Raw genomic sequence first — 144,179 nt, forward strand, 5'->3', positions numbered from 1 at the left:
TTATTATAATGACTAAATTAGAGAGGAACTAAAAAATCTTTTAGTTTCTAAATTAGTTTCTATTATTGTTAAATGGTTTCTAAATTGGTATCTAATTAGTTACCCAGGTTTTTGCTACCAAATTTAGAATCTAAATAATTGGTAGTTAAAACCTTCGTAGCTAATTAGTGATCAATTTAGAAACTATTTAACAATAATATAAACTAATTTAGAAACCAACAATTTTTTTAGTCTCTAATTTAGTTACTATAACAACTAATTAATTTTGGTTTCTAAAATTTGCTTTTATTTCATGATTTTCTTGTAGTGTAAAATTATTTAAAGTATATTTTATTGATAGTTTATTGGGCTAAATTCGTCAAAACATTTTATGAATTGATTTTATAAGATTGAATTAGTTTTAAAATACATTTTTTAAATATAAAAAATTATGAACTAAGATTTAATTGATTTTATAAGATTGAATTAGTTTTAAAATACATTTTTTAATATAATATAAAAAATTATGAACTAAGATTTAAGATATTTGTTTCGCTATAATAGAAATTAAATGAAAAATTAAGCAGATAGTACTTGCTACGCTGCTGCTATGAATTTGTTGGAAGAAATAGCGTACAAAATTGGTGGAACAGCTGTTTTTCACTCAACTAAAGACACATTGATGACCCACCATGTAAAAAAAATTGCAATAGAACATCCTCCACCAAAAAAATTGCAATAGGACATCCTCCACCAGATTTTGCGTATGAGAAGATTGGTGTTGTATAAACTATAAATAAGAATATTTTATTATATATGTGAGTGTAAATTTCACTCTTTCATGAGTAGGTTTTATAAGATTGAGTTAGGTTTAAAGTTCATCTTTTAATATGGTATCAGAGTCATTTGAAGTCTATCAAGTGTTTGTTGTCACCCGCTATCGGGACTATCCATAATATGTTGTCCCACACACGAACTGTCAACGTGCTGGAGATCCTACATCAACTAGAAATAAGAATATTTTATTGTACATAAGTGGTATATACCTCATCGCATAAGCTGATTTTATGGGTTGAGTTAGGCTTAAAGTCCATTTCTTAATAATTGGTAAAATAAACAAAAATGTTTAAATTATTTATTTTACAAAATTAATTTAAAAAAATAAAGTTAATTAAAAAATATTACTTTTTATTTGTATTCCATATGAATCCAAATCTAAAGAAAACGACATTTCGTTTTTATGAATATTTTTTCATTTCTTTGAAATTGAAGGATCTTTTTGGAACATTTTTTAATTTTTATAGACGAAATTAATGTCTAGATGTCTTTGACTTTCAATCCTAAGATATATAAAATTATTATAACATTTTAATATAGTTAATAATATATTTATTTAGTATCAACAACTTACCAAATTACAAGTACTTATTCAAGGGTTTAAAATCCTCTATAAATACAAATTACTTACTTCATCTTCTCACGCTCAATAATCATGCACTTAATATTTTCAATAACTTTTATTGATTTGAACGTGAAAAAGCTAAATACCCGCATTTTTCAAAAAGATCCAATCTTTTCGAGAATCCTATCTACTCTTTTAACCTTGGAAGACCCTCATTGCAATAAAGCAATTAATAAATTTAATGTATAAAATAAACTAAAATAATAACAATTTTTTATTTTAAAATTAATAAAAAATTACACTGTAAACTTTTAAATTTTAGTTTTGTATAATTTAATTTTGTTTTTTAATACAGGAAAAAAAACCTTCGCGAGTTATGCGCCAACATCATTTATTCAGAAGCTAAATGTAACGAGTTCCGAATTCATTAGTGCAGCGACGAATTCACGTTTCCTTTGGGCCTTCGAACAGTGTTTTTTTTCCTTTAATTTTAAATTTTGTTATCCATTTAATTTTTCTAAACAAATTGGAAAGAATCATCACCATTTTAAAACAAAAACTATTTAATCAAGTATAAATATTATCTCTCACATTTTCCTCTTTTATAACTGTTATTTTAAAAATTAATTATTTTTTGCACAACAGAAATGTGGGCCTGTGAAAATAATTGTATTTTTTAAAAACAAAAGGTTTTAAATAAAATTTATCTTTTTAATATTTGTTTCCCTTGCATTATACAGTCGCTTTAAATTTATAAATAGTTACATTTACAACTAAATAATTTCATTATTTTTCAATATTAATTTAATTATAAATTTCTAATTAAATACTATTTGTGAAATTTTACCTTGAGTCAAGCTTACCAACTTTATATATATATATATAAAAGGGATTTTCTCTGCTCTTAATTTTTTTCCCTATTTTATCCTTATATTAATTTTATTTTATTATTGGTATTATGGTCATTGTGTCATTTCTTATTTCCTCTTAACTGCTCTTAATTTTTTTCTCATTTTATCCTTATATTAATATTTAATTTTATTATTGTATTATCGTCATTGTGTCCTTCTTATTTTTTCTACAATATTTGGTATACGTAGTAGGCGGTTTTGAATTGAAAGAGAGGTGAAAAAAGCGGTTTTGTATTGAAAGAGATGTGGAGGAACAGTTATGAATTGAAAGAGAGGTGGATGAACGGTTATGAATTGAAAGAGAGGTGAAGGAGTGATTATGAATTGAAAGAGATAATTTATTGAGCAACCGTTTGAATTGAAAGAAATAATTTATTTTGAAAATTAATTTTGCATAATGAGAGGGAGTGTTGTTTTATGAGAGAGAAATAAATATTAGGAAATGTGAGTACTGGCCAAACTTGAACAATTTGATTATTTATTAGTGAACGGTTACCACTTTTTTTAAGTAGTTTTCACCGTCACCATTTACATCCACTTTCTTACGAAAGAGTAGTTTTCACCGGTTACATTCACTCCCTTATAAGGAGTAGTTGAGCGGTTACCACTTTCTTCCACTACCTTATAAGGAGTAGTTTTCACCAGTTGCATCTAAAGAAAAAAAAAATGTTCATAAATTGACACATTTTGAACCATCTTCCTTCACGCTCCATGTTTTTCTCCTACTCTCACCCATCTTAGTCCCTCTTCAATCACTACTGTACAACAACCACCATTGCTTCCTCCTTCTCGCACTTCCCAAAGCGTTCGAAGCATAGACGTGTCTCATTGTTATAGGATTTGAACATTTTTGTTTCTATTGCTTTCTTAATTTTTTTTTATATTTTTGTATGAATCCTAAGTCCAGCTTTGCGATCAAAGTTTTTATGTCCAGTGGTATTGTGATCTATTAGATATTACATAAGTTAGAAGTTTGGTAATTTGTATTTAGTTTATTATTTTATTTTGGATTCAATTGATATGGTGATAGATTCTACAACTTCCAACATACAACCATTTGCATTATGTTTTTGACATTGTTTGCTGGTCCATTTTTTTTAAAACCTTAATTTTAATCTTGATAACCTTACAAAGTTCAAGATTACACCCAAGTTAAATCAAAATTTAATATTCAAAAGCAATAAAATGAAAATATAAAAAAATTAACATAAAATCTTAATAAAACTATTATCAATTGTGCATTTAGATAATTTACATATCTTCTCATATAATTTAATATTTATTAAAATTATATGAATATATAAATAATAAAAAATGAAATATAAATAGTAAAAAATGAAAAATGCGGATAGTGTCTGGTGTTCCTATAAAAGATATTAACTATTTGTATTTAAAGAGATGAAAATGAACTAATATATGAATATGTTACTATTATCTACCTCTATTCCAGTTTTATAATAAATTCATAAAATATTAACGTCAAATGAAATTAATAGTTAATATTATAATATACATTATTAAATTGAAATTAACTTTAAATATATATTGACTAAATTAAATAATATTTTAAACATCAAAATTATTATTGGTATATAAATTAATTTTTATTTTTATAAATAATTTTTAAATTACATTTAATTAGTTACTAAACTTTTGCTATCAACTATTTATAATTTATTTAATATAACAATTAATTATTTTTATTTATTTCAGTAATAACTAATTGATTGCGTTAAATATATTTTTATTAACGTTTTATGTTGTACTTTAATTAAATTTCAAAGACATATAATATTTATATATTTATGTTATTTACATTTTAAAATAATCATAGTCTAAAGTTTTTCTACTACTTTCATTTGATACACTTTATTACAAATTTTACATTAATTATAAAGCAACCAAGATAAAAAAAATGAAAAAAATAGGATAAAGTTGTAATAATTTACAAGTTTTCTACATGGCTTCTTGAGCATTAATGTATAATGTATCTTTTGAGGTGAGTTGTTCATCGTCTTCTTCGTGAACTCCCTATCTTTAGTTTTCATTGGAATTTAGCTTTTGTATTTAACACTAACTTTAAATATTTGTTTTGTTGGTTAGCTTGAAATATTAGTTCAAAATTGGTTGGGTTAACTTGAAACTACTATCTTAAAACAAAAATATTTACAAGGAATTAGTTAGTTCAAAACTGGTTTGGTTAGCTTCTCTTATTAACTTGAAATTATTGCTAGCTTGAAATACTACCAATGGGTGTTTTGTTAGCTTAGAATTGTTTTTTTTTAAATTGTTTGACATTTTTATTAAGATTTAATATAATAATTAATCATTATTTCTTCAATTTTGAACTTTTCTAATTGGACCGTTTGAAAATATTCAGCCTTGTTTTCTTTATTAGTAAATACACATTAAATTTCATTCAATTTTCATATAAATTTTGATATATGTGCATTTCATTTATTTTCTAAGTGCACACTTGATTGTGAGTAATTTAATGTTTTCATAGTATACTTGAAGATTAATTTTCAAATTTTCATTTTGTATATCTGAAAAGTAATAAAACAAAGTTGAACCGTTTTTGGAATTTTTCCAACAAAACCAATCTAATACCTGGAAGATTTTATTTCCCTTGCATTAACTATATGAATAGGCAAGTATAAAGCAGTATGTCTAATATAAGAACATCTTATTTATGATGAGTTCTTGAAGAATTACACAACATGGACATGATATGATGTAGTTATTTAAATTCTGGAAGTCTCTCTCAATAAGAATAAGAATGTCACTATAAAATATTAAATAGATGACATGTTATATTGTGTGAGTCCATAGAGTTTTCACCAAAACAATACTCCTATGTATGATAAATTAAATAGATGTAGACACACTTTTGTATCCTAGATGCACAAGTTTCACATGATTGTCATTTGTTTTCGATAAATGAATTGGTTTTCTACATTGTGATTTCAATAGAAAATGAAAACAACCAGTTTGTTTTAATGAAAATAACTGCACTATTTTCTTTTCTGAAAACATGTGACATTGTATGTTCTATATCATCCTCATTCAAATACGAGTTTTGTTGCTTAAGCATGAATTTCATCATTGCTCTAAATCTTCAATATTCTTTGTCATACCATTTATTTCAATAACATCTCCTTTTTGGATAGGGACAATTTCTTGATTCTTTTTTAATAATGTTGGTGTCATAGTCCTTCTATAGCAACAGACTCAACCAAGCTTTTCTTTTCCAAACATTGATTCAAAAAAAAAATCCACAATCTGAGTTGATGGGTTTTACATAGAACTTTCAAGTTTAAACTAAAATATATGTACACACACATACATATATATTATACATATATATATATATATACATATACGTGTGTGTATGTGTGTGTACATATATATCAAAGTTAACGATTAAAAAAGAAACTTACAATAACATCCAAAAAGAGTCATTAAAAGCTAACTTAACTACTATTCCATCTTTCTACATTAACATGTTGAATAGCTAACAAAAGTGCAATCAACATGTAGTACATCTTTAAACCTCAAATTTATCTCTTTCTCGCATATTTAAGCTCAAATTAATAATGAATATTTGTAATTTTAAAGTTGGAGAAATTTTAGTATAAAGATTTCATATTCATGTATGTTGGGTTTAATAGTGCCAAAGTTCAAGAGGGGGGTGTGATGTGATTCCAATAGCCATATAGAGAAAGGTTCTTGACCTTCTTAGGAATCACCTTGAGTTGGACATTATAGAGGCACTTTTCTTAGAGTTGGATCATTGTTCTAAGACAAGAACTCACCAAAAAACTAGTACCAAATCCTAAACTCATTTGGATGAACCAATTTTAGTCAAATTGAACCGAACAAAAGAGTAAGAAAAGCAAAGGACCAAGATGAATGGACTGAAATATAAAACTGCCAAACCAAAACTCATAAAAAAACAGCAAGAACACCAAACCAAAACTCAAGAACACAAGCTAACAAAAACAATAGAAAGAGAAGAAAGGAAGGAGAAGAGAGTGCTCATGAAGATGGAAGAATGTTGGATGATCTCGCCACTAGAAGTGTGGAATGCTCCTAGATGAGAGTGATGCCGCCACTTGAGGACTCCAATGATCCATCAAGATAAGACTAGAGAAGAAGGCTCAAAGCTCTCCAAAGTTCACTCAAAATTTGAGTAGAGTTTTCTTAGATTAATTCCAATCTGAATTTTACAAAGAGAGCACCTCTATTTATAGCCTAAGGTGCTGAAAAAATAGGTGGGAAATTTCAAATAAACTCATTTGAAATTCCCACCAAAAACAAGTCACATGGGAGGTGTGACCTTTTTCTACTATGACACCTCCCAAAAACTACACCTACACCTATCTACTAATACACCCCCCTCCTAAAGCTCCTAACTAAAGCCTAAAAGATGCTAAAACAAAAGAGGTTTCTAATGTTTCCCTCTAAGCACCTTCAACTAAAGAAATTACAAAAAGAGAAAATAAATGTCCTCTAGCTCCCAAAGCTTTGAATATGCTTCTTATAATCCTTTGAGGTGGACTTTGACCTCCATGGGCGTCCTCCATTTGTGCCTCCACCTCTTCTTGAGCTTGATGATTGGCCTCCATGTCCTCTTGCGCTTGATCTCCATCAGGGTGAATTGACCTTTTAAAACTTTCTCACAGAAACAGAGTTTAACACAGTTTTACAGAAAATAAATCGATTTATGTGAAAATGAACAGATTTATTTCAGCACTGTTTTTGTTTGAAAAGCTTTTAATTCAGCAAGGTTAATCACAAGATTATGCAGTGAGAATTTCTAGCAGCACACACACAAATATCAGATTTGAAAAAACAGTGAAACACAAAACAGCAAGCTTCAATTTCAAGCACGTGATTAAGGTTCAATTGATAGCATGCTAATTAATTGAGTGACCTTTTGCAAACAAGCTGTTCCAGTGGCTTTTAACAGACTATGAGTGTTCTTCTTGATGTCAAGCAATTTCCAGTAATTAAGAACAATGAATCACAGAACAACAAGCTTCAACTTTGAGCAATTGTTTAAGGTTCAATTAATAGCTTTGACAGTTTCTTGAACAACTTATCACAGTCAATCTGTTCCAATGATTTTAGCAGATTATATATGTTCTTATCAGATTCAAACACCTTTTTCAGAAATCAAGAACAGTTTGCTCAGTGCCCAGAAAGAACAGATTTATTTTCAATTGAACAGATTTATTTCTTTGCTGTTTTATCAATTATGCAGAAACGAAATTGCAGAGAGAGAGAGAGAATGAACACAAGCAATTATACTGGTTCACTCAACCTGAGCTACATCCAGTATTCACCAACAACAGGTGGAAATCACTAACACACTGTACAACCAAGTACAATTCCCACTGTTCTTGAAACCTACAAGAACTTAGGTACTCTTGCTGAAAAAACCTATTTCAGCATACACACACACCCACTCTTCAAGAACACCTATCAAGAAGAGTGTTCAACCAAACTATTACAAGAAAGAGATGTGAAACGACTACACCTGATTGAGGATAAACAGATCTGCCTTAAACCAGTAGGCAAGATTGTTAGAACAGTAGCTGCACCTCACACCAAGCTTTTGGAACCAAACCAAGAACAAGCACTTTGTGATTTTTGAAATCTTTGAAGAACAAATGCTGATCCTTTGAAAACACTTAACTCTCTGCTGTCAAAACTTGTTTTTTGCAAATGTATGAACTGTTTGAATCGTTATTAAACTCAGAAAACAAGTTTGCATTTTATAGAAAACCAGCTTATAACAGAATTTTGAAAAAACAGTTAAAGCTGTTATAAAATGAACAGATTGAAAATAAAATGAACTGATTTATTTTCAAAAAGCAGTTAGAGAATTTGTTAAGAGAGGAGACTTAGTCAACCATTCTGGTGCTGAGATAAAACTGAAAAACGTTTAAGCTTGACATGGCACCAGAGACAAAAAATAATCTATTCATTTACAGATGAACAGATTTATTTTTCAAAAACGAAAACAGAGAAAGTTTAACTATTTAAAACTCAGTCGTTTTGAAAAGAAGAAGACTTAGTCAAAATACCTGATGCACAAAATCAAATTTTTACAAGACTTTAGCCAAGGCATCAGTGAAAAAAATGAATCTGTTTATTTAGAAAAGAACATATTTATTTTTATGCAGTAAACGTGTTTTTGTGTAAAACATGTGAAAAACAGTTTAAGAAAACTTATGCTTGTTCTTATCACATGGCCAGTGGTTATGAGGTGAGTTACTCAGCAAAAAGCCACTCTTAGACAACCTCTAAGCACTAACTAAGACATACTTAAAGCAAAGCAAAAATACATGAAAAGTACATACAAGTCTTCATCAAACACAATCTTGAAGGGGGCAGCAACCATCTTCAACAATCTCCCCCTGTTTGATGGAGACAAATCCCCATAGCTAACCTCATAGCTTTGTCTCTTTAAGCACTTGCACTGCACCAGATTTTAAACCAGAATTGCACCTGCACTGCACCAGATTTTAACCAGAAAAAAAAACAGCAGTATTGCATAGCATAAGACATGGTTTTAAGGTGCAGAATTAACTCCCTGTTTCAGCTAGCATCACCTAGCATGGTGAGCTATTTTTCTCCCCCTTTGGATTCATCAAACAGCATATAAGCATAGGGAATAAAGGGATATAAAGCAGAAACCATAACCATAATAGTTCAGAGCCAGAAAACCAAATTGTTCAACATTACAGAAACTTGAAAACTGATAAAGAAAGCATTAAAAGCATAAAACTACTGATCCTTGTAGTAAAGCTCTGCAAGTTGTGCCTGAACCCCTTCAATCTGATTATCAAGGTGTTGGAACCTTGCATGAGTAGTCTCAAAGTGTGCCCTTTGTTCTGCAGACATGACATCAAGATGGTACAGCACTTGCCTCTCAAACATAGACATTGGTTCTCCACGGTATTCTGGACTTTGATAGGCAACTATGGCATTTGCAGCAACTTCCTCATGTTCAGATTGGGTGGCAGGTGAGTCATCATCCATAGGAGCAGCTTCATCCTCATCCTCATGTTCTGCTTGAGTGTCCTTCTCCTTGAGAACCACCCACTTGTTTTCAATTTTGTGAAAACCCATTTTGGTGAGAGTTGAAGTATCAATCTCACTTACAGCTTTGATAGGGTAATTTCTCTCATTTGTAACATCAACACCAAAGTAATCAATTAATTTGGAAACAAGAATAGCATAGGGAAATCTGTAATCAGCCAACCTTTTTGACTTGAGCATGTGTTCATTGACAATGAACACCCAGTTTACCTTAATCTGATTCATGATGCAATATAGGAGAATGAGATTCTTTTCATGTAAGACAGCATGGGTTGTCCCTCTAGGAATCAGTTGCCAAGCTATGATGTATGCAACTAGACGTGGAGTGAGGTTCAAATGCCCTGCATGGAACCTGTTTATACTCTCTGTAGGATTCCTCATGCAACTCTTATAATATTGCAGCTTGTTGAATTCTGAAATTCCACTGGTATTTCCTTTCCCTACTTTCAGCCCAACATATTTTATTCCAGCCACAGAATTCCACACCTCACTTGTGATCTTCATCTTGGTCCCTTTCACATAAGAGACAACATTCTTCCCATCCAATGTGAGATTAGTATAAAACACTTTAACCAAGTCAGGATAAACATTACCCGTTAATTCCAGCATCTTTTTCAGTTTCTGGTGCTTCAACACAACCCTTGTTTCTACCAATTTTTCAGATTTCAGCCAGTTGAAATCCAGCACCTTGGGTATGTTAATCTGCTTCCTGCTTGTTTCATGAATGTAGGCATTGATGCCTTCTTCATTTCCAGCGAACCATCCTTCTAACACACCTTGAGAAGTGGTTTGCTTTCCCTTGCTTTTCTGTTTTTGTCTTGAAGACGAAGCCATGTTTGAACCTGAATTCTTTTCTTGATTTCAAATGGTGAGAATTGATAAGTGCCAATGTGTAGTTTTTATGATTGAGAAAATTGAACACTTTGGAACTTAATTGTTGCTTAATGTAAGAAAATTACCCTAATCTAAGAATTATTGAATCTGATTATATATTTTTTGAACCAAGAAACAAATGAAGAAATTTAATCTCAATTTTTGTGTAAATTGCAGATGAATACGAAGCATTGAAAGAATGTAGTCAAGCTGGCATTGAAAGAAGAAAAAGTAAAAACTGAATTGGATCACAAGAAGATTTAGCTCAAGCTAGAGGATTTAGCTCAAGCTAAAACTGTCCAGAGTTGATTAAAGGTGCAGTACAATTTTAGCCCAGGCTAGAATTGCTAGCTCAAGCTAAAACTGTCCAGAATTGATTAAAGGTGCAGTACTGATCTAGCTCAGGCTAGAATCGCTAGCTCAAGCTAAAGTTGATTATATAAATTCTGAAACATAACTCAAAACCAGCAGTGAAAAACAGATTAGGTTTTTTAGAGAGAGACTAGTGAGAGAAAGGGAAGAAACCTCTGTTCTTAGGAGAAGATCTCGCTCTGATCAGCCCTTCTTATGCAATCCAGATCAAGAATGAAGATTGAAGGAGCTGTCATGAGTGGCTAAGTTCTTTCTAACTTGGGATTGAATGTAATTTATCTTGATCAAATGTATTCTTGGTGATATATATATAAAATTCTCTTTTCTACTTGTTCTTGGTATTTTCGTTTTATGCTTATTGCTTGATTCTGTCTGATCAATAGAGTCTTGATTTTGATCCTTAAATTTAACTGGAAAGTACCTTTAAGGATCTGAAATAGACGAAAATGCTTGATAACTTGTAATGCTAGGAATAGATTCCAGGTTATTGATTGCATGATAATTCTGTTCCTAAAGCTGGATGATTTGTTAAATATGTGAGGAATCAATGTTTAAGAAATTATCTTATGAATTTCATCTGTGAGGAATCAAGATGAATGACTTTAAATTAAGCATCAAGAATAAGTAGTTTTGAGTATTATATATTGTATTATTCAAAATACAGATGATTGAGATACACACAATTCAATCCCAAGTATCTTTCTCTAATCAAACCCTAAATCTTTGAGTTCTTGTGAAATCTTAATTTGGTTATGAACAAAGTCTCAAAATTATTTTCTATACTTAATGAGTTTTAAAACAGAACATCTTAATTAGAATTGTTCCCTGTGGGTTCGACATTCGTACTTTAAAGAGTACTATATTACAGTTGATTCGGTACACTTGCCGAGAAATAATCAACAAGTTTTTGGCGCCGTTGCCGGGGAACAATTTCTTTTAAGAATTTCTGAAGTATAACTCATTGAGTATTGTGAATATTATGTTTTCTTTGTGAATATACACTGGTTTATATTTTATTCTTTTATCATGTGCTAATCCTTGCTTGAGTTGTCTTAGATACATGTTATTGAGAGGACAGGTTCTTGAAGATCAATTAGAATTTGATCCAGAAATTGAGAAGACAGCTAGAAAAATTCAGAGCAAGAAGAGAGAAGAAAAGAAGAAGCAAGGACAAGCAAAAGGAGAATCTTCCAACACTCTCAACTCACACAATCAAACAGAGTTCCAAATGGCTGAAAATATACAAAATCCACCTAGAAGGACATTGGGAGACTATGCTATGCAACAAGGACCAAGGCATTTCTCCAGCATAGCCATACCTCCTGCCACCAAATCATTAGAAATGAAGCCAGCTTTTCTTAGCTTAATCAGCACTCATCAATTCACTGGAATGGATCATGAAGACCCTTATACTCATTTCTCCACATTCTACGAGTTGGTTGGGACCATGGGCTTCAAGGAAAATGATATTGAATCTGTTTATCTGCGTCTATTTCCTTTCTCACTTGCAGGAAAAGCAAAAGAATGGTTAAAGTCGCATCCAAACCAGAGTCTAAGTAGTTGGAATGATGTAGAAGAGAAATTTCTACACAGATTCTTCCCACTCTCTCGATATATCAAGGCTAAGTCTGATATCTCTACATTCAGGCAAGGGCCAGAAGAACCTTTTTGTGAAGCTTGGGAACGCTTTAAAGTGATGTTAAGAAGATGTCCTAATCATGGCTTTGAGGATATTGCTCAGTTGAACATATTCCACAATGGTTTGAGGCCTGATACTAAAATGATCCTGGATGCTGCAGCAGGAGGTACAATGATGAGTGTTGATGCAGAACAAGCTACAAGAATCATTGATGCCTTAGCCTCAACAGATTACCAAGCTCAACATGATAGATATACAGTGCAAAAGAAAGGGGTGCTGGATCTTAGCACTTCAGATGCAATTTTAGCACAAAACAAGATTTTGACTCATCAAATTGAGGCATTAACCAAGCAAATGTCAAAACTGCCTCAACAATTACATGCAGTAAATTCTCCTTCAATTCAGAATCAAGCTTTGAAGTGTGATTTTTGTGGGGGAGATCATCTCAATGGCCAATGCTCTTACCAAAATCCATCAGAGGAAGAGGTTCAGTATATGAATAATCAAGGAAGGCAAGGTGGCTTTGCATATAATTATCCAAATAACATGGCTCAAGGATGGAGGAATAATCAAAATCAAGGATTGGGGTGGAAGCAAGAGGCTGGATCATCTAACAGACAAGTCCCTTATCAGCAGCAACCACATTATCCTTCCGTTCATGAGAGAACATCCAAATTGGAGGATACTTTAGAGAAATTCATGCAAGCCTCTCTATCTAATCATAAAAATACTGAAGCATCAATAAGAAATTTAGAGACACAGGTGGGGCAGCTGGCTAAACAGTTAGCTGATAATCAAGGAAGTCAATTTTCAGCAAATACACAAACCAATCCCAAAGAGCATTGCAAGTCTATCACCACTAGAAGTGGGAAAGTTATAGGAAAAGGAATTGGAGATAATTTAGTTGTTGAGGAAGAGGTTTTGAGTGAGAGAGAAAATGAAAAAAAAAACAGAGTGAGTGTGAGGGAGGAGAAAGAAGGAATAAGGAAGATGTTGTAGATATTAGAGAAAAAATAGAAAAAAATGAAAAAAATGAGAAACAAGAGAGGAGTGTTCCTATCAAAGATGTACCTTACCCACATGCTCCTACAAAGAAAGACAATTTGCAAGATTCATGGATATTCTCAAAAGACTGCAAATTAACATTCCTTTTACTGAAGCTTTAGAGCAGATGCCTACATATGCTAAATTCATGAAGGAATTATTGAAAAAGAAAAGAAAGTTCAATGACCAGGAAATAGTTGAATTGGAAGCTGGATGCAGTGCTATAATTCAAAAATCATTACCACAGAAATCCAGAGATCCTGGGAGTTTCACTTTGCCAGTTACCATAGGAAATCTCACTGTTGGAAAGGCATTATTGGATCTTGGAGCTAGTATTAATTTGATGCCTTTATCAATGCTGAAGAAAATTGGAGATGTAGAAGTGAAACCAACAAGAATGACTTTGCAGTTGGCTGATAGATCAATCAAATATCCACATGGAATAGTTGAAGATCTATTGGTAAAGGTAGATAAATTTCTATTCCCAGTAGATTTTGTTGTAATGGATATTGAAGAAGATGTTGAAGTACCTTTGATATTAGGAAGACCATTCATGAAAACTGCCAAAGTTATAATTGATGTAGACAAAGGAAAATTGAAAGTTTGTGTTCTAGATGAAGAAGTAAGCTTTAATGTTTTTGAAGCAAAGAAGTATTCAAATGATCATAAAGAGTGTTTCAGAGTGGATGTGAATATTGTTGAACCTTCAATGATGTTAATCAGGCGTCAAGCTATATGACGTTAAACGAGCGCTTGCTGGGAGGCAACCTAGTGTTTTGTTTTGAAATGTGTCTTTAATTTTGTTTTGATTTAGTAGTATGTTTTAACATTTGATGTTTTTAAAACCAGTTTGATATGTGAAATGGTCATTTATGTTTGAAATGTTTGGTGAAATGAATAGATGGAAGAAAGCTTAGAAAGGTTTGAAACTTTTGGCAAAGACAAAATGAAAATTTTCAAGAAAATTTCATTGCAGGGTAATTTTAGCTTAAGCTAGAACTTTTAGCCTAAGCTAGTTATGCAGAAAAAGAAGAAAAAATTTTGTTCTGCAACTTTCGCTTGAGCTAAAAAGAGCTAGCTTGAGCTAAATCAAATATGTTGCTCTCTGCCAAATTTTAGCCTGAGCTAAAATGAGCTAGCTTGAGCTAGAAAACTCTGTTGCTCTCTGCCAAATTTTAGCTTAAGCTAAAAAGAGCTAGCTTGAGCTAGAACAAATCTGTTGCTCTCTGCCAAATTTTAGCCTGAGCTAAGAAGCTCTAGCCTAAGCTAGTGAGATTTCTATAAAAAAAAAAAAACAGAAAAAAAAAGAACTGCAGCATTTTATAAAAATCACATTTTGAAAACCCTGCACCCTAACTCAGTTTCAAAAACACCCTCTGTTCTAAAAAAATACCAAAGCTTCCATCTACATAACCATTCTCAAATAAACATTTCATCTACATTGCCATTATCAAGGTAAGTAATTACTCTTCTCCATAATCATTTTCATTGTCGTTTCCATTCAACCAAACCCAGTCATGCATGTTTCTGCTTCCAGTTAACAATTTCGTTTTTAAATTGAAAGATTCAATCTTTTTGAAATTTCAATGTCTTGATGTTGAATAGGATTGTGGAATAGGATAATCAAAGTTAAGCATTGTCTTCCATGGATTAAATACCAAAAATTACTCATTCAATGCCATTCTATATTATGCATAACAAGTGTTTGTTAAAATGTCAATCAAATAAAACACTTTGGTTTGAGAAATGCTTATTCTTACATGTGCAGAAAAATGAGTCACACCAAATCCACATCTGACACCCACTGAATTTCATGATTATCTATCTTGGCCTGGGGACAGGCACAATTTTTCAGGGGAGGCAGAAGCATATGGAGTTGGGACTAGAGTTGAAGATACACTAGAAATGGCAACTGAACCAACTGGAGCAGCAACAAATGATGAACATTCAAGTTCAGAATGATGATGTTGGCACAGAGCGGAACAAAATCACAAGAGGAGATTGATACTTATCATGCACAATGAACAAAAAACTGGTTTTATCTTTTTGTTTAACTTTACTTTCAGTTTAATTTAGTAAGTTGACTTTAACAGTTTAGTTTAATATTTCTTAATTTAGCTTTTGTTGATGGCAAGCTTAAGTTAGTATAGTGGTTGATGTTTGCATATTTTGTGAAATCTTGTATATAGATGATGGTATATTTTTTTTTGGAAAAAGAAATCAAACCATAATTCTAAATTAGAACAACCAAATGGATTGATCATGGTCTTAATTTAAAAAAGAATGTGTGGTTGGAACCATCACTCAAATTGAGAAAGGATAGTAATGTGTAAAAGTTGGAACAAGGTAAATAGTTGAAAGCAATGTCTGAGAACAAATGAGGAATTGAAATTAGCCAACCAAGTGAGAGTGTGAAACCTTTAAACAATTTGAGAGACTTTCACTAGTGAAGAGTTAATCGAGGTTGCCTAATTTTCTAGTCAATTTGCATCACAAACCAAACATGGAGATGATTGAGGCATGTTTAATAGAGTTGGAGGTGAGAAAACTCAGAGCCAAACAGCTAACCTTTGCAATATATGATGAAATGTGCAGAAAAATAACCCTTTTTGAGCTGAAATTTGTTTTATTGCACCCTAGCTTCTGATATACATATATTGTCCTACCTTGTGGTATGCTAACAAAAGGAGAGCATAAGTGCAATTCAAATTTCTATAATTAAAAGAATTGGGTTTGGTGTGGCTGCTGGGATTTTGAGAATGAAAAAAAAAAAAAAAAAGGAATGACAAAATTATCCAAATTCTCATTCTCTTTTCTAAAAAAAAAAAAAAAAGCAAAGGGGATTACAAGAATAGAAAAAGAAGCAATCTGAATGAATCTTATGGAAGGGATAATGGATAACACAATTAGAAAGTGAATTGCAAATATGCTAATCTTTTGTTAAGTGTGCATTTTGTTATCCTAGAAAAACCAAATTTTCTTTGTAACCCAGCCTCATTACAACCTGAAAAGACCTCAAGATCTATATTTGTGAAAGTGTTTGTAATCAACTGGAAATGAAGGGCAACCTTAAATTAACTTGGAATTCAGTGAAAAAAAGAGGGAAAACACTCACCAGTGAGGAATGAAGAGAGAAATTCCTTAGTTTGATTCTCAGTGAAGAGTAACAATTGTTTACCTTGGAAATTGAATACATTCTTATCCTGTCTTGGTTTGAATTGATAGGAAACACCATGATTTTTGTTGTTGTTGAATTATCTTGTGCTCTTTCCATGAAGTTGTTCTGATATTAAACTATAGATTTGATTTCTATGGATTTTGGGGAAGAATGAACTCATATTTTTTTGGGATTCAATTACTTTGCTTGAGGACAAGCAAGATTCTAGGTTGGGGGGAATTTGATAAGTGCCAATGTGTAGTTTTTATGATTGAGAAAATTGAACACTTTGGAACTTAATTGTTGCTTAGTAAGAAAATTACCCTAATCTAAGAATTATTGAATCTGATTATATATTTTTTGAACCAAGAAACAAATGAAGAAATTTAATCTCAATTTTTGTGTAAATTGCAGATGAATACGAAGCATTGAAAGAATGTAGTCAAGCTGGCATTGAAAGAAGAAAAAGTAAAAACTGAATTGGATCACAAGAAGATTTAGCTCAAGCTAGAGGATTTAGCTCAAGCTAAAACTGTCCAGAGTTGATTAAAGGTGCAGTACAATTTTAGCCCAGGCTAGAATTGCTAGCTCAAGCTAAAACTGTCCAGAATTGATTAAAGGTGCAGTACTGATCTAGCTCAGGCTAGAATCGCTAGCTCAAGCTAAAGTTGATTATATAAATTCTGAAACATAACTCAAAACCAGCAGTGAAAAACAGATTAGGTTTTTTAGAGAGAGACTAGTGAGAGAAAGGGAAGAAACCTATGTTCTTAGGAGAAGATCTCGCTCTGATCAGCCCTTCTTATGCAATCCAGATCAAGAATGAAGATTGAAGGAGCTGTCATGAGTGGCTAAGTTCTTTCTAACTTGGGATTGAATGTAATTTATCTTGATCAAATGTATTCTTGGTGATATATATATAAAATTCTCTTTTCTACTTGTTCTTGGTATTTTCGTTTTATGCTTATTGCTTGATTCTGTCTGATCAATAGAGTCTTGATTTTGATCCTTAAATTTAATTGGAAAGTACCTTTAAGGATCTGAAATAGACGAAAATGCTTGATAACTTGTAATGCTAGGAATAGATTCCAGGTTATTGATTGCATGATAATTCTGTTCCTAAAGCTGGATGATTTGTTAAATATGTGAGGAATCAATGTTTAAGAAATTATCTTATGAATTTCATCTGTGAGGAATCAAGATGAATGACTTTAAATTAAGCATCAAGAATAAGTAGTTTTGAGTATTATATATTGTATTATTCAAAATACAGATGATTGAGATACACACAATTCAATCCCAAGTATCTTTCTCTAATCAAACCCTAAATCTTTGAGTTCTTGTGAAATCTTAATTTGGTTATGAACAAAGTCTCAAAATTATTTTCTATACTTAATGAGTTTTAAAACAGAACATCTTAATTAGAATTGTTCCCTGTGGGTTCGACATTCGTACTTTAAAGAGTACTATATTACAGTTGATTCGGTACACTTGCCGAGAAATAATCAACAAGTTTTTGGCGCCGTTGCCGGGGAACAATTTCTTTTAAGAATTTCTGAAGTATAACTCATTGAGTATTGTGAATATTATGTTTTCTTTGTGAATATACACTGGTTTATATTTTATTCTTTTATCATGTGCTAATCCTTGCTTGAGTTGTCTTAGATACATGTTATTGAGAGGACAGGTTCTTGAAGATCAATTAGAATTTGATCCAGAAATTGAGAAGACAGCTAGAAAAATTCAGAGCAAGAAGAGAGAAGAAAAGAAGAAGCAAGGACAAGCAAAAGGAGAATCTTCCAACACTCTCAACTCACACAATCAAACAGAGTTCCAAATGGCTGAAAATATACAAAATCCACCTAGAAGGACATTGGGAGACTATGCTATGCAACAAGGACCAAGGCATTTCTCCAGCATAGCCATACCTCCTGCCACCAAATCATTAGAAATGAAGCCAGCTTTTCTTAGCTTAATCAGCACTCATCAATTCACTGGAATGGATCATGAAGACCCTTATACTCATTTCTCCACATTCTACGAGTTGGTTGGGACCATGGGCTTCAAGGAAAATGATATTGAATCTGTTTATCTGCGTCTATTTCCTTTCTCACTTGCAGGAAAAGCAAAAGAATGGTTAAAGTCGCATCCAAACCAGAGTCTAAGTAGTTGGAATGATGTAGAAGAGAAATTTCTACACAGATTCTTCCCACTCTCTCGATATATCAAGGCTAAGTCTGATATCTCTACATTCAGGCAAGGGCCAGAAGAACCTTTTTGTGAAGCTTGGGAACGCTTTAAAGTGATGTTAAGAAGATGTCCTAATCATGGCTTTGAGGATATTGCTCAGTTGAACATATTCCACAATGGTTTGAGGCCTGATACTAAAATGATCCTGGATGCTGCAGCAGGAGGTACAATGATGAGTGTTGATGCAGAACAAGCTACAAGAATCATTGATGCCTTAGCCTCAACAGATTACCAAGCTCAACATGATAGATATACAGTGCAAAAGAAAGGGGTGCTGGATCTTAGCACTTCAGATGCAATTTTAGCACAAAACAAGATTTTGACTCATCAAATTGAGGCATTAACCAAGCAAATGTCAAAACTGCCTCAACAATTACATGCAGTAAATTCTCCTTCAATTCAGAATCAAGCTTTGAAGTGTGATTTTTGTGGGGGAGATCATCTCAATGGCCAATGCTCTTACCAAAATCCATCAGAGGAAGAGGTTCAGTATATGAATAATCAAGGAAGGCAAGGTGGCTTTGCATATAATTATCCAAATAACATGGCTCAAGGATGGAGGAATAATCAAAATCAAGGATTGGGGTGGAAGCAAGAGGCTGGATCATCTAACAGACAAGTCCCTTATCAGCAGCAACCACATTATCCTTCCGTTCATGAGAGAACATCCAAATTGGAGGATACTTTAGAGAAATTCATGCAAGCCTCTCTATCTAATCATAAAAATACTGAAGCATCAATAAGAAATTTAGAGACACAGGTGGGGCAGCTGGCTAAACAGTTAGCTGATAATCAAGGAAGTCAATTTTCAGCAAATACACAAACCAATCCCAAAGAGCATTGCAAGTCTATCACCACTAGAAGTGGGAAAGTTATAGGAAAAGGAATTGGAGATAATTTAGTTGTTGAGGAAGAGGTTTTGAGTGAGAGAGAAAATGAAAAAAAAAACAGAGTGAGTGTGAGGGAGGAGAAAGAAGGAATAAGGAAGATGTTGTAGATATTAGAGAAAAAATAGAAAAAAATGAAAAAAATGAGAAACAAGAGAGGAGTGTTCCTATCAAAGATGTACCTTACCCACATGCTCCTACAAAGAAAGACAATTTGCAAGATTCATGGATATTCTCAAAAGACTGCAAATTAACATTCCTTTTACTGAAGCTTTAGAGCAGATGCCTACATATGCTAAATTCATGAAGGAATTATTGAAAAAGAAAAGAAAGTTCAATGACCAGGAAATAGTTGAATTGGAAGCTGGATGCAGTGCTATAATTCAAAAATCATTACCACAGAAATCCAGAGATCCTGGGAGTTTCACTTTGCCAGTTACCATAGGAAATCTCACTGTTGGAAAGGCATTATTGGATCTTGGAGCTAGTATTAATTTGATGCCTTTATCAATGCTGAAGAAAATTGGAGATGTAGAAGTGAAACCAACAAGAATGACTTTGCAGTTGGCTGATAGATCAATCAAATATCCACATGGAATAGTTGAAGATCTATTGGTAAAGGTAGATAAATTTCTATTCCCAGTAGATTTTGTTGTAATGGATATTGAAGAAGATGTTGAAGTACCTTTGATATTAGGAAGACCATTCATGAAAACTGCCAAAGTTATAATTGATGTAGACAAAGGAAAATTGAAAGTTTGTGTTCTAGATGAAGAAGTAAGCTTTAATGTTTTTGAAGCAAAGAAGTATTCAAATGATCATAAAGAGTGTTTCAGAGTGGATGTGAATATTGTTGAACCTTCAATGATGTTAATCAGGCGTCAAGCTATATGACGTTAAACGAGCGCTTGCTGGGAGGCAACCTAGTGTTTTGTTTTGAAATGTGTCTTTAATTTTGTTTTGATTTAGTAGTATGTTTTAACATTTGATGTTTTTAAAACCAGTTTGATATGTGAAATGGTCATTTATGTTTGAAATGTTTGGTGAAATGAATAGATGGAAGAAAGCTTAGAAAGGTTTGAAACTTTTGGCAAAGACAAAATGAAAATTTTCAAGAAAATTTCATTGCAGGGTAATTTTAGCTTAAGCTAGAACTTTTAGCCTAAGCTAGTTATGCAGAAAAAGAAGAAAAAATTTTGTTCTGCAACTTTCGCTTGAGCTAAAAAGAGCTAGCTTGAGCTAAATCAAATATGTTGCTCTCTGCCAAATTTTAGCCTGAGCTAAAATGAGCTAGCTTGAGCTAGAAAACTCTGTTGCTCTCTGCCAAATTTTAGCTTAAGCTAAAAAGAGCTAGCTTGAGCTAGAACAAATCTGTTGCTCTCTGCCAAATTTTAGCCTGAGCTAAGAAGCTCTAGCCTAAGCTAGTGAGATTTCTATAAAAAAAAAAAAAAACAGAAAAAAAAAGAACTGCAGCATTTTATAAAAATCACATTTTGAAAACCCTGCACCCTAACTCAGTTTCAAAAACACCCTCTGTTCTAAAAAAATACCAAAGCTTCCATCTACATAACCATTCTCAAATAAACATTTCATCTACATTGCCATTATCAAGGTAAGTAATTACTCTTCTCCATAATCATTTTCATTGTCGTTTCCATTCAACCAAACCCAGTCATGCATGTTTCTGCTTCCAGTTAACAATTTCGTTTTTAAATTGAAAGATTCAATCTTTTTGAAATTTCAATGTCTTGATGTTGAATAGGATTGTGGAATAGGATAATCAAAGTTAAGCATTGTCTTCCATGGATTAAATACCAAAAATTACTCATTCAATGCCATTCTATATTATGCATAACAAGTGTTTGTTAAAATGTCAATCAAATAAAACACTTTGGTTTGAGAAATGCTTATTCTTACATGTGCAGAAAAATGAGTCACACCAAATCCACATCTGACACCCACTGAATTTCATGATTATCTATCTTGGCCTGGGGACAGGCACAATTTTTCAGGGGAGGCAGAAGCATATGGAGTTGGGACTAGAGTTGAAGATACACTAGAAATGGCAACTGAACCAACTGGAGCAGCAACAAATGATGAACATTCAAGTTCAGAATGATGATGTTGGCACAGAGCGGAACAAAATCACAAGAGGAGATTGATACTTATCATGCACAATGAACAAAAAACTGGTTTTATCTTTTTGTTTAACTTTACTTTCAGTTTAATTTAGTAAGTTGACTTTAACAGTTTAGTTTAATATTTCTTAATTTAGCTTTTGTTGATGGCAAGCTTAAGTTAGTATAGTGGTTGATGTTTGCATATTTTGTGAAATCTTGTATATAGATGATGGTATATTTTTTTTTGGAAAAAGAAATCAAACCATAATTCTAAATTAGAACAACCAAATGGATTGATCATGGTCTTAATTTAAAAAAGAATGTGTGGTTGGAACCATCACTCAAATTGAGAAAGGATAGTAATGTGTAAAAGTTGGAACAAGGTAAATAGTTGAAAGCAATGTCTGAGAACAAATGAGGAATTGAAATTAGCCAACCAAGTGAGAGTGTGAAACCTTTAAACAATTTGAGAGACTTTCACTAGTGAAGAGTTAATCGAGGTTGCCTAATTTTCTAGTCAATTTGCATCACAAACCAAACATGGAGATGATTGAGGCATGTTTAATAGAGTTGGAGGTGAGAAAACTCAGAGCCAAACAGCTAACCTTTGCAATATATGATGAAATGTGCAGAAAAATAACCCTTTTTGAGCTGAAATTTGTTTTATTGCACCCTAGCTTCTGATATACATATATTGTCCTACCTTGTGGTATGCTAACAAAAGGAGAGCATAAGTGCAATTCAAATTTCTATAATTAAAAGAATTGGGTTTGGTGTGGCTGCTGGGATTTTGAGAATGAAAAAAAAAAAAAAAAAAGGAATGACAAAATTATCCAAATTCTCATTCTCTTTTCTAAAAAAAAAAAAAAAAGCAAAGGGGATTACAAGAATAGAAAAAGAAGCAATCTGAATGAATCTTATGGAAGGGATAATGGATAACACAATTAGAAAGTGAATTGCAAATATGCTAATCTTTTGTTAAGTGTGCATTTTGTTATCCTAGAAAAACCAAATTTTCTTTGTAACCCAGCCTCATTACAACCTGAAAAGACCTCAAGATCTATATTTGTGAAAGTGTTTGTAATCAACTGGAAATGAAGGGCAACCTTAAATTAACTTGGAATTCAGTGAAAAAAAGAGGGAAAACACTCACCAGTGAGGAATGAAGAGAGAAATTCCTTAGTTTGATTCTCAGTGAAGAGTAACAATTGTTTACCTTGGAAATTGAATACATTCTTATCCTGTCTTGGTTTGAATTGATAGGAAACACCATGATTTTTGTTGTTGTTGAATTATCTTGTGCTCTTTCCATGAAGTTGTTCTGATATTAAACTATAGATTTGATTTCTATGGATTTTGGGGAAGAATGAACTCATATTTTTTTGGGATTCAATTACTTTGCTTGAGGACAAGCAAGATTCTAGGTTGGGGGGAATTTGATAAGTGCCAATGTGTAGTTTTTATGATTGAGAAAATTGAACACTTTGGAACTTAATTGTTGCTTAGTAAGAAAATTACCCTAATCTAAGAATTATTGAATCTGATTATATATTTTTTGAACCAAGAAACAAATGAAGAAATTTAATCTCAATTTTTGTGTAAATTGCAGATGAATACGAAGCATTGAAAGAATGTAGTCAAGCTGGCATTGAAAGAAGAAAAAGTAAAAACTGAATTGGATCACAAGAAGATTTAGCTCAAGCTAGAGGATTTAGCTCAAGCTAAAACTGTCCAGAGTTGATTAAAGGTGCAGTACAATTTTAGCCCAGGCTAGAATTGCTAGCTCAAGCTAAAACTGTCCAGAATTGATTAAAGGTGCAGTACTGATCTAGCTCAGGCTAGAATCGCTAGCTCAAGCTAAAGTTGATTATATAAATTCTGAAACATAACTCAAAACCAGCAGTGAAAAACAGATTAGGTTTTTTAGAGAGAGACTAGTGAGAGAAAGGGAAGAAACCTCTGTTCTTAGGAGAAGATCTCGCTCTGATCAGCCCTTCTTATGCAATCCAGATCAAGAATGAAGATTGAAGGAGCTGTCATGAGTGGCTAAGTTCTTTCTAACTTGGGATTGAATGTAATTTATCTTGATCAAATGTATTCTTGGTGATATATATATAAAATTCTCTTTTCTACTTGTTCTTGGTATTTTCGTTTTATGCTTATTGCTTGATTCTGTCTGATCAATAGAGTCTTGATTTTGATCCTTAAATTTAACTGGAAAGTACCTTTAAGGATCTGAAATAGACGAAAATGCTTGATAACTTGTAATGCTAGGAATAGATTCCAGGTTATTGATTGCATGATAATTCTGTTCCTAAAGCTGGATGATTTGTTAAATATGTGAGGAATCAATGTTTAAGAAATTATCTTATGAATTTCATCTGTGAGGAATCAAGATGAATGACTTTAAATTAAGCATCAAGAATAAGTAGTTTTGAGTATTATATATTGTATTATTCAAAATACAGATGATTGAGATACACACAATTCAATCCCAAGTATCTTTCTCTAATCAAACCCTAAATCTTTGAGTTCTTGTGAAATCTTAATTTGGTTATGAACAAAGTCTCAAAATTATTTTCTATACTTAATGAGTTTTAAAACAAAACATCTTAATTAGAATTGTTCCCTGTGGGTTCGACATTCGTACTTTAAAGAGTACTATATTACAGTTGATTCGGTACACTTGCCGAGAAATAATCAACAAGAATAGAAAGAGAATGGCCAATGTGGGTAGCAAGTATTCACACAGACTTATAGCAGAATAAATGGATTGATATGGCAGTTATGAATGGATATGCATGAAGATATTATGCTCTGAATTTGTGCAGAGAATCTTTGAAAATATGCACCAAATATTTAGTGTCACGATGCATACACTCAAATTCTTATTGAGCACCCAAACCATCAAATCGGTTACATAACCATGACCAAAACCGTCAAAGGTACAGAGGTTAATGCCCACTAAGTCAGTCAAGCAGTCAAAGATCAGAATTTCTCTTTCCTAGTCATCAATGCATATCAGTGCAGAAAATAAACACATTCAATTGCGAATAAACAGATTTAATTTTTCACTGCTAGGTACAATTGACATTTATAATACCCAATTCATTAAGCAGAAAATTAAACATATCTTTGGCTAATGGTTTTGTGAACAAATCAGCAAGTTGTAAATCAGTACCAATGAACTTAATATCACATGTTCCATTAGATATGTGTTCCCTTAGAAAATGATGCCTTATTTCAATGTGTTTGGTTCTTGAATGCATGACAAGATTTTTGGTTAAGTTGATTGCACTTGTATTATCACATAGCAGAGGTATATGGTTAAGTAAGATACCAAAATCATTCAATTGTTGTCTTAGCCATATAGTTTGAGCACAACAACTCCCTGCTGCAATGTATTCTGCTTCAGCAGTGGAAAGAGCTACACAAGCCTGCTTTTTGCATTGCCATGAGATCAAGCTTGATCCAAGCAAATGACAGGTTCCACTTGTGCTCTTCCTATCAATTTTGCAACCTGCAAAATCTGAATCAGAATATCCAGTTAAGCTTAATGAAATATTACCTGGATACCACAAGCCAACTTCTTTAGTTCCTTGCAAATACTTCAAAATCCTTTTGACAGCATTGTAGTGTGATTCTTTAGGAGCAGATTGAAACCTTGCACACATGCACACTGCAAACATTATATCTAGCCTGCTGGCAGTAAGATACAGCAGTGATCCTATGAGTCCTCTGTATTTGGTTTCTTCAACAGAAATTCCAGCTTCATCATTGATGGAGATCAAGCTCAAGAGGACATGGAGGCCAATCATCAAGCTCAAGAAGAGGTGGAGGCACAAATGGAGGACGCCCATGGAGGTCAAAGTCCACCTCAAAGGATTACAAGAAGCATGTTCAAAGCTTTGGGAGCTAGAGGACATTTATTTTCTCTTTTTGTAGTTTCTTTAGTTGAAGGTGCTTAGAGGGAAACTTTAGAAACCTCTTTTGTTATAGCATCTTTTAGGCTTTAGTTAGGAGCTTTAGGGGGGTGTGTTAGTAGATAGGTGTAGAAGTAGAATAGGAGGTGCCAAAGTGAAGGAAGGAGTCACACCTTCCTCATGGCTTGAAATAGGCGCCGGTTTTAGCTAGCTTTGGGAGGGAAATTTGAATTGTTTTAGCTTGCATTTTCAGCACCTTAGGCTATAAATAGAGGTGCTCTCTTTGTAAAATTCAGATTGGAATTAATCTAAGAAAACTCTACTCAAATTTTGAGTGACCTTTGGAGAGCTTTTGGAGCCTTCTTCTCTAGTCTTATCTTGATGGATCAATGGAGTCCTCAAGTGGCGGCATCACTCTCATCTAGGAGCATTCCACACTTCTAGTGGCGAGATCATCCATCCTCCTTCCATCTTCATGAGCATTCTCTTCTCCTTCCTTTCTTCTTCTTCAATTGTTCATGTTGCCTTGTGTTCTTGAGTTGTTTAGTTTCGGTTTTCCTATTTTTCCAGCACCTTGTTCTGTTTTTGTTTTTAATTTCTGTTTTGGTTCGGTTCATTTGATCAATTGTTCAATTTTGTTCGGTCTATTCCAATTTTATTCTCTTTGTTGATTCAATTTGACAATATTTGGTTCATCCAAATGAGTTTGGGATTTGGTGCTAGTTTTTGGTGAGTTCTTGTCTTAGAACAATGATCCAACTCTAAGAAAAGTGCCTCTATATTTTCCAGCTCAAGGTGATTCCTAAAAATGTCAAGAATCTTGTTCTATGTGGCTATTGGAATCACATCAATCATGATCCAAATGACAGCTTGTTGAGAAGGGTGTGCTGATTGGTTTACACTTGTCCATTTCAAATTTCTTCAGCAAATCCTTGCAATACTTAGCTTGACTTAGGAAAATGCCATCCTTGAGTTGTTTGACCTGCAAACCTAGAAAATAGTTCAACTCACCCATCATTGACATTTCAAACTCACTCTTCATGACCTTCCAGAAAGCTTCACACAATTCTCCATTGTTTGATCCAAAAATGACGTCATCCACATATACTTGGACTAGAATTGAGTCATCTCCTTTCTTCTTAATGAACAAGGTCTTATCTGATGTGCCTCTGTCATAGCCTTGTGAGGTGAGAAAATCGCTTAGCCTCTCATACCATTGCCTAGGAGCTTGCTTGAGTCCATAGAGAGCCTTTTGGAGTTTGAACACATATTCTGGATGTTGATGGTCTTCAAAACCTGGTGGTTGTGAGACAAATACCTCTTCATTTATATAACCATTTAGAAAGGCACTCTTCACGTCCATTTGAAATAGCTTGAACCCTTTGATGCATGAAAAGGCAAGCAGCAGTCTAACAGCTTCTAACCGAGCCACTAGTGCATATGTCTCATCATAGTCTATTCCTTCTTCTTGATTGTACCTTTTAGCTACAAGCCTAGCCTTGTTTCTAGTGATCACTCCATGCTCATCCATCTTGTTTCTAAATACCCATTTTGTTCCAATTACATTCATCTCTGGTATTCTAGGAACAAGAGTCCAGACCTCATTAAGAGCAAACTGATTCAGTTCCTCTTGCATAGCTAAAATCCAGTTGCTGTCCTTGAGAGCTTCATTCAAATTCTTGGGTTCAACTTGAGATACAAATGCCATTGCTTCACAGAAATTGTTCAAGGATTTTCTAGTTGACACTCCTTTCTCAATGTTCCCAATGACATTATCAAGGGTTAAGTCTCTTGGGGTTTTCCACTCTTTTGGCAAACCTGCAGCTGCAGTAGATTCTTGTATAGCATGTGTATCAGCAGTATCAAAATGAACCGATTCATTTTGATTTAAAACAGATTTAAATTCATTACTGTCAGGTTCATCAGCAGCAGTTTTAGATACACTATGATCAGTTTCATCAAAAACAACATGCATTGATTCTTCTACTATGAGCAACCTTTTATTGAAGACTCTATATGCATGACCATTCAAAACATAACCAATGTGCACACCTTCATCAGATTTAGCATCAAACTTACCAAGATTTTCTTTGCCATTATTCAATACAAAACATTTACACCCAAATACTCTAAGGTGGCTTACACTAGGTTTTCTGCCCTTATACAATTCATATGGGGTTTTCTTAAGAATTGGTCTTATTAAGGTCCTATTTAAGACATAACCTACAGTATAAACAGCATCAGCCCAAAAATACTTAGGTAGCTTAGATTCATTTAACATAGTTCTAGCAAGTTCCTCTAGTGATCTATTTTTCCTTTCAACTACACCATTTTGTTGGGGTGTCCTAGGGGCTGAAAAGGTATGAGTTATCCCATGCTTCTCACAGAACCTCTCAAACTTAGCATTTTGAAACTCTCCCCCATGATCACTTCGAATTGATTTAATGCAGCAACCATTTTCATTTTCCAGAATTTTTGCTAATCTCTTAAAGGCAGAATAAGCATCATGTTTATGTGCAAGAAATAAAGTCCATGTAAATCTAGAGTAATCATCCACAACAACTAAAGCATACAAATTTCCAGCCAAGCTAGCAACTCTAGATGGACCAAATAAGTCCATATGCAACACATCCAATGGATGTTTTGTAGAGACAATATCCTTTAACTTGAAAGAGGATTTGATTTGTTTACCTTTCACACAAGCATCACAAAGCCTGTTATCCTGAAATTTAATGTTAGGTAAACCAGAAACTAAATCTTTAGATCTCAATTTATTCAAGTGATTTGTGTGTATGTGAGCTAACCTCCTGTGCCACAACCAAGACTCATCACTTCTGGACAACAAGCACTCATTTGAAGAGTTAGTTTCCATGATATTCAACAAGTAAATGTTATTCACTCTCTTACCAGTAAACAGTGCCTTACTAGATGAATTACTTGAGATTGTGCAGCCACTTGACTCAAAATTAACTTTGTATCCTTTGTCACAAAGCTGACTTATGCTGAGAAGACTATGCTTGAGTCCTTCTACATACAGCACATTCTCAATGGTTGTTGAATTCCCTGTTCCAACAGTTCCTCTGCCCAAAATCCTCCCTTGGTTATTATCACCATAGGTTACATGTCCTTCTGCTTTGAGCTTTAAGCTGGTGAACTTTGTAAGATCTCCAGTCATATGCTTGGAACATCCACTGTCCAAGTACCACTGGTTTTTCTTGCTTCCAATTGATTCAGAGCTTGTGATGAGAATCAAATAAAGGAGGCTTTTATTAATGGAGGAAGAGGACATCCACCCTCACATTTGAAGTTCTTCCTTCTAGTCTTCTCAAAATTAAAAGAAGACATAAAATAAAGATGAGGCCCAAGCCCAAAGCCCAAGCCCAAGCCCAAGAAGGCCAAAGCCCAAAGAGCCCAAGTCCATCCCATGAGGGGCAAGGCCAAGCTTTGAAATACTCTTGTATAGTTTTAGGAGGTGTGGTTATTAAATAAAGGTGTGTGAAAATGTAAAATAAAGTCACATTGTCCATGTGACTTAGGAGAGTGGTGTAGGTGTAGTTTTTGGGAGGTGTCATAGTAGAAAAAGGTCACACCTCCCATGTGACTTGTTTTTGGTGGGAATTTCAAATGAGTTTATTTGAAATTTCCCACCTATTTTTCAGCACCTTAGGCTATAAATAGAGGTGCTTCCTTTGTAAAATTCAGATTGTAATTAATCTAAGAAAACTCTACTCAAATTTTGAGTGACCTTTGGAGAGCTTTTGGAGCCTTCTTCTCTAGTCTTATCTTGATGGATCAATGGAGTTCTCAAGTGGCGGCATCACTCTCATCTAGGAGCATTCCACACTTCTAGTGGCGAGATCATCCATCCTCCTTCCATCTTCATGAGCATTCTCTTCTCCTTCCTTTCTTCTTCTTCATTTGTTCATGTTGCTTTGTGTTCTTGAGTTTTTCAGTTTCGGTTTTTCTATTTTCCAGCACTATGTTCTGTTTTGTTCTTAATTCTGTTCGGTTCATATGATTAGTTGCTTAATTCTGTTCGGTCATTCCAGCTTTCATTCTCTTTGTTGATTCAATTTGACAATATTTGGTTCATCCAAATGAGTTTGGGATTTGGTACTAATTTTGGTGAGTTCTTGTCTTAGAACAATGATCCAACTCTAAGAAAAGTGCCTCTATATTTTCCAGCTCAAGGTGATTCCTAAGAATGTCAAGAATCTTGTTCTATGTGGCTAGTGGAATCACATCAGCTTGACTCCTCATCCTTCATCATGAAACACAGATTGTTCTCCTCATCTTCTGTTGAAGAGCTGCTAGTTGAGGATATTTCATTTTCCTCCCATGAGATGTAGGCTCTTCTTCCTTTGTTCCTTTCAAATTTCTTGCTGGCAGATTTGTCCCTTGTTTGATTGTCTAGACAATCTGTTTTGATATGCCCTGTTTTGCCACATCCAAAGCAAGTATATTTAGAGGAATTTGAATCATTGGGTTTAGGATACCTTCTTTTCTGCTGGTTCCTATTTTTGCTTTTCTTCCTCAGGAATTTGCTGAATCTTTTTATAAGAAGGTTGATTGTGTCATCATCTTCAGCATGTTCTTTTTCTTCCTTGATCTCATCCAATTCAGTTGCTTTCAGTGCAAGACCTTTGGGTTTTCTCTCTGTTGCTTCCTGCTCTTTAAGTCTTTTAAGCTCTAGCTCATGCTCCATCAGCTTTCCAAACAGTGCAGCAGTTCCTAATTTTGACAGATCACGGCTTTCAGAGATAGCTGTCACCTTTGGTTGCCAGCTTCTGTCGAGGCACTTCAATATCTTTATGTTGAGCTCCTCTCTGTCAAATTCTTTTCCCAAGCCAGTGAGGTGATTCACAATATGGGTGAATCTTTTCTGCACATCAGCAATGCTCTCTTCGGGTTGCATTCTGAGCAGCTCATATTCTTGGATGAGTGCATGTTTCCTTGACCTTTTCACATCTTCAGTACCTTCATGAGTCACTTCTAAGACTTCCCACATCTCCTTAGCTGATTTACATTGGGATATCCTGAAGAACTCATCCATTGTCAATGCAGAGGTTATGATGTTCTTGGCCACAAGATCATGTTGAGCCTTCCTCCTTTCGGTCTCATTCCATTCTGATCTTGGCTTTTCCACTTGTTCATCCTTGACAACCTGCATTGGCACATAAGGTCCATTGACCACAGCTTCCCAAATTAATGCATCAATGGATTCCATAAAAATTCTCATTCTAACTTTCCAAAATGCATAATTCATTCCATTAAACATAGGTGGTCTATTAACAGCAGAACCTTCAGCAAAAAGCACATTGAACTCAGACATTATTACAAACAAACTTGATTAAAATACAATTCCTAGCTCTTGATACCAATTGTTGGGTTTAATAGTGCCAAAGTTCAAGAGGGGGGGTGAATTGACCTTTTAAAACTTTCTCGCAGAAACAGAGTTTAACACAGTTTTACAGAAAATAAATCGATTTATGTGAAAATGAACAGATTTATTTCAGCACTGTTTTTGTTTGAAAAGCTTTTAATTCAGCAAGGTTAATCACAAGATTATGCAGTGAGAATTTCTAGCAGCACACACACAAATATCAGATTTGAAAAAACAGTGAAACACAAAACAGCAAGCTTCAATTTCAAGCACGTGATTAAGGTTCAATTGATAGCATGCTAATTAATTGAGTGACCTTTTGCAAACAAGCTGTTCCAGTGGCTTTTAACAGACTATGAGTGTTCTTCTTGATGTCAAGCAATTTCCAGAAATTAAGAACAATGAATCACAGAACAGCAAGCTTCAACTTTGAGCAATTGTTTAAGGTTCAATTAATAGCTTTGACAGTTTCTTGAACAACTTATCACAGTCAATCTGTTCCAATGGTTTTTAGCAGATTATATATATTATTATCAGATTCAAACACCTTTTTCAGAAATCAAGAACAGTTTGCTCAGTGCCCAGAAAGAACAGATTTATTTTCAATTGAACAGATTTATTTCTTTGTTGTTTTATCAATTATGCAGAAACGAAATTGCAGAGAGAGAGAGAGAATGAACACAAGCAATTATACTGGTTCACTCAACCTGAGCTACATCCAGTCTTCACCAACAACAGGTGGAAATCACTAACACACAGTACAACCAAGTACAATTCCCACTGTTCTTGAAACCTACAAGAACTTAGGTACTCTTGCTGAAAAAACCTATTTCAGCATACACACACACCCACTCTTCAAGAACACCTATCAAGAAGAGTGTTCAACCAAACTATTACAAGAAAGAGATGTGAAACGACTACACCTGATTGAGGATACACAGATCTACCTTAAACCAGTAGGCAAGATTGCTAGAACAGTAGTTGCACCTCACACCAAGCTTTTGGAACCAAACCAAGAACAAGCACTTTGTGATTTTTGAAATCTTTGAAGAACAAATGCTGATCCTTTGAAAACACTTAACTCTCTGCTGTCAAAACTTGTTTTTTGCAAATGTATAAACTGTTTGAATCGTTATTAAACTCAGAAAACAAGTTTGCATTTTATAGAAAACCAGCTTATAACAGAATTTTGAAAAAACAGTTAAAGCTGTTATAAAATGAACAGATTGAAAATAAAATGAACTGATTTATTTTCAAAAGAAGTTAGAGAATTTGTTAAGAGAGGAGACTTAGTCAACCATTCTGGTGCTGAGATAAAACTGAAAAACGTTTAAGCTTGACATGGCACCAGAGACAAAAAAGAATCTATTCATTTACAGATGAACAGATTTATTTTTCAAAACGAAAACAGAGAAAGTTTAACTATTTAAAACTCAGTCGTTTTGAAAAGAAGAAGACTTAGTCAAAATACCTGATGCACAAAATCAAATTTTTACAAGACTTTAGCCAAGGCATCAGTGAAAAAAATGAATCTGTTTATTTAGAAAAGAACATATTTATTTTTATGCAGTAAACGTGTTTTTGTGTAAAACATGTGAAAAACAGTTTAAGAAAACTTATGCTTGTTCTTATCACATGGCCAGTGGTTATGAGGTGAGTTACTCAGCAAAAAGCCACTCTTAGACAACCTCTAAGCACTAACTAAGACATACTTAAAGCAAAGCAAAAATACATGAAAAGTACATACAAGTCTTCATCAAACACTACATATAAGTCTTCATCAAACACAATCTTGAAGGGGGCAGCAACCATCTTCAACAATGTATTCTTCCAAGAATTCAAAAAAAAGTCACTAAAAGCTAACATATTTCATTCAATCTTTCATATTAACATGCTAGATAGATAACATAAATGCAAAACATGTTATGCATTTTTAAATCTCAAGTTTATCAATTTATCTCTTTCTCACCTATTTCGACTCAAGTTAATAGTGACTATTTGTAATTGTAAAGTTGTAGATAGTTTAATACAAAGATTTCATCTACATGTAATATATAGGAGTCTTGGCTGTGTCAATAGTGTTCCCTTTTTCACGTTTGACTTGGAACCTCCTAAGCAATTCTTTCTTTATTTAACCTCAGGTATATCCAAATAAATATAATTCATTTCACCCTTTCCAAGACATTTCATTTTATTTTTTAGGCTACTTACTTTCCCATTGAATGAAAAAACAAACAATTTTTTCAATAAATTATGATTCCATAAAACTTGGTCATATATATATAAAAAAAAGATAAAAAATATCATTAAACTTTTATTACATGTTACAATTTGTTCATTAAATAACAATTAAAGAATAAATCATACTTAAACAACTTATTAATGTATGTAATACTTAAGTTTAGTATAATAGGAAACAATATAGCTTTGAGTTTGGTTATTGTGTCAAGTATTGGATGTGGCTCATAATGATAAGAAATGTAATAGATATTTGGAACTAGATAATATGATTTTTATTATTATTTTAACAACTTACATATATGATCTTAGAAAATATAATGATCCATCAATCAATGTTGTAAGAGAAAAGAAGTCATTGTCCATTGTAAATAAATTTCCAAAGTAGAGCTTTTGTTCTCATAATGAAAGGGAACTATTACCTCCTTTTTCGATTGGTCGATCACCTTTCTCACCTCTTCTCTTCACCGAGCAACTGTCTCCCTTTGTGACTCACTTTCACTACTCCTCCTTCACTTGCCTTTACTCTTTCGTAAGCTCTCGGCCAGGATGATACTTGCAAAAATTACTATGATACTCAAATAAGTTCTCGATATTCGGTATTCAGTGCAATTAATGTAAGATAATGACGTACATTTTTCTCGAAACTCGTGACTATTCATATGATTATTATGGACTCATTATTATTGGGTCGGATTAGCATTTAGATAATAATTAAGGGTACATTACCTAATGCTTAATCATTGTTTTAAACTTAATCATTTATTGAATTGAATGAATTTGATCATGTTAATCGGCACAAACTGGATGTTAAGACCTCTAACCTTCATTCGATACCGATCAGTATTTCATTCGATACCGATCACCAATCATTACCATTTCAAAATAAACCTTTAAATCCAAAAAAAAACTAACACTCGTTATTTACATTTACCTTAATTTTCATTATTTAAAGATGATGATTAGAATTTGTTCTTATAGAAACTAGAATAACAGGTATTACAAATATCAAAATTGAATAATATTATTAGTTATTTATTGACTTAAACGATACAATAATTGACTTAAAAACCAAAAATTAATTTAAACATTTTTTTTTCACAACTGAATCTATCTCTCAAGTTAATCTTGTTATTGAAAGTTCAAAAGCTTATGAATACACCTTAAAATCATAGAGAAAATTCACTTAATACTTGATTGTTTTTATATATTTTATAAAAAGTTTTTACCAACCTGAATATTATGGAATCTCAGATAACCTTTCATAGGTTTTTAACAACAAAAAGAATTTCACAATTATTAAAATAAAAGACATTTCCTTTCGTACCCAAAAAAAAAAACAATATTTCTTTGGATAAGTGTTTGTGTCAGATAATCTACTTCACCTCCAATCTTTTATATTATTAAAGAATATATGGAGTGAGATATTACTAATTAAATTAAATTATAATATATAAATAAATGTAAACATCATCTTTATAAATTAATTTTTAAGGATAAATTAAACTTAAATTCATTTTTAATATATATTAAAAATATATAAATCATACATAATCTTTATAAACCTTTTGACTCGGCACCTTCCATCACACACGTTAAGTCATTCCATAAATGTATAATAGGAAAAGTTGGTCAATAAAGACAATCAATTTATAGTCAATAATTTGTGCAACCTGACTTGTTTAACAATCACAGATTTTTTTTTTCATAATTATTAATCAACTCATATACCTAATTGCAAGAAAAAATTATATTTCATGGGACTTTTCTTACAATTATTTTTTCAAATTTCGTAAAAGATCAGTTTTCTACGGATTTTCTTGTAAGTTTTTGAAGTTTCACATAATAATATAAAATATATCAGAATAGTACATTTTTCCATGATTAATTTTGCTGCATGAAGCTTAGTTAACCACAAATTCATAAAAAAAAATCATTAAATATAAATTAATTAAAAAAAAAAATTAATTATTATTTGACTAAATTAGATATCATTTTATAAATTAAAAAAATTATTGATATCTAAAATAGTTTTTATTATTGATAAAAATTTATAAAATAGTTTCTAAATTGGTATCTAAATATTAACTACTAATATTTTAGTTATTTATTACTTTGTATTTAAATTAGTCTTTTTTAAACTAATTTAGAATCTAAAATATTAATAATTAAAATTTTAATAATTAATTTAGATATTAATTTAGAAATTATTTTATAAATTTTTATTAATAATAAAAATTATTTTAAATATAAATACTTTTAAGTTTTAAAATATTATATTATTTAATCAATATACTAATTAATTATTTTTAATCTTTAAATTTAATTTTTGTTTAATAATATGTAATAATTAATATGGATAATAAAATTGGATGGATATGTCACCATCACCATAAGCCTGATCTTCCAAACACGGCATTGATTCTATCTCACACCAATATAACCGGACAAATCCCCTCATATTCTACAATTGAAACAAATAAGTTTTTGGACCTTTCTTTAAACAATGAATAGAACTCTACCCATAATAATAATGTCGCTACTTTGAGGTTACATGTGTGATGTCACGTCTCAATTTTTAGATCGATTTTATCATTGGGTCGAATGAGGTAAATGTCCATGTTCATAGGACCGACCGATAACACAAGTTCAATTACACTCAATCAAAGTTAACGAAATTAATTTGTGATTAAGAACTAGGTAATGCAGCCTTAAAAAGGATCCAACACTTTAACCTGACTCAATAAAGTAAGTTCACCACAAGTAATATAAATAACACATATTCCAAGAATCAAGTACATCATATACAGTGTTTTGAGAACCGAGTATAGAACATCTTTGCTGACTTGAGTGTCAGAATGTCTTCTGCAGGTACCCTCCGAATCTGAATTACGAGAAGACCAAGAACCAAGAATAGGAAGGAAGAGCGAGAAGTTCATAAGGAAGGGAATTAAAGAACAAACGACCGATCGATAAAAAAAGATATAAGAATTCTCTCAATAATTTTCTAGACCTTGTTTCATTTTTTCTTAATTTATTTGTATTTCATAAAGTTATACTTTATTAATCTTGCTTATTTCTATTTTTTTTAGAGTATATGTATCATAAATATAATTATGGATGTTATTGCTTCTCACTCAGTGATTAATATTATTGTTCTTATTATTATAATTTTTATTTATTAATGTTACTAACTATATATGTTATTAAAGAGAATCCAACTGTATTAGGACTATTACTATCGATAATAATAACATTATTAATACTAGCGGGATATATGTGTTTTTTATTTTTATTATTTATATATTTATATAATTTTAATAAATATTAAATTAAATGAAAAGGTACGTAAATTATCTAAAATACACCACTAATAATAGTTTAATATTCACAACTTTAATTTAATATATTTTAAAAACTGAATAAAAGAATTAAAAATTAAGGCATTACTACCAAATTTAGATATATAAGTTTTTTGGGTTACTAGTGTCTTCAATCCTGTAAAAAAGTTAAAAAAAAAAAAGAAAATCCTTAATCTCACTTTGTCACGTTAAAGTAAAACAGGATTTATACATAATTGAACTAAAAATTAAAATTAAAATTAAAATTAAAATTAAAAATCAAAAATCAAAATTGAATGATAAAAATCACGGATAATTAGTAATTAAGAATTTAAAAATTAAAAGAAAAAATACAAAAAAAAATAAGAACCAAAATTTTGGATATTATAAAATAAGAAGAACATTTTTATAAAATATTAGGAAAGAAATTAAAATTAAGGGTAAGATTTATCAGAGAAAAGAAAATAAAAATAATTAACATTCTTAACTAACAACTTTACTTGACTCCGTTACTCTATTCCTTATTTGTTTCTTTGTAGACACGAAAGAGTTGGAAATCGGAAAGCCTCAAATAACTGAGTTTTGAGCGTGTTTTTGTGTGTGTGTGTGTGAGAGCGATGGCGAAACTGAAGATAGGAGGAACATGGGCAGGGGTGGTGGAAGAGGTGGACCTCCACGCCTGGACCCTCGCCATGCTCCGCGACCGCGTCGCCGAGCGATCCAACTCTCCCTCCCACTGCATCAACCTTATCTGCGCCGGCAAGATTCTCCGAGACGACGCCGTTCCGCCCCAAACCCTTTCCCAACTCGGCATAAAAAACAACGCTAAGATCCTCGCCACGCGCGCCTCCTCTCCGCAGCAGGGACTCTCCCTCGTCGCGCAGGAAGAGCGCTGCTCCAGACTCGCGCGTATCAGGTCACGCGCCTTTCCGCGATTTTAATTTCGCGAACGTCGTCGTTCTGGTTTGCTTAGTTGGTTGCGTTTGATGTGGACAGGGCTGCTGCGACTGCGATGGCGGAACGCCACGCGGATGGTGCGTTGCCGGTTGAGGACTTCAATATCGAAGTTGAGGATCAGAGTGGACAGAAAGTGCGGTTAGGCTCCGAGACTGATCAAAGGTGTGTTGCACGTGTAAGATTTTGTGTCTGGGGTTTTCGTTTTGAATTAGAATGTGAGGGTTTTGGTTCTGTGGCAGGGCAGTGATGATGGGACTGATGCTTCACGCGAAGGGGAAGAAACTCATCAAACAGGGGAATTACAAAGATGCGCTGGAAGTGCTTAGCATGGGAGAGGTTAGTGTTTTATTGGTTTATGTTTTGTTGCGAATGTGTTATTCTGATGAGCAAATTACACTGAAACTTGTACACTCCTTGTCGTTTCTTTAAAATTCGCACTCTACTCTTGCCTTTTTAACTTGTTGCAATGTATTTTTTGGGTGAAAAAGAGTGTTGGGGTAGTGTAAGTTACTAATTCAAACAGTTAAGGGGGATTACTGTGCGGGGGAAAAGGCAGGGTGAATTTCGAAGAATCAAGTCCTGAACTGCAATACTGTAGCTGGTTTTAACTCACCGTCATTGTGCTCAATGATATGTGACGAATAGGTACTGACGTATGAGTTTGTGTGAAGTGAGCAGCCTTTGTTAGGGTACATGGCAAGAGTTTGTGGATATAGTTTCTGTAACATTTTTACAGTCTTTCTTTAACCTTGACATTTTGAGTAGCATTTTTGCTTTATTGTTATTATTATTATTATTATTATTATATTATTTATTTTGGCTGATAATGACTTATAAATCATGAAGTTGCACACATGGCCGCCTCTCTTCCGTGTTGCTATGGATAGTGTTTTTTCTTTATTATTAATTTTCACTCTTAATTCAAAATTTAATTTATTTTTGCAGGAGTCATTCTCTCTTTGTGATTCAAAGGTCATTGAGGTGAGTAATTTATTCAAATGTTATCCTCATTTGGACCCATGAGAGAATTTTCTTGCGAATTGTTTATTCGAGTAAAGAAATGGGCCATGATTTAGTCTAATTGTGTACTTATTTCACTGAAAACTGTGTTTTAGCTGCCAATTCTTTTTCTTTTTCTAAAATTTATTGTCGTTGGCAATAGCCTCTTTTTCTCTCCCAAAGAGCTTGTTGCATGTATGCGTTTTGTATTGAGGCTCTTAGATTGCTTAGGAAACAGTTGAGTCTTTAGTGGAATATAGGATTGAGATACTCTAAAGTGAGAGACGGAGAAAATGTATAGTTATAAATATTTGCTGAAGTGTAAAAGTTGCAGATTTTAAACTGTTGATTCTTCAATTAATTGTTATAACTAATTTTTTTTCCTCTTTAGTTCTCGCCCGAAATTGGAAGAGCCAAATTTTGTAATACATATGTTTTTGTTTTGAGTCTAATACAATTTTTGTCTCTTCAGCTTATTGACAATGTTCCTATACTGCAAATAGACATGGTATGGTGCTATTTTATGATACGAGACATCAGATGGCTCGCAGACGCAGGAAAGCGTCTTGAAATAGCTAGGATAGGAATTGAACGGGCTCATGGAAAGGATTCTCTTCGCCTGAGGCTCTTACAAGGTGGTCGATTTCCAGAACTTGCATTGTGAGTTGTTTCCCTTGTTTTTTCCCCTAAAAAATACTCAATATCTTTGTGTTAAAATTTAAAATAGATTAATTTTAATATATTTATTTCTTCATTCTGTAAATAGTCAATTTGTTTTGTTTATAGGCATTTGAGACTAGAGCTGCTTGAAGGGGTGGTGGCATATCATACTGGGCAGTTAGAGAAATCCCGAAAAGCATTAGCCTCTGCAAGAGCTAAGTTCGTCCAGGTTTGTAAAAGTGTGATAAATTGGATAGAAGAAATGAAGACAACATTTTACAAATTTGTTGGAGTTAGATAAGAGTTTCAAATTTCCTTTTAAATATTCTTTTGTCATATTGTCTTATATATATTTTATATAAACAATGTTATTTTTTATTAATATGTGTGTGTGTTTAACATAATCTGAACTCATAATTATTTACATTATAAATTATCCTGTACACAAATAAAACATAAATATTTTATCCAAATTTTATATACACTATTATATGTCTTTGCAAGTATAATATTATATTAACCATTTTCACAATCTAAGAAGGAACAAAACTATGTGGAAATCGAAAGACACTTTCAGCAATACAGGAAGAGACTTTTAATAGGAGATGTCACGAGGAGGTTTCGTGTGATGGGCTTGGACTATAAGTTGATTCAATTAAATTTCTTTGCCGTTTCAGAAACAATTTTTTTGTGTGTGCATCAGTTAACTAACTTATCTCACTCTAGTTTAGCATGTAATCACCCCTAAGCTTGTAAATTACTATCTTAATTTTCAAAATCTGATATTGTTTTAGTTCTGAATAATTTGTATGGATGTTGCATCAGTTTTTGTTAGCTGTTGTGACATATATCATAATCTTACAAAATGCACATTAAATTAGATAAAGAGCCTGAAGCTTGATCTTTCTATAACTTTTTAAGGGTTTAATATTACTTATTTAAAATTTTGAAGTTAACAGTCGATAGTTAGCATCCTTCTGACTTCAAATGTTTTGACATTGATTGATATATCCAGTTTTATTTATTTGTTTTTGTATTACCCCTGCCTCGTTTTCTCTTGTAAGCAATGCTCTTTTCTGTTGCAGCTGCAAGTGTCAGATGAAGCCTTATCATTTGTTATGAGCATGGGCTTTGTTGAACGTGATGCAAAGCGAGCATTGCGGATGAACAATCAAGATGTTGGGGGTGCCATTGATTTCCTTGCTGAGGAGAAAGCAAAGAAATTGCAGAAGCGGGAGGAGGATATTCGGAGAAGAAATGAAATTAAGTGAGTTAATATTTATCCTCTTTATTTTCTTTTGTTTCTCTTTCTAAATAGCTTGCTTCCAGGGAACAAAAGCGGTATGGGATGACACCCTTAAAGAAAGCTGTGGATCTAGAGAGATTGAAGGAATTGGTCTCTATTGGGTAAGGGTTAATTTTGTGTTGTATTTTAAATATTACTATTTGTTCATGCGTATTGTAAAGATTGGTCTCTAACGAGACTACTTTTTTGAACGTATTGTAAGTTCCTAGGCTTATGGCACTTAGAATTTATTTATTCGTGCGTGGCATCTATCCTTGCATTAAATGAAGGGCTTTTCAATATTTGGGGACTACTCAGCATAACTTCTAATACTTGATACATAATATATAATTTTTTTACGGAACCATTTAGGAGAGAGAATACTACTTCAGGGATGAAAGGCATAACCGAACTATATTCATCGTAATTGATACTACTATTCTGGCAGGTTTGACAAGGAGCTTGCTGCTGAAGCCCTTAGACAAAATGAAAATGATACTCAGAAAGCATTGGATGATTTGACCAATCCTGAAACTAATTCTGCTTTACAGGTTAGTATTTATCTTAACAAAATTCTGTCACTTCAATCAATATTTCTACTTACTCTCATCAATATTAAGGTTGCGATCGAGTCAAGGAAAAGGAAGAGACAAAAACAAGTAAAAGATTCTGAAATTGAAAAAGTTGTGCAAATGGGTTTTGAAAGAGCAAGAGGTATAAAAGTTTATCCAGATATTCAAGACATGTGCTAAAGTTATACCTAGTGGTATATGCATATATAGGGTTATTCTGATACTGCTGCTTCTTTGTAGTTGTTGCTGCTTTTGAGGCCGGAGGTAGTGTGGAACAAGTTTTGCAAAGACTGACGGCACAACCTGAGATCGAACCCACATCAGCTACCATAAATACACATTCAACAGCCGCTCCCCATGGTGGTGCTAGTTCATCTACTCTATTACCTAACAACGTTAATTCTGATGATCTATACGCGATGAATGAGGTTGAAGACAGTAAAACACAACGAGATAAAGAAATGGAAGATGAGCTCTCTGCAGATATTGCAAAAGCAGATGCCTTGGCTGATTATGACATTGAAGTTAATGTAGAAGGAGAAGCCATAACTGAGTACCTGGCCCTGGTTGAGTCAGCAGGGAGTTGCGGCGAAACTGCACCTTCCCAGTAAGAAAAAAAATTATTTATAATAAAAAAGATTTAGAATAATATTGACCGTTTAGAATAACATTGAGCAGTTTATGTAAATAGCAGATTGATATAGATAATGAATGTATTTAATGCTCTTGTGGGAGCTTGATGTAAATAGTATGATGAGTACATGAGAATATGTGCTCGTTCCCTGGAACTTTTATGATGATAACTTCATTTAGCTAAAGTGTGCGAAGTAATTATTTTATAGCTTATTTCTTGATTTATTAGATTAGTAGGAAGTATGATTTTATTTTATTTTACTTTCACTATAGATAACTTTTAGTAAATATGATTTTTTGAATAAAATAAAATAAGCGAGTATTATTTTATTAAGATAAAGTTAGGGCTATTTATTAAATACATAAGAATGGTTATAGTTTATTTTAAAAACTAGAAAGAATGTCAAAATCATTTTACTAAAAATATAAAAGGGAGCAAGTCTATTTTAAAACTAAAAATATATAAATATTATTAAACATAATTTTATGAAAGATAACTGCAATATTCCCTTATTTTAATCATCGATTTATAACATATTGGGAAATGGTAACTTCGGTACAAAATTTGTAATTTAGTCTCTATTTATTTTATTTTGCATTTTAATCTCTTAAATTTTAATAATCCGTACTTTATTTATTTTTCTAAAAATGTTATATGTTAATGTGAACGTTGGTAAATAAGCGTGTGGGATTAATTAACAGATAAAAACGTGTTTTGTACAAGGTGGAAATAAAACTTTCAAATTATTGAACTTTAGCATATAGTTTTTAACTATGGTCATTGAAGGAAAACACTAGTTAAGATATTAAAAGATGAATGTTATAAACTCCATGTCACTTCTTGAACACCTCGATCCTGGATAGCCACTATGCAGAATATGTCGAATACACCTCAGCCTGTTGAGTTAAACTCAATAATTTTTCAACAAAAATCATAACAGACATAGTTGATGTAGGATAGTGAAGACTAAAGATGATTAGGAGAAAAAAAAGGAGGGAGAATAAAAAAGATAAATATGAACAAGAATGAGAACAAGAAACTAAAAAGAGCAGAAAATTTTGACCATCGATCTGAATTTGAACAAAAACCTAACTTTGTAAATCTTATTTTCCATGGTGGGAGACATGACCTGGTCTTCCACCTAGCCAGAGGCTAATAGAAAATACATGTTCCTTTACTGTAGAAAATACATGTCACTTACTTTCCCTAAGGTTTTAACTGTACATTTACATCATTGTTCTAATTCTGAGTCGTTATTTTCTGAATCTGTGACCATAACAATCTCCATATTTTGGTTTTCTTGCCTCACTTCGGCATCCACGTGTTTCTTTGGGAGCATATTACAGTCGATGGTGTGCCATACTGGTATCTCCTCTTGAAACAATCTGCAAAAACATTAACGGCATAAAACTTTGACATAGCAATGAGACAAAAACTGCAAAGAAAGATGCAAGGAGGACTTACGGGTGCTTGCATAGCGTTGGACATTGCACTGTAAGTGCATACTTGCAAGTGGAAATCTCAGTGATTGAACTGATCATTGTTCTGGGTTCGGAGCATACAAACCTCACCTAAAATAAAAATATGAAATCAATACGACGAGGGAAGGAAGAACAGACCCAGATCTTCAATTTCATACCTCGGTCTCTCTTGGCCTATTTGTAAGATCACACATGGTTCCGTTAGTATATTGATGAGCATGATACCTGAAAGAATATTATATAATTACGTAAGTGTTTTTATCATTCAGTCATTCACAGCATATATCATGTAATAAACCATTTCTCCAAGTTAACCCAATCCTCGCACTTAGAAACAGTCATCCATAAGGTACCTTTGAGATGCATCTTTTGAACGGGGATCCTTCAGTGTAGAAATGTCGGAAAGATTTTGGTTAAATGCAGCTGTAGCCTCCGGATCATACTCTCCCAGGATAAACTCCTGGACGATCTGTGAAAAGGAAAAATATACACTGATTATGATACATGAATATATGATTTTACAAGTTTCTAAAGTATAATAATAAAACAAATCCACGGTTATACAGTTGAACTGGATAAAATGCACTTCAATCTAATTGATAAACCAAAAGATAGGCCTTCTGAATGTAGGATTTATATCAATGACTTAATTTTACTATCAATAATCACGGTACGGAAATCTCAACAAGGATGGTACGGTAACAAGAGTGTTCCATTAGGAAAAGGAACGATAAATTTTATTGTCGAGTGATCAACCTTGCTCTATGTTGGAGTATAAAATTTCATATAGATGCACTGTATGTATCTGCCATATATCATAAAATCGTAATACAGTCATTTCCCATTAGTTAGTAAATTATAGAATCAAAATCAAGAGAGTGGAAAGAAAATTAAGTCTGATTAGGAAATTTGAAGCTCAAAACTTAACGAAATATGAAGATAATATTGTTAATCAAACTGAATACTAACCCAAATCCCAAAAAATGCAGAAGCCTACGTTAAAATGACACTGCGGGTGAATTAGTTGAAACCCTGGAAGCATTGACACCCCTGTAGAATAGTATGTGGCCGTTCGAAACCTTTGGAAATGACACTTTTTGGATGCCTCCGACATCTGTCTGACACTCCTTAACCATGTCACTATTAAAAACTATTTTTTAATCGGCTCCTCAACCTCTTCAATACATCTTAGACACCTCTTCGCCACAACTTGAGCGTAAGTAAAGAAAGTGAGCCAATACTTATTCTAGTCTAAACACTTCCTAGGCACTACTCTAAAAAAAGAGTAAAAAACAAATTAAAAGAAAACAACTTATATTATGAATATACTCATTCTTTTAGGCTCGTTTCCGTCAGACTTGGTATTTTAACAATTAAGATACATGTTTCTTATCTGTAATTCTATTGTGAAGGATGTTATTACATGGAAACTAAAACAAAATTCTTTTTATAGTGAGAATTATATAAATCTTCAGATTTTTGTCACGCTTGATTATATATATGTGTGTGTGATCAGCAAGGTCGCATTTGAACACTAGCTGTGTCCTGGTATCTATGTCAGTGTCATATCCGATGTCTGTTTCGGAGTCATTACTTCATAAACTTATTCAAGAATGCAATTCCCCTTACAAATCCATCACTTTAAGCTGCTGAAGAGAGGATGGAGCAGAGAGAAGTTTGTACAAATGCCATGAAGGGCCAAAACCGAATGTAATCAAGAGGATACCTTATCATCTTCCAAATGTAGTTGCCGCAACTTCTTTTGATAGCAAAATTCATATGACCACCAACCTTCTTGCTGCACATTCAAACAGCTAGTGTAAAGAAATGATTTATAATAGATGCCATATGTTTAAATAAGACTCACAAAAAACCAAATATCAAGACCACAAACTTCATGAACAGTAATTAATAAATCACCATTGGAAATAATTCAAACACTAACCTTGAGAAAACACGGGCCCTTTAATGCTTCTAGCAGTTCATCTGGTGTCTTCTGCTTAATCCGTTTCTCTGTTTCGAAAATCATACTGCTAACATTGTGCTGGATAACAGGCATTCCACTTTTTTCCTTTTCCACCTTAGGTAAGTAACAGATAAATTTCTGTCCATTTTTATCTGGTATGATTACGGATTCCTGGTCGTCATCCTGCAAATGAAGTATAACAAGTTCTTATGACAGGTCATTGGATAAACTTGAATTTCACTTGATCCTAGAAAGGAAAAAGATCTAGTTATGTCCAAAGGCTTAGACAAGAACTTAAAATGTCCAGTATGTTCATTAAATACCATAAATCACGAGTTACTGAGTTGTCAGTCAACAGTAGTTAAACTATTTTGGGTCTGTGTATGTTAGATTGTTATAGAGTTGAAAGAACTGAGATTGAAATAATCAGTGTTGAAACAAGTGATGTTTAAAAATAATTAAATTGTATTTGGGAATGATACTTTGAAAGTGAGTTTAGACTCTAGAAGAATTTAATCATTTGAAAGGTGATGTACAATCACTTGTGAACCGCAGATAAAGATATGTTTTAAAAAATTTGTAGGTTCATCAATCAATTGTATTTACCATTACAGCTAAAATATTCCCTTTCAAAGAACTCATACCTTGCAATTATATCCTAATGTTTTCTCGACAAAATTCATTTCATCCACCTCAAAGTTTAACCAAACACGATGCACAATAGTAAAGCCATGTTTGTTTATCACAAATGGATGTTTGCGGCAAAACAAACAGGACATTTAATTCCTAATCTATATAAAATAACCCGGCACTCTTATTTCCAATCTCTTGGATATCATCAAAACAACACCTCCGTTAAATTCGTACAGCCATAGTACTTTCGATTCCAAACCAGCATTTCAAAATACACTGTAAATAATATTTCAATCAGAAAAACATAGTCAAGCGAAATAAATTTGAACGTCCAAGAGACACACGATACTGATCCATGCATCAGAGCGCAAGCTTCGCGAAAACCTCTAATTCCTTTCCAAAACCAAAGGGCAGGGGTAATCATTGTATTCAACATTCAAGCTCAACACTCATTTAAAGTGTAGTAACTCACAGGGATAAAAGGGGAATCTTGGGAATGGAATTCGATATTGTATTTAGGTTCACGAGAGCGGCCACCACCAGTGCTACCAGCACCACCAAATATGCTACCTGTTATGACAACAGCAAAAAAAATTAAAAAAAAATGGAAAACCTAACAGAATTATGATTTTGAAATCAGAAGGAATTTGAAACCCTAAGAAAGAAGGGGGAAGGAAACGATAACGACCAATATGAGCAGGGAAGATCTGTTCGGAGGCATAGGTGAAAGAGAAGAGAATGAATAGCAGAAAGAGTGGTGGCTTCATCGTCTCCATTATCATCGATGGTCACAACGAAGCAAAATCAGTTCCGACGTCGTTTCCTCGGCGGTGAACGATTAGAAGTTGGAGCCAAGATCACCAGATGCCAAAACCGTCCACGTCTATTCCCCAATCCACGATTGCCATGTCAATGCCTTGGCAAATCATGTATTCATTTTTTATTAAATTAAAATATATTCAATTTTATATTTTATAATTAATTAATTAAAAAATAATACAATTTAATATATTTTACAAAAATAATACAAAAGAATTATATACTATTATTTAAAAAAATTACTTAAGTATTTTAAAATAAAATAAAAAATTATTCAATATTAAATAAATAAATAAAATTATTAAAAAGTAAAAAAAAAATAAAGAGAATATTTAATTCTACCTCACACCATAGTTCATTATGTGAAATTTGATTTGTTGATTAATAATTGAATGTAGATTGGGTGATAAATAAACTAATATAATATAATGAGTATATCTTATTTCTCTAATATGTTGTTTTGAATGTTGTAGTTGTTAATCTAACTAAAAAAAAGTGTTTAATATTATTTTTGGAAAGACATCTTACTACTAAGTAAAGTTTCAATCATGTATCAATATCAAATGATATAAGCAAAAATTTGTGAAATTTTTTGAAGCATAATTTAACCTTCTCTTTTGGTGTTGCATGTATTTTATGTAATGGATATAAATAAGCACCAATATATGAAATAATATAAATATTTATGTAAAGTTTAATAATGGTACATTGTAGTATGGTATGTAAACTTGAGTTCCATCTAAATAATTCAAACCTAAAAATTAAGATGTACAATTAAATTAAAAAAAAATAGACTAAAGATCATTTTATGAATACAATAGAAAAACAAAAAGCTCCAAGTAGTAGTGGAGTTTAGTAGTGTTTGTTATACCTTAATTTTTTTTTACATACAAATAAATATACTTTTTTAATTTTATTATATTTTATGTATTTGGCATCTATACACCCTAAAAAAAAATTAACACCTCTACACTGTTTCTTGAAAACCGTCATATAAGTTAGAAGTAGCTAATGTGTTGAATTCAAGATTAAATTATTTGTATATTGATTAAGTTGGAACTTTAACGATAACGAAATTAATTAACCTTGCATATCTTTTAATCGACTGAAACATATTAGTATAAGATAAAGTCTTGTGACACTAATAGAATATATCCATGAAAAGAAATAAGTCGTAAAAAAATAGGAAAAGATTTAAATTGAATAGTTGTGTTTATAGTTTTTCAATTTAACCAACCCATCGAATATAAAAATGTCTATAACTTAATCAAATAATAGTAATTAATTATTTTAATTTTTAAAATTAATTTTTATTTAATTTCATCTAATTAAATATAATTTTGATCAAATTTAAATTAAATTTTCAAAAATCCAATCCATCATCACCTTTACCTATTTTTTAAACATTAATAGATAATAACTATTAAAAAAGAAAAAAAATACCATATTTTTATTTAATCTTGTTAAGGATAGCAAATGCTGAAAAAAAAAAGTAATTAACGATCATAGATATTTCTATTTATCCATGTACCTATATTTTCATTTATCTTTTTATTATTAACGTATGTCTCATAGAATCACCATAATAAAAACATTATTCCAGGACTCAATCCCATTTTTGTTCTGAAAAGGATGTTTAGGTTCTTATAAAATACATTTGATTTGACCTTTCATAACATGGCAAGATTATTTGTAATAAAAATAACATTTTTACTTTAACTCGTGAATTTTCTTTATTTTTGTCATTCTTTATGCACTAAATTTTGCAATCAGATTTTCCCAAAAGATCATTAACTGTTTAACACTCTTTTCTTCCGTGGAGTGTGGAACTAATTCCCAATATTTCATGCATAGCCATTTGCTTTTTAGGTTTATCCAAAACACACGTACTTTACATGATTGCTTAAGTTATGTCAATGAAACATGGATTTAACTCACCCCTCTTATCATGATGTCAATCTAATAACAATCCATGCTTCAATAATTTCAATAATATTATCTCACTTTTTTGTTTTTTTTTTTATTGACTTTAGATATGTGACAAATGGAGAATGAATGCCAATAGATGATGATGTAATGACTTATAAGTATAGATGTTATTATATTTAAAAAATTGAGATAAAAATAGAAATATACAGTTTTAAATAGTTATATAATTGTTTAGTAATTTAGAACTTTTTCTAATTTATACATATCATAATTATTATATTCTTAAAATAATGACATGGGTAGGGATAGAAACATAATTATAAATAAAAAATTGAAACTTTGTGAGACACCAAGTAACGTGAATGACCTTTTCATTATATATTGCCAAAATATATAAAATAAAAAAACTAAGAAACTGATGGATATGACATAAAGGTCAACATGTGTGTGCCACTTCAGACTGAGGTTGTCCCAAAGCAAAGGATTAGTTAGTTAATTCATTATAAAATTTTGCGTGGTGGGACCCACCAACAGATTTTTTTTTTTTTTTTCTTCTTCAAGAATTTAGGGAATCAATAAGAGAGTGACAGAAAAAATAATTTCCAGAGGGATATTGAATTGCAAATTTTGTTCAGACAACAAATTGGCATTATCTGATCTTTTTCTTTTTTTTTTTCTCCTTTTTCATTTGTGGCGTTAAGGTGAAGGATGTGAAAGAAAAACCAATACTTTTTCCAAAGGGACGAAGGAACAACGTAACGTTAAGATGGTTTGGCTTTCCTCCATTCCTTGCATTTCAAACTTTCTCGCCCTCTCTTGGTATCTGGATTTCCTAACCAAAGCTTGAACCTTTTCCGCTGAATTTGTCACCCTGATAAGATTTTATTTGTTACCAAATTCTGGGTCTTCTTCTCTCTATTCAATCCCTTTCTGTGATAAAACCAAAGGGTAATTTCCTTCACCTTCAAATCTGACTTGGTTTGTCCTTGTCCCCTCTCTGAGTTGGGATTTGTATCGGCAGAAACAAATCCTGATTTGGAGAGAAGGGTGGTGCATTTTGTATTCCCAGAACCCAGCCCAGTTGATTTTTCAGTAATTTCAACTTTGAGGTTTTGAGTTTTGTTTCCTGATAGTTGCTGCCACTGTTATATATATAAAGCTGGTTATCTTGGTTATGCGATTCTTGTATCAACCTGACTGTTGTATCTTTTCCATTATTTCCTTCTGCTATTTTCATAGGTTTGTGTGAAGTTCTTTCCTATTAAACGATCTTTTTGTTTGAGGAGAGCTTTGCGTTTGGTTTTAGATTGGTTATCTTGTGTGTGCAATTGATTCATTGGAAAAATAAAAAACCTCTTTTTCTTATGTTGTTGAGTGGATTGAACTGTTGTGGACTAGGAGGAGTGGTATCTTTGATTAGTTTATTTAGTGTTGGATTGTTGGGTTCAGAATGTGGAGGAAAAAGATTCAGGTAGGAGAAACGAGTGAAGATAGAGGAGATCATAAGAAAGCAGAAGATGAAGGTCCCAGATCATATGACAGCGATTCCTTGGTGCTTATATCAATGGCTCACGTGTTGAAGGATGAAGGGAACAAGATGTTCCAGAAGCGGAATGCTGAGGGGGCTTTGGCAAAATATGAGAAGGCCCTGAAATTGCTTCCAAGAAATCATGTAGATATTTCTTATTTAAGGAGTAACATGGCTGCGTGCTATATGCAGATGGGTCTCCGTGAGTATCCTAGAGCAATCAATGAATGCAATTTGGCTCTTGAAGTAACACCAAAATATAGTAAAGCTCTGATGAAGAGAGCAAGGTGCTATGAAGCTTTAAATAGGCTGGATTTTGCGCTGAGAGATGTTAGTACTGTTTTGAAGATAGAGCCAAATAATGTAATGGCATTGGAGGTCTCAGATAAGGTGAAGCATGCTCTTGGAGATCGGGGATTAGTCGTAAATGATACAGAAATTGAGTTGCCTCCAGACTATGCCGGACCTCCTATTTTACCTCTGAAAAAATTAATGAAAGAAAAGAGTCACAAGAAGAAGAAAAACAAAGAGAAGGTGAAGTCTCTTGATAAAATTGAAGAAAAGCAAGCTGAGGAGAAATTAGGAGAGAATAAAGCTGAAGAGAAGGCCGAGGACAGTCGGAAAGAGAAGAAGGCTAACAAATCTAAAAAGAAGAAGGCCAAGGGAAAAAATGTTGAGAAAAAGGATGATGTTAAGGAAGTTATTGAGGAAAAAAGTACTGGTAGAAGTGAAGATATACCAAAGAAAGCAGCAAAACTTGTTTTTGGTGAGGATATAAGATGGGCTGAATTGCCAGTTAATTGCAGCCTCTTTCAGCTAAGGGAAGTTATTTGTGATCGTTTCCCTAGACTAGGAGCAGTTCTTGTCAAATATAAGGACCAAGAGGGTGATCTGGTCACTATCACTTCTGACGAAGAATTAAGGTGGGCTGAAACAGGATCACAGGGTTCTATCCGGCTGTACATAGTGGAAGTTAATCCTGAACATGATCCATTCTTTAAGAAGCTTAATGCAAAGAATGTAGAAAAGGTTAGTATTGCTAATTCTCCTGTGAATGGATCTGTGGTGAAAGGAAAGGACATTATTAGTTTATCTTGCATTGAGGATTGGATAATTCGGTTTGCACAACTGTTCAAGAACCATGTTGGGTTGGAACCTGACAGATATTTATATTTTCATAAATATGGTATGAAGCTCTATTCAGAGGCTGTGGAAGAGACAATTATAAGTGAGGAAGCTCAAGGCATATTTGATATTGCTGGAGGTAAGTTCCAAGAGATGGCAGCTCTAGCATTGTTCAACTGGGGAAATGTGCATATGTCCAGGGCAAGGTACAGAGTTTATTTTACAGGAGATTCTTCTAAGGAGCATTTGCATGAACAAATCAGAAGTTTGTATGAATGGGCGTACGAAGAATATGAAAAATCTGGGGAGAAGTATGAAACAGCCATTGAAATTAAACCAGATTTTTATGAAGGCTTCTTGGCACTAGGCCAACAGCTGTTTGAGCAAGCCAAACTTTCTTGGAATTATGCACTCTGTTCTAAGGTAGATTTATCGACATGGCCCTCCTCTGAGGTTCTTCAGCTTTACAACAGTGCTGAGGATAGCGTAGAGAAAGGAATGCTTATATGGGAAGAATCAGGAGAGCAGCAATTGCAGGAAACTTCCAATCCGAAGGATATTTTATTACATTTGCAGGACATGGGGTTGGACCAACTATTCAAAAATATTTCAGCAGATGAAATTGCTACACAGGTGGAAAATACGAGGTCTCAAATGAATCTTCTGTGGGGTACCATACTATATGAGCGCTCAATAGTGGAATTCAAGATAGGGTTACCGGGATGGAATGAAAGTCTTGAAGTTGCAGCTGAGAAGTTTCAACTTGCTGGAGCTTCTGCAACAGATATAGCTGTAATGTTGAAGAACCACTGTTCAAATTACGGTACATTTTCTTTCCTAGTTAGAAAATTTATAGCTGAACAGATACATATTCATATATACTTACAACTTTTCCAACAGGTCTTGGATTCGAAATTGATGAAATAGTCCAACCATGGAATGAGATGTACAACGCTAAAAAGTTGCAGAAAGGTGTTCTATCGTTCCGTTTGGAGCCCTTGTTTAGAAGAAGAATATCTAAAATATACCATGCCTTTGAGCTTGTATGAGTTGCATCTTTTTTCTGCAAGTTGTTGAGGAATAACAGAGCCAACATCCACATGGTTGCTTATGTGACTGAAATGCTATCGTCATCATGAAGGTAACTGAGAGTCCTATGTTATTTCTTTTCTTTTAGTAGTATTAATTATCATGCGTATTAATCTAAATGTTTTGTTCTCTTTTGTGTACATGTCTGTAGAATGAGACTAGGTGTATCTTGCAAAAGTATATTGTAGATTCGAGCATTGATAAGTAACTGTAGAATATTGGTTTTCGCAGGCGAAAATTAATGTCTTTATGATCATTGCAGTAAATTGAGAATTATGCTTGAAGTTAGCTATTGATCGGTTCCTCGAAATATCGCAATTTCTTTTTGACACTGTTTTGACATTTACTATCTGCCTTCTAATTCTGAATGAAGTCTTGTCATTGATTATCAACATGCTATGTGTTAAAGTTTTGTTAATTTCTTGCCTATCTTTTAGAATCACTTCTGCAAGCTATTTTAAAATGAACAAGCTGCTGTGTAGATACCCTTTCTTCATAGCATAAACAGTTGTTGACAATATATAAGAGGTTTTCATATGAAGTTCCTGGCAAGGACTTCAATAGTTCAATAAAACCTACAAACCCCATCACTCAATAAAGGATTTTAGATTGCTATATCATACACCATAGGAAGATTAAATGTTATTTGGAAGAAATACTTTCACAAGAATAAAACAGCATTTAATAGAAATTAACTCCTGTCAGAACTAGGTTAGAAATATATAGCCGAAGGTCACTTCTTCTGCATGAATCTTTGAGAAATAATGTCAAAGAAGTTAATATTCAGTTGAGTCAATTGTATCAGGCTGATTTGATGAAAATGGATTTGTTTATGTGATGACATCAAGCCTTTGCTTCATCAGAGGACAGTGTGTTACTTTGAAGATTAGATGCAAAAAACAATTGTTTTGGACATATATAGCTTGTATTGTATATTTTACATTGAGGAAAATAACAAACTTTTGGAAACATCTGAGTGTTTTGTAATAGCAATATATGCAGGCAATTGGAGAGAAAGTGAAGAAATCCTAGATCAGAAATTTTGACTGTGGTGAAGTACATTATGATTTTATGGACCTAATAATCTGACATTAGCAGTTTAAAATTGTGATACATACTAAGATATTACATGTACATGCACCAACAATTTTCAATTTTTATTTGTGAGGCATCTTAGGTAATTTTGTGATTATTCTTTCCCATACTTGGACTCTCGAGATTTTTATCTTTAGAATTTGCTTTGCTGTAGATTTTCTCCCATCAAGTTTACTTATAAAGTAAAGTTTATATTATCTTATAAGTGACTTCTGCAATTTAAATGATTGTATTTATACCTTGAATATTTGTTGTAGTTCATTGTTCTGTTACCAGACATCATGTTTTATTTTACTTGAACTTTGTATGAAAATAAAGAATTATTTTATTGATAAAGAATTGTTTTACTTGGACATGGGTTGTAATCACAAAGCCTTTGTTAAGATTATCTTTGATAAATTGTCTACGAATGACAATGCTTTGGCTGACTTGTTATTACAGTACAATTAATGTCAACCTTTATTTTAAGGTTATTTAGTATGATTTTCATCTACACATGCACCTTGACTTGAGTAAGGACTCAAAATTCAACTTTTTGCAATAGGACTAGTGTTATTGATATCAGATAATGGAAAATATCAGCGATCCAAAAGTCCTTTATAAAAAAGATATCTGAAGCCATAACGGGTTATGACAGAAACAGTGCGGATAAAGATAATATAAAAAAGTATAATATATAGGAGGAGCTACTGGTTCAAAACTTAATAATGAAGGAGTTGTTGGGTCAATGTGGGTAGGGTGGACTTGCAATCTGTGTCAGTGGCTGCAAAAGTAAGAAAAGAAAGAAGATTAGAGTTTTCACTAACTGCATAAGTAATCTTAGGTCTAGTGTGTGATAGAGAAATAAGTTTTCCTACCAATATATTGAGTCTTGTTATAATTTTAGAAATAAGGAACTAATCCTATATAATTAAGAATATCTATATTATATTATATATATATATTATTAAGAACTTTTTATTTGTTCTCATATCATATTTTTATTATTAAAGGATATCAAAGCTTCTCTACTTATTTTATTGATTCCTTTTCTCTCAATATTAATAAAGCACCTGTATTGTCTCAAAAACACGATTTTAGCTAAATGCTTTTGTCTTTCCTACATTTTAACATGGTATCTCAAAAACACGATTTTAGCTAATGCTTTTGTCTTTCCTATATTTTAACTTGGTATCCAGAGACTAATTGAAAATGGCGTTTGCTTGATAGACCCATTATATTTGTAGGATTTTCTTCTAAAGCTGCACTATGAAACACATTCTTCACATCCAATTAGTGTAAGTTTCAACCAAAGTCAGAGTAAGAACAACTCTAACTATATTCATCTTTGTTGAAGGAGAAAATGTCTCGTTGTAGTCAATTCCATACGTTTGAGTGTATCCCTTTGCAACCAATATGATTTTATGTTTTTCTGTTGTTCCATTTGCATCATATTTCAATGTAAATATCCTTTTGCACCTCACAACCCTTTTGTTTCTTGGTTTGTCAATAATCTCCCATGTTAAGTTTCTTTCTAATGCATTCATCTCCCCTCTCATGGCTTGAGTCCAATGTTCACTTTTCATGGCTATTAGATTGAGGTAGGAATTTTTGTTGCCTTAGTGACACTAATTATACTTTGATGTTTATTAGAAAGATCGTTAGTGCAATCATATTGAGAAATAAGATATTTAACACATGATTTTTTTTCTCTCAATGCAATGGGCAATGAATAAATTCTCAATGGTAATTATCTCTTTATTGTTATCTCCAAGGATTTTCACCTCTACATAGACAACTTTTCTCACTTTGGAATCAAAGTAGGTTATTTCCTTCTTTGATAATCAAAGTGGGTTGTAACCACAAAAACTCGATACGATAGACTTGACATTAGGGAGAAGGGGGAACAAAAGATAAAAAAGTCTCCATAAGACTAATGTCATTTAATACACGAGAAGGTAACCTGTTAATGAGGTATGACACTTAACACAACTTCTTTCCAATAAGTTTCAGGAACATACAACTAGAAAAGGAGTCCTCTAGCTACTTCTATAATCTGACGATTCTTCCTTTCTGCAACCTGGAGTGTTTGCGTTACGTATTAAATTTGGAGAATTCATGATTCACATATTAAGTATCATTATCTGACTTAATTCTTTTGACATATTTTCTATATTGATTTTGGACAAAATGGAAAAAATTAACAAAGATTTAAAAATAAAAGTAACGAACCATTTTAATAAAAGAAAATATATTCTAAAATAGTTCCCCATACATAAGAATGAATTAAGTCAAATGAAAAAAAATACCCTTTTTACCTCATAGGGGATAAAGTGCATGGTGATGCTTTGATAGCCAACACATCACATTTAAAAGACCCAACTCTTTAGTCTTTAGTAAACAGAAGAAGGAACAATGCTTTGATAAGATTTTGAATGAGGGATGACTGATGAAGCCGTATTTGGGAACTTATCCATGTTTTTGAAGTTGCTTGCTGGTTATGACCTTTATTTTGTTATGGTCCTTGGATTTCAATAGATACAATCCACTCTACAATCTACACCTCTTAGCAATTAAAATTGTCTTTCTTGTGCCAAGGTCCTGAAATACATAAGAGAAAAAAGGTTACTAAATAGTCCAAATCTTTTGTAAGTTTAAGTACAAATATGAGACTATTGGTCAGTTATAGGACATATAAAACATCCTTTAATACAGGAGATGTTTCTAAAGTTATATTCCTTGATCTGCATGACTACACTATCACCATTTGCGATTGTAACGAGAGTTTTCTAGTCATTTTGAAATAGGAATTAAAGAGCATAGGAAAGGGAGTCATGTGATCAATTTGTCCCAAATCAATAATCCAAATACCTTGAGACATATGACCAATAGTACTGAATGTATTGTTACCTTTCATGGATAGAGTATATGATCTAAAGGACTTTTAATTTTTAATAATTGATTCAATCATTGTTCTTGTTGAAGATCTCACATCAATTAGAGATAAGATCAAATTATAGTATATAAGTAGAGTGCAAACCTTACCTTACAAGTCGGTTTTGTGAGGTTGAGTGCATAAATCCACTAACTAAGATGATATCAGAATCATTCAAAGCCCATCTTAGTTAAGTTTGTTAGTGTTGAACCATCCACAAATATCTAATTTCATGCTCGCTCGACATGTTCAATCTTCTGTGTGAGGGTGTGTTCGAGATCCCATATCGATTAGAAATAAGACTAAATTATAGTATATAAAGAAATGCAAATCTCAATTTAAAAACCGATTTTGTGAGGTTTAGTTAGGCATAAATTCACTTATTAAGGGTTCTCAAACAATAAAGTTCTTTCTTATAAGCTTTCATTGAAGAAACAAATTACAAAACAAAGACGTAACAAAGAGAACCCGCTTAGCAGAAGAACCCAGAAACTCCAAAAACTCATGTACTAAAATTGGTGCCAAATGAGATGTCACTACCCCTGGAACGAGTTTAGGTCGGTGTGGAAGTAGTGGACATTCCTAGAGCAAGGCATGGGGTTGACACGCACTGATACCAAGGTGGCATATTATGGTGTATGAGGAGGAACTTTTTTGTCCACCATGGACCTCAATGATGATGGTTAACAAATGCTGTTAACCTGGTAGTGAAAACAAATTTCCCAAAATTGGGAGTATTGATACCAACTTGAACTTAAAGAAATAAATTATTTTATTGATACCAATCATACCAATTGTATTTTTATCATTTTTATTATAATAATGATTTTTTAAAAATAAAGATATAAAAATATACTGAAATTATTAGGAAGATTCTAAAGATATTTTAAAACAATTTTATTGACACATTGATGATTGGGTTTTCTTTGTTTTGGATAAAACATAAATAATGTATGTATTGTATCCTTTTCTTCCTGTACATCTACATTAGCTGCTTACACTCTTTTCTTCCTTTCACTAATATGGATGTCTGCATTTGAATCCAGAAAGAAATATATATTTCAGATTACCTAATCCAAGTTTAAAAGAGGTGTAGGTTGAGATTGTTGAGGGTGCAGAAACAAATAGCCTTTAGCTATGTGCATGATTGATACTGTTTGCTGCTATTAACTTCTTTTCTTTGCTCTCTTTCTTTGTTCATAAAATATGGATTACGTTTTATCATCTTTGTTGGCTTATTTTGCAGGTTTCTTTGCCTACTTTCTGTAGTAAACACTGTAGTTATAGAAAGAAACTATCTTTCACAAGAATTTAAAGGTTTGGGAGATTCTTGACAGGTGGGGAAGATGGAGTTGCAGAAATTACCTTTTTTTAGTTACTTTCTGCCTTTGCTCACATTGCCTTCCCTTTGTGGTTAGATTTATAGTGGCAGTAGGAAATTAAAGTTATACTGAAAGAAGTTGGGAGAGATTTGTTGTTTGTTTTCCTGTTTCTCTTGTTCAGTAGTTTATCCATATGTAACTACTTGTTGAATTAGTATTTCTAAATTATTCAACTTGCTGCACATTGTACTTATAAAGTTAAAGGGAAAAGCCATTCTAAATTTGTTTTAAAGGAAATAATAGCAGATTTTAATTCTTGCATTTTCATAATTCATTCACAGAAAGATTGTCACTTTACATTTGGCTCAGTAATTTTGGTTTTTGAACTGTTTGTCAAAATTAATTTTTTTCATTTGTTGTTTTCTTTACATTAATATTTTTCATGTAAATTTTCTGTTTCTGATATTTCACCAATTGTCAAATAGTTTGCTCAAATGAATTGAAAATGGTATTGTTCTATACCAAAAAGAGCATCAGCAAAAATTTCCTTCACCCCATTTGAAAAGAAAATCCCACTTCACCTCTTCAATTTCACCTTCACCTAAGATTTGATATTGCACCAAATTGTCTTCCATCTCTTGAAATTTAAGATTCTTCTGATTGTTAAGGTAAATGATCTATGTGTGTTTTTATTGAAAGAATTTTCTTGGATAGTGAAGTTTTTATTGTATGCATAATTTCTACATGTGTACCTAAGGGTTATTGGTTTGTTGTTAAGATGATTTATTAATATTGATTGACAATATCTGGTTTCCGTTTTAGGGTTTTGGGCATTTGGTACTTGGAGAGACGGTAACTAAGACTGTTTCTTCTTGCACCTCAATATGTTCTTTTGGCACCCCATATAAAATATGAAAAATATTTTTTTATTCTTATTGTGTCACCTCCATATTTCAGATTACATAATCCAGAATGTTATTCTGGATTATATAATTCGAAAATCTGAATTTGATAGTAACTTTCGAATTATGTAATCCATAAAACTAATTATGCATCTGAAAAAAGACTTTCAAATTATGTAATCCGGAAGCTAATTATGAATTTGAAAAATGACTTTCAGATTACGTAATCCATAAGAACATTTTTGGAAATAAAAATTTTATGGAGGTGTGAGAAGAACATACGAATGTGGAGGAAGAAACGGTCGTAACTAATTGAAAGGGACTAACCTTAAAAATTGATCTACTACTTTTATTTTAAAATATACAAATTATGAAAGTTAAAAAAATGTAGGGGCCAGGGTCCACTGTACAAGGTGGATCCATCACCGTGGTTGTATTTGATTTTATGGTTTCCAACATGGTCAAGAAAATATCACTGGCTTCAGGCAAATTCTCACTAAACATCCATATTTTTATTTAATTTCAATAATATTCTTCTAAATAAATTATTTTATTTATTAACTATTTTCTATTTTTTTTATCAAATAATACACATTTGAATTATGATGATGTTCTTCCATGATATATAACATGAATCATAATTTTAACGAGTATTGAATTTTAACTTTATATATTAAAAATTATATTATTGTAAGATGAAAAATGGATTACACTCACACAACACAAATTTATATTTAAATTTATATTAAGCAATCCAGAAACAACCTAGCAAGGTATACTAGAAAATATCGATACAACGAATTTTCTGGTCAATTCACACATTCAAATGATAAAACTGCTTTCTTAAACACTACGATGGGAGAATAATGAAAGAAAGTGCTACGATTGGAAGAAATATTATTAAGAATAAATTCAAAATAAAGGAAAAAAAAGATAAAGGAGTGAAAAGTGAGATTATTTGTATTACGAGAAAAAGAGTAGAAAGTAAAGAGATGAAAGGATTTTTTTTGAAAGTTTGTGATAATTTTATTGATATAATAGATTTTTTAAAAATTGAAAAATTATATATTTATAAAATAATCAAATTATCCTTGCTATTAATTAATTTTAATTAAATATTAAATTAGAATTTTTTATTATTTCATATATAATTATTCGTAGTTTTTTGTTTTTATTATAATTATTTATTCTAATATTATTATTGTTATTATTATTAATATTATCATTTTATAATTTTTATTATTAATTTTCTATTATTATTAATAGTTTTATTATTATTTGTAATATAAGAAATAACTAACGTCTTTCTTTTCTAAAACATAAATAAATTGAATTCAAAATTATGTCAGAAGATTTTAATTTAGATTCAATTAAAATTATAACATTAAACTTAAAATAAATTCAATCAGGATTGTAAATTAAAATTTCACAATTAAATTAATAAATAAATAAATTAAATATTAAAAAACTAAATTCGTAATTAAGATTAAAACAGACAAATTTAAAATTATAGTATTAAATTTAAAATAAAATTGAGACAAATATTGCAGAATTAAATTCTAAATAAAATCAATATATAATCAACTAAAAATTATATAATTAAATCAAAAGAAAAATTAAATAAAATTGCATAAATAAATTTAAAATAGATTCAAAGAAAATTGAAAATTAAATTCAAAGTAGAATTATATTAAAAAAATAAAATCAGAATAGAATAAGTTAAAATTACTGAAGTAAAATAAAAAAATAAAGTTTCAATTATGTACGGAAAAATTTTCATGGTTAAAAAAATATATTCAAATTCAATCTGTGTTAAAATCACGTGAACATGATTACTTGTAGATCTAAATCTAGATCCCTTGAATTTCACATAGACGCAAAACACAATCACAATTTATAATTTATGCGAAATTAAAAAAAAATGAACAATCAGTTAATTTGAATATAAAAGATTTGAAACAAATTCTAAATCTAAATCTAGTTTCAGGTTGAAATTTTATATCCAAATAAACACACCTTTTCATTTTAGATGATTTTAAGATTATATATTTTAATTGATTGTTGTTGTTTATGATTTTGAAATTAACTATTTAAGGTGATAATTCTAAGAAAATTCTCACCGGACACAACCAAGTGATTAAATAAATGTGAAAGGTCACTTCAGAAGGAACAAGAGAAAAACGTAAGAATAAGGTGATTATGATGCAAGGAGCGGAATATGGAATAATTTAATATTTCAAAAACATACATTTAATTAATAAAATAATAAAATTAATTGAATAATAATTATTCTAATATTGTTCTTATTATTATTTAATAATTTTAGTAACTCAGGGTTAGGTTAAATCTTAATTAGGTTCAACACATAAAGCTTTTCACTCAATTTTGTAGAAAAATTGATATTGTTAGGTTGAGTTGGAACCTAATCACAAATAACACCTAATTTGATAATCGAGTCTTTTGATCACTCAACCTAGTAAACATTCTTAGTTAAATAAGTGATCTAAATTCCTATATTTTGTACATTAAAAAAATATAAAATCCACTGCTGAGTACCTTTAATCTATCATGAGAAAATAATCTTAATAAATAACAAAAAATAAACCAATACAATCACAAATATACATATTAAGTAAGCTAATCAGATACGTTTGATAAATTAACAAGTTGTTAAGATAAAATTTAAATAATTTTGATACCATAATAAATGTTTTTAATATTGTAAAATCAGCTTCTAATTTAAAGTTCGCATCAACTTAAATACTATATAAATATCTTTATTTTTAATTACCATTCAGACTCATTCATCTTATTACTATATCTGAGCTTTTACTTCATAACCAATTCACAGCCATCTAAAGTTCTTTAACCCTTCAAAACTCTCTAAATCCACCAAGAAAGAAAAGGGAGAGTGAATAATTTGTGAGCTGTTATAATCTAACATAAACATTATTTGTGTGTCATTATGCAGTTGGAGACTATTTTAGGAGTATAATGTTGCAACCACTTCACGTGATGTGGTCCATAATTTGAAACCAAAACAGATTTATCAGGAATATAGGAAGTGATTTTGTTTGAAGTTCCTTCAAATCTAACTTTTGAATTTTGTGATATCTAAGATCTTATTTGAGACTAAAGCACAAATGAAAGGCCATAAAGTTAATGGAGATGGAGTACTGATATAGGTTTGAATTTAGTTAAGAAAGTGGTTTCACTATCATCTGCATAAGCTCCATTTACAACATCAGAAAGTTGCTTCAATTTGTTTGGATGATTACGTTATAATATCCTTATCCGTGTTTATAGAAAACCAAATCACTGTGTTATCACTTTTTAAACTTGGATCATAATGCACTCAACTTCCTTGTCTTGAACACTATACACACTTCTATAGCTTATACCTATCCTTAAAGAAGACCTTCATCCCTCTCCACTATAATTCTATCAAGTTTTGTATATATTATTTGTGTAAAAGGTTTCAATCTAAATGTGAGTTTTGAAAAAGAGAAAGATATTTATATAATTATTTCACACTTATTATTTAGCACCCTGGAATTTTTTTTACTGTTATAACTCATTAGAGGGCCTCTATAAAATTTAACGTGATTCCAGTAGCTATGGTTTCTTAAAACATCAAATTTAATTATATAAATTAACATTTAATTTCAAGATCAGAACTCCCCACATCTCAAAATTATCACAAACAAAAATTAATAATAACGCATAAATCAAAGCTAATTTTCGACATTCGTTGCAATATTTGGTTGTAGAGACCAAATTTAGAAACTAAATATTTGATAGTTAAAATCTTGATTGCTAATTAGATACAAATTTAAAAACTATTTAACAATAATAGAAACTAATTTATAAATTAATTTTTGTTTAATTTCTAAAATTATATATAATATAGTTACTAAACTAATTATTTTTTGTCTTTCTAAATATTGATTTCTATTTCATGATTTTTTTTTTAAGTGACAACTTTACATTATGGTAAAAGTTGTTATAATTTTCATATTTTGTTAGATGTAGGAAAAATAGCCAGAAATGGAGAACGATTATAGAATGTTTAAACATAAAGTCTAGCTACTTTAGATTTAGAAAATAATTTTCAAAAATATAATTTTGTTTACAATTGGTAAAAAAAGTTTTGCAACTCAATAATTTAAACTGAATTAATTAAATATCTAATATGATATTGGAATATTGGAATAAAACGTGGTCTTTCTTTCCTAAACTTGCAATTGAGGAATTGAGACTTGAAAAACACATATAAAAAAATGTTATCCACTGAATATAAAATAATAGCTTCGTGGCTGGAAAACAAAACTGCTTCACTTTATCCAAAAGCTTTTGTGGCTTCATTCATCCCAAATTCCAAACATTACAAGCCATCCATGGTGCATCATGCCGTAAGCCATCAAATATCATGACACATGGCAACATATATAATTATAAAAAATTAATTTACTGCGTAAGAAGTAAAACTTTAGTATTTGAGATTTCATTTCGATTAAAAATTAAAATTTTTATAATATATATGTGGATGTTTGTTTTATGAATAATTTTATAAAATTGAGTTAATTTAAAGTTTATTTTTTAATATGATATCAAAGTCATTTAAAATTTATTATAAAAGTTTGATCTGATCATCCACGCTATTAGATTTCTATCGAATCATCCACAAATATAAAATCTTACACATAAGTTATGTAAGGGGAGTGTAGAATGCTATCGGGTCTCTATCGAATCATCAATAAATATAAAATCTTATACATGAGTTATGTAAAAAGAGTGTAGAAGATCTTTCATCAACCATAAATTAAACCATTTCATATTATATAGATGCAAACCTGATCTTATGAACTGATTTGGTAAGATTGAGTTAGACTTAAAATGGACTTTTTAATAACAATTTTAAGATAAAATAAAATATTTTGATTTAGTTACAGTTGTGATTATTTCTTACTATTATTTTATGAATTAATTTAAATATACTTTTAGTATATGCAAAATAAGTAAATTTTAATTTTAGTCTCCATAAAAAAATTCCATTCCCAGTGAAGTTTATACCCACTATCTTATAAGCACAATAACATTTTTTAACACGTAACATATTTAATGCTTTATATTTTGTATAATTACTATAAAATAATACGACATTAAATGTTAGTAAATAATAGTTCTTTTAATTATGATATTGAACTTTTACCATTTAAATTGGAAATATATAATAAAACAGCATGGAAATTAGAATAATTCTGGAGTAAAAGTAAACACATATTTTATACATACTATATATAATGTGGCACTTTGGTCCATCTTTTATATTTTGGTCCGCTCTATATTAGGTAATAAAAAATGAGATGAAACTTACGTATAAGTTAATTATTTTTAGTCGTACCATATAAATATGAATTTATCAATCTACATAAATTTTAAAAAAAATTAAAAAACAAAGTTATTTTTAACTTTAATTTCAAACTTTAGTATCTCATAAAAATAAAAATTTAGTATAACTATAATAATTATAATAAAAACTTAAATTTTTTTTTATTTACTAAAAATAAATAAGGAAATATATTATAAAAAACATATATTAAAAATCTAGATTTGTAATTGAAAATATATGATATTAATTAAATAATAAATAAAAGTGTTTAGTTTATTCAGCACATAAATAATATTGTGAATATTATTTAGATATCAATTTAAAAAATAATTTATATTTTTTTATTAATAATAAAAACTAATTTAAATATTAATAATTTTATAATTTATAACATAATATCTACTTTAGTTAATATAATAATTAATTTTTTATTTAATAATTTTAAAACAGATAAAAAGCTTGTATAAGATTAAAAAGACTGAATACTTGTATAATTTCAAAACACTGCAATGCTCCTGTACTCTAAAAATAGTTATTTGAAATTAGATAACAATACAATGAGTAATGTTTTCAATTAATTCCTTTGAGAAAAAAGAAGTTTAAAATGAATTTTAAATTTCCAAATTTAAGAATTAGGTTTAGATAGTGAGAAAGGTGGTGGTTGAAGATGTTTTTATTAGTGATGTTGGTGTTGTTATCCATTGGCCTGCAAAAGCTAAAAAGGCAGTATCTTACTTCTTCCACAAACCAACAAACCATTTTTGTACGTTCCTTGAAGAAAGCAAACTCTTACCCTACCACCAACCAACATCATCTTATCATTCACTTTTTCTAAAACCTTCCCTTCATGAGTACCCTTTCATTCATAAATGTTCCAAAGTTTTCATGTGGATAGGGAAAATGTGTATTTAAAAAAACTTTAAGAGGGCTTTTATGGTAGAAGAAGGACCACTTAGTAAATTTTATTATCATCATCTTTCATGTCATATTATGTTATTATAAAAGATTTTTATTATTTTAGTAACAACACTATTAAATGATAATCAATGATAATCAAACTGATTATAATTATAAATATGAAGTTTATATATATATATATATATATATATATATATATATATAAAAGAATAAATAAATGTGGAGCATTGTAGGGATGCTCCACCTTATTACACCAACATATTATGAATATGTATGACTCAATAAGATGGACAAGCCTAAGCTCCATCACCTATTTAGGTGATAAGGGTTTTTTTTAAGAAGAGAAGAATTTTGGTAATCTTAGTTTTATTAATCTTAGTATACCTTAGGCTCAGTCTTAGTATAACAGTAGTTGTAACCTAGATTTCTTGGTACTATTAGTTGCTTTCTATCATTGGTTCTTTCATTACCCTTACCAAGCCTCCCAAACCTCAAACAAAAGACCTAAATGAAATACTAAACTTTATCCAAGAATGCACGTAATAACTCTAATTACACCATCACATTTTTCATGGATCAAGTTTTCTCTGTACCCCACGAAAAGCACATGGTTCCCCCACCTACTGCCTAAAACTGTTGATTTTGACTTAATCCCAAGTCCCACATTGGTGGGTTCATTGTTTGGAAATGAGGTTTGAGGGTTATAAATTAAACTCTCCTCCTTCACTATTAGATATCCCAATTTGTAATATCTTATCCCATAATAATAAAAGTGAGCTGTTTTTGCTGTGCTCAGAGATTAGGCTAAATTGGCAGAACTCCGTTAACAATTTTCTGGTATGTTTCTTCCTCTTTATCTCTTTTATTATTTCGCTTTATTTATTCAATATTATTTGTCGGGTAGCTCTGTTAGGGTTCTGTTTTAGTGGGAAAATTACCCGTTTTTCCCAACAAGTGGTATCAAGAGCCAAAGGTTTGCCATTGGGTTGTTTGAAATTATTTGTAATATTGAATATTATATTTTGAGTTTGTAATGGCAAATCAAGAAGAAGAAGCGAAGGATGTATCCAGAGTGTCGGGCTCTTCGTCATCATCGTCGAGGTTCCCGGTGTCCACTTTGAAATTGGCGGTGGAAATATTTGATGGCACTGGACATTTTGGCATGTGGCAAGGAGAGGTCTTGGACTCTCTTTTTCAGCAGGGTCTTGATATTGCTATTGAAGGAGAGAAACCAGAAGAGGTAGAGGAGAAAGACTGGAGCATCATCAATCGGTTGGCATGCAGAACTATTCGATTCTGCCTGTCCAGAGAGCAGAAGTATGCTGTAAAAAATGAGACTTTTGCACACAAACTGTGGAAGGCATTGAAGGACAAGTTTTTGAAGAAGAGTGGTCAGAACAAGCTCTTGATGAAGAAAAGGTTGTTTCGATTTGACTACCAACAAGGTACTACTATGAATGCACACATCACTATGTTTAATCAATTAGTAGCAGACCTGTTGAATTTAGATGTGAAGTTTGAGGATGAAGATTTGGCTTTGATGTTGTTATCATCTCTTCCTGATGAATTTGAACATTTGGAGACTACGCTCCTTCACGGGAAGGAGAATGTGTCATTAGATGTTATTTGTTCTGCTTTATATAGTCATGAATTGAGAAAGCAGGATAAGATGAAAACCAAATCAACGACATCAGAAGAAGCATTGGTGGCAAGAGGTCGTCAGCAAAGTCAAACAAATGGGAGAAGAGGGAGGTCTAAATCTAAAGGTCGAGCCGTTGCCAAAGATGAGTGTGCTTTCTGTCATGAGAAAGGACACTGGAAGAAAGACTGTCCAAAAACTGCAAAAGAAAGGGAAGGTTCCACAAGATGCAAATGTTGCAGAATGCAAAAGTGATGTGGAATTAGATATCTCTTTAATTGTCTTGCTTTCAGCATCATCGTATCCAGATGAGTGGATATTGGATTCAGGTTGTACCTATCATATGTGTCCCATTCGGGAATGGTTATTTGAATTTCAAGAACTCGATGGCGGGGTTGTTTACATAGGTAATGATAATCCATGTAAGACAGCTGGGATAGGTTCAATCAAGCTGCGGAATCATGATGGATCCACCATAATTTTGCGGGATGTACGGTATGTGCCAAAGTTGAAGAAGAATCTCATCTCATTGGGGGCTTTAGAATTTAAAGGCCTAGTTGTGACGATGCGAGATGGAATTCTTAAAGCAACTTCAGGAGCACTGGTGATGTTGAAAGGTGTGAGGAAGAACAATTTGTATTACTACCAAGGTAGTACAGTGGTGGGGACAGTAGTGACAACAACTTCTAGCTCTAAGAAGGATGCTGAGGCAACGAAGTTGTGGCATATGAGGTTGGGACATGCTGGAGAGAAATCCTTGCAAATTCTTACCAAGCAGGGATTGTTGAAAGGTACGAAGGCTTGCAAACTTGAATTTTATGAGCATTGTGTTCTAGGAAAACAACGAAGAGTGAAGTTTGGCACTGCAATTCACAATACCAAGGGTATTCTGGATTATGTGCATTCAGATGTGTGGGGACCTGCCAAGACTCCGTCAATCGGAGGTAGGCATTATTTTGTCACTTTTGTGGATGATTTTTCCAGGAGAGTTTGGGTGTTTACTATGAAGAACAAAAATGATGTGCTTGAAATTTTCCTTAAGTGGAAAGCTCAAGTTGAAAACCAGACAGGAAGGAAGATTAAGGTTCTCTGAACAGACAATGGAGGAGAATACAAGAGTGATCCGTTCCTGAAGGTATGCCAAGATTGTGGAATAGTTCGGCACTTCATTGTTAGAAAAACACCACAACAGAATGGGGTGTCGGAACGTATGAACAAGACACTTGTGGAGAAAGTTCGTTGTATGTTGTCTAATGCTGAGTTAGGCAGAGAGTTTTGGGCTGAGGCTGTGACATATGTTCAACATCTCGTCAATCGTTTGCCATCATCTGCTATAGATGGCAAAACCCCGTTAGAGGTATGGTCTGGAAAACCTGCAACTGATTATGATTCTTTGCATGTTTTTGGTTCTATTGCATATTATCATGTGATTGAATCAAAGTTGGATCCACGGGCAAAGAAGGCTATTTTCATGGGCTTTAGTTCTGGAGTGAAGGGATACCGTTTGTGGTGTCTAGAGGCAAAGAAGACGATTATCAGCAGGGATGTTACCTTTGATGAATCTTCCATGTTAAAGAAGGTAAATCCAAAAGGAGCTGATAGTACTCCACAACAGGTGGAGTGTGCCCGGAAGCAGGTGGAGTTTGAGCAGACAGTGGTGATCCCAACACGAAATACCACAAGTGACTCTCCTATGGCAGAAGAAGAGTCAGATGAGGAAGAGGTTCCTACCCAAGAATCTCAACAGCAATCAGCGCCAATTGCAGTTAGAAGACAGAGACGAGATATTCAGAAGCCTGCTCGTTTCATGGATATGGTTGCTTATGCACTTCCAGTTGTTGATGACATTCCATCCACTTACCCAAGAGGAGATGCAGTCTTTGAAGATGAACAAGACGTGGAAGCTGGCATAATTACCAAAAGGTAAGAAGCAATTGGGTGCAAATGGGTATTTGAAAAGAAAGAAGAATTTCCTAATAAAGAAGATGTTCGCTACAAGGCAAGGTGGTTACAAGGGCCAAGTTTGAACACTGTTTAGACTTGGTTAATATCTTGCACATTTGAAGTTGGCGCCCGGAGGCGCAAATTTGAAGCACTACAAAGTTTGTTTTTGTTATGTTTTGAGAAGATTTGTTTTAGGTGGGACGTGAAATTAAGCCAAGGTGGAGATTTGTTGATTTTGGCTTAATCCCAAGTCCCACATTGGTGGGTTCATTGTTTGGGAAGGAGGTTCGAGGGTTATAAATTAAACTCTCCTCCTTCACGTTTTTGTTGTGCTCGGAGATTAGGCTAAATTGACCGAACTCTTTTATTATTCCACTTTATTTATTCAATATTATTTGTCGGGTAGCTCTGTTAGGGTTCTGTTTTAGTCGGAAAATTACCCGTTTTTCCCAACTCTGCCTAAAACAGCCTCTGCGCACGCTAGGCTCTACCCTGCAACACCACTCTCGACACCTAGACCTTATTAAGAATAGGTCTAACAAACACTCGTTAGGATAAGCTTTAAATGACTCTGGTACCATATTAAGAAGTGGACTTTAAGCCTAACTCAACCCCATAAAACTGGCTCATAGAATTGAGGTTTGCACCCACTTATATACAATGAAATATTATCATCTTTAGTCGATGTGTGATCTACAACAGTGTTATATTATTTGATGGATTTTTTTTAATGTATTTTTAAGTCATTTTTAAATTTTGCAAAATATATAAAATATAGAGATGTGTAGAGTATTTAATAATTTAAAATGTATAATATTTAAAAATACATAAAAAAATAAACTAGTTTTCTTCAAGATTATATAACCATGTATATTTCTGACATACTTTGAACTTCATAATACGTCTATTAGTTACATACATTGAAAGTTGTACTAACATACATTGAAAGTTGTACTAATATCGTATGCATACAAATTCCAAAGTACTTGACAAAGTAAACTAAATAGAAAATACAGTTTTATGATTATATATGGGAAAACTATTTAAAGCTTGTCCAATATTATCTATTACACCTCTAATATTGTAATATTATCTCTTCATTACCAAATATGAATCACGTAAATATGATATTATGAATTATTAAGAATTAAAATGAATATACAAATGTATACAAGTAAATTATAATTTAAAACATTAACCCTTCAAAAAAATTAATCAATCCAACATGTTCTAATCCATTTCATAGGGGTGTAGGTTTATAATAAATCTCATCTCTAATGTTTACAAGATGATGTATGGAGATTTTTTAAATACTTGTATTACACATGTTTCATTAGAGACTAACATATAACATGATGGTGTTAAAACTCAAGTGACAATATGATTGCTTAAGCATTAATGAAGTAACTAGGTTAATGATTCTATAACTAGTTAGGTGACGCAAACTAGCATCTCTCAAGCATTGGAATGATGCTTAAGCAATGATCACTTAAATATTATGTGAGTATTTAAGCGAGGGAAACACAAAAACAATTCTTCTATTTGTAGCTTAAACGCTTAAGCAATGTGAGGTTGTTCAAGTGAGAAGTTTTTCTTAATTTTAGTAAGTAATGTCTTTCAAGTACTATAAACTCGCTCAAACGACACATGTTTGATAGTGAGAGGATGTTGGTCCATGTGTATATGATGATGTTTATGTATGTGTGTGTTATTGATTGATATGTTGTGATACATGTGTGGTATGCTTATTAATGATGACGATGAGATGCACACATGTGTATATTATTTATTATTTATATATTATACGTGATATTTTGTAGGATATTTTGCCTTCTAGGGATGTGTTGCTTCTTGCAAGTGTGTTGTCACTTATAAATGTGTGATAAGAATATTTGGAATTTTATTGTGACTACAATGATTGTAATGTTGATAATTTAATCACATAAATTACAAAAGTAAATTTTTTTTTAAATAAAACAATTATTATTTAAAATTAAATTATTGAATAAAAATGTATATAATTACCTATTTATATTAAATAACAAATATTGAGTTAATTATATTATATGCTTAAAAACATATAATTATCTTAATTTAAATATTCTTATTTATCTAAATGATATTAATTAACATTTTCTCTTTTTATGACATTAAAATAATTATAATTAATAAGAAAAACTAAAAAAAGAGTATGATTAGAAAATATCATATTTGAATCTAATAAATACTTTTGTATGGACTAAAACTATATTGGGCATATATATGCATAAATTAAAAATATATTTAAATTTATATTTACCACTCTCAATACAATACTTTAATTGTCTTTTAATAGATGTTTAAACACATTATTTTGTACATCAAACCATCGTGCATGGCACAACTCCCCCATTCTTTAATTAATATATATATATATATATATTAATATATATAGGTATATATATAGGTATATCTTATATTTAATAAAAGCACAAGTGGATAAAAAAGTTAATTGTATGATTGAGATTTAGTCACATACATAATGGTTATAGAGTTCATGATTTCTCACTATGTGAATGTGACTGTGACTGTTATAATGACATTGCCATCTTACTCTTAAAATGTTAAGTTGTCCAATTCTAAATGGATGAACCTTACCTCATTAACACTTAACCATTAAAATGATAGATTTTTTTTAATATAAAAATAGAAGCAATATTATATATAATTTAAATAAAAAATAAAATTATATATATGTATATACTACTATTAATATCAGCATATTACACAAAGTAGTCAAATATTATCTAACTGAAAAGAAATGAATTTTGTTATGATAACGGATAACATTAACAAAATTATAAGTTTAATAAATTGATGTACTTAATAATTATAATTAATATAATGATAGTATTTTGTATTATAATACTTTGAAATTATATAGGTATTAATATTGACAATATCATAGCAATATTATTGTATTTATAGATCAACTAATAATTTAATACATATAAATTAGTATATATAGAATATTTTACAAACATAGAACTATGATATAATTATACTGGAAGAAAGTTTATTAAAAATATTTATATAAATATACATTTTAATGACTAAAATATGTAAATTATATGTTCAACATCCAATATTATACTTATTAGACTAATATATATATATATATATATATATATATATTTTAGTGTATAATAATATTATTAATGTTAATTTATAAATATTATCATTGATACTGATCATATACTCAGTATACTATAAATTTTCTATTCAGTAAAATAAATAAAAAATGCAATTTTGGTTCTTGAAATATATATATATATATATATATATAATAAAATTATAGAAAATGTTATCATTTTAAGAAATAATTATTTAAGAACTAATTAATTAAAAAAAGTAAAAAATGTGAAAATTTAATTTGTTAAAAAATGAAATATTTAGAGAAGTGATTATTTAATTTTGTATTTGTAGGGAAATGTGGAAGAAACAAATTCCTCATGCTAATAGATAAATGCTAATAGATAAGTAGTCCCAAAACAAATTCTCTCTATATGGATTAAAACACTTACACCTAAGAGAAGAAATAGAGAGTTTATGAGAAGAGAAAGGAAACAAGTGTATGTTACTATTTGTTGTGTTACATTGCTTGAAGGAAGCCACTATCTATATAGTGATTCTAAGAGACTAATAATAATAACAATTAATTTGGAACGGTTAATAACATCTCCCTTTAATAACAATTAATTGTGAACCGTAAGTAACCTCTCCCTTTAATAACAATTAATTGTGAACGGTAATCTCCCTTGATAACAATTAATTGTAAATTGTAAGTAACCTCCTAATAATTTCAATTAATTGTGAACGTAAATAACCTCTCAATTATGTCAAAGGTGAGTCATATCCCACAGTATTAAATTAAAAAATTAATACTAATACCTATTTATTTAAAAAGAAAATACAAACTAAGCAAATGTAAAAGAATTAAAAGCAAATCTCATATTAAAAGATATTGGAAGTCAATTTTAATTCTATATTTTTAAATAATTATTTCACCAAATAATTATATGCAAAGATTTGTGAAATTCTGTTCATGTGTTTCTATACTGATACTTTGAGGCGGCCACTGAATATATAAGAGCCAAATCTCTGGATTAGCAATCTACAAATACATTGTGTCTTCGCAATGCCTTTGTGAAAGAAGTCTTTGCAGCTAAGAAAAGTGGTGCCACTAAATTACCAATTTCCTTTACATTTTCAGTGTCAGTGTAGCACGTGACTCTGCAGTTAAACCTTCACTTTCTACTCCCAAGGCTTCCTCATTACCATTACCCTTTGATGCATGAACTCAGATAAATTTGGCTGATTCTCGAAATGGGTTCTCGGATTCAGCTTCTGGGTCTCTGCTTATGGTTTCACTTTGCATGCTTCATCTTCATTTTTGGTTCCAGAGTGGCTGTCGGAGGAGATGCTACTGTGAAAGGGACTGTTGCCATTGATGACAAAGCTGTGATTGGAACTACTGATGCTGATTTTGTGTGTGCAACTTTGGATTGGTGGCCTCCTCAGAAATGTGACTATGGGAAATGCAGTTGGGGTCTTGCTTCTCTTCTCAATCTGGTATTTTTGCTTTCTTTTCTTCTTTTTCAAATAGCTGATGAATTTCTGAAGGTGGTTTTAGAATTGTGAGTGTTTTATTTTCTTTGGCTACTTTCCTTTGATGGTCTGTTGTCATTCTCTCTTTAATCATGGTTTTTTTTTGTTGGTATTTTTGAAATGATGTTTGAATCTGTAATGCATGTCTGCGATCTGCAAAATAATTCCAGTAAAAAGAGAGAAATAATTATGTCTATTTTTAAATAAATATTATGTCAATTTCTGAATATTGTTTGTGGTGGTGAACAAGGTGATAAGATCCTCATCACATCATGATGACATAATAGTATATACCTTTCATTATTTGTTCTTAATAATCGATGTTTATTGACTCTGGCTTCGTCAAGGTTTATGGAAATTCACATCTGGGTTGAGTTTTTAGACTTCATTTTTTTGAAAGGCGTGTTCATTTATTGATTAATTGTTCTAAGGAGTTCACAAGCGTCCGTTTACAGTACTTTCCAAATCTTATACATCTTTTAATTATCATCTCTTTCAGGACCTCAACAACAAGATTTTTCTAAATGCAGTGAAAGGTAAGAGATAATTTACATCTGTAGTGTAATTGAATTTGGCAGGAATCAAATTCTTTCGTTGCTTTTTAGTTTATTAGATGAATGCTTTGAGTTTTGAAAGCTTATCAAGGTATTATTGTGTTGCCTACAAATGTTGTGCAGCCTTTTCACCTTTGAAACTCAGATTAGGTGGAAGTTTGCAAGACAAGTTAACATATGGGACTGATGATTACCACCAACCTTGTACTCCTTTTGTTAAGAAAGATTCTGAGATGTTTGGTTTCACGCAAGGGTGCCTCCCAGTTAAAAGATGGGATGAACTTCACAACTTTTTTGAAAAAGCAGGGTAAAATTCAATTCTCCCTGTGATGTGCATGTGTGTTTTGAACCAACAAGATTCACCTTGTTGACTTGAAAAGCATATTTCTAAAACATTTTTAAACTGTTTATTTCAGGGCTAAGATCATTTTTGGATTAAATGCTCTTGCTGGAAAATCAATTCATGGTGGTTCTGCAACAGGACCTTGGAATTCCACCAATGCTGAGTCCTTTATTAGATACAATGTTAGAAATGGCTACACCATTTATGGATGGGAACTTGGTAAGCATATGCTGTTCTTATTACAATTTCCAAACCATTTACATAATTCTCTCTATAGCTATGTCTGCTGTGTACCGAATTCACTTTACCACAATCTAAACACCAAGTTTTCTTTAAAGAAAGTCTTGTGGAAAACACTATCTTTATCAAAATGCTAAAAAAATGATGGTATGTTCTTCGATCCTTTTATGTTGAAGGAAATAAAATTGACAATTTCCCTGAAGAATTAATCTTTTTGTTGTTCCATATCAATGCATACTGAGCACTTGTCATTGGCAGGCAATGAATTGAGTGGGAGTGGAGTGGGAACAAGCATTACAGCAGACCAATATGCTTCTGATTTTGCTACTTTACGAGATGTAGTTTACACTGCATATAAAGAGATTGATTCTAAGCCACTAGTCATTGCACCTGGAGGGTTCTTTGATGCAACCTGGTTTAGGGAATTTATAAGCAAATCTGGAAAAGCTTTGGATGTGGTCAGCCACCACATTTATAACCTTGGACCAGGTACCCCTCACCGAACAGGAAAAATATTCATTATATCTTCCCAATTTCCATGATTTGATTATATTTGAAGGCTGCTTTATCTTAATGTACAGGTGTTGATGAACACCTTGTGGAAAAAATTCTGGACCCTTCCTTTCTTGATATGGAGGCTAGCACATTCAGTGGCCTCAAAAATATACTTGCAAGTACAGGTACCTCAGCTACAGCATGGGTTGGTGAGTCAGGAGGGGCCTACAATAGTGGTCATCATCTTGTATCTGATGCATTTGTTTATAGTTTCTGGTTAGTGGCAAACTCCCTTTATTCAGATATAATCAAGGGTTCTTTAGAATTAGGGTCAAATATGTTTTCAACTCAATATCTTAAAATTTTATTTTAGTTTCTATAAAAATGTAGTTCTTCCTGAGGAACTAAAACACATGGAATAAAAACGTACTAAATTTTTATGGTTACTAAAACTGAATTTTGAGATATTTTAAGAGATCAAAAACATATTTTAGCATTAGCAATATTTTGGCTAATGTTATGATATCACAAACAGGTATTTGGATCAGCTTGGCATGTCAGCTGCTTATAACACTAAAACATATTGCAGACAGAGTTTGATAGGAGGAAACTATGGTTTACTAAATACTACCAATTTCCTGCCAAATCCAGACTACTATAGGTACTAATAATTGACTTTCATAGTCTTGTTTATTTGCTGAAGTCATGAGATGGAAAAAGGGCCATATGATCAGTTTGCAAGGGGGACATGCATTTTTCATGTCATAATTTCCATGTTGAAGAATGGGGAACATAATTGTGCACCCACATATGCATAGTTTACTTCATCAATGTATAATTCTTCATGAGCAGACATGAATCCACCAAACGTTCCATGCTTCATTAATTGCTTGACACAGTTTTTGGCAAATTTGGGAAGGACCCCTATTCCAATAATACAATAGGGGATCCCATTTCAAATATATCCACACTATGTTTCTATGGAAATGTTCTTTCTTCTTTGCAGTGCTCTTCTTTGGCATCGACTCATGGGAAGAAATGTACTGTCAACTACCTTCTCTGGGACAAAAATGATTAGAGCTTATGCACACTGTGCAAAGCAATCCGTAAGTGAATTTTTTTATCTCTTAGATTGGGATACTTGCGCATACACACACACTTTCATATATATACATTGGATAAAAGGTAAATACTTTGTAGGAGAAGAAAATAAGATGAAATAAATTTGAAGTTAATTTAGACAACTTCTATAAAAGTTGAAGTTACATATGTTTTGAGAATTTATTCCAAATAAAACCATAAAGAGACACAAACACACTATGAAATGTTATTCATGATATCTATGTTACAGAAGGGAATCACAGTACTGTTGATCAACCTAGACGGCAACACAAGTGTTGAAGCTGATGTAACCTTCGACAACAATGCAAAGAGTTTGAGAAAGATGTTTAGTCATTCAAACATGATGGAATTACCTCTTGCAAGTGAAACTGCAAGAGAAGAGTACCATCTAACTCCACAGGATGGGAATATACATAGCCAAATCATGGTACTAAATGGAAAACCTCTAAGGGTAAACTCTGCTGGTGACATTCCTCCTTTGGATCCTATATATGTGAACTCATCAGAGCCAATAAATGTTGCTCCTTTCTCTATTGTATTTGCCCATTTACCTCATGTTGTTGTTACAGCTTGCGGCTAGTTAGGTGGCACCAGGGGAAACTAAAATTGGTTTCACTTGGTGGTTGAGCAAATTACATGGAAAATTGCAAACAATTTAGGTTGAGAACTAGGATTTTGATGGTTTTCTGCTTTTGCTTATTAAGTTCAACGTGATTACAGATTGCAAATTGTAAGTGACACTGCATGAGACAACCTCTCTTGCACGTTAATTGGTTTCTCTTCAGATATGGAATAACTTTTTACTTTGTTCAATTAAAGTTTTAAGGATTTTCTTTAACATCCAACACAAATTAATTTTAAAAATAAAAATAATTTTAAAAATTAAAAAAATTATTAATATTTAAATTAATTTCTATTATTAATAAATAGTTTTAAAATTAGTATTTAATCAGATTTTAGTTACTAATTATTTAAATCTAAAGTTGGTAATTAAAATCTTAAGTTAAGTAGATAACAATTTAAAAACTAATTTAGATATATCAATGAATTTATTTAGTTTTTAAAATAATATCTAATTGTTAATATAAAAAATAATTTGTTTTCTCTAAAACTGATATTTAAGGAACTTAAGGAATTTTTAATGTAAATTTAGATATTTTTGAATTTACTTTAAAATTAATTTTAATTTATAAAAAAACTATTTTATTTTTTTCTTATTTTATTTATTAAAAATGTTCGTAGAGAAATTTTTCTAAGCCAAATAACATAAATCATAGTGAATGATAGAGTTCGGAAAATTTTGTTTTTGAATTAGATTTCTAAATATATACAAGTGGAGAATAAACTAATTTCCTAATATAACTAAAATGTAGATTAATAATATAAACACAATTTGTTTTGATGATATAGTGAAAAATATCCCGTGCTAATAAATAAAAGTAAAAAGAAAAAAAATCACTTCTAGTAATTTATTTATGCTATCGTTGTGTAATAAAATATGAAAACCTCAAATATCTAGTTTGTAGAACACATAAGCCAATGTCTATTACGACAATGTCAAGGATTTTTACCCTATTAGTTCTGTATTTAAATGATGAGAAAATATTCTTTCAAGTGTAAGTTAAAGTTAAAATTATCATTTTATGTATATCTTCTTCTTCTTCGTCTATTTTATTTATTTTCTTCTCATCGTCTATTATTATTTTCTTATTTTTATCAGCTTTGGAGTTCCTCTTAATCATAAGTCAATGCTGTTTTTTAATTTATTATACTAAATCATAAGAATTAAATTTTTGTTTTTATAGATTTTTTTTTTTAAAACCATGAGCATGTTTCCTAGCTTTACTTGGAGGGAATTAAATATTTTCTATCTGGGCATAGAACATTGACTCATTCTCAATAACAATTTCAATGATAATGATTGCTAGGTTATAAAATATTTACTATGGAGGAAGTTCGTACAATAGAAGATGGAATACCATAATAAAATTCTAATTTAGTTTAAATTTGGCATACCATCTTAATAGGTTGCCAACATTTTGATTTATAAATTGTTATGAAGGTTCTAACACATTAAACTTTTTTTTTTTGTAGTTGTATATTTAAAATGGTGTTGTGAATACAATGAAAGGATATTCAAAATTAAAGATATTATGTGAAGCATAATAGTTTAGCATATATCCTTGATATTTAAAAGGCTATAAATTCCCTGTTGTTAGCATAAAAAAATATCAACACACAAGTCATATTTATATCTTAATCAAGATTCCAATATATAAAAGATTGGTAATGTAGAACCAAATAAAATTTTTATGTAGAATATGAACATTGCATGCACACACTCCTGCCTTAAGCTCATAATTGCTAAATCATAAAGTAACTTAAAAATGATATCAGGAGTGTTTTATTTCTCAACAAGAAATGTTCATTTGTATATCATTATATCTATTATCCTGACAGCCAACTTAGTAATTTTAAATAATTATTTTTTTAAAATTATAAGTGATAATTAAAGAATATTTGGAAAAGTTAGAAGTGGTTTATTGAAAAAAAATATTTGTGTTATTTTTTTCATATGGAGATAATATGAAGTTATGTGTGATTTTATGTATCTATTGTCTAAAATGATATTGAAATACTTGTAATTTTTCAATGTTAAAGGGAAAAGATTTTACTAATCAAACAATGATTACACGACTTTCAGTTACATTTTCTTTATGAGTACACAAAACCACTTATGACTATCTACTAACTAAATTTCCTTTGAGTTTAAGCACAAATACACAAGATCTCCATAGAAAAAGTAAGCAACATATCTAGGCTACATAACAAAAAGTTGTTTGCTTGCGGGACTCACATTCAAATGAGTGAATATATAATATAAAATCTCCTTTCTTTAAGTGATAACTCCATAATAGTGAAAAGTACTTCTCTTTCTAATTTATCTAAAAGACGAACTACATCTAAGCCCTTAGAAGCTAATAAAAGAATGAAAGTTTATGTATGCATATGTACGTTCAACAAATCATCATCAAGCTTCATATGTATGACATGACTTTTACTTATAAGCATCACAAAAATATTAGTTGTGACCTAGTGTTTTTTATTATTCTTTATGTTAGTGTTTTATCAAATATGACTTTAAACTGACACTTTCGTTGTTGTGCTCCTTTTGGAAAGAGCATACTTCATTTGAGCAATTACCTCTGTTGTACTGACTATACTAAAATAAGTATACAATACTAAGAAATAGATTGTGTATGTGTCTGAATTTACCTTGAAAACTGTGAGACTTCAACTTTTGTATATATTTTCTTCCATGCGTCCAAAGATATAAGATTTGGAGTGCGTCCACTAATCGTTTAACTTCATTGTAGGCATATGACATTTCTCACTTTTATCGTCTGACCCTTCTATTATGAGTTGAATAAGCAAACATAAGTTTTTTCATAAAATATTTTTAAAATACATTGTTCTTGTACAACGTGTGGATGAGTATGGTTGTCTGATCACTAAAGTATTAAAGCATAATAATATAAGGGCATTATATCCTTAACGTAAAAAATATCATGAGCTTATAGAATCATATAGTATAAATGTAGCAAACATGTACAAAATGTTATGATAATGAAACAAGTGTGTGAATAGGTAAACTCTTCGCATGAGTCTCATGTAAGGAGGTAGTTGTAGACATTACTGCTTTGATGGATTGAGTGGTGTGGGAACCATTTCAAAATGTGTTTTTCAATGAAATATTCACTACTTAAGTGTTACATGCAAGAAAATAAACGTCCAGTTCTAAATCAATTACAATAGTTAACAAGGATAACTTTCCTCACCTCAAAATCAACTTGAATTAGAAAGGTTCCCAAAAAAGAGTAGTGAGAGAAATTCTAAGATTCTAATGATGTAATCAATGTAAATAGAAAATAACAAACTTTAAGTCAAGATTAAACTAGTTGAGAATATTTTTTTCAACTAACCAAAATAAGATAAAACTCTAACTTAAGCAAAAGGAAAATAAAAAGAATTTCAAGGAATGAGACACTCCAATTCAAATTCTCTTAAAAAAAAACTTTTAGCTCAATTGTTATTACATAACAAGATAGGATATAATTTTAAAGAGGAAGATATATACATTGAGAATCTTAAATAAATAAAAAAGAAAAACATAGAAAAAGATTGAGAGAGATTGTCTACATGTAAAAGAAGAGAGAAAAAAAAAGGTTTTTACACCACTAAATTTTGCTTATTACTATTTTAACCTTTAAAAACTAATTAATTTATAATTTAAGTTACATTATTTTTTAAAATTTTAGATTAAAAGGAATGTCAAAGTTACGAGAATATCCTAAATCTTTTAAAGTTCAAATTAAACATTAGCCCTTTATTATATAATACCAACACAACATTTTATCAAACAATAAAAAATATCAAAATGTTAAAAAACTACACTCCAACATTTTCTCACACAATAAAAGAAATTCTCATAAAACTACAAATACTCTATAAATTTAATTTAAATTTATTAATAATGTAGATATATTTCACATAATTATTTAAAATAAATAAACTATACTCATGTAAAACAATTTTACACATCTATCTAATTACAAATGAGAAAGTAAATTTGTTGACTTTTACATTAACTTTTTAAACTATTTTTATTGTTTAACATTATAAAATAATTTACTCATTATTTAATTATGACTTATCCATTACAATATTATTATAAGTTTTAATAATAAGTACTTAAAAAAATTGTAATTAATTAATTGATTTGATTTGAAAAGTGATGAAACATAAGATAACTCACGTGGTAGGTGTTGAGTTGATATGGGTAAACCAAACCATTAGTTCCCGGTACCTTGACACTAACACAAAGTCTAATCAAACAGAGGGATTTTGAGAAAAAGTGAACAAAGCGAAACCGTGGAAGAAAAGATTCCTCACGCAGGGTTGGTTTTCCTCTCTTCTCTTCTCTTTCGTTGCTCCTTCACACAACTTCCCTCTCTGCAAGCCAAGAATTTATGCTCTTACGTTCATTCCTCTCTTTCGCTCCGAGATCTGCACAACATTCTTGGTAATACCTACTATTTCTTCCTCGTTAAGATTTCAATTTCGCTACGTTTTTAGCACATGTAATTCTACGATACCCTATACCTTTCTGTTTTTATCCCTCTTTTGATTAATTTTACTGCTGGTGTTGATCATAATAATTTTATGATGATCATAATAATAACAATAATTTACTTCAGCTAGAAATTTGAATGCTATCTTTCGGGATTAGGTTGATGCATGGAAAAAAAGTGGTGAGACGGTGTCGTTTGATTTGAGCTGGGATCGATTGTGTTGTTATTATGTACAGTATCAGCTGTTTGAGGTTTCTCTGTTTTGTTGTTTTGGTTGAATTTTTCCTTCCACGGATTTCACTCAATGAGACTCCTAGCATTATCATCCCTTTCCTATGTCATTTTCTCTTGAAGACTTTACTCACCTACCAACATTAGTTTGCACCTTAATCTAGACCCTGGTTTTTAATGAAAGCACCATTTGTTAGAACTTAAACAGAGAGCCCAACCCGAAAGACAATCCATTAAATAGGAGAGTCTCGAGAGTTATTCACTCAATGTACGAAACTTCTCTTTTGCTTGGTGATGATGATGTTATTTTTACTAATGAAATGTATTGCAATTTACTTCCTGTTGTTGGTAAGCATTTATGAGAAGATAATAAAAGGATGCAGATTTAGGTTTCTAATCGGGATTCTACCATTATCTTTTATTTATTTTTTCTGTAACAGTTGCTACCACAACTTTTTTTAAAATTCTTTTCTAATCCTATCTTCTCTGATACATGGGCATATCCAGTGTAACATTCTCATATGTGCTATGCTGACATGACTCTCTTGATGCCTTTTTGTTGTCCATTGGTTAGTCCCATGGAGCATGACAAATTGGAATGGAGACAGTATTAATGATTAACTTGTAGTATTTTTATGCTTTTGAATTACTGAGGACAAGCTGTGGTATTCGCTATAGCTAAAATGAGAATTGGAATGGATGCAGTTTTGGGCAAATGCAACTGCTAGTGAAAATTGGGTAGCTAATTTGTGGAGTGACACACCCCTGGAACTTGGAAAACTGTGGTAATGGATCTTGATGGGGGGAGTTCGTCAACAGTTAGCACAGGAGTGCAGGAAATTCCTGGACGTCCAGCACAACATGGTGGTGAGTGTTACTTTCTTGGCAGATTTTCAACGTTTCTGACTACACTGCAAACTTTTGTAATGCATTAATGGTTTTTCTAATAAATGATTTATATTTATATTTAGCAATCATATGATTAATGAATGAATCACTTTTTCTTTTGTTTAATTTGGACCTGTGTAATAAACTGGAAACAGAACAGGGTTTTGATACATGAATTGAATGCTGTTGAATGATTTTTTATTTTCATTTTCATTTTTTTTATAATTTTTCCTCTTCTTGAAGCATGATATAAGAATGAACTTGTAAATTATTTCATCACCAGTAACAAAAATCAAAATACAGATGTTATTTATCACTATCAGCAGTTACAAAGAAGGATAGAAGATATTGTATTTAATTGTCCTCCTTAAATGCATAAGTTTTTGTTGTAGAGGGAGAGGAAGAGAGAGAGAGCTAGAAAAAATAATCTAGAGAGTTTAGATAATGAAAAAGCTTATTCAATTGAGTACATATATTAGGGATTGTTTGGACAAGGTTCTCCATAAGCATTTCTTGGAGAGAAAAAGAGAAACAAATGGAATGAGCTTCTCCATTAGCTAAAATTAGTTTATTCATACTGTATGTTAAAATTAAGATTGTTATTGTATTGTACTCCTCTCTTCTAGCCTAGGGGTAGAGCAAGAAGCAGAAAACAGTTACTAGATCCAGCGCTGGAGATAAGTACCGAGTTATGGCAGCAACTACATGGCTGAAGCAACTTCTTCATCTGTTAAAATTTGGAGATACACAGGATACTTGACCAATATGTTAATGAAGTTGTCATTCACATGGGATCAAACCCACTCTTTCATGAGCGAACTAAACACATAAAAATTTGATTGTCATTTTGTGGGAAAGAAGGTGCTCTCTGGAGAAATCATCATTGACTTTTGTCAACTCTAGTGACCAACTTGAAGACATGCTCACTAAATCCCTGATGAGCTCTCGTTTTGATTGCATTTGTATCAATTTTGAATCATATGACATATATGCTCCAACTTGTGGGGGAGTGTAGATGATATAATTTGAACTCAGTAATCAGGGAAATATGAACAACTGTTAATTAGTGATATTCTCCATTCTTAGGATTCCCTATATTATACTTTGAATCATTAAAGGATTTATGTGTGTGATTAAATACATGATTCACAACAGAAAAACTCTATGTACAGCTCTCAAAAAGCTACTTTTTGGGTGTATGTACCGAACCTTAGAGTTGAGTGTTATAGGATATAACTTTTCCTTGGATTATACTCTTCTCTTTCCATATATATAATAAACATCAGCTGAGCACAATTACTCACTGATTTTTTTATCATATATAAATTCAAGGATGTCCAAAAAGACCCTTAGTTGAAACTAGTTCCTAGGGTAATATATTAATTGAGTGCAACTTCCTAGATACTAATACACAAACACTAAATACATTCTATCATGTGATTACCCGAATCATCTATTTCCTAAGTACATTAAGTATCATTATTTCAAACATTTTGACCGACACTGTTTCAATAATATAGTTGTAACTTGTAAGAGTGGCAGAAGAATTATTTTCATTTATTTCTACAAAAATAATCTTGTAGCAATTTATTTCATTCAGTACGTAATTTTTTTGTTGCAATCAAATTTTGTTGACATTTCCTGTTTCAATGCATTTTATACATTTTCTCTTCTTGGAAATTGACTTTGTAGTAGAATGAAAAAAGATTGTTATGATGCTAAGTCAGAATTCTCCAATACATTGAAATTTAATCACATTTTTTCTTTAGACAGGTCTTTTACTATTGAATTGTTTTATTTCTTTTGTTGCCCCCTTTTTAGTTGAAACTTGTACTGATTGCTATTGTGATGATTTTGCAGCATTCTATCAGTTTACACAGCAGAACCTTCCAGCATGTAAACCTGTGCTTACACCTGCAGCAGTTAGTTCTTTGACAAAACTTGAATATTTCATGACACCTTATTCTATGAAATGCATGTACTAAATCTCAATCAATTCCTGTGCAGATCATTGCTACATTTCTATTGATGGGTTTCATTTTCATTCCTGTTGGACTTGTTACACTTCGTGCCTCAAATAGTGTATAAATAATTTCTACTTTCTTGATATTAGAACCAAATCTTTTTCCCCTCTCCCCTCTAAATCTTCACGCTTTCTAAAATATTTATTTGACCTGTTTATTTGTAGGTTGTTGAAATTGTTGATAGGTATGACATGGATTGTGTACCTGAAGAATATAGAAATAACAAGGTCACATATATTAAAGATGAGTTAATCTCCAAAAACTGTTCACGATTCTTAAAGGTGATAGTTCAATTTACGATTTATTACATCATTTGTTGATTGTTGCTTCAGCGTTCAGGATTCACCAAACTCATTAGTGGCATTCCCATACCCTTATACTTTCAGAAGTGGCATAGCATGACCATGTAGAGTGGTTTGTGTACTTAAAATGGAGCTAGTTATCTGTTTTCTGCATTTATCTTGTTATTACAATCTGTGAAGAATCTTCCTCCTTCGAAAGAAAATTATATGTGCAGATGTATTATGAATCATGGAAATCATATCTGGTAGTACATTGTGATGGGTTTTGAGAGTGTTCAAAAGGACATGGTATAATAAATATTATCTTACATGTATTGTTACTTCACTTTCGTAACATTTTTGGCATGCTTTTTCCTCTCTCATTTAATTGTGAAAAAGAATTTTGGGCTGGAAGCTAAAATGGTAATATCTTGCAAAAGAAATTATCAATAAAGTTGATCTTTTTACTACCTCTTGATTACGTTTACAATGTTTGTAGGTACTTAAGCCAATGAAAGCACCAATTTATATCTATTATCAACTTGATAACTATTACCAGAACCACCGACGGTGAGTATTCTTAGTTTTCTTCTTTTCAAATACAATGATTAAGTCTTTACAAAAAGTACTATCTGTCAAAGACTCCAAATCATCCCTCAACTTCAGCAGATCATGTCTATTTATACTTTATCTTTCGCATTGATCTCCTTTTATTTATTTGTTTGTGTTTTGTTCAATACACCTGCCATTTTTATATCATTTACTGGTTTCTCATTGTTGGAAATAGTTTATTGTGTAACTGTGAATATTAAATTGAGCAAACCTGAATGTATGCCTGTTGTATTTTCTTGCTTTCATCAAATCTATTTGCACTATTAACTTTTTTTCTTAGGTTATATTTGAACTTATTGACATTTCTCAAAAAAAATTCTGCCTAAACCCTAAACCTTGCAGTAAGTCCTTCCCTTGAGAGCCCCCCCGAAGAATCACAGAACAGAGCATGTTCTATGTTTTCTCTTGATAATAACTTCATGATCCAAGCAACATTACAAACCGAGCTTGTTGATTTCATGATTCGGAGACTTTGAAAGTCTGAAGAATCCACTGATTCTTTGCCTGCTCAATTTTCTTGTCAGGAAAATCATAGCCTCTAGCATAATAGATTGACAAATTTAGGAAATCCTATAAGTTCTTTAAATAAATCTAATCCAGTATGCAGGTAAGTGGCAGCTTACTACAATTAACAATCCCTTAAATCGTTTCCATCCAGAGCATAAAAAATACCTATTCACCCACCCTAAAAGTCAAAGTCAATGTGAACAATTATCAATCCATTAATACAGTGTCTATCTTTCTGCAATACTTTTTCTTTCAAAATTAATTGATATTAATCGGCTTCAAAATGGTTGAGTAACTTGTATGTCTCGTACTGTATACAGTTGTGGTTCTTGTTGAAGTTCAGCATCTGATTGAACATAATACCAGTAACTAGATGGTGTCTCTTTATATGGTTTTTGTTCATGTTTCTTAACAGAACTTGGGTTTTGAGGTTCTTGTTTTCAGGATGCCAAATATGTTCTGTTCTGCCTATTTGTTATTTTTACTTTTTAAATTAAGAAATGATAAAAATTACAATTTTTATTTTGATGGTTTAGATTTAGTAACAATTAATGGTCAAACTTATTCGATGTTGGTTACTCACTTAATGGAAGGACCTTTGTAACATTAACTGGAGATTAAGGATAAATTGGGATGAAGTAAAAGTCAAAGATGCTTGCATGCAAAGGGAACAAAATTTAAGATGTTTTTTACAGTATTTTCTTAGTTGTCTTTTGATTATTTGAACTACAAGTCATCCCAACCATTGTTAAATTTTTAAATTATTTCTGTTTTTTGTCATTTTTTTTTACTTTTCTTTGAATTTAATCTAATGTACTCTGGTAGGAAAAATTTCAGCTTCAGAATAGATCTCTTAAATTAGAGTCTATACCGTCAAATGTTTATACATTCAACTATGTAATTTTGTTTCTCCACTGCTCACTCAATTTTCCAACTTTGTTCAGGTATGTCAAAAGTAGAAATGATCTGCAGCTCTTACATGGACTTGGATACAATGACACCAGTGCTTGTAAACCTTTGGAGTCCTCCCATAATCTTCCAGTTGTACCTTGTGGATTGATAGCATGGAGTTTGTTCAATGATACATACAAATTCAGTCGTGGGCCATTAGAATTGAAGGTCAATAGGAAGAATATTGCTTGGAAGAGTGATCGTGAACATAAATTTGGAAAACATGTTTACCCATTTAATTTTCAAAATGGAACTTTGATTGGGGGTGGAAAGCTGGATCCAAGTATTCCTGTGAGTTTGAAGCTTTTGAATTGCATATTAAGCTTTTTTTATAGACATCATGTCTTACTGTGACCAAGTTCCTTATTTAGATTTGAAATATCTTTTTGTGACCTACATTACAATGCATTTTCCTTTTATTCATATATTTGACAGAATTCCCTAGGAGTTAAAAAGATAGGCTTAGTTGCACATTCTGGTCACCTTACTATCATCATTTTGCAAATTTGGTTCCTCCATTTTTTTCTCCACAAATTTGATTCCTTGCTACTTTAACTATGCGATTTTGGTCCATCCATTAACTTGACATCAAAATTTAACGTGAATGCTGATGTGGCAGTGCAAGAGTGTCATGTTAGCACTTCTTTTAAATATCAAATGCCAGGTTAATAGATGTTGCAAAACTAAAATAGTGGAGGGACTAAATTTGAGAAAAAGAATAAGCGAGACCAAAAAGTGAAATTAAGCCTAATAGCGATACTTATTAGCAATAGTTTAAAGATAACAGGGTTATCATTATTATGCATTGTGCTGTTAATTTTCACTTTTTCTTGTGTGTGGGGTGAGAGGGGTGGGCGTGGGAATGATAAAATCAGTTTCACCTTCAGCACCAAACCAATGGATGTATATATGCATGTACGAGTGGATTATCAATAATACCCCAAATCTTATCTCACTCGTGGGATTGGTTATATATGCGTTAGTCAATGCCATAGGGTTTATCGAAGATATGAATTTCTATAAAACTCTTTCGAAGAGAGATCTTTTTTGTAGTCTCTGAATCTTTTCGGATATCTTCTACTCCTTTCCTTTTGTTGGATTTTCTTCCATTTGATCTATTTTTCTTAATGGACCTTTTATTGGTATTCTTTTCACACAATCAAATCAAACTAAGTGATTTTTCGCTGTAGTAGGTCTGCTCCAACCTTCTTTTGGTGTATATGTCTAGTCATCACATCAGCATTTTCCACTCTGCCATACTTTTGTTTCACCCTGTGGACACTTCTTCCAGAGTATAACTGGTTATTGTACAATTTTACTTTGAGTTCAATAGGCCCTTCTCATAATATTTGCACACCAATCTTTTTCCCTTTCATCCTCTTTTTTTTAATTTTAGATATCTATCACAATAAAACTCCATGTCACTTGTAAGATGGATCCAATAAACTTAAACTATGCAGTTTGTTGTATAATGTGATCCACATTTTTCTCCTCTAAAGGTAAATTTGCAATATTAAAGGTTGGTCAAATGTTCTTTGCGTAATTAGAATCTGTTACCAGTAATGTAAATGGTAACGACCTTGACCTCAATACTCCCCCTAGGATTATTGGTCAATGTGTGCATAAAAATATGTAGTTAATATTTAGTAGCTTTCAAGTAGGCTTGCATTTTCTTTCTTTATCACTCCACTATTTTTCCCTTTTGGCCTGAAATCAGTTTCACTGAGTGCATACGCACAAGTGAAATATTAATATTTAGTACCATATAGTTTGGTCATACTGAAGTTGAAATTTGGTGTTTGGGAAGGTAGACAATAAACATCTCTTGTAACTATTAATTTGCTCATTTAAAATTTCTCTTTGTACTGATTTTGTTGATATATTTGCTTGTGTTTTGACTCTAATGCATTCTGATTCCCATATATCAGCTTGGAGATCAAGAAGATCTCATAGTTTGGATGAGGACTGCTGCACTCCCCAGCTTCAGAAAGTTATATGGTAGAATTGAAGAGGATTTGGATGCAGATGATGTTATAGTAGTTCACCTAAAAAATAACTATAACACTTACAGTTTTGGTGGAAAGAAGAAGCTTGTTCTGTCAACATCAAGCTGGTTGGGTGGAAAAAATGACTTCCTTGGAGTTGCAAATTTATTTGTTGGTGCCTTTTGCATTTTCGTCTCCATCGTCTTCCTGTTGCTTCATATGAAAAATCCTAGGTAATTTCTATGCGTTTTGATTATTTTGTGCACGTGAGACCACTTTATCATGCAGTTGCTTGGAGGATGCTGAACTCTGCTAGATTTTTTGGCTTCACTAACTCTTATATACTGCATGAGAAACTTAGTTTTCTTTTTCTGTTGCCTTTTCATTGAAGATCTTTTGAGCTTTTATTGTCAATAATCATGATAGGAATAGTAGTTTTTGAGTTGTGGTGATGGTTAATAACATGTTTTAAACCGGTGGTGGCTTATAATTTACTACTTCTATACATTATTAGCGGATAAGACTTATAATTTTCTTTGAGGCAGGAAGCGAGAGGCCTTTTAAATGAAATTTTGTGAATGAATATTTATACTATTTATTGTGAAGTCATGAAATTATTTGAAACTGAAAATTTGGAAACTTCATAGAAGAAAAAGTATAAAATTGAGTAGGTATACCTCATAGGGAAATTCCCAACAACGGTAATTTTCCAAGAACGCATGTTCTGGTCATTCTGCTATTCTATATTTTGAAATTGATTGTCTCGTACATTTTTTGAACTTGCTTTTGCTTACAAGTTATGCTTCTTTTTGGGACAGACCTTATGGGGACACGGCCTACTTATCATGGAATAGGAAAAACATTGCTAGCTGATAAAGGACATAGTATGGTACACTGGTGGTAGTACTTTTCTTAATGCGATACACAAGATACATATTCTTGCCATCAAACTACTGTATTTAATTGTAAATGATGAGGCAGAGTAAGCATCTCCTTTGGGATAGTTGAGAGCTTGGGTGTTTGCATGAGGTCATAAAATCAAACCTCAGCATTGCCATTGTACACAAAAAACACTATATTGAAATAGAAACCGTATGTGGCCTTGTATTTTGCAGCATATTTTTACAGAACAGAGTTGAAAGATTTATTAAACCATAAGTACTCTTGTAGTGTAATCATTTGCGGCAGTATTATAAACTATATAGGATCTTAGAAAAGGATTGTTTAGCTTCTCAGAGCATTTTACTAATGGCTGAAACGGAATTCTTTAGATATTTTTCTTTATTTGATACTATCACTTGCCTGATTAATTGTTTGTTGAAACAGAACATTCCGTAGAATTTCTTAGGCAGTCATTCTAATTCAACCATGAGTGATAATTAATAGCTATTAACAGTATTCATAAATATGGTAGAACAGCTTTATAGTAATCAGCTCCTTAAAATTTCATCAGAAAAGAAATTCGTGGAAAAGGCTGTTTAAAGAGTGCTTTTTTTTTTTTCTTTCATTTTATCACACCATATAAACGTCACAACTATATTATAAATTAAAACAAAAGTGTTAATAATGGACTGCAACTCATTTGTCATTGAATAAAATTTAATGAAATTAACAACTTTGTGAATCCTACATATTTAACAGTCTCACTTATGATTTATGGTATCTCTAATTGAACGTGTTAAAAGTATTCCTCACCTTGATAATAATAGTTGTGATGATAGAGATAATGTGGTGTATAGTAAAAATGGAGTTTTTATACCAAAATGGATCAATTTTGTTTCTAAATTTATCGGAATAAATATATTCTTAAAAAATTACAGAAAATGAAAAAGTAGTGTTCGAGAAACACAACTTAAAAAATAAGAAATCGTGCTTTCAAAAAACGACGCTTCTTTGTTAAAAAAGAAATCATGTTTTGAAAATAAGACTTTCATTTTTTTTACTTTTAGGAAAGTCATATATTATGTTGAATTTTGAGTTTTTTTTTCTTGTAAGTAATTTTTTAATTTTTTTACCTTGTTAAAAATATAAGTATTTTTCTTTGCATAATTTGAAGGATGAGCAAGTTGTTTTGTTGTTGGTTGAGGGTAATGGGCGTAACTATACTCTTAGTAAGTTATAACTAATTTATGGTCTGATTTATGTCTTAAATATAATATTAAAAAGTTATATATAAATTGTCATTGATCTCGATTCATGAGTGATATGTAACTATATTGACATAGTGGAACAATACTGAATGAATATCACAAGTATTTAAATTCTAACCCTTGTTTAAAAGCTATAAAAGAATTAGAAGAGTTTAAATGTTATTTTTTTTCTAAAAAGAAAAATAATAGTAAGACATGACACTTTGTATACACACATTTTGTGGGTAAAGCAATCATTTAGAAAGTAACAACCAAAACGAAATGTTAGTAAAAATTACATATTAAAAACTAATATTTAACCCTAGTTTCCCGAAAATCTATATCAACCTTTGAAACTTTAGTGCAACCTCCCTAAAATGTTGGATCCCCATTGTTAAATCCTCATTTTCAGTGTTCAAACCAAAAATAGGTTATCTTCACTTCTATATAAAACTAATATTTAACCCTAGTATTCCTGAATCAAACACTTTGCATTCATAACATTCAGCAATTTCCCCTCTCTCTCTCCATCACAATCTTTTTTTAGGCTTGAAGTTCCAATCACAGTATGAACAACATGAAGGCCATTCAACATTGGGGTGAAGTTGCACCAACCATCTTACAACGATCACCTTATAAGAGAGCACCACGTTGCTCCACGTTGGAGCCAATCATGGAAGAAGAACAACCACATGGCTCAGGAATGTTGAACAGGAGAGTTTTGTTTCTATGCCTTTGTTACTACTCTCTGGCTTTGTATACATTTTCTTGTATAGAGGATTGGTAATATGAAAGATTTTTTCCCATGTTAATTAGTAGGAATCAAATTAATAAACAAAAACTTTTATTTCTCTGTGACTTGAGATTGTGTTGCCAATCATTAAATTTAAGAAGAATTTATTTTGCCTTATCACAAGTTTCCCTCAAGTGTGATTGTTGCTTATTCAAAGAATTTTATTTCAACACACCTTTTAATTAATATAGAACGAAGTGAATGTTAAGTAAAAGATTTAAATTTATAAATGGTAATAATTAGTTCTATTTCACTAGTGTAAATACTCTTGACACTTGAAAGGAGAGGGATTGAATAGAATCCCTATTAGAAAATTATTAAATAAAAACTAAATTTAGATAAAAAAAATAATTAATTGTTATATTGACTAAATTAAATAATATTTTAAAGACTAAAAAAATTGTTAGTATCTAAATTAGTTGCTATAATTGATAAATAGTTTCTAAATTTATATCTAATAAGCTACCAATATTTTAGCTATCAATTATTTAGATTTTAAAGTTGGTAGATTTGGTAGCAGGGGTATTACAATGCTCGAAAGGTGTCTTGGTCCCTCCTACCAAGTCTTGAAACCAACTTTTCTTAGTCTAATTAGTACTCAATAACATCATCAAAAACTTGTTGACTCTATCGACAAATGTACCAATTCAGATGTAATATTTTATCTCAAAAGACGGATATCAAATTCACAAGAAAATTTTTTCTTAAGATTTTATTCCATAACACTCATTAAACATCACAATATGTAAAATAATTTGGTAAAAGATATATTGAAATTCTTTTAAGGAATTTTTGCTTGGAAGATAAATAAAAACAAAGTAAATAATTACAAAAATTTTGTTACTAAAATTGGTATTAAAGTTAATATTTCTAACTCATCTATATTTTGGATACATAAAAATATATAATATTATGAATTAAGTGATATTGATGCAACATAAAGATTCATTCACATTGATTCCTCAATTGTGAAATTATTAAGATCATCCCCTAATCACTAATTCCTCAATTATTTAGCAGATTTCTTAGCATTAAGAACAAATGTTATAAAGCATTTGATATATCAAAACCTATTCTTAGCATCAAAACATATCAAGTCATTTAGGTCATATTCTCGTAAATACTTTTCAGTCATATCCAAGGATCTAATTCAAGAATAGAATCAAGTTTTAAGCATAAAATAAAAATACCAATATCAAATAGGAACATAAAATCATATATAAATATCACCAAAATATATAAGAGTTTAGAAGGATTACATTCAATCTCAAAGGAAGGAAATTAACCACTCATGGTAGCAATTACACACTCCAAAAGATGATATCAATCAAGAGCAAATAGTTGAAAGTCTTTCTCCTACACGTACAACTGCTAGGTTTTTCTAGGATGTCTCTTCTCCTTCACTCCTTCGTATTTAACCTATTTTCAAGATTTGAGTAAGTGACATCTTGCTTAAGCTAGCCAATCTCATTTAAGCGAGATGTTTAATTAAAAAAAAAAAAATTTCTCTAGAGCATTCTCGCTTGGGCGAGACCTGGATGAGGGTTGAGCGATCCTGAGCAAGCTTGACACTTGGTCTCTGGAGCATTGTTGGGGCGAGCCTTGAGCGAGTTCTGGGTGATTTTTGGGTGCTTGGATGAGCATTGGTACTAGAACAAGTTTTGCCTATGGACAATTCTCGCCTAGGCGGGACAGCCTCGCCTGAGCGAGATTCCTAGATGTCAACTCCTTGTTTTCTATATTTTAATGTCTCTCTATTCATCCTTTAGCCCTCTGCTCCACCTTTCCTTAATTTTATGAGATTAATACAAAATTGGGATCAAATGCCTTCATTAATCTTTACAGATTTTTTTGAATTTGAGAGTTTTGAGTTCACATAAAGAAAGATGTTTTCCTCCATAGCTACAAAATGAGGTAACATAAGACAAACTTGATTGACTACTACCTTTTACATATACCAAGAGAAGTCTCCATGTTAGAAATATGGTAGTTAGGGACACATGGAAAATATTTGTTCAAAATCGAAAGGACGAGTCGTGGCATGATTGTTTTATGTTATTCAATATACTTTACTCATGTACTCAATGAAACAAATACTCAATTACTTTATATTCCATTTGTTCAAAAGAGAAAAAAACAAAGATCAATAAATTCAACAAACCCGGGAGACTATGAACTCTTGGAAAATAAAATAATGGAGGAAAAGACGTCAAAAGAATCCTCCTTCATTGACAAAGTTGTCTCGTTTTCATTCCCTCTTACTCGACATGAGAAGTAGAAGATGGTCCACACTAAACTATCAAGTAAAATGACATATGAGAAAGGTCAAGAGAGATTGCAAAATAAATTGTAAATTTATTCTCTGTACATAGTTTTACATTTTTCGTCATGCTGATGTCCCTAAATTATTTATTACAAGACACTTTGAGCTTGTAGGATGAATTTGACTCTCATGACCATGAGGGCAACACCTTCATCAGGTGTGTGCAGTTGATTTAATGTGGGTGTGCAATAATAACTTATAGTATATGTAACACTTTTCACATCTATGGACAATCCATATTAAATGTCTCCTACTTCTAAATTTGTTGTACAATCAATGTAGATTGTCCAAAACACTAATGTCTTAAGAAAAATCCAAAATGTTGAAAAACACTTTAATTATATATATATATATATAGAGATAATGAAGACATTTTTTATTTGAATATTTGAATATGCATCACTACTACTAGTGATTATTCCAAACCTTTGTGAATACTTTGTTATATCTTATAAGTTGGTATTTACAGAGTAGGTTTTAACATCATAGGTTATATATCTATTGAGAGTTGTTCAAGGAATTTAGTTTCATATCTTGTGCAATTACACGTGTCACATGTGAATTGTTATTGTAATGTGAATTTTTAAGACAGTGGAAATAGTTTACTAGATGTAAAAAGAAGTTGATTCCAACAAGTGTAAAATTTAGTGTTTAATTTCTCTCTTTCTCTTATCTTTTTAAATTTTATTGAATATATTTTTGTTTACAAGAAACTCAATCTTTTAACTCTATTATTTCAAAAAAAAAAATCAAAGATTATTATTAAAAATATTAAAACACCAATGTAATCTCCTCTTAATGATTTACAACCTAATTTTAGTTATACATAATGTCCCCTTCTTTTAAATGACAGTATTGATCTATACTAGTACTACTCATAAATAAATAAAAAAATGGCTAAGAAGCTTTTGTAATGTCTTAGTTCAACCGAAGCCTAACCTATGAAAGTTCAACTGAAGCCTGAACACTTATTGTGATAATTAGGTTTCACTTCATATTGCTACTAAGCCTTTGTTTTCACGAGCACACTATTGTGTGTAAAAGATAACAAAAGATAAAATGAAATTATGAAATTTTATGGGATTTCTTACAAGAAAAAGAAAATTGTTGTAGAGATAAAGAAAAAACTAGTAATATTAGAAAGTATAATCCAGCCACAATGAGGAAGAATAAAGAGAATAAATCCATCGACACCTCCCCATAACCGTAAAGGACTACATATATATTATTTCCATATCTCTCTGTATTTCTTGTAGGGAAGCAACTTTTCCCAATCTCGAGAAGAATCATAAGTGAAACATCTTATATACATTTCGAGACATCTATGTAAAGCCTCAGATTGGTCGTTCTGGGTGATACACAATGCTCATGTTTAAGGTTGTGTCACTTAACCTAAACAAATGTTGCCAAAAATTACTAGTAAAAACTTTTAACCCTATCAAAGACAATAGTTTTTGGAAAACCATGTAACTTTACCACCATTTTCATGAAAACTTTAGCTACTTGTTTGCCAGAACAACAAGATTTCAAAGAAAATAAATGAGCATATTTAGAATTTTGTCAGTGACTACTAGAATCACTGTATAACCATTGGACGGAAGAACTGTAGTGATGAAATCCATTGCCAAATCCTCCCAGATTTGTTCAGGAATAGGGAATGGTTGCAGCAGTTCAGCAAATAATAATGTGGTAAAGGATTTAGCTTGTTTATAGATTAAACAATCTTGCACAAACCTTTTGAATGTCCTTTGCATGCCTTGCCAAGAGAATTGTGATGTTAAGTATATATTTTTATTTTATGTAGTGTAAAAAAAATCTTTTTCTATTAATGTCTTATATTATTATTAGTCTGTTAATACAATCATCGTGCATTTTTTTTTATAAAAAACTCAAAATTTTATTACGATTTTATTTTTAGATGATGTTTTTTTTTTTTTTACGAGAGGAAAGTATGTTTTTGAGAATTTTTAGAATGTGAACCATACAAAGCAGAATAGTATCTGTAATGATATTTTTTATGAGTCCTATATGTAATACTGAATATATTTTAGGAATAGTTATCTGGTAATTGAAATAAATTGAGGAAATTGTTCTTATAAATTTTGGCTATGTGATTTCTCTAAAAGTATGAAAGGCAAGATTTGCATACGATTTCTTCTTCAAAGAAGTAAATTAACAATAGAACTAAATTAATTGCCTATTTTTACAAATAAAAAATTTACTCTATAAATTATTTAAATTATAAAAAAATACACGTTTTAAAATTCTAACGACATTTAATAACGGGACCCATCGCGACCTTTTGCTTACCCTTGGAACCGGGCATTTCCTTTTTTGTCGATGGAAAAAATCAGTAAAGACACGTTGAGGAAACTTTTTCAGAAATGTTTTTTAAAAAAGAAATAGAAATTAATGTAATATTTTTATCCATTAAAATTAATTTATATAAATATAAATGTAGGATAATTATATAAGAAATTTATATCTTACTTTGTGCGCAAATTATTTTTAATTTATAAAAAACCCATTTGTCTTATTTTTCTTTTCCTAAAGGAAACTTTTGTACGTATATGAATTTCTGGCGAAGTTCCTGGAACCAGACAGAATATGGATAATCTTAAAGCAAGACCCTACTTTGTTCACTTGTCACTGTCACCGTTTTCATTACTACCATGCATAATGTTTTTCTAGATACAGAAAATTATTTTAACGATTTTTTTATTCTTTTTCTAATCATTCATTACTAGTTAATCATTAACTACTATTTTTTATAATAATTATAAATACTTTTAACCAACTCATTATCCTCTTCCAAATAACTTTCAGACAAAATATGTGTTCATAGAAAGTTGACGTGGAAGTTGGTTTTAACACATGAATATGTTACAGTCAAATGTAATTTTAATTAGATATATAATTAGTCACATATATTTTTTTATTATTAATAAAGATCGAGAAATACGTTTAACTTATAAAAAAATATTAAACAATTTATTTTGAAAAAGTATTTAACATCTTAGAAAACGTATTTTACCTTTCAAAAATATTTTGAGTAACACACAGAATGCTTAAGAAAAAGAGAAGTATAAGAAGAAGAGAAGAAGATAATAGAATGATTCTGGTGAACTTATAGCATAAAAGTTAAAGGTAACAACATAAAAGAAAAAAGAACTTAACATAGCTATATATATGAATCTGACATCAGGCATGAAGTTCTGGTAAAAGATTTGAGTGGGAAAAATGTGCTTGATGCATATATAATTAGAATCTACGTATTGTGAAGCTAATAATATGGTTGATAAACTGCAGAAATCCATCGTGGGACTACTACATACACTATTCTGAGGGGAAGTTTGAACAAGTCCTTGCATGCATTAGGAAGAATGGTGGTGGGTGAAGGGGATGCAGAAGTTTCAAGCCTTGTCTCTTTTTCATCATCTTCTTCTTCATAGATGGTTTCTAGGGTTATTTGGATTTGTAATTTGGTCGCAGCAGTGGCCAAAGAATGAGGAGACACTGCACAGAATGGGGTTAACAATGAGTGATTGATGAACCTGGAGTTTGTTAAAGGCATCATAGTGATGTTGGAGATGTTTACTCACTCCTATTTGCTTTGCTCAAAGAGAATTGTGGTAATCCAAATTCTTCTTCTTCCTGTCTCCTTTTATACAGTTAGATACAGTGTCATGCCCCATCAATAATCAAAGTGGCCACTATTCTCTATATAACTGCAATATTGCCATTTTCATGTTATTCACACGTGTAAGGAATTAATATGAATTTTTTCTATCACATTCATTATTCATTATTGTAGAGGTTTTTATAAATATCGAGATGCTCAATTATTCAATATTATCATAAATATGTTCCTTTTAACAAAATTCAAATATTGAGTATAGTTAGTGAACCATGTGTATCTAAAAGACATTCTCACTCTTAAGAGTAGTCATAATAAATGTTATTGAATGTGATATTATGTATGTAAAATGTCATCTTATTTCAAAAGTTTTTGATGAATTTTTTTAAATGGATGAACCTAGATTAATATGACATATATGTATTTTAATTATCGGTTATAGCTTATGCTAGTTAGAAGTGTAATCTATTTTAATTATATATATATATATAAAGTGTGTTGATAATTTTTTAATATAATTTATTTTATATTCAAAATTTAAATTATAAACTACTTACTTGAGGACAAAAGTATATTTAATATTGATGTTTAACTAAAAATTAATTTTAATTTTTTTTATATGATTTAGTTTTAAGTGCAGATATTAATATTTATTATTATTTAATATGTTAGTTCTGGTAAATAAGAATAATTTTTTATTTTTTTTCTCTGTTGTCAAAATTTAAAATTAAACTATTGATGTTATGTATCATATAGTAAACTACTTTTTGTTTTGTCTAAAATGTTTGGCAACTGGTATTTAATAATATGAATACTTTTTTTACAGTTATAAAATACGTACTATTTATTTCTATTAAAATATACGTTATATTAAAAGTTGAGAAAAATGAGCGGTTTGGTTCGACAAATCAAGTCGAAAATTGCGTGAATCAGTTTCGGTCCATATTTTGAATGGTCAGAAATAAATAAAAAATACATAAAATATATTTTTAAAAATTTAACTCACAAATAAAATTAATTTTAATTTTTAGACGTGGTTATTTAATATTTAAATTTTACTGTAACTATATGTTTTAATAAAAATAATATTATTTTCAATTATTTTAATGTTATAATTATTGTTTTCAGAAATAAGTTTGCCAATAAATATACCTATCAGTCAACCAAAACCTGTTTGACTCTAAGACTAACTGAATGCAATTAAGATTATTACTTTTTCAACTTGTCACAATCTATTTTATGAGTTATTAATTAGACTTATCCATCCAACTAGACTTATTTTACAAGCTTTAATTATATATAAAAAAATAAAATTTTAAATTTTAGATGGATAGAGATCAAAGAAAATTAAATATTAAATTTAAATTTATTTTTCTTACAAAATTAAAAACATGAATTTTGTAACTAGAGGAACGAAAATAAAACATATTTTATGAACCAAATTTAAAATGTTTTATTAGAATTAAAAACAATTTTTGGTTAATATTTATCCTTTGTTTTCAATGATTAAAAAACAAGTACGTATAAAGAAGTGATTATTATTCTTAAGTTGACTACATGAGTATTTGAAAATATTGTTCATTCTTATTGTAAGCACCGTACTAATAAAAATCATTGAAAAAAAAAAGACAAACTTAGTTTTCCATGTTTGTAGTATTATAATCATATACACGTAACACCTACGTACTATTGCTCTTATATGTACAATATTATGTTCTATTAGTCCTTCTGCTAAAATAATATTTACATTTTTTTTATACTTACAATAATTATATATATACCTATAGATAGTTTTTTAAAATAAAATTATTTACAAATAGTTATTTATAATATAAACATGCAGAAACAATAATTCAAATAAAAGTATATAATAAAATATGAATAAATAAATTTAATCTTTCTAAGGGGATAAACCTCTCACACACCTGAATTTAACTAAAAAGTTGCAGCCGGTGTGGAAAGCTCTTGGACCATGGAAAACAATTCCTCTTGGAAAGGGTTTCTATGAGTTTGAGTTCGCTTCTATAGAAGACATGCGATGAACCCTCGTGATGGGTTCCCTGAAGTTATCTCCTAGTTTATTGAGATTGTTTGTCTGGACAAAAGACTTTGTCCCAGCTACCATGAAGAGTACTAAAGCTCAGACTTGGGTTAGAATTTACCATTTGCCTTTGGAGTATTGGAAACCAAGGACAATATTTTTCATCGTCATAGGCCTTGGTACTCCTTTGTCTTTGGATGAGCATACTATGAGAAAGAATAGAGGTATGTTTGCTAGAGTGCTGGTGGATATTGATCTGTTGTCCCCTCTTCCTAATCACCTCTTGGTTGAACGTTCAGACTTTGCTTTTTGTAGCTGGTGTGGAATATGAATGGCTCCCTCCATTTTGCTCTCACTGTAAGATGATTGGGAACGAGCTTGCTCAGTGTCGGGTGATCCATGACCAGGGTCGTGTTCCTGGGCCTCAACATAAACCTTCTCAGAAGACACCTTCTGATGAACGGGAAAAAGGGAGGACCACGATTCCAAACCAACGTAAAGAATATCGAAAAAAAGATCTGCAGAAGAAGCTCTTAGAAGGTCCCATTGATAATTTGAAAGTTGATGCTACTGGTGGGGTTAATGTAGGGTCACCCTTAGGTCACCTTGATGATAAAACAGATGAAGGGGAGGATTTTGCAGATATGCCTCCTCTTGAGGATGCTTCAGATCATGATAGGTCCTCACCTAAGCAGGGGTTGTCCACTCCCACTTTGGATTCACTTGCTGTTATGCAAGCTAAGGACTCATAGTCACATTCAACGACTCTTATTGATGATCATCATGTGAAGGCCTTTGCTCTTGTGATTGTACCATCTCCGTTGCGTACTACGTCTCCTCGGACGACTAAATCACATGCTGATACTAATCCTAATGTGGAGGTCTCTGCTATTGTGACTGTACCATCTCAGTCGCCTCATACCTCCCCTCAGAAGACTAAATATCTTGGGGATGTTAAAGCAATATTGTTGGTCCTTCAAAATCACTTTTCCTCTCTTGATGGTTTGGAAACTACAGATGTGGGAGGTGATTCTCATATTGGAGCGTCAACTATTTCGCCTACCATTGTTGGAATTAATTCTGATCATCTTGAAAATCAGGTTGTTTCAAAATTTTGGGCTGACTCTAATGAGATGGAGGAGGATGGCAGTGATAATGGGGAGGAAACAGTTCGCACTAAAAGAAAACTAGGGAGACCACCTAAGGAAACTGGTAAATCCAGGAAAACTGCTAAGGCAATTCTCTCTACAACGTCGCAATGAAGGTCTCTTCATTTTTTTGGAATGTCAGAGGACTGGGAAACCAAAAAACTGTGGAGATGTTGATTAGTTTACTTAACGTACATAAACCTCTCCTGGTTTTTCTTGCTGAACCCATGATGCCGTACACTAATGCTTTCGACGTCCTTTCAAATTTGTTAATATGCATTTGGTGGCTACATCTCCTATTGTTAATAAAGTTGCTAAGCTTTGGTGTTTGTCGGTTCCTAATCTTGTCCAAAATTTCTTGGTTAATGATCAATTTATCTCTGTAACTTGTCTTCTGCAGGATAAAAGTTTTAGCTTTGCAGGTGTTTATGGTGCTAACACATACTTGTCTAGACGATTTTTGTGGAGGGATCTTAGTTTCTTCACAGGGCCTTGGTGTATTCTGGGAGATTTTAATGTTGTGCTCTCGGTGGAGGACTGTAAAGGGGGGGGGGTGGCTCCTAATAAGGTTTCTTGTAATGAATTCCTGGACTGGATTAATACTAATGATCTTTCTTGTATGTCTTTTACTCGATCTTGTTATACTTGGTGTAACGGAAGGAGAGGGTTGCATAGAATTCACAGAAGACTGGATAGGGCTTTATGTAATGGAGTGTGTCTGGATGAATGGGATTCTTGTACTTATCAGGTTCTTGTTAAAAATTGTTCTGATCATTCCCCTATTCTTGCTAGTCTTGCTGGTAATTCTTTGCGGAAGGTTAGCAATTTTCGTTTCTTTTCTATGTGGCTTCAGGAAACTTTGTGTCTGAAGCTTATTCATGATTCTTGGGCTAATAAGGTTGTTGGTTGTCCTATGTTTATCTTGCAACATAAAAAGGTTGAAACTTGAGCTCTGAGACTGGAATAAAAATTCTTTTGGTAATGTTCACAATGCAGTTCTTCTTCTTAAGTAAGGTACCCTCCTTGGTATTCAAAAAAACTTAGAGACTGCTAGTTTGTCTGATAGTGATAGGCTTCTCTGTCAAGAAAAGATTGCTAAGGAGGAGCCTGATCATGCTCTTCACTGTCAATATTTGTTTTGGAAAGAAAGGGCTAAGATGTTATGGTTCAAGGATGGAGATCAAAATACCGCTTTTTTCCATGTTGTGGTCAAAAGGAGAAATAATTCTAGTGGGATTCAACGTCTACGGATTGATAATGAGGTTACGGAGGATCCTAAAATCATTGAGGATCATATTTTGGACTTTTATAAAAATCTTTATGATGAGTCTATTTCTAATGTTCTGGATACAGATAATATGGAAGATTTTATTGGTACTTATATTCCTGAGATGGTTTCCTCTGAGGAGAATACGATATTGATTAAATGTCCTGATTTTTCTGAAATCAAGAATGTTGTTTTTAATCTTAACGGTAATAGTGCTCCTGGTCCTGATGGTTTTGGTGGTGTTTTCTATCATTCTTGCTGGAAAATTATTGGACAGATGTTTGTAATGTTGTTCAACAGTTTTTTAAACAAAATTGGGTTCTCCCTGGAATGAACAGTAATGTGGTATCTCTTATTCCTAAGATTCAGGGTGTTGATTCCATTAAAGATTACAAGCCAATTGTTGTTGCTAATTTCAAATTTAAAATTATTTCCAAGATATTGGCGGATAGGCTTGCTCTTGTAGCTGCTAGAATCATTTCTCCTAACCAATATGGGTTTGTGCAGGGTAGACAGATTCAGGATTGCATTGGTATTGCTTATGAAGCTATTAACATGCTTTCTAAAAAGGTTAGAGGAGGTAATGTGGCTTACAAAGTTGATCTTCATAAAGCTTTTGACACTCTGAGTTGGAAGTTCTTATTACTAGTTTTGAAACGCTTTGGTTTTCACCCCTCGTTTGTCTGTTGGATTAGTACAATTCTCTGTTCAGCTATGCTTTCTATCAGAATAAATGGTAGTTTAGTGGGTTTTTTCCCTGCAGTCGAGGTGTAAGACAAGGTGATCCATTGTCTCCTTTACTTTTTTGTCTTGCAGAGGAAGTTCTTAGTAGAGGTATCTCTAAGCTTATGAATGATAAGAAGATTTTAAATATGGCTAGTCCGCAAGGTTATCTCACTCCCTCTCATATTTTGTATGCTGATGACATTTTTATTTTTTGTAGGGGGGATATTAAGTCTCTTCGAAATTTGAGTACTTTTCTTAAAACATATAGTGATTTTTCTGGTCAATATATTAATAACTCTAAAAGAAGTTTCTTCACCATGGATAATTCTCCAAGATTTGTCACCAAAATTCAAAATATTCTTTCTTGTAGTCATGGTTGTTTGCCTTTCAATTATTTAGGAGTGTCTATCTTTGTTGGTGCTCCAAAGTGTCGATTTCTTCAACCTTTGGCTGATAAAGTCAAATTGAAGCTAACATCTTGGAAAGGTAAATCTCTTAGCATGATGGATCGGATCCAGCTGGTCAATATATTGATTACTGGATCTCTAGCTTATAGTTTTAATATGTATAAATGGCCTGTTTCACTTATTAAGCAAGTTGAGCAGTGGTGCCAGAATTTTATTTGGATTGGTGATATTATGAAAAAAGGTATTGCTACCGTTAATTGAACGAAAATTTGTTCACCTCTTGAGGATGGAGGCTTGAATATTATTAATCTTCATTATGAAAATAATGCATATCTTCTTGAGCTTGCTTGGAACTTTGCTTATAGCAACAAACCTTGGTCTTTACTCTTGAAAGTCAGAGTTCTTAAATCAAAATACGAGTTCAGAATGGTTTATAAATCTTCCTCTCTTTGGCTTGGAATTAAGCAATTTTATTCTATCATACTTGATTATACTTCTTGGACTGTTGGTACAGGTTCTTTTATTAATTTCTGGAATGATAAATGGTGTTCTACTACTTCTTTAGCAAATATTGGAGGGTTATCTGATGGGGCTAGCATTCCGGTTACAGTCTCTTAATTTTGGTCAGGTTATGATTGGAATATTCTCTTATCTTTACAACAGATGCCACATTTTTTTAATCATGCCATGGTTAGAGAGGAACAAAATATTCCTAATTGGATTCTAGATGAGTCTGGTTGTTTCACTCTTAAATCGGCTAGGACTTTTTTCTTGGAACCAGGAGTTCCATGTGGTTGGGGTAAGTTCATTTGGCCTTCATCTATTCCGCCTTCTAAAACTCTAGTACTCTGGAAAATTTTTCATGGGCGACTTCCTACAGATCAGCATATTCAGAATAAGGGTTTGCATATATGTTCTATGTGTACGCTTTGTGAAAAGCATGAAGAATATATTCAACATCTATTTTTTGAATGTTCTAATGCATTACATATTTGGAGTTGGGTTCGACAGATTTTTCTTACTTCTCATTTCTCTAATAAGGATGATCTTCTTGCTTTTATTAAGAGTGATGGTAGTCCTTTGGTTAAATTGATTAAGCTTGTTGTGACAACCTTTTCTATACGGATGATATGGCGTATAAGGAATTATGCTAGATTTTAATATAAGATTGAGGTTTGTAAGGCTATTTCGTTAATTAAAGATTTAACTTGTCTAGTGGGAAATTCGTCTAAAGCTTCAATGAAGAATGATATATTGGATTCAACGTGATTAAGTTTTTTGGTATTAAGACTCATAGTGGGAAAGTTCTTCGTCCTCTTCTTGTTAGATGGGAGTTTCCTTCACCAGGTTGGGTTAAAACTAACACTGATAGGGCTGCTAGGGGGTATCCTGGTCTTACTACTTGTGGAGGTATTTTTCGTGGGAGTATGGGACAATTTATTGGTGCTTTTTCGGCGTTTCTTGAAGTTCAAACTGTTTTGGTTGCTGAGTTTTATGGAGTTATACATGCTATGGAGGAAGCTCAAAAGCTGGGATTTACTAATGTTTGGCTTGAATGTGATTCTGCCTTGGTTTGTGTTGTGTTTACTGCTAGGACTAATGTTCTGTGGATGCTTCGTAATCGATGAAATACTTGTCTTAATTTCTGTGGGACAATCAGGTTTAGGGTTACTCATATTTTTCGTGAGGGGAATTTAGGGTTCATTCATAGAGAATCATTTCATTGGTATAATAGACTTCCATCTAGTTTGTTCTTAGAATTCTTTATGAATAGATATAGTCTACCAATGTATCGCTTTTGTTAACATGTGGGTTTTGGTCTAGTCCCCCATATTTTTGTATTTTCTTTCTTTTTCTTTTTTTAATAATATTTTTTTCATGTGATGGCAGATGATTGTTGTTACTTGAGGTGTCAGCCTAGCTGAGATGTCAAGTTGCATAGTGATGCCTAAAATGAAAACTTTTATAAAAAAAAAATAGGTGTTATCGGGTTGATTTTCGCTTAAGCGACGAAATTTTCAATCAAGTGACGAAATTTTCACTCAAGCAAGGGTCATTTTCGCTCAAACAAGATTATTTTCGTTCAAGATAAAAAAAATTAAGATTTACTTATGTGTTTTTGTTTTGTTATTGTTCATTATTTTAATTAAATTTTATATGAATTTTAATTGTATATTTTAATTGAAAATCCTATAGTTTATGTGTTTATGTAATTTTGTGATAAATTTTGGTTTGTTTGTTTTCTAAAATTTGGTGTGATTTTGTATAATGTGAGATGTGAAATATAAAGTTGTAATCGAGACATTATTTTCAGGAAAAGAAATAATGTGTTGAGATTGTTAGGATATGTATTGACTAGCGATTCGTCTAGAATGAATTATCTTAACTCTACTAGTATAATGAAATCATATAGGTGAAGTTATTTAGGTCGTGAGAGTTGAACGAGGTTCATATGTGTTTGAAAGATAATTAACTTGACCTAAGATAACTAATTTAACTTGTTATATAAATTAACCATGTCATATGAGGTGATTTAATATTAAGATTATTATGCACATAACTTTCTGGATTCACAACAAGACAATTTGATATGTGCAAATATCTTGAGTATAAGTCAATGTATAAGTCTCTGAGTCAAGTGTCTCTATGATTTTGGGTCAGTAGAAGTCTGACATGAGAAAAATGAATTATAATTTTTTATAGACATTTGATTTCTCTGTGAAAATGTGTGAAGATTTACAAATTTATGCTTGTTAATTAAAGTTAACATTTCAAGAAAATTATGAAATAGAAACAAGAATAATTAGTTGCTATAGTGACTAAATTAGAGACCATTTTAGAGACTAAAAAAAATTTTGGTTTCTAAATTAGTTTTTATTATGGTTAAATAGTTTCTAAATTGGTAGCTACCAAGGTTTTGACTACCAATTATTTAGATTCTAAATTTGGTAGCAAAAATTTTGGTAGTTAATTAGATACCAATTTAGCTAGTCACTATAGCAACTAATTATTTTTTGTTTCTAAAATTGGTTTTTATTTTATGATTTTCTTATAGTGTACATTCATATTAGAATTTTTAAAAATAGTTAGTCTTTGTTGGTGTTGTATTTTGTTTTCTTTATATGTAATGATCGTGTATTTATAATAAATTATGTTGTAGGTGAGAAAACTCAATATTAAGAAGATGAAATGTTTAGTTTCTTGAAAAAATTTGTTTGGTATGTGTATATATTAAAATCTATATATATTTTTTTATTTTTCGTACAATTGATTTTTAGATTGATATATAGTTTTTTAGACGTGATAAAAATAGGAATGTTAAAAATAAATTTATTTCAAACAAATTTTGCTTGGTCTATTTTTTTTCCATTTATACAAAGATGTAATCTAACTGTGAAAAATATAAGATATTGTTAAAGAAAAAGTTGCGGGAAGAGCAAAAAAATAAAACTAAAGAGAAAGTTATTGTTAAAAAAAAAATGGAGTCCTTAACCGATTCAAGTTTGATAAACCAAAACTACTATTGTGAAATAATCTTCATAAAACATTTACAGGAAAATAAAATAAAATAATTTTTTGATTCTATTTATTTAAATGTGTTAGAAAATATTCAATAATAATAATTTAACATAAGATAATAAACATAAGACTATACCAACCTAAATCAAATATTGTTGGCTAATTAATACTTATAAAAAAAAGAAATAGAATAAACAAAGGAAACTTATTTGATGGATAATATAATAAAACAATAAAATATAAAAAATATAATATAATAAATTAAAAATAATAATATATTAATATGATAATGGAGGATGTATAATCATATCTAGTATATATTTTTAAATACTAGATATATTATATAATAATAAAATATAATATATCAGCATTTGGTGTATATGAGATAATAAATTAAATAATATTGGAATATATAACATAAATTATATTTAAATGATAATTTTTCATTAAAAATACATATAACTTAGCAAATAAATTTAATTTAAATTTTTATAAAAAAAATTAAAAAAATAATTTAATTTTAAATAAGAAATTATGATAATATTTTAAATACACAAAGGCATGTGTTTTTGCTATCCTTGATTAATGATGTGTCAATGGGTACTCAAAGACACCCACTACTTGTCTTGTCTAAAAAAGTCTTTATTTGTTACTTATAGATTATTCATTTGAAAAGTCTCTGGAATATCCATGAATTCCCATGCATATTATTTTTTTCATTTTTTTTTAACTTTGAATGATACATCATAAACTCAATATTCAACTTCAATCATCAATAAAATCGATTTTGATTATTAAGTCCTTCAAAGTTGTTTGTGCATTTAATGGATGTTAAAAGTGATTTTTCTACATAAATTTATACTTTTTTAAATACTTAACTTTCAATTATGTCTTTTACTTCATGGATAATGAAAATGATATAAAATCTCTTCCAAAATCAAATTGAATAATTATATTGTAATAGTGAATGTTTTCATAGGCATTAAATTAATTAATAACTGTAGTCACTACTGACACATATACAACAAATATTTTTCACTAATAATTTTTTCATTCAAATGCCATATAATTATAAAAAAAATAAAAAAATTCTTCAAATATTTAACATGATTTTCAATCTCTAAGTTAGTAGAAAAGATTGGATGATCAGATGAAGGAATCATTTACAAATGATTGAAAACTTAGATCAATTAGTTAAACATTAAATTAAATCAGGTTTAAGAGGAATATTTTGTTCATCTTTCGGTTTTGTATAATTAATTCTTTTTTCTTCTAGAACATGTTGTGTTATTCTCTCTTTCATCTTCATCTTCATCATGTCTCTCCTCTCTTGCGGTTCCCTCTTTTCTCAAAACTTTCTTCTTCTCATGGCCTCCATTTTCATGACATTTTTCTTCTTGTTTCTCATATCAACTAACATTTTTATAAATATAGTGTTTTGGTTGGGTATTTGATACGAGATTACTTTTGAGACACCCTGTGTACCAGTCTAGTCGGAGCATAGTGGATTGAGTCACTCGGTATCAGAAGTCGATTGATTGGATAGATTCAATACGTAATAAATCAAGTAATATGCTATAAATTCGGTAACATGCGATAAATCAAGTAATGTTTTTTTAGCAAATATATGTAAAAGATAAGTACAACCCATAAGCAAAATAGTCAATTATTAACACTATAAATGAGCATTATCACAGAGAGCAAGAAACCATTTTATCAATATATCATTCACTCTTATATAGACTATTAATGATCGTCGTCGGAGGATCTTTTGAGGTTTACTCTAGACTAAGTAGGAGAGAACGAGTAAAAAGAAAGAAGAAAGAGAAGCGATCGAGAAACAATTATTCAAGTCGATAATAGATATTATAGATATTTTGTAAGTACTAGTCTAATCCTAAATGGTAATGAAAAGTTGTATTGTATAAGAATGAGTGATCCGAAAAATTATAAGAAAATATATATTTTATTACAAAACTAATGTAGAATAAAAAGTATTGAATGAATAATCGATATGGAAGTTGTTTTCTATGTATGAATAGATGTTTTCATATTGCACCAAAAAAATGAATAAATATTTGGGACACGAAAAGTGATTCATTGTATTTAAGTGGTGAAATTATACATAAGGATAATAGAAGGTTTAGATAGGTGGAAGGCTTAAAGAGAGAAATTGTCTGGAGTGGTCAAATTGTTTGCTGAAATAATGAATGCAAGTTGAGCATTATCCCATTAGCCTCCTTTTCAACTTTTTCTCTTCTCAATTTCTGATTGATAGGAACCGTTGGCTTTTTCGCTGGCCCTTTTTTGGATCTCTTTTCTTTCATCCTTCCTTCCACTCCTCACTCATCCCATACCCTCTCTTACACGCCACCTCTCTGATGTTGAACCCACATCCCATAATGCTATTACAAACTTATTTTACTTATAAATTCATCATAAAATACAACTTATTTTTAAGCTTATTCTAGTGCTCATCATAATATATTTAAAACACTCTTGTAGTCAGTGTTATGAAAAACCATCATCTTCACATTCAGTGCTCATAATATATTTATAAAAGAAAAAAGGCTCTATTTACTTAATTACTTACATTTTCCTGGTGATATTCCTAGACTTGTCTGCATGTATTCGGTGGTAGACCAAGGTCTTTAATCATATCAACACAATACTCCAATCACTAACCTAAAATTATAAAGTAATAATTAGTTGATTTCCTTGTTTATATTATTCTGCTTCATTTTTATTCATATTTGTTATGATATAGGTTGAGTGATGACTGGACCCGATGTATGGTATATGAATCATAATTCGATCTTTAATGACAGAGGATGTTTATATGTTAAGTATTATGTGTTAATTAGACTTAATCATTCTTAATAGCTCAATAAAGACAGAATTGAACTACGTTACATAGGATATGGTTAATATATCATAGGAAACATCAACAAGGATAACTATCTTTACACACTATTACATGGTACACTTATCCTAAATCACTTGAAGAGGTTCTAGGGTTAGGTTACAACTTCTTCTATATATACCAGGTTATGCTCTATATAGAGGATGATCTAATACACAACACATGGAATACTCTCAACTCATTTTATCCTATTACTCATTATATTTTGTGTGATCTTACTTACTTGAGTGTCAGAATGTCATTGCAAGAGGAATCCCTCATTTTTCGAAAGTTGAATCACTAGAACTTGAAAAAAAATCACTGAAACTCATCCAGATTTCACCAACCTCAAGTTGGATACAACAGTGTATATATATATATATATATATATATATATATATATATATAATATAATTTGATTATATACTTATGAGTGGGTGCAGTCAGAATGGTGGAATTACAGAAGAGTGTTGTTCTTGTTCATGCGAAAGCATGCATGTGGCTTAGTACGTTGGTGAGGGCGATGCCTCGCAAAAGGATGCATATGCACTTTTGGCGTTGTCGAGACGGCGGATAAAACTATCACTGCTTACAGATTCCGATAACCCTAGAAAATACCAATGTTTTATCCATGCAACTTGCTGCACCTTATTACTATTATTTCTTTCTATTTTTCTATCACGTTTTAAAAAATATATAATTATTTCAATTTTGTTGTAGTTTTAATACTGGACCAGCTGTTTTATAAATATTTTTCTAAGAAAATAAATACAAATTATTTTAATAAATTAAAATTAATTTGTAAAAATAATCTTATAGTCTTTTGAATTTTAACTTGAAACAAGTATACAAAATTAAATTTGTATTAAACTAATTTTATTTTTTTCTCTATCACTATTAAAAATTATTAAATAAAAATCAATTTTAGAAATTAAATATAATTAGTTTTTATATTTATTAAATTATTTTAAATTGATATATAATTATTTATAATTAATTTTTATTTAATAATTTTTTTTTTAATATTTCTCCTTTTTATAAGTCTTTATTATATTATAGAGAACGTTATCTAAGCCGTGAGTTAAAGAGTATTACGTTTTAAACATTGTAATTACTATTGGTCGAATACTAAATACTTTACAAAGTAAGAGTATTCTTTTAAATTAATTAAAGATAAAAAAATGTTAGAGATAAAAATATTTTATACTATAAAAATGAGTTTAAATTTTATCTTATTAACTAATTTTACAAGGTTGAATTATATTTAAAGTTCATTTCTTATAATCATAAATATATAGTTACACGCATGATTTAAGGTATATATAAATAAGGTATATATAAATAAGTATAAATATCATCTTATAAATCGATTTCAAAAGATTGGATTAAGTTTAAAATTGACTTCTTAATCAAACATACAATAACAAGTTATATATTATATATAACTATGTGATTAAATTAATTACATTATTTTTTTAAAATCTTGAATGTTATATAAAGTGGATCATAAATATTAGCTAGGTTTGATTTGAAATATAATGCAATCTAAAATGAGGTGAATTTATTGGAACTATGGTAAAATTTGAGTTGAGTGGTGAAGCATTTAAAGAGAGAAACATGTCTATTTTTTGTTCATTTTTCGCAATAGAGTGATTGATCTTACTTAAGAGGAAGTAAGCTTGTTACTTATTATGAGGGGCTGGTAAATATTGTTTAATATTGAATGGAATTTTTGAAGAGTCTTTTTCATGTAAGCAAAAGTGGAAAATTAGAAATATATATAGTAAATCCTTTAGGTGGTCTTAAGGATTTGTGGACATGATGATATTAGAGGAAAAGGGTTTTGATGGCTTTATGCAGAAGCTATTATTGGCCAACATGGAAAGATGCCATCCAACAAGTTATCAAGTGAAACATGTCTTTGTGGCAATTTGACAACTATTTTGCACTTTTGGAGTTGTCAATTAATGAGATGATGATGACAAGGGTATTGGATTGTATGCAATCATCTTCAAACCATAGCAATCAATCCCCTACTCTTCTAAATAAACTAAAAAATCATTTAATACATTACAAACATAAAATAAAAACTAATTTTTATAGTAAAAATATTTAGTTGTTATAGTAACTAAAATAAAGATTATTTTAAAAATTAAAAAAAATTGATTTGTAAATTAATTTTTATTATTATTAAATGGTTTTTAAATTGATATTTAATTAACTATCAAGGTTTAGATTCTAAATTTAGTAGCAAAAACTTGGTTGCTAATTGCATACCAATTTAGAAACCATTTAACAATAATAGAAACTAATTTACAAACTAATTTTTTTTAGTTTCTAAAATGATATTTAATTTAGTTACTATAGCAACTAATTATTTTTTATCTCTAAAATTAGTCTTTATTTCATATTTTTTTTAATGATAGAAAGCATGAGAGATTTAGAATTCAATTCAGAGAGAAATAATAATAAAAAATAAAAGTAAACAATAACCTCAAGATTATTATGAGTTTAATTACTTCTAAAACAGGAACCCAAAAAATGTGAAACAAAAGTTCATACTAATACATTTACATTATGTTTCTTATTGTTGGTCGAAGTTAACACGTAAATACATTCTTTTATCACACACAAATAATATTGATTCTCAAACTATTGAGAAAAAAAATACGATAACAAATATATAATTAAATACATTTTATATGAGATATATGTTTTATTTTATTTTTATTTTTTAATTTTATGTTATTTTGATGGTAGTTGCTCCTTAGTATGAATTTAATAAATATAGAAATTATATATAATATTAATTATGTAGTAATTGATCTAACGACATATATTATATCGATTATTAGTTTCTAAAGTACCTAATGTAGAAAGTACATAAGATATTGATGCTTACATACTAAAGGAGAAAGTAATACTATATTAACTTCTTATACAACTGAGATAGTATGTGTAATTTTTTTATTATCCTCCTATCATTGTTTCTCTTATTTTTCATATGTTTTTTCATCAATAATACCCTCATTTTTGTCAATTACGATCTCGTCTCATTATCTCCAATTTTGTGTTGCCCATATAATCAGTGCGTGTCTTCACTGTGTGTCTTTTCCTCCTGAAAATTGTCATAGATAAAAATAAAAATAAAAGTTGTGAAAAGTGAAAAGGAAATTGAAATAGAGTCTTGAGACTTAAAGAACATGCTTCAAAAAGTTAAATAAGAAATTTATTCTGAAAACTAGAAATTGTTATGTAAGGTCAAAATACTAGTAAGACAATAGACGATCTATCGATTGAAAATGTTCCATTAAACAAATTCTATCAAATTTATGTATAGGTGATAAGTCTCTTAGTCTTCTCATAAGAAAATTAAAACCACCTCATCATAAAACCAAGATTGGATATGAGGAAAAAAAGCTTCACAATAAAATTAATGTTTCTAGGCAGGCAGGCATGCATAATAATTAACAGCATATCAATTTGTGCATTTCGATATACAATCTTGGATCCAGTTAGACATACTGAAATGTACAAACCGATATTTAAAAAAATGCACAAAACGAACAACTCAATATGTATAATTGGATATATATATATATATATATATATATATCAAAATGTACAAGCCATTATACATTTTTTATTAATATATTAATTCGTACATTTCGGTATGTGTTCCTGATAGGAAGATAAGACCTAAAGAACTATTGAAGTCTTCGTCTTCCTCATTCGGTCGGGCAGGTTGCTAGGGCTTCACTGGGATCCTCCTCGCCTTCGTGCTACTCCTTCGGCTCTCAGTCTCGGGTGAATGCCAAATAGGGGAGGTACTTGCAGAAGACACTCTGACGCTCAAGTCAGTAAAGCGGGTGATCGACACTCGGGTAGGTGCACAATAATAAATGACGTACCTTCTTGGAATGTGTGTTATTTATATTATTTTAATGGACTTATCTCATTGGGCCTGATTAGTGGAATGGATCGCACTTATGGTTGCATTACCTAGTTCTTAATAGTAGTTTAGCTTCACTGACCTTGGTTTGAGCGTTAATGGTTATATGTGTCGGTCGGCCTGGCCATACGTAGTATCTCGGCCAGCTCGATCAGGTAGACCGAGCCACGTCAATGTGTGTCTCGATCAGGTTAGTTAGAAAAATCGAACCACGTCATCATGTTGGTCGGTCATTCGGTATGTATATTTGAAATCGGTTATACATACCAAATTGTAGGAACAAGTATATTAATAAAAATTGTACACGGTCTATACATTCTGCACTCAAATAAAAAAAAAACACAAAAAAATACAAAAATGATGATTGCACAACTTCTCTTGGACCATGAAGGTGCCGCTTACGTGGAGAGAAATGGAGGAATGGAAGTGTACTCCAAAACAATAAAAAGTAAAAAAAATGGGAAATAAATAAGATTTTTAATATTTTATAATATAGTAAAAGGTAAAAATATAACTTCATTTTAAATAATGGAGGTGCAAGAAGGAAGTTCTGAGGTGCAGGGAGAATTTGCTGTCTTGAAATCATGCATATCAACCCCCAAAAACAAATTTATCCAGTATCAAAATAAAGAAAAATATGTTTTAATTAAAAAATAAAAAATAAAGAAGAAATCACCAATTTATATTTTACCATTAATCTTCGATGTTTTCACTGAAACACCAAACCACTGGTTATTACGTGTACTATTTTATAATATATTATTGCCGATAAAAATGTTATAATATATTATTATTAATCATTTCCATCTCTTTTTTTCATTTCAATTCATTATTGTGGTAATAATATAAAATCATATTCAATTTGAATGATTATTTGGTGCGGTAATTGTTGTTCACGGTATTATATAATGTCTTATTGATTTATTTAGATTATAAAGTATACACTAATATCTTTTAATAGGTTTATAGTTATATATTTTATAATTTAGTGGTATTTTTATAACTATGTGATGGATTGGAGAAAAAAAATATAAATCGTATTTAATCTCAATTTCTAAACTATATGAGTAGAACAAAATGTATTATACAATTCAAAATATTTTTAAGGACAATTTAAAGCTTTCTCATATACATGGAGGACTAGAGAAAAATTATGGAAATGGTGAAAGTAGTGAAAGATTGAGCCCTAATTTAGTAATGTTTGAATTTTATTTGCTCCGACTTGGTTGAGATGTTCACTGTTCAACTTCATCCTTTATTTTTTACTGTTTCTTCCTTTATTTCCATATATTTTTCTTTCATCTTCATAAAATTTTATATTTTCAAAAATATTCTTTTGTAATATTTCGGATTACTTAATTTAAAAGTTTTTTTTTAAATTTGTAATTAACTTCCGAATTATATAATTTGGAAATCTTTTTTCAGATGCATGATTACTTTTTGGATTACATAATCCGGAAACTACTCTATGAGGACGATAAAAAAAAAAAAAATTCATATTTTGTATGGAGTGGCAGAAGAGCAAATGAAGGTGCAGGAAGAAAAAGTCTTTATTTTTTCATCTTAAAATATGTTGGAGTTAACAAGCGGTAAGCCCAGATGCATTTCAACAATCAAGTATTATCTTTTCACACAAAAATTTGGAAATTACTTTCTACATTCCCTTTTTAACCTACACCCCACTATTGGGTAAAATGACTGAATTATCCCATTCGCTTCTCCCTACACCCCATCACCGCTGCTATCATCACTGCCTCCGGTTCTGCACCATCACCGTTGTAGAAGAAGAAGAAGAAGAAAAGATGGAGAACGTTGGAAAAACCTCATTTTAAAAAGTTTTTGTTAAATATGTTTAAGAAAGTTTATTCCGAAAAACTCATTTTGAAAAATACATTTTCAGAAAGTTTGTTCTAGAAATTTTCTTCTAGAAAACTTATTTTGGAATGAACAAAATATTTCAAATATAGAAGACTTTAAAAATATTTATTTTACAAATTGGTGTGCAGGTTCAAATTGAGGGGCGTAGGAAGCAATTGACCAAAAATATTCCACAAATTGTTGTGAGAAAAAGAAGTGTAAAAAAGTTTCTACATTTTGTTCTGCACAAAAAATCCACATAAATTCAAGTAGATATTTGTATGAAAAGAAACGACGTGAATGTTGTTGCATATTTAAATTGGCAGGTAATATTTACTAATATTTTAATATATATTAAGGGAAATCTTTTAGTAAGTTCAAATTTGCAGAAATAGTTGAAATAGAACATTTTAAAAAATTGTTAGTATAAAAACTAAAATAGATTTTACTAAAACATTTATGGATATTTTACTTTGTAGTTTAATTGAAAAGTTAAGTAAATCAAACACAAAGAAATCAGAATCATGATAGAATTCTCGTAAACTTCACTCTATTAAAATTATTTTTTCATAAGTTTTGTCTCTTCCGATTAATCATTATGGAATCCTCACTCTCGCATATTTTTATTATAGGTTAAAAATCTAATAGTATATAATTGAATATAAATCTTACTTTATAAAATTAAATTAAATTTGAAATTCATTTATTAATAATATTTTAGATTAAATGTTCTTCTAACTAGATATTTCTCTTCATCAAATCTCATGTTCTTCTCTTATCTCTCATAGTTATGGTAAAGTTTATTTCTTGTACATTTTACGATGACATAAAAAAAGCAAATGGTAGTTCAATCCTTGAAACTTGTGGTAAAGTATGCATCCTTCCACTATATAGCAAATTTGAAATTGAAGTTTTTTCTACTAACAACAAGTTTGACATTTAAAAATTCATTATTCCATGCAAAAAATATTCAGAACTTAATTTATGAGATCAATATTTCACTTCATTGCAACTTTTTTCTACTTTAAAAGCATACTGCAACAATCTTTAAGTAGTAATTATTCCACTGAAATTAATTTAACAGTCCCAATAATGTAAACATCCAAATTTTCTAGCAAAGGAATATTTATAGCCATCACAGTAAGAGAGAGAAACCCTCACCACCACCTGTCCAGCACGGTTAGATCTATCATAATCCAATGGTCAATACCACTCGACATTTGAAACGACACGAAATTTTCATCGTTAAAACTATCGGATGGAACAGTACACCTTGAAACGGCGATTTTGCCAAACGTTACATCTCTGCTACACATCTAATGATGCCAACTATCAAGCATTGTCTTGAAAGTCTCAACCATCTTATACGACTCTTCGGCCAGTCATACCCTCGAGCCTGGGGGGCAAGTGTACTGGTCGGACACCGGACGACCGAAGGTATTAATAAATAATAAATAATATCAAATAATAAATACGTAGCAAAGGCAGTTACTACTCAGCATTGAACAAGTCAAGGGCACGTTGAAACACGTTCCTGTAATATCGAGAAACCACTATGCACGATCTGGAGACCACTAGCCATGACACGTGTCTTGGCAACCAACTATCCAGCCCACGTAGGAAGATCCCCAAGTCAACCTATATAAGAGATTTCTGAAAGGGGGAAACGGTACGTTTTCAATATCCAGAGAGACTAGACTATTCACTAGCACTGACTTGAGCGTCGGAGTGCAATCGCAGGTACCCCTGCGGACCGACATAGCGTGCGTGAAGGAGAAAGAAGTTTGAAGAATTAGAAGATCACTAACACGACAACAAAGTGTGTATTGACATGGATCAACCTTACTCTGGCCTTAACATCCACACATGTACAATAATTATCCCACTGAAATTAATTTAACAGGTCCCAATAATGTAACTCGGATGTCTAATTCAAATGGATTTGATTTTTTATTACAAGTTAATTTTATGTCATGGTTACTGTTCATTAATATATATTAATGATTGTTCCATAAAAAAAAATATTGGCACACTTGTTTTCCTTAGACTATTTCCTACAAATTAAGATAATTATCTATGTCTATTTTTATTGGTTCTCTAAGATGGAGAAAAAGGGCAGTATTATCAAGTTGGACTTAAATATGGAAATAAATTTGGAATTTATCGCAGAACTTTCAGGCTAATTCTTCTAACATTCAATGTTTTTGAACCTGTTGCTATTCAGTTCTAAATTTCTAAAGTTGTTAATCATCGGGAACAATTTCAGAATAAAAATATATATTTCAAACAACTTGTATATGATAAAACATTAGAGAAATTTTGATTACTTTTTCTCTTAATATTAAATGCAATCTTGTGTTTGTAGCTTCTATCTTTGGAAGTTTTCTTCATATACAAAAGAACATTCAAAACTTATAATCATAGGGATAGGTCATTGTCCTTTTTAATTATGACAAAACTTTGCTTATAACAAGGTGTCTTTTATCAAAGAAGAGCAATTGGCAGTGCTTATAACAAGTTTTGTTAATTTTTTTTTTAGAACTTGTAAAATAAATTATACTTGTTAAGCTTTCACACTTGCAAAATTGATTATAAAACCATTACATGACCCTATAAATATTTAATAGGTCTTGTGAAAAATTTCTAAAACAATATTAAAGTTTTATTCATCTTATTCTTTCTTTTTTTGTTAACATTTTTTTTAAACAATGAGTTGAGTAGTTTTTAATGAAAAACAAAACATTGATTACTTGGTCACATATATATCCTTATGCCCCTAAAATTTACCACTCCACATTAAGTTTTCTCTAAGGTTTTAAAAACTTTTCAAATAAAGTATTTTGAAAGATTTTAAATTTTACGATTGTAAAATAAATATTTTGAATTTTTTTTCAAATTATTTTAAAAATGTTATTTCATAATTAGAAATATATTATAGAATGTTAAGGAGTTGTCAATAAAAAAAATGTGGGAAATAAATTTCGGCTAATGTACTTCAAATGCTATCCAAAATCTTTATTCCAAAACATGTAATCTAATTTTTTATATATATTTTGGATCGTTCTTTCCAAAATAATCTATAAAAAGTCATTTTAATCTCCAACCATCTCTATTTTCCTTTATGTCTTACATTAACTTCTCTTTCCTCAACTTTTTTTTTTCTATTTATCAGATAAAGAATTAAAAATTCTTGTTTTATGAATATTCGATATTTTAAAAAACAACTAATTTCGTTTTTAATTGCTTTTTAGCAAAAATACAAAAGGCAAATCCTTTGTTTTTTTTAATTAAAAATGGAACAATCTGGTACCAATGACATGCCAACTTCTGGCGTATTTAATTATTACACCAACCATGATGGGCAAAGAAGATAAGATATTTTAATTTGACACACTTTCTCTAATGCTGTGATATCATTAAAATCTATCACCATTCCAACATTGAAAGAAGTCAAACGTTAAATTTTCAAAAAAACTAAGTTTTCAATGAGTGACGCTTCTCAACACGTTCCGTGTTTCAGATGTGTCTTCCCCCACAACAACACTGTAACTCAACTCAATTGTGGATTACTTCACACTTTTATTCCCAATAATGGATCAAAAGATTTAATAAAAAATCTTTATTAATACTATAGAATAGTGTTTTCCTATCTTCTGTATTATAAACTTTATGTATGGTAACTTTATTAACTTTTATACTAATTGTTTAAAAAAAGCGTATTAAAAGATATTTTTAGTAATTAATAATATATAATATTGAAAATAAGAACTATAACGCTAATATAATAATATTCATTAAAAGATTATTGAAAGTTTTATAAATATTAAGTAATGAGAGGCTATGCATACGCATTCGAAGACATTTCCAAACAATGGATTGACTTGTTAAACCGTAAAGTAGTTAAAAAAAGTTTTCTTTGGGAAGGAACATCTTTTAAAAGTAATACTCTTATTTTAAAATAATTTAATACCACTTCTTTCTTATATTAAGGGGTAAAAAATAATTTTACTTTTAAGTTTATTCATATGATTTAAAATATGTTTAGAATGATTTAATATATATGTTTTAGATTATTTTGAACCGAGTGGACAGTGACTTAGTATACACAATTTAATATATGAAATTTCATTTAAGATATTTATATAGTTTCATTTAGAAGACGTTATTTGTATATTATTTACTTATATGAAAATTTAGAAATTATTTTAAAAGTGTAAAATTTAAGTTTACAAATTTACCTTTGTCATTAAATATATTTTAATAATGAATTATGGTATATATATATTTTTGTGTAAGTTTGAGTTAATTATTTTTTTATAATATATAATATTCATAATTACTGTTAATTTGAATTATTGAAGTATAAATTTTCATAATTGCATTATTGATTTAAATTGATTCTCTTATATTTTATTTTTATTTTTAATAATATTATTTTTTAAGGATATATAATAGATAATTGTTAGTTTAGTCGGGTACATTTAAAAGGAACTGGTGTCCGTCCCGCATTGCACCGAACGAGTGTCCAAAACGAACGAGAGTTTGAGGAAACAGAGAACTGGTTTGAGGAACTGGTTTGTCTTCATTTTTTTTAACAGCACTATACATTCAGAATTATTTAAAACGGATTCTAAGTAGAATTGATTTTCTGAATTTTCCAATGGAATTTAGCCACCACTTTTCATAATTTGTTTTGATAATTAAACTAAACATAATATATTTTCATAATAAAAAATAAAATACTATATAAAGTTATAAACATCCCTTCATTGCATTGAAAATTAAAACACACAAAATTTTTCAAAAGTTGATACATATTGAAAATTAAAACACACAAATTCAAAATTTGATACATAATTTAAAATTAAAACACACATAATTGTTTAAAAGTTAATACACAGTTAAAACAAACTATTACAACATACTCATGGTTTATGAGAGTTTTTACCATTATGGTTAGGGAGTGACATGACAGGAATGATGTGTCATATTTCGTATGTCATTCCCACCTTGAGAAGTCTTTTGCGTGGGATTGCCATGGAATTTTGACCTTGTCTAAAGTTCTTTCGGAAGAAACTGTACACATAATTTACAACAATCTTATTGAAGATGGAGGAGTTTGGGTGAGCCAAAACCTCTGCTTCTGCCAGCATATACACTACGCCTTTCTCCAATGCTCTGTCTATGAATTTGAGTTCCTCTTCAACTCCATGGATGGGTGAATTGGCGACATTCCCTCCCAATGACCGAATGGAGTTGAATGAGGGCGATGTTGATTGATTTTGGATTATTTTGTCGGACGATTGATGTGCTTCCCTCTTGTCACTACTCTCAACAACAGTTACTTGTTCAGTTGCATTTTCACTTACCTCCACCTCCGTCGTAGAGTAGTTATGTTCTTGAACGTATGCCTTCAAACTTTGTATCAATTGTGACTCAAACTCCACAGGATCCCCAAGCACGTCATTGTAACCATGCCTCACAACACACCGAAATACTCTGTACTCTCTTGGCTCCACTTGTCGAAATAAGAACCTCTCCTCTGATGCAACACTGCTCACCGGAATAGCCTTAATGGACACAAACACAACAATTGAGTGGATGGATGGAATGCTACCTATGAGGTGTGAGAATATGGGAGGAATGCCTTGCACCAGCTCAGAATACATGAGTCCGATTCCTGGCACTCGTCTTACGTCTGGGTTGTTTGCAACTTCATTCAAATACGTATTCGATATCTTGTTTTTCAATTCAAACATGTATCTTTCTTTGTGCACATAATGCCAGATTCCCATCACCATAGTCAAGAACAGAGCTAATAAAGTTGGAAGATACCCTCCTCTTGTGAATTTGGTTAGTTGGGATGAGAAATAAACTATCTCAATGAAACCAAATCCGAAGAAGAACAAAGCCACACGCCAGAGACTCTTTTTCCATATAACAAGCATTATGAGTGAAACTAGAGTTGTTGTGATCATCATATCACCAATCACTGCAATCCCTACACATATTCAAACAAACATGCATATAGGTAAATATTACTTCAAAAAATGATACTTTGACAACCATAAAAGTTATATATAACTCTTGATGTGATTGATTTAGATATAAATATATATAATAACATATATATGAAGAAGAACTAGCATGAATAGTTACCATATGCATGACTAATATTCTCTGTGGTCTTGAAGACAACACAAACCAAAATACATGCGAACATGAACATGTAGTTCATCTCAGGAATATAAACCTGACCCTTATGTTTGACGGAAGTGTGCACCACCTTAACTCTTGGGAAACAACCTAGACTTAGGGCCTGAGATATAATGGAGAATGCTCCTGAAATCATTGCTTGGCTAGCTATATTGTTATTCAATGAATCTGTTTGGTAATATGAGTACAAATCACAGTTCATGGCCTGTATTACTAGTTATTTACAACTTACCTCCTGGATTGTGCATGAAGCGAAAATACATGATGTTGTCTATGATGATATCCGGTCCGAAACAACCAGGGAATGATATTGATGTTTATCTAAGTCCCCTAATTGAAGATTTGAAGTTAATGTGGGACCAGGGTGTCGAAGTATTTGACGGATTTGCTAATGAAACTTTCAAGCTTCATGCCATGTTATTTTGCACCATCAATGACTTTCCGGCATATGGTAACTTATCAGGTTATAGTGTTAAGGGTCACAAAGCGTGTCCAATATGCGAAGAAGACACTGCTTCTCAACAATTGAAACATGGAAGGAAAACAGTATATCTTCAGCATCGGAGGTTTCTTAGAAGTCATCATCCTTACCGGAGGTTGAAAAAAGCCTTTAATGGACACCAAGAGGGTAGTGGTCCACCAACTCCATTAACCGGTGTTGAGGTTTACGAAAAGGTAAATAACATAGACCACACCTTCGGCAAGTCCAAAAAAAAGTTATCTGTGACAAATATTTGGAAGAAGAAATCAATCTTCTTTGATCTTCCGTACTGGTCGAGGTTAGAAGTCAGACATTGTATAGATGTAATGCATGTTGAGAAGAATGTGTGTGATAGCTTAATTGGTACACTTCTTAACATTAACGGGAAGACGAAGGATGGTCTAAATGCTCGTTTAGATTTGATTGAGATGAACATACGCGGCGAGTTGGCACCCATACAAATGGGTAAGCGTACATATTTGCCCCCAGCCTGTTACACAATGTCAAAAGATGAAAAAATTAGTTTTTGTCAATGTCTAAAGGGTGTGAAAGTGCCACAAGGACATTCCTCAAATGTGAAGAGTCTAGTGTCAATGCAAGATTTGAAGTTAATTGGGTTGAAGTCTCATGATTGTCACATCTTGATACAACAATTGTTGCCGGTAGCTATCCGTGGGATCTTACCAAAAAATGTTAGACACACCATAACCCGTTTGTGCTCATTCTTCTCTTCCATCTGTTGTAAAGTCATTGATCCCTCAAAACTAGATGAACTTCAAAATGAAATTGTTGTTATCTTGTGTGAATTGGAAATGTTTTTTCCTCCGTCTTTTTTTGGACATCATGGTTCATCTAGTGGTGCATCTGGTAAGAGAGGTTAGATTGTGTGGACCAGTGTACTTAAGATGGATGTATCCTGTTGAGCGGTATATGAAAATTTTGAAAGGTTATGTGAAAAATCATTATCGTCTAGAGGCTTCAATGATTGAAAGGTACATAGCTGAAGAAAGTATTGAATTTTGTTCAGAGTACATGACAAAAGCAAATCCAATAGATGTTCCAGCTAATTCATGGCACCACAGGCGTTCTACAAGTAAATGTTTACGTGGTGTGAATATTGTAAGCAAATCTCGATCAGAAGTCTTGCAAGCACATTTGTACACATTGAATAACACAGATGAAGTTGTACCTTACATAGAAGCTCATAAAGCCATTGTGAAGGCAAATAACCCAAGACAAGCAGAGAAATGGGTCTTGATGGAACATAATAGAACTTTCATGCCTTGGTTTAAAGATGAGGTGTTCAAGGATTCAACGGCATCAGAGACCTTGACTTGGTTGGCTACTGGATTGAAGTTTGATGTCATTTCATGTACAGCGTACGAAGTGAATAATTGTATATTTTACACGAAGTCCCTGATGAAAATAGTACAGTTCAAAATTCTGGTGTTACTCTTGAAGCCGAGTCAATGCAGTTTTCGACTTCGAAAGATACAAATCCAGTACTTGGATCAATGGCATACTATGGGTTTATAGAAGAGATATGGGAGATTGACTACACTAAGTTTTTCGTTCCAGTTTTCAAGTGTAAATGGGTTGATAATAAAAGTGGGGTTAAAATTGATGAATCAGGATTCACACTAGTGGACTTTCGAAAGATAGGGTATCGAGATGAGCCATTTATAATGGTTCAACAAGCATCTCAGGTTTTCTATGTGAAAGATCCTACGTCAGAACATTGGTATGTCGTTTTACACGGGAAAAAACAAGGGGAAGCCATAGATGATATTGAATATGGCGAAACTCGTTCATTCACACCAATGATAACTAATAAAGATGACGATGTACTTGATGATGTACATGCAACCCGTAAAGACCACAATGAAGGAATTTACATATAAACATTCAACCCACATGCAACATGTAAATAAACATTTAGAATTTTATGTATTATTTTTATATGATTTTAATTCGATGCACATTAACTAATGTTTGTTACCTAATTTTTTTAACAGAGACATGGATGACGACCAGACTCCAGTCAGACCTCGATCTGGGCGAGGTAGTAGAGGACCTACTAGATTGAAGCGTCTTGCATTGAGACGTGCTGCTGGTGAGAAGACACATGTTGACATTGACGTCAACACTGGAGTGGCTTTTGGTCCTAAGGCAGATGAGTTTATGAGCTATCTTGGAGTTGTTTCTCGTGAGAGGCTCTCCATTTTGATTAATTCATGGGATGAGGTTTCAGAGGTTGATCGGAACATGCTATGGGAGGATGTTCTGGTAAGCTTTACATTATTATTGTTATCATATAATGCTTTTTAATATTGATTAATTAATTTTAATTTGATGATGTTATTTTCCAGGCAAACTTTGACATTCCTGATGTGGAACCGCTTCGATCAAAGATATTATCCAATATCGCACTTAAATTTCGTACCTTTAAGTCAAGACTGACATCGAGATACATTTTTGGCGACCTTAAAGACGAAAATCCATGTTTAAAGTACCAACATATTGATGAAGAGACATGGCGTCTTTTTAGAGAAAGCCGTGAAAATGAGGCTTGGATGGTAAGTGAAGTAACTTTTTTGTTTATATAACATTAATAAGTTTATCTTATTTACTTCAGTTTGTTTATTTCAATTATGACAGGATCGTCGGAAGAAAGCTCAAGAGATAGCTTTGAAGAATCTTACCCCGCACGTTATGTCTCGTTCGGGGTATAGAAAACTTGAGCAAACACTGATGGTGGAAAAGGAGAAATCTCAACAGGGGACGTATTCTGAGAATATGGAAACAGGGGTCACTTCTCCTCCACCACCTTTTCGCCATGAAAAATGGAAGAGGGCCCGAATTAAAAAGTCCGGTGCACCAAGTTCCGAGCAATCCGGGGTTATAATCGAAAAAATTGTAAGTTATTTTTGTTATTTTCAATTTTTTTAAAGCATTAATTATATTAATGATTGAAAATATGATTTTTGTGTACTCTTGCAGGATTCCTTGGAATCCGACGGTACATTTGTTGCTGAAGGTCGTCACGATATCCTGGTTGAAGCAATTGGACGACCTGAACACTCTGGTCGTGTTCGTGCCGCTGGACAAGGGGTCGGAATTAAACTTTATTTTGGAGTTTCAGAACGACAACCATCCTCCTCCTCCAAGAAGGAAACTCAAATGAAGACTAAGTTACGTGAAGAAATAATGGAGGAGATGAGAAAGGAGACTGATTTGATGTGGCTGGAGATGAAAAAGGAGAATGATCGAATGCGACAAGAGTTTCTATCGCAACAAGTTTGTGCTGAGCCGATTGAACCCCTTGTTAGTCCCACTCCCAAGAGCACAAAGGGGAGTTGTGCGGCTCCTCCAACATCAGGGGATGGTATCAATGGGCAGACAGAGGATTGTGAGCTACTGGTAGTGGGCGGCAAACTTCCTCGGGTGGTGGCACTTGGAAAAGTCTATAAAAACGTCACCACCTTACATAACGTTCCTCTCTCCCCTGATGTGGCGAAGGTAACAGTTGAAAAAGTACGATTTCCTGATGCTCGTGTTCCACTACCTTCAGATGAGGTAACCACTGTGGCCGATTCATTTCAGACATTCGTTGCTTGGCCCAGAGAGCTCATTCGATCTATGCCCGAACCTCATGTAATAATTTCGTTTCATTATATTATTTTTTATTTATATTTATATATTACATATAATTTAATACAAATTTTGTTTATCTTGTAGGAACCTTTTCAGCCACCAAGTCCGAAAAAGAAGCGTGAGGTTCCAGTTGACGATCCTATGGCTTCCCTACGTCTCATTGCTAGTCAGATTGGCAATGATCCTTTTCCAGTTCCGTGGGATAATACATTTTTTCAAATCAACACTGAACTGCCACTGATGATTTACAACACAGATTTATCAGAATTTATATCTGGGAACCAGGAGCTCAATATAAGTATAATTCAATTTTTTATGATGTAAGTATCTTTACCTATTATTCAATTTACTTTATGTTAAATTATTATTGATTATGCTTTAACTAAAAACTTGTAGGTTTTTGCATAGAGTCTGTATCACTGAGGGGAAGGAAAATATGTATGGATTCGTAGATCCTGCATATACTAATCCCGTTGGACCAAACTCAACTGAGACTCAAGCATACATCACTAACATCCTGGAAAAAGAGGGAAAACAAATTTATTTATGCCCTTACATTAATGAGTAAGTTTAATTATATGTCATCAATTATTATTATTTCATGTTTTAAATATTTACTAACTCTTTTCAATGATTATATAGGCATCATTAGCAGTTACTTGTCTTATCAATGGTTGATAAGACTGCTGTGTGGTTCTGTTCCCTACACAAGAAGATGCCCACAAAATTTAAGGATATCATTGATACGTAAGTATAGTATAAACTTAACTTTGTATATGTTACTAATTAACCATCTACTAACGAGGTTTTTTGTATTAACCAGTTCATGGCGTGGATATAACATCCTAAAAGGTCGATCCAGTTCAAATAATTTGAACTACATAAGAGTAAAGGTTTGTAATTTTTTTCTTTCTCTATTATCATTGTTTATCAATATACTAACATATTACTTTTTATTGAATTATATAGTGTAATAAACAACCAGGAAGCTATGAGTGTGGCTATTACATTATGCAATGGATGATTACCATTATAAGACTAGGTGTTAAAACTGGTTGGAAGGAGGTATATGTTAAATCATTTTTATAATTCTTGAACATATATATATCTAGAAACTAATTTATGTCAACTTTGCAATGCAGTTATTCACAGAAGAAACACCAATGAGTGAGGAAGGCATTTCATATGTTAAAGATTCTTGGTCCACATACTTCATTAATTTTTATAACTCTAGCATAAGTAAACAATATTAGTGGTTTTATTATATGTAATTTGATCACTTGTAAATGTACATTTTGATGATTTCAATTGGTGACTACATTTTTGTATTTGTCTGGCTGGGTTTAATCATTATGCAGGTTATTTAAATATATGGTTTCTGCACAAAACAGGATGTACCAAAAAAAAAAAGCACTATTTACAAATGCGGTCATTTACCAAGACCGCATTTGTAAATAGTGAATTCGCATTTACAAATGCGGTCTTAGTAAATGACCGCATTTGTAAATAGTGATTTATGAATGCGGTTTTTACCAAGACCGCATTCATAAATCCTAAACCCCAAACCCACTCCCTAATTCAGAATAATATACAAATGCGGTTACCTAAAATGACCGCATTTGTAAATGTGATTTATGAATGCGGTCATAGGACCGCATTTGTAAATTCCAGATTTACAAATGCGTGTTGATCAAATGCGGTTCTATGACCGCATTTGTAAATTTAAAATAGCTGCATTTGTTTAACTTATCTGCACTAGTGGGATCTGCATGTTATATATTCACAATTATAATTCACTCATAAGAAAAATTAATAGATTAATTGTGTTTATTAACAATGCGTTACTAAAATATGGAGTTTTAAAAATAAACAATTTACGTGGAACACAGGCATAGAAAGTATTAGCCACATTCTGAGGGAACTTTCGTAGATATGCTGCTTGACCGATGTATGCAACCACTATTGTTGGATATGTAATGCAAGAAAAGCTAATCTGCAACACATTATTATATTGCACCATCAATTTAAGTGCAATTATTCAATCAATTACATATGGAAACAATTTATGTGAAGAAATTGAGCACAAGAATAAATATATTTACTTACTTGAATGGATCTTACATCAAAGTGACCCAAGTCAGCAAACAAGGCTTCAGATCCTAAAATTACATGTATCTTTGTTATTTGATATAGTTTAATGAAGAAAGATTAAGAAGAGATGCTAATCTAATCACCTGTTATGCAGAGAAAGACTCCACCAAGCGATAACCATCCATCCTCGCCATTTCGTTTGAAATAATCAAATATATATTTTGGATAAAAGGCACGTAATACTCTGATATCATATTTGAATAAACTGTAAAGCCCAATTCCACCGATGAAAAAAAACCACACCAAAATTATTGGAGCGAATACGATTCCCACTTTATCGGTACCAAATCGTTGTTGTAATTCCCACAACAGCATCTGAAGAAATAAAAATACAAGTTGAGATATATATATAGAAAGAAATTGCGTGAAAACGAAATCAAATCCTGAAAACTCTATGGATTACAATAATGTGGAATATCTGGACACACAAAAATACTATCATTTTAAATAATCATATACATGACTATGAGCAAATTTTCATACTAATTCAGGTGAAAAATAGAACATAAATAAAGCTAATGCAAGTAATGCTACCTATTCTGATTAGTGTTTGAATCCTTTAATTGTATTCAACTTCTATGATATGAAGATGTAATTAGTTGCAAGGCATTATTAATGCTTCTAGTCTAGAAATTTTACATCCAGAAGTTTAGCAAACAAGAGAAAGAACCCTATAAAAAAAAATTATCCACGGATCACACTCCATAACTAGATTCAACATTATTATCTATAAATGATTACCCACAAATATGAATTCTTAATAAATTCAGCATTAGTATTACTCACAGATTTTATCTATTAATGTATATCTAATAATAACATTAACCATATTAACAATATTTACAATATTAATAACATTAAAACCAATAATAATATTAATTAATAACATTGATAACAATATTAATAAGGTTGAGATGAAAAGGAATAATGTGAAGGCATGGATGACTAACCTTGACCTAAGGATTTACTGATCCCACTTACTGCTGAAAGTACTGCAGATATACGAAGCAATGTAATGATATAATATGAGAGGAGAGGAGCTTAACTGTGTGGTAAATTTGATATGAGAAATGGAGGAACCTGAGATTGATGGAGTAAGAATTCCGTCTCCTATGACCATGGAAGTTCCCACAATGGCAAGAAAGAGAAGCACAACTCGTGAAACAAGACTGGCTTCAAGCTTCTGCTTCAATTTGTGGACCCATTTTACTTGACTGGATGGCGTTTCAAGTCTGTAGTTAGAAAGCTCCCTGTCCTCTGGTTGCTCATTTGGAATCAAACTCATCTTCATATGTCTACATATCAACGAATACAGTGCAAAAGCTCCACCTGTGTTGTGTTGGGATCATCAACAAACATCTCAAATCTCATTATAACTAATTCATATGTTTAGAAGAAGAAGATGAAGAATGGTACGTACCGTTGCCATTATCGTTGGCCCAGAGTACGATGAAGACGTATTTGAGAAAAGGTAGGAGAGTGATGGTGTAGATGATGAGGGACAAGACACCAAGAATATCATCCTCATGCTTGATGATTCCATTGGTGAAGATGCTGGAAAAGACGTAAAGGGGTGATGTACCAATATCACCATACACAACCCCTATGCTTTGAAATGCTAAGCATAGGGTTGTCCTCCAACCCATCTGTTCAAACCCCACCAATAATGTATAAATCACTAAATCTATTCATTCATATCACATTTTCTATATCAACTCAGATTATACCTCGTAAGAATTTTGAGCAACCATTGAAACTCTTCCAGCCTCTAAATTTAGAGAATCTACTCGCCTCAGTTTTGACCATGATACCTTTCGCTCTTTCAGCTTCATCTTCCTCTCTGCATCTGCTCTTCCACCACTCTCCGCCGCCACCTCCTCCTCCTTCATCTTCTTTCCGTACGCTTCTCCTTCTGCTCCAGACATCTTCACACTCACCTTCTCTTCGATATTCTTCTCTTCCTTTGCTTTATAAACAGAAGTCAGATAGAATAAGTTTATAAAATTATAATATTACCTATAAGTTTAGACACTTTCCTTTTAAGATAAAAATTTATTACCTCAGATACTAAATAAGACTAAACGTTTCAAATTAGATTATTATATATTTGTACAATCTTACTATATTACTTTATGCGCGTAAGAATCTTTACAAACAAACAAAAAATCATCTTACCAAGATTGCAATGGTTGTGATATTAGCATATTTTTTGAAATATAAATTTATGATAAAAAAAATACAATACAAATAAAAATATAAGGATGTATAATATTTAAGAAATATAGAAATATATAAATTTATGATGAATTAAAATATTAAAATATAAATTTATAGTTCATGTTTTAATTATCTTCAAAAATAATTTGTGTTTAAAAAATATTAATTATAGAAGTTGTTTTAAAAAAATATCTTTATTAAAATTAAACATCATTGTGAATTCTTTTACTATTTAGTTTGACGAGAGGGTATAATAATGTAAAAACCAAGGCACGAATATATGACATCAAATCTAAAAGCTGAATATTAGTAACTCACCAGCTGAATATTTTTGACTTTTTTAATAGTATTATGTGAATTTATTTAGCTTTTTTTTATAATTTCTCTCTCGCAAATTAACGTTTTTCAATCTTTGGAAGTAAAAAAATTTAGTTCTCATTTTTCTATTTGACCAAATAGTTTTCACGGGAATCCAACGGGACCATTAGCATTAATGATAAATATCCAAAGAAAGTCATTGTCTTTCTTGATTACAAAATTTTTCATGTAGTGGAATATGATTATTGCATATCATTACAATAAAATTATTAAATAAAATTAATTTTAAAGACTAAACTAATTAATTATTATTTGGTTAAATTAAAAATTATTTTATAAATTAAAAAATTATTAATATAATACAATTCATCAGTAATAAAGTAGAACCAATCATAAACCTTAAATGATTCTTATTCATCTGAGCAGTTATTGAAACAAAAGTAAAACTTATACATCCTTACTTTTAGATCTTTGCCAAGTTTTCCAGTTAGTACCAACAATAATGTGGTCTTTTCCGAGCTTGAAAAGAAGTGTCATTCTGCATAATCCAAAACAAAATTATGTTGAGAAAAAATAGTTTAATTTAGTTTCTCAACAATCCTACATACCAATTCCATAAAGATCAACTTCACCCTCTTACCTTTTAGGCTAAAAGGTTTGATGATTCCACTGACACCTTCAAGAACTGTGAATGGCTTCTTTCCACTGGGAATAAGGTGAAAATCATATCAAATCATAATATTATCGTATAAGTTTAGAATTTTAACTTTTCAAACTAACTATTTATTAAAAATAAATTATTCTATTAAAAAATTATAACAAACGAGTTAATCCCTTCTTTTTTCTAACTAAAAGTATAAATTATATCTATTTTATAAGTCTATTCAACAAATTATTATCATATTATATATATATATGAATAAATTTTAAAGTTAAATTTCACTAAATAATTATAATTATTATTATATAATAAATTTCTTTATTGTAATAAATAAATCAATATTATAAATTAAGATTTAAATATATATAATTATAATTAAGTTATTATCATATATATAATCAATGTGATATTAATATAATAGTTTTAAAAAATTATAAATTGTTATGAAAAATAATAAAATCATTCTTAACAACTTCTCTTTAAAAAAAATTATGACTTTATGTATGTGTGTGGAGTAGATGGTTATGATTATGTAATTATTAATTTATACAAATAGATAAACTAATTAACCTAATTATATATTTTGATTATATAAAACAATATTTGATATTAGAGTAGATTAATATGTATAATACAATAAAATTATTCAATAAAAACCAATTTTAGAGAAAAAAAATTAGTCGTTATATTGACTAAATTAGAGACTATTTTAAAGATTAAAAAAATTATTGATTTCTAAATTAGTTTCTATTATTGATAAATAGTTTTTAAATTGGTATTTAATTAAATACCAAAGTTTTAACTATCAATTATTTACATTCTAAATTTGGCAGAAAAAAATCATGGTAGCTAATTTAGATATCAATCTAGAAACTATTTATCAATAATAGAAACTAACTTATAAAACAATAAAATTTTTAGTCTCGATCTCTATTTTAGTCAATATAACAACTAATTATTTTTTGTTTCTAAAATTGGTTTCTATTCAATGATTTTCTTTTGTAGTGGTATATAAGAATAAAAATAATATTCATATAATTTTTATTGTGATTAAAAATAATTAAAATTATTTATTTAATTTTTAATATTAAATATAATTACATATAAATGATAAAAATAAAAATGTAAATACACATACTATTATGTCATAAACTTGGTAAAAATTGAATTGATTAATTTTAGTTGTATTTGTTTAATTTTAATATAAATAATTTTGAGCTAAATTTTGCAAAATAATTATTAAAACATATTTAAAATGTACTCTAAGGTAGTAGTTTTTCATTTGATATACCACAACTTCCCGCAGTTTAAATAGACAGTTTTCTATTTAATATAAGGAACAATTTTCCATTTAATACAATGAGGAGTTTTCTATTTAATACAAGGAGTAGTTATCTAATTTAGTTATTAGTTTCCAATTTGATTTAAATAGATTGTCATTTAGTAATTTCTTATCATTTTAGTTAATTCAATCAAAGAAACTTAAGTTCACATTGGTTGTGGATGTTTAGGGTTTTCTTAAGTGATTTTAGATTACTGATTGGGAAAATGAAAAAAAAAAATGGAAATATCTCTCTAAAGTTGCTTTTTTTTTTTAATGAACAAAAGAAGTTAACAATTTATCGATTTTGGTTTTGTTTCAGTTTTGTTTCAAAGTAGTACTTAGGGTTTTGTTTTCTAGTGAGGGGTCTAGCATACCTTAATATAAGTTAGTGGAAAGAAAAATTTATTGAAAACCTTCTTAAACAAGCATAATAATAGGTTTGTTTTCTAATAATTAATTTAACATTTCTTTTGTTCAAAAATTAAAAAACAAACAATTTGAAACCGTTTGTATTAATTATTCTTTTACATTGTTGTTTTATTTATTGTATTGATGTTTTTTTTATATTAAGTTTGTTATAGTGTTAAATAATAATTTGTTGACTTAACAAAAATCAAAATATAGATAAACAACATTAAGAAAATCAAATATAACTATTAAATAAATAAAAAAAAGTACCGTACATCATCAAGGACTCAAAGCACATATGGTGAGCATAATTAATTAGTTTCTGACATCAAACATGACCAACATGTTATCATCCATTCCTGTTCTTTTCATCTTTCACTATTGTTAGGATTCTCTATTCTCACTCCCATTTTTGCCAATTTCTCTTTTCTTCACCTACAAAAAGAACTTTGAGAATTTGATGAGTGTGAAACTGTAATTTGTAAATTAAGAAACAACCATTCAATACCTATTCAAAACTGTTCCTTTTTATATTTTTTCGTGTGTGTCCCTTAGTTTTAAAAGCAAAACGGTTTTCAAAATAAAACTGTCCACTACCCTGTCATTCTTAAAAACGGTTCCACATCATAAACACGCAGCTTGACCAAATATCTAAAATAAAATAACTGAAAAACAAATTGTGGACACAACTTATTTTAAAAATCAAATAAAAACTGCTCTCTTATAAGGGTAATGACCAGATATTCTTTTAAGAAAATAATAAAATGAGAAATGGGATATATATATATATATATATATATATTAAATGTGTAAAATAGGAAAAAATAATTGTGTTGACCAAAATTCGTTTACTCAAGTTTGAGGTTGTGTATCCGTTTTTTTATCATCACTAAGTATTTTCATTTTTTATTTTTATTATATCTGCATTTTTTATTTTTATGTATTTATATTTATTAAAATAACTATAAATTTATATTCTAACATTCTAACTCATCATAAATTTATGTATTTATGTATTTTTAAATATTAAATTATATATCTGCATTTTGTACTAGGTGCACTAAAAAAAATTGTATCTTCTCATGTGTATTAGTATTTATTAAAATAAATTATAAATTTATAATGGCAATAATATAAGTATGTTTAATCAAATACACTGTATTCAAATATTTTTAAGTATATTATTTTCTAAAATTAAATTAATATTAAATAGTATTTTAAGGATAAAATGATTATGTTTCTCTCAAAACTCAAAACTGTTATTTCAATTCAAAACCGTCCTTCTACATATATTAAATGTTTTAGGAAAAATAAAAAATGACAATACTAAAATAAAATTAAATATTGATATACAGATAAAATAAAATTGGAAACAGTTAAAGAAAAGAATTTTTATATATAGGTATAAATATATAAGTATGTATAAATTAATAATGTTATTAATATTATTAATGTAATATTTACTTTAAACAAAAAATATTTAAAAAATTAAGATAAAATTAAATATGATAAAAATATATGTTACACATAAAAATATATTAGTGTAAATAATTTTATGATATTTAATATATCTATATATATAATTAAAATAATTAATAATTAATATTTTCTTTTATTCTTATTTCAAACAAATATTGATTTCTTTTATTTGAAATTAAAATAAATTAATTGAATACTAACTTCATTGATTTTAAATGCTTTCCAGAATTTAATAAAAAGTCAACTAAAATTATTAACGTTATTAATATTATTAATGTTATTAATATGGTTAGTTTATTAATATTAGTAATGTTATTAATAATATATTATTTTACTGATGATAAAGAGTAAATGAAGCACGCTTGATGATCTTCGCTTCCGCATTTGAACAACGCTGAATAGAGAAAGAGAACGGAAAAATAAATGAACACACTACATTTTGAATTGGGAAATTCTGAAATACATATTCATTTATTATTTTTGATTTTGACTAACAATAACGCTGCCATTTCATTCTTTTTTTTATTAGATTATTATTTTAAAATAAGATCAAATTTTAATTTAAAAAATAAAATATTAAAAATAATATTTTTATAGTAATCATATTAAAACTAAAAACATATAAAATAATTTTAAATAAATCGGACACACATATCAGACATTGACACTCGTACGACACTTGTAAGATAGGTATAAGTGAAATGTCAAATTCAAAAAATATTTGCTGAATATCTGATAGTTCTAGCACGATTCTAACATAATTTAATGAGAAATATATTAATTTTTTAAAAACTCAAATTTATTGTATAAATTTTTATTATGATTGTAAAAATAAAGAACAAATTCTTTTGAACCAATTATGAGAGACATCTTTCTACTAAAAAAAATTAAAATTAAAACATACATGTACAAATAATCTTTATTGTCAATTTATATAATTTATAATTACATAATTTATAGATTTGTGTTTCCTTATATAAATAATAAGTATCTTATGTATTCATGTTGATGTCATACAAGTATTAGTGTATATCAGTGTAAGGTAAGATAAATATTTATAGTATATATAATTACTTATGGTTATTTATATATATATATATATATATATATATATATATATAGTGTTGGTGTTTTATATTTTAAATTTAATTATATTTTTAAGTCCGTGTGAGGTTATGAAGATCTGACTTGTGTGTCTATAAAACCTAAAGCAAAGGAAGAGAAGAATATATCGAAGAGAAGGTGAGTGTGAAGATGTCTGGAGCAGAGGGAGAAGCGTACGGAAAGAAGATGAGGAGGGAGGAGGAGGAGGAGGAGGTGGCGGCGGAGAGTGGTGGAAGAGCAGATGCAGAGAGGAAGGCGAAGCTGAAAGAGCGAAAGGTATCATGGTCAAAACTGAAGCGAGTAGATTCTCTGAATTTAGAGGCTGGAAGAGTTTCAATGGTTGCACAAAATTCTTACGAGGTATAATCTGAGTTGATATAGAGAATGTGATATAAATGAATAGATTTAGTGATTTATACATTATTGGTGGGGTTTGAACAGATGGGTTGGAGGACAACCCTATGCTTAGCATTTCAAAGCATAGGGGTTGTGTATGGTGATATTGGTACATCACCACTTTACGTCTTTTCCAGCATCTTCACCAATGGAATCATCAAGCATGAGGATGATATTCTTGGTGTCTTGTCCCTCATCATCTACACCATCACCCTCCTACCTTTCCTCAAATACGTCTTCATCGTACTCTGGGCCAACGATAATGGCAACGGTACGTACCATTCTTCTTCTTCTTCTAATGAGATTTGAAATGTTTGATGATGATCCCAACACAACACAGGTGGAGCTTTTGCACTGTATTCGTTGATATGTAGACATATGAAGATGAGTTTGATTCCAAATGAGCAACCAGAGGACAGGGAGCTTTCTAACTACAGACTTGAAACGCCATCCAGTCAAGTAAAATGGGTCCATAAATTGAAGCAGAAGCTTGAAGGCAGTCTTGTTTCACGAGTTGGGCTTCTCTTTCTTGCCATTGTGGGAACTTCCATGGTCATAGGAGACGGAATTCTTACTCCATCAATCTCAGGTTCCTCCATTTCTCATATCAAATTTACCACACAATTAAGCTCCTCTCCTCTCATATTATATCATTACATTGCTTCGTATATCTGCAGTACTTTCAGCAGTAAGTGGGATCAGTAAATCCTTAGGTCAAGGTTAGTCATCTATGCCTTCACATTATTCTTTTTCATATCAATCTTAATAATATTATTAATGTTATTAATAATATTATTAATAATATTATTAATGTTATTAATAATATTATTAATGTTATTATTAATATTATTAATGTTATTAATATTATTAATATGGTTATTAATGTTATTACTTGTTAATGTTATTAATATTAGAAAAATATTGTTGATGTTATTAATATTATAAATATTATTAATATGGTTGAATTTATTTATTTATAGATATAAATTAATTGGTAAAATTGGTGTGTAATGTTAAGTTTAAATACAATGACATCTGTGAGTAATATTACGTAGTTGCTGAATTTTTACGAATTCATATTTGTGGGTATAACAATCTATAATCTATAATAATGTTGAATTTAGTTATATAATGTGATCCGTGGATAAATTTAAGTTTTTTTTCTAAAATTTCTAATACATTTTCATATCATAGAAGCTGAATACATTTAAAGGATTCAAACACTAATAACTCTTATTTATGTCCAATTTTTCACCTGAACTAGTATAAAAATTTGCTCATAGTCATGTATATGATGACTTAAAATGATATTATTTGTGTGTTCAGATGTACCACATTATTATAATCCATAGAGTTTTCACGCAATTTCTTTCTACATATATATCTCAACTTTGTATTTTTATTTCTTCAGATGCTGTTGTAGGAATCACAGTAGCAATTTTGGTAATTTTATTTTCCGCACAACGATTTGGTACCGATAAAGTGGGAATCGTATTCGCTCCAATAATTTTGGTGTGGTTTTTTTTCATCGGTGGAATTGGGCTTTACAATTTATTCAAATATGATATCAGAGTATTACGTGCCTTTTATCCAAAATATATATTTGATTATTTCAAACGAAATGGCAAGGATGGATGGTTATCGCTTGGTGGAGTATTTCTATGCATAACAGGTGATTAGATTAGCATCTCTTCTTAATCTTTCTTCATTAAACTATATCAAATAACAAAGATACATGTAATTTTAGGATCTGAAGCCTTGTTTGCTGACTTGGGTCACTTTGATGTAAGATCCATTCAAGTAAGTAAATATATTTATTCTTGTGCTCAATTTCTTCACATAAATTGTTTCCATATGTAATTGATTGAATAATTGCACTTAAATTGATGGTGCAATATAATAATGTGTTGCAGATTAGCTTTTCTTGCATTACATATCCAACAATAGTGGTTGCATACATCGGTCAAGCAGCATATCTACGAAAGTTCCCTCAGAATGTGGCTAATACTTTATATGCCTGTGTTCCACGTAAATTGTTTAATTTTAAAACTCCATATTTTAGTAACACATTGTAAATAAACGCAATTAATCAATTAAATTTTCTTATGAGTGAATTATAATTGTGAATATATCACATGCAGATCCCTTGTATTGGCCAACATTTGTTGTGGCTGTTATTGCTTCCATTATAGCTAGCCAAGCAATGATTTCAGGAGCATTCTCCATTATATCTCAGGCCCTAAGTCTAGGTTGTTTCCCAAGAGTTAAGGTGGTGCACACTTCCGTCAAACATAAGGGTCAGGTTTATATTCCTGAGATGAACTACATGTTCATGTTCGCATGTATTTTGGTTTGTGCTGCCTTCCACAGACAAAATTAGTCATGCATATGGTAACTATTCATGCTAGTTCTTCTTCTTATGTATGTTATTATATATATTTATATCTTAATCAATCACATCAAAAATTCTATATATAACTCTTATGGTTGCCAAAGTATCACTTCTCGAAGTAATACTTACCTATATGCATGTTTGTTTGAATATGTTCAGGGATTGCAGTGATTGGTGATATGATGATCACAACAACTCTAGTTTCACTCATAATGCTTGTTATATGGAAAAAGAGTCTCTGGCGTGTGGCTTTGTTCTTCTTCGGATTTGGTTTCATTGAAATAGTTTATTTCTCATCTCAACTAACCAAATTCACAAGAGGAGGGTATCTTCCAATTGTATTAGCTTTTTTCTTGACTATGGTGATGGGAATCTGGCATTATGTACACAAAGAAAGATACATGTTTGAATTGAAAAACAAGATATCGAATGCGTATTTGAATGAAGTTGCAAACAACCCAAACGTAAGACGAGTGCCAGGAATCGGACTCATGTATTCTGAGCTAGTGCAAGGCATTCCTCCCATATTCTCACACCTCATAGGTAGCATTCCGTCCATCCACTCAATTGTTGTGTTTGTTTCCATTAAGGCTATTCCGGTGAGCAATGTTGCATCGGAGGAGAGGTTCTTGTTTCGACAAGTGGAGCCAAGAGAGTACAAAGTATTTCAGTGTGTTGTGAGGCATGGTTACAATGACGTGCTTGGGGATCCTGTGGAGTTTGAGTCGCAATTGATACAGAGTCTGAAGGCATACGTTCAAGAACAAAACTACTCTACAACGGAGGTGGAGGTAAGTGAAAATGCAACTGAACAAGCAACCGTTGTTGAGAGTAGTGATAAGAGGGAAGCACATCATTCCTCCAACAAAATAATCCAAAATCAATCAGCATCACCCTCATCCAACTCCATTCGGTCTTTGGGAGGGAGTGTCGCCAATTCACCCATCCATGGAGCTGAAGAGGAACTCAAATTCATAGACAGAGCATTGGAGAAAGGCATAGTGTATATGCTGGCAGAAGCAGAGGTTGTGGCTCACCCAAACTCCTCCATCTTCAATAAGATTGTTGTGAATTATGTGTACAGTTTCTTCCGAAAGAACTTTAGGCAAGGTCAGAATTCCATGGCAATCCCACGTAAAAGACTTCTCAAGGTGGGAATGACATACGAAATATGACACGTCATTCCTGTCATCACTCCCTAACCGCAATGGAAAAAACTCTTTGAAACCATGAACATGTTGTAATAGTTTGTTTTAATTTTTAATTATGAATTAACTTTTGAACAATTATAAATTATGTATCAACTTTTGAATTTCTGTGTTTTAATTTCAATTATGTATCAACTTTTGAACAATTATGTGTGTTTTTATGTATCAACTTTTGATCAATTATGTGTGTTTTAATTTTCAATGCAACGAAGAGATGTTTATAACTTTATATACTATTTCATTTTATTAGTATTTTACTTTTTATTATGAAAATATATTATGTTTAGTTTAATTATCAAACCAGATTATAAAAAGTGGTGACTAAATTCTATTTATTTAGAATTAAAATTATGTTAGTTGTAACTAACGTATTATTTTTATAATTTTATTATAATACTGACAATTAAAAATGTCACATTATATCTTATATAATGGTTTTTACATGTGTCGTGTTTTGCGCTAAAATTCTTTTCAATAAATTAAATTGCAACAATTATGATTGACACTAATAACATATAAAAATTGTGACTCTAAACAAAGTGTCAAAGTGACGGGTGTTGCATCGAGTAATGTAAGATTGTCATATTAAACTCTATGACAGTCAGTTCTATGATGGTTTGGAAAACCATCACAGATGTATATTGTAACGTTCATAAGCGTCAGTTTATACGAAAATCACCGCCACCGTATACAACATTTTTTTTAGTGATAATAAAATACTTTCATTTGACAACCCCTACAAAATAATATAATAATATTTTAAATTTAAACAAAATATAATTGAAATATTAATTTAATTATGTGTTTTTAGTGTAAGGAGTGTGAATCATCTTCCAAACAATATATCCCACTTTGGTTTCATTTTGTATCTGACCAAATCATGTTACTTTTTAATTACGCATTATAAAAAAAAAACCTTTACTCATCCACTTTTTTAACTCTTCCAAATCTCTTGGACGAAGAGTTGCATGTAGTGTCTCGTTCGTTCGGCAAGAACTGTTAATTGTTAAGCAAGCTTCCTTGGTCGAAGAGTTGCATGTAGCGTCTTGTTTGTTCGACAAGGCCTGCTAATTGTTAAGCAAGTTGTCTTGGCTGAAGAGTTGTTAGATGTTAAGACAAAACTTCCTTGAGCAAATGGTGTTCAAAATTTTGTCATAATTAAAAACTTCCTAGATGTGGGGAAGTCATAATGAGATGAGAAGGGTTTCACCTGTTGCCAATACTCCAATGATCAGGTGGGTAAGAGCATAAAATATATCAGTGTAGTATGTATTGCATAAAATAATACTTATCTTATTTTGGGGGGGTCATCCTCTATTTATAGAGTTTTAGTTGATCTCCTCCCATTCATCTTTTTGTAAACCTTGGAGCATAAGCCATCTGGTCAGCTTCTGGTATCCTGTCGTTCATCATCTGTCTTGTCGAAACTATGTGTTGCTTGCTTTGACTCTATCTCGGTCCATAGTGGGCGCCAATTGTACTTGTATAGACAAAAGGGGCCTAAATAGTACCTGAAACTAGAATTGGCAGTAACAATTGTCGTTGGTGTCTCGATCGCTCCTCCTTACTCTTCTCGTACTTGTTCTTTGTTACTCAGTCACTCCTCCTTGGTGCTTGGTTGGGAGTTAACTTGCGGAAGGTTCTCCGACGATCAAGTAAGTACTTTGTATTAAGAGTGTATGATGTAATTGATCAAAGCATACCTTATTCCTTTGTAAAAGTCTTATTTATAGTGTTTGGTAATGGGTCATTTGATTCCTAGGTTGTATTTGGTGCATATCTTCAATAATTAGTTGATTTCTCGGGGTGTCACCCAGATTTGGCAGGTGTGGCCTGAATTTGTAGGGAGGTTACTGATTTATAGAGTATTTCCTTACTTGTCATTTATTTTTCAATTTATTCTTTATTGTGGTTGGTCACTCGGTGGGAAGGTCAATGATGCCGAGTGATGTGGTTTATTCAGCCCCGACTGGTACACTTGCCTCCCAGGCTCGATGAAGCTTTATTTTAAAAGAGTTTAGATGTGACTATTAGGTGCTTAGAGGTACGAAGTGACTTCTTATCCTTCTTTGATTATCGACCGATTGGTTGTATATGTTTAACAATGTATGTCCTACGATCATTAGGACTAAGATCCTTTAGACACCGCTCAAGCTTTTGAATTGCTTTACAATTTTGAATGTGAGCATATGCTTGAATCAAAAGCAATAAATAGGTTTTGTTAAATGTTTTATAAATTAACAATTAATAGGTACTTATGTTTTTTAATCCAGATAACATCACCTAATAACAAAAAGTTTGTTGTTTTGACCAAGAATGATTTTTTACCATCATCTCACATGGGTATCCAAATTTCGTTTTAATCAATGCCTTCACAATAATTCACTTCTTGAAGTTTCATCTATCAAACAACTAATATTTGATAAATAATGAGTCTTGAGTACATGCATTCTTGAGAGAGCCATGTTGTGTACAAAATTTCCCAAACATGACCATACTATTTTTTTTTACGTTTTCTCAATAATAGCCTCTTTCTATGTGACAACTTATTTATTTTTTTCATAAGAAAATAATCAAGAAAGATACTAATTAATATAAAAAAGAAAAAAAAATGATGAGATAAAAATATAATTAATGGTGTAAAAAAGTATTTTAATAAGTATATAATAATTAATAATGATATACAAATATTTATTATATTTAATGTGCAGATTAAAATACTTTTTTTTTATCAGAAATGAATAAATAAAATTAAAGGGATACTTCAGGGGTATCCTAACCCATATACAGTGACCATAAGTGGACTTCCTATTCCATTCACAAAAGAAACTCTCCTTTATGGTTGGATCATAGCAACCTTAAAGTGAGAGAACCATACCCAAAAAATAACCAACAGGTTACCTCATAACATAACACCCAGAACCGAGGCCACCTACATTCACCTCGCCACACAACGAGTTACCCAAGCACGTTGCATAATTTCGGCGACCACCGATTACACAGATATGTGGAACTCCACTTCCTCGACCGGCGATCTTGTTGACCAACTTCGGCGAGCACCGACTTCGCACACATGGAGATCGTTGTTTCATCGACCGACGATCATGTTAATCTTTGCATAACTTCGACGACCACCGACTACGCATGCATGGAGAACGATGTTTCATCGACCGGCGATCATGTTGACCTTGTCTAACTTCGGCGACCACCGACAAACAACGCCGCTTCACCAACCGGCGATCATGTTGACCAACTTCGACGACCACCGACTACACACGCATGGGAATCGCCGTTTCATCGACCGGCGATCATGATGACCTTTGCATAACTACGACGACCACCGACAACGCATGCATGGAGATCGCCGTTTCATCGACCGGCGATCAAGTTGGCCTTGTCTAACTCCACACGTATGGAGAACGCCGCTTCATCGATCAGCGATCATGTTGACATGGAGAACGCCGCTTCATCAACCGGCGATCATGTTGACCTTTGGATACCTTCGGCGACCACCGACTACGTACACATTGAGATTGCCGTTTTCAAAAGCCAGTCAGAAAAAGCATAAGAGTAACCTGCTACCTTGTGTTTTAACCACAACCATGATTGTAGTTGAGCATTCTGAAAAATCTCATCGTCATCAGGGACTCCTTCCTTAAAAACTACCACGTTTCTTTGGTCCCAGATACAGCTAACAATTGTCGCCTATAAGCCAAGCCACACCTGGTTCTGTTTATTAGAAAGGTGAATTAAGTAGAAGTTCATCAGGTGATTCTGAATATCCTTGTTTTGGGCCCCCAAAACACCGATCCACCGGTAGCATCTTGACCAGACACGTTGTGCAAATACACACTCAAGGAAGAGATGTTGAGATGTTTCTTCGAATAGGTTGCATAACGGGCATAAAGTCGAATTCACAATCACTCCCTTTCTTACGAGATTAACTCTAGTTGGAATTCTGTCCAGAAGGATTCTCCAGGCGGTGGTGAGTACTTTAGGCTTGGCTTTTGCTAATAAGTACTCCAGGCGGTGCAGATTAAAATACTAATAAGTTTTAAAAAAATTAAATAAAGTAAGATAATTTTTATAATTATTTGATAAGTGTCATATATTTTCATAAATTATTATTATTATTATTTGGTTCAGTTAAGCAAGAAAAAAAATGAAAAAAATGCATGAAAAAGTTAAAGAATTAATTGTAATTTAGAAAAGGAACAAATGAATGATGTAGTGTTTTTGACCAATAGTATACAAATGTGCCAAATCATTGTCATTCTTTGTTTCCTTATCAATAATGACCATATTGACCGTCTAGTTTATATAAGTATGATGTTTTGTTTATATATCACTGGGTTGTTAAAGAAGTAATTTGTAATTTTAAAAAATGAACAAATTAATGATGTATTGTTTTTTTACTAATGGTACACAAATGTGTCAATCCATAGTCATTCTTTGTTTCCTTATCAATAATGACCACATTGAGTTTATTTTATATAAGTATGATGTCTTGTATGATAGATTACATATTCACTATAAAACACATCAAAAGAAGCAAGTCCTGGTTTCATACTCACATTTCTCTATCTTCATCCCTTTCTTCCTTGATAATTTCCTCTCTTTTTTTAATTTTTGTATTACTTTTTCGTAATGAAATTTCCATTTCACTACTTTATGCACAATTATGACAACAAAACCCTAGAAATTGTCTATACCTTTTTGCCATAACCACACCTATGAGAACATTATAATTTTTTCTTCCATTGCTAGAAAAAGGAAAAATATAAATATTTAATCTTTATTGTTCCAATTTATTTTTTATCTTAGTCAAATGTGTTCCAATTCTTTTTACATCCTATTGAACTACATGTGAGACTCAAAATCCTGCCCCACCAAAAAGCTACTACTACAAAAAAAAAATTGATTTATCGATGAATTTTTACCCACAGACATGGATTTGTAGGTAAATTCAGCATTATTTACGGATATTACCCACAAATCTCAATTTGTAAGTAAATTCGGCTTTAC

At 31.1% G+C, this 144,179-nt stretch overlaps 7 protein-coding genes and 4 pseudogenes across 8 annotated transcripts; 7 read left to right on the forward strand and 4 right to left on the reverse strand.

The window, feature by feature from the left end:
- Positions 1-12,266: 12,266 nt before the first annotated feature.
- On the reverse strand, positions 12,267-12,372 carry LOC137823219 (small nucleolar RNA R71; annotated as a pseudogene).
- Positions 12,373-13,400: 1,028 nt separating this feature from the next.
- Positions 13,401-15,292, forward strand: LOC137822397 (uncharacterized). The gene is made up of 2 exons (XM_068627284.1): positions 13,401-14,044; positions 15,172-15,292. The coding sequence occupies exons 1-2, from the start codon at positions 13,401-13,403 to the stop codon at positions 15,290-15,292; spliced, it is 765 nt and encodes a 254-aa protein (XP_068483385.1).
- Positions 15,293-18,715: 3,423 nt separating this feature from the next.
- LOC137823220 (small nucleolar RNA R71) lies at positions 18,716-18,821 on the reverse strand (annotated as a pseudogene).
- A 1,028-nt stretch (positions 18,822-19,849) lies between these two features.
- On the forward strand, positions 19,850-21,743 carry LOC137822399 (uncharacterized). Its single transcript, XM_068627285.1, has 2 exons — positions 19,850-20,493; positions 21,623-21,743. Exons 1-2 carry the CDS (start codon positions 19,850-19,852, stop codon positions 21,741-21,743), a joined length of 765 nt encoding a protein of 254 aa, XP_068483386.1.
- A 15,384-nt stretch (positions 21,744-37,127) lies between these two features.
- On the forward strand, positions 37,128-41,920 carry LOC137820399 (uncharacterized). The gene is made up of 11 exons (XM_068624472.1): positions 37,128-37,545; positions 37,626-37,748; positions 37,826-37,922; positions 38,532-38,567; positions 39,058-39,245; positions 39,372-39,474; positions 40,331-40,512; positions 40,575-40,652; positions 40,979-41,081; positions 41,151-41,244; positions 41,343-41,920. Exons 1-11 carry the CDS (start codon positions 37,247-37,249, stop codon positions 41,711-41,713), a joined length of 1,674 nt encoding a protein of 557 aa, XP_068480573.1. The 5' UTR covers positions 37,128-37,246; the 3' UTR covers positions 41,714-41,920.
- Positions 41,921-42,811: 891 nt separating this feature from the next.
- On the reverse strand, positions 42,812-46,735 carry LOC137820531 (protein OS-9 homolog). The gene is made up of 8 exons (XM_068624666.1): positions 46,505-46,735; positions 46,289-46,386; positions 45,163-45,366; positions 44,944-45,015; positions 43,571-43,686; positions 43,376-43,442; positions 43,201-43,307; positions 42,812-43,121 (listed from the first exon to the last, which is right to left on the reverse strand). The coding sequence occupies exons 1-8, from the start codon at positions 46,596-46,598 to the stop codon at positions 42,968-42,970; spliced, it is 912 nt and encodes a 303-aa protein (XP_068480767.1). The 5' UTR covers positions 46,599-46,735; the 3' UTR covers positions 42,812-42,967.
- Positions 46,736-49,145: 2,410 nt separating this feature from the next.
- LOC137820887 (protein PHOX1-like) lies at positions 49,146-57,958 on the forward strand. 2 transcript variants are annotated; one of them, XM_068625194.1, is made up of 3 exons: positions 49,146-52,040; positions 52,118-52,358; positions 57,562-57,958. In XM_068625194.1, exons 1-2 carry the CDS (start codon positions 50,015-50,017, stop codon positions 52,264-52,266), a joined length of 2,175 nt encoding a protein of 724 aa, XP_068481295.1. In that variant the 5' UTR covers positions 49,146-50,014; the 3' UTR covers positions 52,267-52,358; positions 57,562-57,958. The 2 variants fall into 2 exon arrangements, with proteins under 2 accessions (XP_068481295.1, XP_068481296.1); XM_068625195.1 differs by lacking the exon at positions 57,562-57,958 and adding an exon at positions 54,628-54,735 and having other exon boundaries at positions 49,156-52,040.
- Positions 57,959-72,488: 14,530 nt separating this feature from the next.
- On the forward strand, positions 72,489-76,651 carry LOC137821693 (heparanase-like protein 3). Its single transcript, XM_068626402.1, has 9 exons — positions 72,489-73,043; positions 73,579-73,615; positions 73,757-73,940; positions 74,050-74,195; positions 74,475-74,705; positions 74,798-74,987; positions 75,247-75,372; positions 75,718-75,817; positions 76,063-76,651. The coding sequence occupies exons 1-9, from the start codon at positions 72,798-72,800 to the stop codon at positions 76,411-76,413; spliced, it is 1,611 nt and encodes a 536-aa protein (XP_068482503.1). The 5' UTR covers positions 72,489-72,797; the 3' UTR covers positions 76,414-76,651.
- Positions 76,652-80,630: 3,979 nt separating this feature from the next.
- On the forward strand, positions 80,631-89,596 carry LOC137821230 (putative ALA-interacting subunit 2). Its single transcript, XM_068625726.1, has 9 exons — positions 80,631-80,916; positions 81,902-82,063; positions 83,945-84,006; positions 84,092-84,166; positions 84,273-84,389; positions 84,889-84,959; positions 86,453-86,750; positions 88,388-88,677; positions 89,263-89,596. Exons 2-9 carry the CDS (start codon positions 81,985-81,987, stop codon positions 89,315-89,317), a joined length of 1,047 nt encoding a protein of 348 aa, XP_068481827.1. The 5' UTR covers positions 80,631-80,916; positions 81,902-81,984; the 3' UTR covers positions 89,318-89,596.
- Positions 89,597-119,892: 30,296 nt separating this feature from the next.
- On the reverse strand, positions 119,893-129,600 carry LOC137822811 (potassium transporter 5-like; annotated as a pseudogene).
- A 5,631-nt stretch (positions 129,601-135,231) lies between these two features.
- On the forward strand, positions 135,232-139,204 carry LOC137821925 (potassium transporter 5-like; annotated as a pseudogene).
- The last annotated feature ends 4,975 nt before the right edge of the window (positions 139,205-144,179 follow it).

This window comes from Phaseolus vulgaris, chromosome 9 (assembly GCF_000499845.2).
Source record: "Phaseolus vulgaris cultivar G19833 chromosome 9, P. vulgaris v2.0, whole genome shotgun sequence".
Taxonomy (NCBI): Eukaryota; Viridiplantae; Streptophyta; class Magnoliopsida; order Fabales; family Fabaceae; genus Phaseolus; species Phaseolus vulgaris.

Coding starts and splice junctions, on each gene's coding strand:
- LOC137820887 (XM_068625194.1), top strand. CDS start 50,015: ATGTGGAGGAAAAAGATTCAGGTAGGAGAAACGAGTGAAGATAGAGGA. Junction 52,041..52,117: donor GAACCACTGTTCAAATTACG/GTACATTTTCTT, acceptor CTTTTCCAACAG/GTCTTGGATTCGAAATTGAT.
- LOC137820531 (XM_068624666.1), bottom strand. CDS start 46,598: ATGATAATGGAGACGATGAAGCCACCACTCTTTCTGCTATTCATTCTC. Junction 43,687..44,943: donor TACATTTGGAAGATGATAAG/GTATCCTCTTGA, acceptor TCCTTTTCACAG/ATCGTCCAGGAGTTTATCCT. Junction 43,122..43,200: donor CCAACGCTATGCAAGCACCC/GTAAGTCCTCCT, acceptor ATGTTTTTGCAG/ATTGTTTCAAGAGGAGATAC.
- LOC137821693 (XM_068626402.1), top strand. CDS start 72,798: ATGGGTTCTCGGATTCAGCTTCTGGGTCTCTGCTTATGGTTTCACTTT. Junction 73,616..73,756: donor TTTTCTAAATGCAGTGAAAG/GTAAGAGATAAT, acceptor AATGTTGTGCAG/CCTTTTCACCTTTGAAACTC. Junction 74,988..75,246: donor GCATTTGTTTATAGTTTCTG/GTTAGTGGCAAA, acceptor TATCACAAACAG/GTATTTGGATCAGCTTGGCA.
- LOC137820399 (XM_068624472.1), top strand. CDS start 37,247: ATGGCGAAACTGAAGATAGGAGGAACATGGGCAGGGGTGGTGGAAGAG. Junction 40,513..40,574: donor CGGAGAAGAAATGAAATTAA/GTGAGTTAATAT, acceptor GCTTGCTTCCAG/GGAACAAAAGCGGTATGGGA. Junction 40,653..40,978: donor AAGGAATTGGTCTCTATTGG/GTAAGGGTTAAT, acceptor CTATTCTGGCAG/GTTTGACAAGGAGCTTGCTG.
- LOC137822399 (XM_068627285.1), top strand. CDS start 19,850: ATGGATATTCTCAAAAGACTGCAAATTAACATTCCTTTTACTGAAGCT. Junction 20,494..21,622: donor ATTGTTGAACCTTCAATGAT/GTTAATCAGGCG, acceptor GCCTGGGGACAG/GCACAATTTTTCAGGGGAGG.
- LOC137821230 (XM_068625726.1), top strand. CDS start 81,985: ATGGATCTTGATGGGGGGAGTTCGTCAACAGTTAGCACAGGAGTGCAG. Junction 82,064..83,944: donor ACGTCCAGCACAACATGGTG/GTGAGTGTTACT, acceptor ATGATTTTGCAG/CATTCTATCAGTTTACACAG. Junction 86,751..88,387: donor AGCTGGATCCAAGTATTCCT/GTGAGTTTGAAG, acceptor CCCATATATCAG/CTTGGAGATCAAGAAGATCT.
- LOC137822397 (XM_068627284.1), top strand. CDS start 13,401: ATGGATATTCTCAAAAGACTGCAAATTAACATTCCTTTTACTGAAGCT. Junction 14,045..15,171: donor ATTGTTGAACCTTCAATGAT/GTTAATCAGGCG, acceptor GCCTGGGGACAG/GCACAATTTTTCAGGGGAGG.